The sequence below is a fragment of the Pavona decussata genome, unplaced genomic scaffold (assembly GCF_977016875.1).
Source record: "Pavona decussata unplaced genomic scaffold, jaPavDecu1.1 SCAFFOLD_396, whole genome shotgun sequence".
NCBI lineage: Eukaryota > Metazoa > Cnidaria > Anthozoa > Scleractinia > Agariciidae > Pavona > Pavona decussata.
The window spans coordinates 520329-652500 of record NW_028145767.1 but is presented as its reverse complement, the minus strand read 5'-3'; the positions used below and the strand labels follow the sequence as shown (position 1 = coordinate 652500).

Below are 132172 nucleotides of genomic sequence, written 5' to 3'. Positions count from 1 at the left end.
ACCAAATTCACAGGTTTGGTTGCCCGGCTTTTGAAATAGGGACAATTAACCTAGATTTTTTTTTAATTTCGAGCACTGCAAACACCAGGCGAAAGAGTGAAATGGACTATTGCTTGCACAGCACGTGTCTCGACTCGTAGAATCCAGCTGATTGTACTCATGTCGATCGATGTGATTCTCAACAGTCAACGGTGAGGATCAGTTGCTATTATTCTTCGTGGTTCTTTTCGTCGAAGTGCTTAACGATTGCGGCAAGGATTCTCTTTGTGCGTGTGACTCGCGGTGTCTTGGAAGATAAAGGTGAAGGTGGATTGGAGAGAATTGCGACTACTCCTCTACTGCCAAAAGTTGAGTACAGTTTACAAAGGTCATCATACGAGAGTCCACTGCCAGCGATGTTTTGAGCCATAGATCTTTTAATCGGACCGTTGTCGTCGCTTGATGAAGTTGTCGGTAGATTAGGCAGGATGGCGAGCAGTATCAGTTACAAATGTTGTGTAAAGTTTGTGAAGGTCGTCAGAAGAGCGGCCGTTGAGCACAAGAAAAAACAAACTATAGAATGTGGCCAAGACGATCAAGCGAGATAATTTGTGGTTGTATGTCGGTTTTCCTTTTTATAAACATTTTGCGAGTCCTTGAAGCTTTGTCACGATCGATCGCAGTTTTGCCTTTTAATTAAACTTAACATTGAACACCAGAAACAATTTGTCTTGAACATAACGAATTAACATGGGTCATACTAGTAGATGCAGTCTCGGATATACGCGAAATTCGTTTAAAACAGGACAAAGTAACCTAGCGGAAAAAAAACCACGCGCCGCCATATTCGTTTTGATTTTTAGTCTCTCTTTCTCGCGTGTCTTTCGCGCGTGACGCACGATAGTCAGACCTGCTCCCCGCGCGAGGAAACTGGTACCAGCCACCTTAATTCAATAGATGTGGTGGTCTTAAGGTAAAGTTCATCCATTTGGGAAGTCATCCCCGTCGGATTTGTAAATTTTGATTTCATTGTTTCCAAGATCCCTTACCTCATCCTTGTAAATCTTGTCTGCACTGAGCTGAAAAAGAAAGTAGGCAGTCAAATAGAAGTATTACATTTCATTCTTCTAAACATACAAGTGCACTTAGTTAAGTTTACTATAACATCATCAATCACTGATGCATGCAGCAGAATGATAGCCAGCAAAATCTTAAAACCTGTCTCTTACAGTTGAGAATTGAAAGACCAATACTAGTCCAAGCTCTCACAAAAGATTTAAAAATGCAAGTTTTCAAGGATGACTGTACAAGTTTGCTTAAACGGATACATGTACTCTTTGGTTTCTATCTCACCATTAAATTATAGAAATTTTCTTTTCACAAGATTATTGACAATATTCCACATGATTGTTTGTTAATAATTTCCATGTGACCATTCATTTCATATCGCCATTTAAAAATCCCATGGAATCATAGGTTGTAAAATCAAACATTTTATACCTCAAAATTTTGGTCAAACAGGAGAACACTTCAATTTCCATTTTTTCTTTCTCTTTTGCTTCCTTTTTTTCCTTGGGAGGGGAGGGGAGGGGAGGGGAAGGGTAATAAAAACATTACAGAGCTTCTAAAGGACTGGTAACAACTGTGAAAGTGAGTGTAAAAGATATCAAATGAATTGAAAAATGTTTTTCCACTGCAATTAATCCTGCTAAATGGTCATTGATATTAATTTTCTATTACTGGCATTATAACAATAATTAATTTTAATAATTATTATTTTCAGTTATTGAAAAGTAATAAGCTCACCCACCTGTCCTTCTCATACAATGCTTCTTTGGTTCCAAATGTGTAATTTGTTAAAGGATACCTTCAGATGAAGAACATAAAGCAGCATGTTATTTATACACATAAGCAACCTAAATCTTTATGATAAAAATTAATCATTTTGCGTTCACATTGATTCACTCGTTTTCAAAGATAAGAAGTCATAATTTACATTGTTCCAGAAAATAGAGATACCCCTCACAAGGACGGTTCTTTGTTAAGGGATAATGAAGATAATTTGCTGTTGTGATAAAAGTACTTTTGTGGAGAATATGTAAGTTTTGCAACTGAGCTTTGCTATTTACTTAATTTGCTGTTGCTGCCACATTGTAGCTTGCATGATAGAACTATTCTGGCCATTATTTACTGGACAATAAAAATTATCTTGGGTAAAATTTTCAATTTGAAAAGGAGTTTGCCAAAGAAACTACCGGGTGGCCCAGAAGGGACATAAAAAACCTACAAGACAACTTTCAAACTAGTACAATGCAAATTTGCAACCAAAGCGATCAAGTTGATCACAGCAGTTGCAGATTGCTCTGAGCAAGCTGTCAATCAAAATACCAATGTTGTGGCAGTAGTTTGCAAATTTGCATGCAAAGGAACATCCGGTTTGACTGTAAAAAGTTGTCAAGTTTAAATGATTCTGGAAGTCTGCTGGGAAATGTCCATTGCAACACATGGCACATCCACATGTACAAATCACCATGGAAAAGTTCATCACATAATATATTTATGTAGCTTCCATTTCCAGCCATCTCTGCAGTCTCACAAACATTGTGACAAACATATTTCAAAACTGCAGCTTATTTACAAATACAACTCGAGGTTCAATAGGCAACTGCTTTAATTTTAAAACATATCACCGGTATAATTTATTGTTTTGGATCATGTATTCTGTAACTGATGCCTGATCTTCAGGTTCGATAAAGAGAAACGGTCAGAGAAGACTTGAAAATATGTCGAAGAAAACTGCATTCTCCTTTCCCTACATTAAACTTCTCTACAATGAACTTCAATGAGCGTTCGACGCCACCGACGCGTTTGACGCTCTTGAGAGTTTTATAGTCAATTTCAAGCCAACAAACCATGCAATCCTAAACATGACTACTTACAGTCGTACTGTGCGATCCATCTGAGCTCCCTGTGGCCCTGTCATGTATTTTCCCGCATTGCTTGCGGCTCGATTCCTTGGCCAACCCGGCGTGCGTTCATTCTTTCATTGGCCGCCATCTTGATTCCTGTCTTGTAATACAAGCGAAGGCACTGGGAATGAGGTTACCAGACTCCTTCTCAGAGAAACAAAAATACAAGGCACCTCAAGTAAAAGGAACGGAACGTCTACAAGAAAAACAAAGACGTGAATAACCGTGCCTGATATGGCGGCAAGGTCACGAACACTTTGGTCAGGTTTTCAGCTCCTGGTAGCTGCCTTTAGAAACAATTTACCGCTCTGCTGCAGAAGAAATCAGTTGAGACTTAGCAGTTCAGAGGTATCGTCAAAACCTGCAAGGAAAGGAATGTTTATAAAAAGAGGTTTGTGGCTTTTAGTTGGAGGCGGTACTGTGGCCCTTGCCGCTTATAATTAGCCTGCGAACGCAGACGTATTTCCGGCTGTCGCTTCACTCCGCCGGAGTGAAGCGACAGCCGGAAATACGTCTGCGTTCGCAGGTTACTTATAATAGACTTTAAGAACGAAAGCAACGTAGAAAACTTCGAGTTCAAGTCGAAGGAATAGGACGGTTTTTTAGGTGAGTGGAAAAAGTAATATGGTTTTCTCTCCAAACGTTTACATGGCCGACAGGGGAGTCAATTAAAATGTATGCATATGCGTGATGGTCCATAATTATTTTGGACTTGCAAGAGCGTTGAAGAGGAACTAACATATTAAACCGCATGTAAGTCTTATATTAGGTTATCTTTAAGGCATAAGTAGGCAGTGCGGCAAGATATCTGCACGACCCCTGCATTAATAATTTTTTTATGTATGCATTTTGCGACACAAACTGTATTCATAGTAAGAGCGTAAGAGCATTAAGTATGACAGTGATCAGTGTAATTTTATTATTTTTTCAATAAAGTTGTTGTTGTTATTGTTGTAAAATTTAAGTATGGGGCTGTGTGTAAATCTTTCCAGCAGAGCTCCTAAGTCTCACGCAGTCAGATGCAATCTTTTGCTCTCATGCGTAAACAAGTACTTTTATAGCCTGCGTAGCAGTCGTTTCCGTTTCCTTCAAGCCAAGCGGGGCAAGCGCGCGAGGGCATTGGGCAAAAAGGAGCAAAAAAGTAGGAGTGGGGGGGAGGGGCGGGGAAGGAAAGGAAACGCCTGCCGCTGAGCCCAGACATTTTACCGAACGCCGTTCGCCAGCGAACGGGAGGCTATGATGTATTACCATTGGCCAATCGTCTGTCAACAGGAGCCCATCGGCTCCTGTCTGTCAATCAAACTCATAGACCAAAATCATAGACCAAAGATGAAAATATGGCCGAGGCGGAAAAGAACTCCCTCGAGTGTCCTTCCGATTTCGAGTTTGCTTTGCTTTGGAAACGACTAAAGTACTTTCGCAGGGAAATACATTAATTCAGTTGAAACTGGAGCAAAGGACTGCTTTAAAGGCGAATATCTATTGTCTATTGTCTGAAAGCTTGATTCATGTACGAACAAAGAAACTTTTATTCAAACTCTGTAATCATAAATTGATTGAGGAGGCCTCAAGTAAATACTTTGCAGGAAAATTTCAGTTCTAACCACGGTCTGAAAAGGAAGTTTTCAATATTTAGAGCGACTTTGTATTTCATGCTACGCGAAATACAAATTTATCCTGGAAACACGAGGAAGTATTTTAGCCATGTGGGACGAGCTCATTCTGTCTGTGATTCCAGCTGTAAGCAAATGAGTTGATATTCTGAAACAATAAGTAAAATTTGTCTTGGGTAATTTTATCTACGCTTTGTTCGAGCGACGTAAAGTTCGAGAAATACTGCAACTTGAAGTAAGCAAGTTGCCCCCGGCGATTCTGTTTTCGCTGAGATTTACATGATTGGTTCTCATGTGACATTTGACGTGACAGTGTAGGCCCCAAGGGAGCAAAGCCATTTGGGGGCGTTCGGTAAAATGCCTGGGCTCAGCGGCAGGCATTTCCTTTCCTTCCCCGCCCCTCCCTCCCCGCTCCTACTGTTTTGCTCCTTTTTGCGCGATGCCCTCGCGCGCTTACCCCGCTTGGCTTGAAGGAGACTCGTTGGATCTAAGGCCATTAAACAAGTTTGAAGAATTAAAAATCCGGATGAAAACCAGGGGCTAAATTCATTAAGCCCTCCTAAATATTGCTGGATTAACAACAGACTATTTTACAGATTGAAGCAATACTTAAGATACATCTTAACTTAGGAGAGCATCGTAAATCTTGCCTCAGGTAGACTGCTTGCGGTCCCTTTGTGGATAGTCGAGAGGGCGCGCAAAATAGCCGAGCGAAAAAGCCGAAAACTGGGGCGAACGAGAGGTGGGGGGCTGGGGAAGAGGCGGGACTAAGAAGGAAAAAGCCTCTCCTCCAGTCTCTTCACGTTCTTTTCTCCTCGATCCAGTCTCGCTGCGCTTTGCGCTTTCGGCTTTTTTCACTCGGCTGTTTCGCGCGCCCTCTCGACAATCTAGAAAGGGCCCGCTAGCAGTCTAGGCCCCAGGTTTCTAGCGCTCGCTATCGGCTTCTTAAATTAAAAATTTTCTTTCCGACAGCAGTATGGCCTACAGGGATGGGGGGGGGGGGGGGGCATATTTCATGAGCGCAATATCTAATGTTTCCGGAGGAGAGCGTCCAATACTGCATACGTCTTAACGCTTCATCCTTGAAAAATGCCCTAGACCCCTACGCGTTAACTGATTCTTTGGGGAGTTCAGTCGGAATTTTATGAAAAATATGATTTAGGAATGTAATATCAGAAGGGAAAAGAAATATAGTCACACCAAGTTATAATTAGTCCGCTGTATTAGCGAAGAGGCAAAAGCATACTGATTTGGTGTATTTCAGAACCACCTGTCTGAAAACGGATATGAATTCTAGAAACCAGGTCTGAAAAAAACCCATTAAAAATCCGTGAAGTACCCCCTCGGAGGAGAGGGAGTGATTGAGCGACAATGACCTTATCCTAAGGTAGTGGTTTCAAATCCCACTACAGCCAAATGTTTTACTTTGTTCCTGATAACCGGTAGGTACAGTGTTAACAGCCTGGGAAGAAGAGGGAGGGAAGAGGAGGGGGAGGCTCACATTTCCGCCATATTCCAATTAAACCCGGGGGGTATTTGACTCGTTTCTTGGTACAGCCAACTCCCTTTACTATCGACACACTCAGGACCGCGAGTTAGTGTCCTTAATAGCGAGAGTCCTTAATAGCGGGAATTTATTTCAGTCAAACGTCTGTAATTTGTTTTTGCCGGAGAATTAGCTGCTGTCTGTGTTACCGAGGTGTCATAGAAGGGAGGTGTCCGCAAGGCGAGTGTTGACTGTATAGGGGTACCGCCGAGGATGCGAGGGGTGCCCTGACCCTGTAAGGACAAAAAATCCGAAATATCTACCCTGTTTTGGATAACTCGGATAGCTAATACTGATAAATCTACTGTTTTAAGACGGCAATCGTTCAACCATGCCCTGTTTAGGACAGGATTAGAGGTGATCAAATCCTGTTTAGGATAGACTCGTATAAAACGTTATAGCCTGTTCAGGACAGAGATGCCATAAGCCATACCCTGTCCAGCTACACGATCATGTCCAGGCCTAATAACGGATTACCTCCGGGATTAATTCTTCATTGAGTGAACCACTAGCATTGGGACCACATTTGAGCGTGCGATAAGGAAAGCTATATGCTTACCTGAGGTTAAAATTAAATATAGTAATTAAACCAAACTGATTGTAAGGCTATGGTAAAAGGAAATTTTATTAATCGGTTCAGCGATTCAACTACTACTAGGCTTCTTCAGCGACCATGAGAGAAACTGGAATACATGACAGTGTTTAAAACGGCCTGTAAGATTCTGTACATGCAGAAGAAAAGGTTAAAACCGACTAGAAAAGATACGCGAATAACGTTAGTTACGTCGATTCAGACCGTCCGGCAATAAAGATTTGAGTTAAACATCCCTGCTGTTTTCGTTGTTACTGAATCACAGCTGAGGTCCGTCAAGGAGAAGCTTCCCCCGGCAAGAACTGGTGACCGTTAGATTGCCAGCAAAATTTGGTTCAACATCATAGTTATTTCGGATTAGGAATAACAGAATATCCAGAATATAAATTTCCAAACCAATTGATATTCTGCAGACAGAATAGTCTTGGAGAAGGTGAAAGGACACCCAGTATATCTGTGCACGCGCATGTCATTGTATTCATGTCAGTAAACATGGCGGAGCATCAAGCGAACCCCTCTCCCCCCTGGGGTGCTCCCCCATATAAGCTATATAGTTACGTGTGGCGATAAGGGGAGTGGTATCTGAAAACTGATAAAGATTTTACAGAAACGGGCATGGATGCTAGAGACCAAGGGGCAGATTCACGAAGCCGTCCTAAGTTAGCCAGCTCTCCAATGACGGGTCTGCAGATCTGGGCCCGGTTATTTGAAAGTTGATTAACACTAATCCACAATTAAAATTTAATCGTTCATCACGCTCGTTTAAAATGGTTTTAAAGGCTAATTTTAAGCTAATGGTAAAGAAAAGTCTAAGTCAATACTGAAGGACAAAAATCGTTTGGAAGAATCTTTATTGATTAGTAATTAAACTCGAATCAAAGTTCACGTTAATCCAGGATTAGCTTAATCGGGCTTTGAACAACTGAGCCCTGACGTCCAATGCATTAAACACTGCACCAAGGGGCATCGTTCGTGAGGGCGAACGCGAAACCCGCAAGCTGAGCGACCCCACCACAGACTGGGCGCCTCATCCTCTTCCTTAGTCCGCTTCTTGCCTGCTATCCCGACTATGAAGTCTGTTCACAAACTAACACGTTAGAGACATAGCCATTATTTGGAACGCGGCTGGGAGCCAGTGCAATTCATCTAACGCTAGATCGCGGGGAAGAAACTAGTGATTGCTTGAAAGGAAGCCTGTTGCCCCTAGTTCCAATCTTAAAACGGTCGAGGTGCTATATGTAACATGATCCCTGCATATGCTGTTCAGGGAAAAAAGACAGTTGCGGTATTTGAATTAGATATTATGATTTAATTCACGTTAACGTTATGGTCAATGTGATTTCTTGAAATTCTCCTTGCTGTGGTTGGTACTTGACATGATGATGAGCTCAGTATCTATTTGTCCCTGACAAACAATACTTTTGGACTTATTGTGCGCCTACGTAGGCGTAGAATACGAAACAGCGTAGTGCGAAATCGACTATTCATGAGGGTGTAAATGACTGGGTTGTAGATAACAGAGGCTTTGGCCAACAGCTCGGGGATTTCTGCTTCCCAATTTGCTATCACGTGGTCTCTGTTGAATACTGCCGTGAGGCTGACAAAGCAATATGGTGCCCAACTCAGCATAAACGTAGTTAAAGCTAGGGCTGTCATACGTGCAATCTTTATTTCTGAAATTTTCCGCCTTAGTTGAACTGCAACATTTCCTGGGACAAGATGTTGACGAACTAAACTGAAAAAGAAAAAAATCCAGAGAAATCATCAATTATTCGCCCAGGGCCGCTTGGGTTCTTTCAACAGGAGTCGAATCTATGATATTCCGATCACTATTTCGGATGCTCTACCATTAAGCTATAACGGCCTCGTGGAAGCAAGGCTATTAAACTAGATTACTATTTATGTCAATGTCAATGTCAATGTCAATGTCAATGTCAATGTCAATGTCAATGCCAATGTCAATGTCAGTGTCAATGTCAATGTCAATGTCAATGTCATTGTCAATGTTCATGCCAATGTCAATGTCAATCACTCATCATTTGGCGGCCATGTTGAGTCTCGGGCGGGGAAGTAAAAAGCTTTGTTTTCGTGCGACAAGCTTTGGCCAGACGCGAATTCAGTGCGAGGCTTACCGTGCAAAAGCAAAGCTATTTATTCTTCTGATACTCAACATGGCCGCCGAGTGATAAAGATCTATGCCAATGTCATTGTCAATGTTCACATCAATGTCAATGGCAATGTCACTGTCAGTTTCAGTATCATTGTCAATGTTATTGTCAATGTTCATGTTCATGTCAATGTCAATGTCCATTTCAAAGTCAATGTCAATCTTCATGTCAATGCCAATGCCAATGTCAACATCAACGTCAATGTTATGTTAATGTTAATTTAAATGTTTGTTAATTAATGTTACGTTATGAGAATAGCCAAAATAACAACTGCAACAAAAACAGTAGTAACAACAACAACATCAGCTCGTTACCTATAAATTTTGAAGTAGCATATTATTATGGCTAACAGGGGTACAAAGAAGCCTAGCATGACAAGAAGAAGATTATAAGCTACATCTGAAGCTGATTTCCCCGCCCAGTCCGGACAACAGCTGACTTTAGAGGTGGAAAGTACAAAGCGATTCCAGCCCAGCAATGGTGGCAGCATACAGAGGCTTCCATACAACCACGATGCACCAATTAAACAGACGATTTGACGACTTGAAAGTCTAGACTGACTTCTATTGACTTGCTTCAGACCATAATAGGATACCACGCCCATCTCAATCAGTGTAAAAATAGACGTTAACCCAACCGTGCCGTTAATGAATCCTTCCCAGCTACAGTACGAGCTTTTCAGCAACTGCCTCTGGAGATTAGCTTGGATTGCTATCGGGTAACCGAATACGATGATAAAAATGTCAGCCAGCGCGAGGTTCATCATCAGAGGGGACACTGTTTGCCTGCGGTGGTCACGTTGTTGTAATACGAGTAGTGTGAGAACGTTGCCAACCAAACCAAAAGTCAGGATCGCGAACATGACGATACCAAAGCTGAGGTAACCTTCCTTGTGCCCAGTAAATGTTTCCTGGTCACCATTGCTTATAGATTTCTCCATTGTTGGCTCTTGTTTGTGTAGATATGAAGTTATTACGTCTGTATAATCGAAAAATAAACAAAGTAACATTGATCATGAAATAAGTAGGAAGTACTGTAGCTGTATGGATTAACGTGCCTTGGTTCTAGAGTAAAGCAACCAACGGGCGGAACAAAAAAACATAATTAACGCAAGGTTTTGCTACCTCCACGTACAGTTCATGGTACTGAATTCGTTTGTCAGCGTCGAAATCAAGGCTTTTTCTATGGGCCATTTTTGATTGGTCTCCGTAACCGGGCTGGAGTGTTCTTTTGTGTTCAGCCGGCTGGTTAATTAGTCGAGATCTCGGAAACCGGGCCAATCTGGTTGACCGGGCTCATATGAAGATGATAATAATAAATAATCAATAATATACTTAATTACTCTCTCCCTTAAACTGGAGGGAAAAAAATATTTCACATAGAGCATAACATGGTTAGGAATCCCAACTGGCTGGAGGTGGATCGGATGGCTATTTGAGAGCACGGCCGAGGAGTTGAACTCGATCGGGGATACCGAGAAACAACTCCGCTAGCGTGCAGGGCGGGGCTTGAGCCGGGGCGTCAAGTCCGACGCCTTAATCACTCAGTTACACGCCTCCTCCTAAAATGATGCCCCAAATCTACATGTAACCTTGGACAGATTTCTGCGGTTTTTGGTACGCTAGAAAAGGAATATATAGATCACACATAACCTTAATATCTAGGGAAATTACTTTTAAATTTATCCTTTTTAAATTTCGTATTTTATCATATTATATTTATACGAGTTCTTATCATAATTTTATGTATCTAGTAGAGTAGAATTTAACTATTGTAATTAAATCACTATTTTTTTAATTGCTATATACATGACCTCTCTGAAAACCACCTTGTTGTGAGAGAGCACCCCATATAAACACTGTTGTAAATTAATTAATTAATTAAGCCATTAGGAGATATGAGCGCTATTAGAAAACCCGTTTTTTTAAGGAACGCAAACATTTTCATAAACGAATATATGTTAATTAAATTAATTAACTAATAAAGTTCAATGGGTAGACTTCAAGACTTACTTTGAGCGAGTTTCCACAAAATTCACTAAAAAACCGCCTGGACAGCTATTGATGGACCATTGACTACTGAATTTTTGCTCAAAAATATCAGGGATACTTTTGCATTCTCCACGAGCGTTGCAAGAGGACTAAAGTAATCTGAGATTGCACCTATTATTTTTAAGTTTGACTGCTTTTAAGATTTAAAATCTTTGTTGAAAATCGAAAAATATCGGACACTCCCAGGCAACGCTATAATTGATGAAGAACGAGATGTTTGGAGTGCGTCATTAGTGAATTTCGAGGTAGTAAATTTCAGCTGTAAATTTGTTTCCCATATTTTTAAGCATGATAAACTGATCCAGCATAAGAGCATACGGGCTCACCTAGTTTCAGGCAGTTAACGAATTTTGAGTAGTATAAAGTTTGTTTCCCATATTTTTGTTAAGCATGATAAACTGATTCAGTATATGAGCAAACGGGCTCACCTAGTTTCAGGCAGTTCGGCGAAGGGTTCAGGTTTTCACGTTTTGATAAAATGGAAGACGTAAACGTTGCAAACAAATTGACGACCCGATTCAATTCTTCGAGCAGAGTGAGCAGAGTAAGGATGCACGTTTCATGGCGCGACGGGCACGTTCTAAATGACAAACGTTTGGAGAATTTCTTTGAATATCAGGACATTTCTTCTGTGATCATTTCCTCTATTCTTATGGCTTACATGTCTAAATAAGTGGTGACAAGTTAAGAGAATTTAGGTTAGGCCCAGTTCAGACGCCGTACTTCACATGAAACGAATCGAATTCGAATTTAGACCGACCCAAATTATTAATCCCGGCCGAATTGATTCAGACGCCAAACTTAATTCAGCGGAAATCAGAATACACTGAAGCATATTATGACAGAAGAAAATTGCGGGTTTGTTATAATTTTTGTTTTTGATTCGGCTCATGTGAAGTTCGGCGTCTGAATCAAACCCGGCCCACAGCCGTTATTCCCAGCTGAGCCAGGCGAGAAAAATTGCTGAGCCGATCCGAATTAGATCGGCCGTTCTGAATTGATTCAGACGCCGTACTTCACATGAACTTAATTCATTGAATTGGTTTCGGCTCGTGTGAAGTACGGCGTTTGAACCGGGCCTCAATTGATGAAGTAGTGCACGTGAAGGTCGAGGCCTTTTTCATGAATCATTACCTTCCGTGCATTAAAAAAAACAAAAAACAAAAACAACCAAGCAGCCAACCAACCAACAAAACAAATATATATATGCAAAAAAACAAAAAACAAAAGCAATTAGGCGCGCCAGATAAAAGTTACATTTGTGACTATTTATAACAGTAGCACCTAAGAACCTAAGGCTACTTTTATGGACAAGAATAGGTACTGAACAAAGGGCAACTTGGATCATTTTGTGTTTTCTTTGTTTTGAAATCATTGCCATACAATAGAACAGAAAAATCAAATCAAAACTCTGGTACTTTTTTTTATAAAATCCCCCCCCCCCCCCTTAATTTTTTTTAGGGTCATTGAGATCTATCAAAAGAGGACGGCAGATGTTTAATTTTCGAGCGCACCGAAGTACTTTATAGGCTGAAGGTGAATTCACCATGGACTAAAGATTTTAAACCATACTTACCGTAAATAGAATGCTGTGTTTTTGGCGAAATTAAAGTCCTTTTTCACCTCTTTTCTCCTCAACTTATCGGCGACTGATTCGTATCTTTTTGCGATCCTGACTTTGAAACAACGGAAACAAGATCAAGTAAACGCCGACTCATTTATTATATGGCTAGTCTCTTGTCAATAAGTCAAGAAAAGAGTGCGGAGACACCTGCCTCGCAAGGGGTGTTTTTACACCAAACATCCAGGCTATGATTCATAGATAAAAATGTATAAATCACTCCTTGTCTGGCTTATCCATCAACATAAACGCAATTATTCATTGCTATTTGGCTCGACACAAGTGTTTTTTAAGATGCGATGTTTTTAATAGAGCATTCAGCCTGCAGTGATCTTTTAAACTTCTTTTTATCCTCGGTAAGTTCTTACCCTAACCCGAGCATTAAACCTTCACAAACAAATAATTCACATTGAACATAACATGATAACAAAAATGCCAACTGGCAGGAGGCCGACAGACCAGCTGCTTATTTACAAATGTGAAAAGGAGGTTAGGTTCTAACGTTTTAGTTTTATTTTGTTTTTAATAATTTAGCCGCCATAAAGGAATTCGAGAGCTGAGGCTTCGAGTGCTAACCCCTCGTCAGAACGATTCGCTCTGACGAGGGGCTAGCGGCAAGTAGATTCTTTCAAAGCCAATTAAACAAATCTATGTCACAGGCAGTTGACAATTTTAAAAGAGAAACTGTTAAAACTGGAGTTAATGAGAAAATGTCGTGATGCCGAAGGAAACGTTTAATGTACCAAGGGCTTTTCTGGTGTTAAATGTTAAATTGCTCATTTGTAAAAACAGCGTTTTAGATGACCTCGCGTGAGCAATTAAACTCAAAACGACGGGAATATTTGATTTACTCTAACGCATTTGACTGGCTCTGACGAAGGGCTAACGCTCGAAATGCCAGCTCTGGTCAAACTACCTCATTAACACTGTTGATAAAACCGAACATTCGCCCGGAAGTCTGAAAATTTCGCTTTATGCGAGTAAGCGCCCACGACCACTATTCACTATCATAATTTTCACCTTATATTCACTAGAAAAATGTAAAATTTACATCCATGTAAAAAATCATGTCAAAATCATGTAAATAATCTAAAAGGTACTGCAAATTCAAGTTTACATAGTTTTTACCCATTTACAGGGTTTGGAAAATACTGTAAAAATCATATAAATTTTATGACTGAAAAAATTCCATGAAGGACCCTGTAAATTTTGGATATAAAAAACAGCGACCATGTAAATATGCTGTAAATTCTCTTTGAAACCCTGTAAAATATCCCGTAAATTTAAAAAGGGAGAGTTACCAAACCCTGTAAACATGCTTTAAATTTAAAAAAGGGAAACTGTTCAGACCCTGTAAATATCCTGTAAATTTAAAAAGGGAGACAGACCCTGTAAATATGCTGTAAATTCAAAAAGGGAGATTGTTCAGACACTGCCAAGATCAATTAATCTTGATCAAGTGTATTAATTCCAAGTGTGAGGGAAGATTCTAAGAGGCCTTTACGTTGCACTTGTTTGACGGCAGAAATTTTACCGAAGGAGGGCGTTCAATCAGAAGAAAGCACGAAGAAGATTAAAGCGCGCAACACATAACCAACTTTGAATGTACTTAGTCGGAGATTGTTCGGAAATGTTTTGAAAAACCCTCTGGATATAGCCATAGCCTTCGGAAACGTACCGAATCTTGTCGGAAACGACTGTCGGTATAAGTCCAAAAAAGAGAGAAACGTTGTTTGTCGGGGTCAACGAGACTGAGCAGAATACAAAAAACTGAAAGTGAAGTATACTTCATATACTTGAACTGCAGATGAAATAATGAATGAAAGACCATGCAGTTATGTGCGCAACTTAAACAGCTGAGAAAACAAAGCCTGAAAAAAATAAAATAAAATAAATAGAATGCAGGATTGAACAGGAATCGAACCCATGACCTCTGCGATACCGAAGCAGAGGTCTACTAACTGAGCCATCAGGCAAACTGGCCTATGGGAGCTATAGTCATTTTTCGTATTCGTTCGTACAGGTGTAGAGATGGAAGTGAAACTATGAAATACATGTATTTGTACTGCGGAAGAAAGATATAATAAGGGACCATTGCAGTTTTATACGCGACTTGAGCAAAAAACAAAACAACAGCAACAACAACAAAAGAAAACGAATCAGTTCAACAACACGTGATTTATTCAGTGCAAAGTGAACAATTTTAGGTTTATAAACCACTGAAACACTGTGCACTGTGAGATGAGACAATTTTTATGAAAGAGTCCGGCTTGTCTTGATCACTGCATGCTTTTTTTTGTTCGCTGACGTTCTATTTTCAAAAATCGCCAGTTGAGTGAGGAAAAATGAAAAAAATAAAAACTACATAAACTTCAAAAGCTTATTTAAATCCGTCAACTTGGACATTTTTGCGTTAAAAAGACGGACAAAGCTTGTTCAAATGTCTCATAAGTCGGCCTATAGTCATAAGTAGCAAGTTTGGAAACGTTTGAGCGGCTCACGTCGTTGGGTGCATTTGATTCGACACGGCAGATTTGTGAATAAATAGGGCAGAAACTCGACATTTCAGTTCGAACCGCACTACTGTGAAATAATAACTGCGTCAAGAGCAGTACCGGAGACGCACGTAATATCGACCGCCATCTTGATTCAGATAAGGGGCCTAATTTTATTTCTGACCTAATTCCTTATTAATAGTTCCACGGCCAATATTAGTCTGTCAAATACAATTCAAGCTGCAGATAAGAATTGAATCTGCTCTCCGATCGAGGATCACCCCAGTGCAATAGAACTGTTGATTAGTGCCTCTGGCCAAAGCCAGTGCAGGTTGGAATGAATTTAAACTTAACAAATGTTAGGCTAACGTTTTTCAAGTTCTCGCATTTTTTTTTTTCAAAATTGGCTAGAACGGTTCACGAGTTGTTCCTTTCAAGAATTGAGTTGATCTCTTTGCTCTCATTGTTCCAGAATTATTTTGTAGTTTAGTGAAGGTCTTATTTCAGCATTTGCAACTAAAGGGCTCAAAAACCCCACGACACTTCCCCTTTATCAGGCTCATTTACTGAGATTTGGAATTCGAATTTCATTCGACGCGACGCCATAAATTGGGCCGAACAAAAAAGACGTATAAACTGGCCTAAAATTCGGGTGTGTATGGTCATCTAGTAAATCAAATCAGTATTTGATAATCTTACCGAGCGGTTGTGGCGCTGTACTTGTAATCCTGAGGTGCCGGGTTCAACTCTAGCCGCTATCTGGAGTTGTTCTGGATAGCCCTGAGTTCAACTTCTCACGCAGCTGTGCTTGTAAATAGCCAACTGCTCGAGTCTGCCTCCTTCCAGGTGGGATCTTTAACCTGTTCTGTTGAATTTTGATTATTTGTTTCCCATAATTTGAGTGACGTGCCTAAAACTATAGCTTGGTATAGCTAAGAGCACCTCCACTGTTCACAAAGCATTTACGTTTTTTACCTGACTGTATCTTTCAAAGCCAAATTAAAAACACAAATAGAGCATGGTCACGTTTATCCGAAGCTCTCAAACTACACGTGCAAAAAACTTCTTAAGACAGCTGATGCCGAAAACTGAAGTGATCAGTCGTTGTTACTTTGCCAGCCGTTTCCGAAAATTGTGGCTACTGTTGGTCAAAATATCGCATTTTATTTCCTACCGCGGAAACGCCTGTAAAATCAGACTTTAGGTTAGGGTTTGAATGGATACTGTCACAGTATCCTGGTTTTCTCCCCAGAAAAATAGAGGGAAGAGCATAAAAATAGAAATCATGTGCAGGCACACTGTTTGATTGAGAAATGGTTGAACTGCGCCCAACTTAATAATGGAAGGAGTTATATTGTGACAAACTGTCCAGTACCGTTGGTACTTAATTTCGAGATTTTACATTTACATTTACATGTTATTAGGTCGGTAAAATCCTGATCAGATATCACACCAACCGTAAAAATAAATAAAATCAGCAAATGAATTAAATACAGATATATCAATATATAAAATAATGATATAAAAGTCAAATAACTATATAAACTACATACTAATTTTGCGCGACAGTATTTCGCAGTGTTTTATTTTTCGCGAATATGAAAAAAAGGCATTAAATTTCGCAATTCAATCGTTCTCAACTTCATTTTATTTTTCAAAGGGGCGGAACTTTTTAAATTTTTCTAGATAAAGTGGAACAAGCAAAATGCATATTTAATAATTAACTTTTAAGGTAAACTGGAACAAGCAAAACGCATATTTAAAATTAACTGTTAAGTGTATTACAACGTGGATACGCATTGTCTCGGTATACGTATTTCGCGGCAATGTTTCTAAACATCATCTGACCACTGCAAATCTTCGAATGGATTTTCTTGAATTTTCTATATGGGTATTAAATTTCCCGAGTTCAAATTTCGCAAGGATTTTTATTCGCGGATCTTTAATTTCGCGACTTTTTTAGTCGTGAAAAACGCGAAATTAAGTACTAATTAGGTATATAACGGATTTACCGGCAGTCCATTTTTTCCCTTCCATTTTAACTCTTCGTGCGTCCCTCACATCGCCCCTGTATCGGCTAATTACGCACCATCACCGCCCGAGAATTTTTTGTAACCGGCGACACACAAAACAAAGCAACCTATACAAAAAAAAAAGAAATAAAATAAATAAATAAATAAATAAAAAATGAGCTATCATGAAGAAATGTCATTTCGTCTTGTAAAAGTCAAGGTTTGTTTTCGATCCTGGGAATCATTTTACAGGTTAAACTCCTTGGTTCTTGTTTCAGCGTAATCTCTTTTTGTAACTACGTTTCTGTGACAACAACAACAACAACAACAACAACAACTTTATTTAATATACTTGTATCTTTTACAGGAATACACAGCCCGCATATAACAGAGCTAATCGAGGCTTTTGTGACTGGAGGCGAAGCAAAAATGAAAATAAAGCAAAATAAGATTGGCTTTTTTCTTATTGGTAATAATAATGTTTGACCTGTTGTTTATTTTGCATCTCGATCGATAAACCATGTATACAAGTATTTGATTGTGAGTTGGCATGAGTATCAGAAATATAAAATTCTGATTTCCTCGCACCTGTCGGAACCTCCAGACATTAGGACGTCTCGCCCCAGGCGCCAACGCCATTGGGGGTAGGGCTTGATGTGAAGGACTCGGAACGCCACAACAGCGTGCGAACGACCTGGGCACGGGGCAGGCAAATGGGCAATGTGAATCTCTTCTATCAGCTTTTAACTCACAAGGCGCCATGTACACAATTTTTTCGTCATAATTCTGTTCACTATCACACGATATTTATGATTTACGGGTGAAATTATTGGAAAAAGTCACGGAAAATTTTACCAACACTTTTTCTCGACTACAAAACATTGCTACCTAACAAAAATTAAGCCAGCTTAAACCAACCTAATTCCCAGGTTCTTTCATAAAATGCTTACTACTGTTTGTCGGACTAGGTTTGATAGATGTATGTCACTTGAATCAGCCGTCACTCAGCAGTTGCTCCAGGGTCCGTTTCTCCAACTTTTTAAAAGTCTTCGGGCCAGGGGTGCGTTTTTCAGAAGTCCCGAGAACTTTTCGGGCCGGCCGAAAACATCTCGGGGCGCTTTTCGGGCGTGTTCTTTCAGGTCCCGAAAAGTGTTTCTCAGACGTCCGAAAGTGTTCCGAATTGTCTCTCGTTTCGCGTTACCGGCTAAGATAATGCGAGGTGGAAAGCTTACTTTAGAACGCGGCTTTGTTATTATAACTTAATTTTTAATTAGTTAATTTTTCTAGCTGAAAGCTGGAACTGTAACTGAACTTGCAAAATAATTTCACACGTAAATGCTTTTCTTAAAAACGGATTACAATGAACATTGAATACAAATACTACCTAATTTGTTCACAACAACACTGGCTTGTATTTTAATTTTGAACTTTTGAAATCACGCTTGCTGCCGTTTTGTCAATGTACCATACAGAGTGTTTTCACATTACGTCACAACGGCCATGTTGGTCTCCCAAAACAAAGAAATGGCGGCCATGTTGGTGTCCCAAACTAAACCTATGGGAATTGAACTCTATTTTTATGCAAATACTTTCTTTTGTTTCAGTAAACCAATATGACAAATAGTCACGTGAATGAAAACGCTCTATACATAAAATTTAAGGTGTTATTCGAGTCACGTGACGACTTGGCGTGCACTAATTTGGCCAAGACTAATCCACGATACCGAACAAGATGGCGACTAGTACATTTACCCATAATTCTTAGCGTACAAAATCCCTTAAAAGGCTCATAAAAACGGACAGAAAAGTTCTAAAACCGTCAAACCTAGCACACACAATGTTGTTAGTACACGGATGAATTTCCCAAAAAATTGGCTTTCTATGTGCCTACTGGCTGTGTTAGGTTCGCAAGTTATTGTGGTAAAATGTACAGCCAACATCTTTTTTCCATATGGTGGATTCTTCCCCTCAACATTTTGTTGGGTTTTCGTACTTGTTCCTTAAATTGGCTCCCATTTAGGCTCCTAGGGTTGGGAGAGATATTACGGAGAGTATTATGAGCGTATAAGTTTTATGTCGCTATTTATGAGTGTATTTATGTCGCTATCAGGCAAATGAGGCGGTCTCTCTTTCTGCGGCTATGGCGTCCAATTTCTCCAGTGTTTGCAGTTTAGACGTAAGCTTGTCCATTTCTTTTGGCGCTCGTCCTAAGTACTGAAGAACACGGATGTACGTTTCCACCATCCACGCTCTGAAGCTCATAGCTCTGCAATAAGACGACATCAAGTTACTAGTGGCTGTGAATTTCTTTTAAGAATAGATTGATTGCACGTGACGTCATGGCAGCCATATTGGTGGTAAAGAACAATAAGATTTTTCTCCTCTAGGAGTTAACTTCTACTTTTATGCAAACTATGTGAGCAGATTTTCTTTGTTTTGACCACCAACATGGCGGCAATGCAGTCCACCTATAGATCTGTCATGCGGACCCACGTCGAGTCTCTGGAGAATAAAAAGTTTTGTTTTCACACGACAAGCCCCCCCCAGACGCGAATTCAGTGCGAGGCTTGGCGTGCAAGAACAAAGCTTTTTATTCTCCTGAGACTCAACATGGCCGCCGAGTGAGAAAGGTCTATTTGGTGGTTCGTCAGGAAAACTTCTCGCAAGCGCGCGATTCAGGGGCAGCCTATTGGAAATTAGAACACCTTTGCGAAGCCAATCAGATTTCATGATTACGCTGGCAAAGTACCAGGCAAAGTCCAAATCTGTTTGGCTTATGTAAGAACAGTCTTTCTCGACGATAAAGTCTACTGGAATTGGAAAATTCCTGCAACTGGAAGTGAACCACTTTAAGGGCATTTTCTTGGTTGAATAGATCAGTCCTTGGGTCATGGTGAAACAACTAGAGCGCTTACGATCGATTTCTATCGACATTGACAGTTGATAGCTGCCCACATGTATAGGTGCTTAATCCTACTCACGGGAATAGGCGTTATAAAGGACCTGAAGGCCTGTACCATTTGCACATGGACAAAATCGGCTGGCGGCATTAGAAAGGAATAATCCAGTGGCAGATCTAAGGAAAAAGTCTGGGGACTCGGGCCTCCACCTTACTCTCTAAGACACGCAACTATATATCACTATTGACTCATCTATGGATCGTCCAGCACTCCTGACCAAGCTTGAACTATGTGTAAAGGACATCTTAGTTTGGTGTAACGCGAACGGTCTTGCGTGCAATCCAGACAAAACTGAAGTCCTTCATTTGTCTTCTCGGTTTGCAACTCCCAATCCTATACCTGGACTTAACATCAATGGTTTTACCATCCAGCCTACCCCTGATGCCCGTGACCTAGGAGTTATCATTGACTCGCACCTGCAGATGACTAAGCATGTCAATAACATATGCAAGAACGCTTTTTTGTCCATTCGAAATATTGGCCGACTTCGAAAGTACCTTGATCAGTCTACCACGGAAAAACTTGTCCATGCTTTTATTACATCTAAATTGGACTTGTGTAACAGCTTACTTGCTGGTCTCCCTGATTCCGAATTGTCCAAATTACAGTCTGTTCAGAACACTGCTGCTAGATTAGTTAATAGGTCTAAGAAATGTGAACATATAACTCCGGTTCTTCAAAGACTGCACTGGCTTCCAGTCAAGGCCAGAATTGATTTCAAAATCCTAGTTCTTACATACAAAGCGCTTAATAATCTGGCTCCAGATTACATATCTGAACTCTTTTGCCCATATCTACCATCACGCCCATTAAGATCTGCTGACCAAAGGCTCTTAGCTACTCCTCGCTATAACACCAAGACATATGGAGCGAGAGCCTTTTCTGTCTATGCTGCCAATGCTTGGAACTCCTTGCCGCGTCAAATAAAGAAGTTCGAGACATTGAACTCTTTTAAATCTTCAGTTAAGACATATTTATTTCGTAAATTTTATCAATTAGAGTAGATTTTTTTAATGTGACTGTGAAGTTTCTTTTATATATAGATGTATTTTTCTCACATTTGTAATTGGCATTTTTATAGAGTTGTAAAGCATTGAGACTTAGGGTAATGCTTAATTATATATTATTATTATTATTATTATTATTATTATTATTATTATTATTATTATATTAAGAAAATGACACACAGAGAGTCAAAATATTTTAAACCTAGCATAGACGTTTTGACCCGCGGGCCCGCGGGAACCCATCACTGCAATCCGCACAAAATAAGCGTAGTTGCGTGACGGAACTTAGTCTCCTTCTCAGCCTTCGATTGGGCTCGTCACGCAACGCGTGACAAGTAGACTAGATGGAATTTTCTTATTTTTTATCGATACGATAAACAGTAGTACCTTATTCTGGTCTCGAGGACAAACGACTCCACATAGGTCTTCACTTTTGACCAAAGACTGTGGTGGGTTATATCACCGTGAACACCAGCAATAGCGCTGCAATTAACCAAAATATATTTAGTTCACCACCTCCACAAACAAATAAACAAGCAATGGCAATGCTCAAAAATGCTTGAGTAAATCTACACTAACCACTTGGCCATGAGAACAAATCTATCCACGGGATCTCCCAGATCTTGGTGAATGGCTCGGATGGTATTCAGGTTTCTAAAAGTAAATAATAGAACAGACAGGTAAAGCAGAGGACATTAAAGAACCCATATCGCTAGACCCGACGAAACTACTCGAACTGTTCTTTTTTTTTTTATTTTTTTTTTTATTTTTTATTTAACACGCTTTATTTAAATACGCAAATACACTGATACACTTAGGTTGCTTACACTTATATAAATTACTTACACTTATACAGTATCTGAATTTCACAAAGTACTTTTCTGTTAAATTAAAAGAGAAAAAAAAAAGACAACTAAGTAATAGAGAAAAAGAAAAAAAGAGACGAAAAAAAAATATTAAGATAACAAAAGAAGTTAAACGAAAAAACTACAAATTCGAGCCTCTGCATTAGCTTACATATGTGAGTTACGAAAAAAAAAAATGCATCGCATCATTCATTTTGATTGAGAGCAGAAATTCCATTTAAGCACATTTTTCTAATTTCCATTGAATAGTAAGTTTGTTTACAAGTTCATCTAAAGACAATTCTTTCTGAAGGTGTTTAGAGGAGTAGATATATTGCTTGACCAAGATGATGAGTAAATCTAGCCTGCGTCTTTCGGGGTCCGAGAGCGCATCAGTTACATGATGTATATCACGAAAGACAATTTGTTCGCTCGAGAGTGTTATTGTAGTACCTTGGCACTGGTTGAACCATGATATAATTTGCGAGTAAAGTTTTACAGACTCCCTGCAATCAATAAAGGTGTGTTCTATTGAATCAGCACTAGAGCAATATATACATTTATCGTTATCCGTTAAATGAAATAGTTTGAGTTCTCTTCTTGTTACAGTTATTCTATGCAGAAAACGAAAGCAAAATTGACGGAGTTTGTTATCCTTAGTAAAGCGGTATATATCTTGAAACTTATTTGACCAATCAACAAATTTTTCTGGGAATTTATCCTGCCACTTTTTAACTCCACTTGGAACAATGGAGCCGTGATTATTGAACAACTGGTAATAATTTTTACAGCGCGCTTCAGCAAGATCAAAAAAGGTTTTATTTAACGGAACGGATGCGGAAGTCGAAGAGAGATCAGCTGCAGGTATAAACGTTTGTGCTGCTCTCCTTTTCAACTCAGATGGAATGGCTGAAATTAGTTGAAAGTAGTGCAAATAATTTGTGGCAATGTTAAATTTGTTGCTAAACTCTTCGTATGATAAAAACTTGCCATTTGTATTTAGCACATCCTTTACTGATACAACTCCGCTATCAAACCATGACTTCCAAAATAAGGTAGCATTGTCTATGGTTATCGACTTGTTGTTCCAAAGAATGAATTCGCCATTTGGAAGGATGTTAGTTGTCTTCTTAAGATCTTGAAAGTACTGAAGAAGTTCTCGATAAAAGAGAGGCAGACCTGTTTTCAAGAGTTTTACATTATAGTTGCATTTAAGGAGAAATAATAAGCTGCCATGTTCTCGAAAGTAGTAATTTGGGATTGCCTTCCATTTATCATCAGACGTGTCCAGTAGTCTACCAATCCAAGCTAGGCGTAACGATTTAATAACCGTGTGAAAATTAACAAAATTGATTCCCCCTTTTTCTACTGGTTGATACATAACTACTCTTTTTATCTTGTCTTTCCTGTTTTTCCATAGAAAGGCAAAGAGATTCTCCTGAACAGTTTTGATAATCGATTCTGGAACAGTCAGCATGGATGCAGCATAAACTAACTGTGATATACCTAAAGCTTTCGCCAATAAAGACTTGCCATATATCGTGAGATCTCTTGAGAGCCACAAGTTCAATTTTGTTTTCATTTTCTTTATCTTCGCGTGAAAGTTTTCTTCAGTACATTTATATGTATTGTAGGATAGATGTACTCCAAGAACTTTAATGGGTTCTTTTGTTGTCTTAAAGTCAAGTACTTTCAAATTACTATCTTTCATGGAACCCATCCACATAGCTTTTGTTTTCTTCTTATTTAATTTTAAGCCTGAAATATTTCCAAAACGATCCAAGATCTGTAAATAAGGTTTGAGTGATTCAACATTTTCCGTTATTATAGTGGTATCGTCAGCAAACTGTGAAATTTTGACCTCCTGGCCGTCTGGGAGGGAAATGCCTCTGTAATCTGGATCTTGGCGTATTTTTACTGCTAGCAATTCCACAGCGAGGATAAATAAAAGAGGACTTAGAGGACAACCTTGACGGACTCCTCTTGATATATTAAAATACGTTGTCAAAAACCCACCATTCATAACTGCACTTTGTACACCGTTATAAAAAATTGAGATCCATTTTTTCACATTTGGGCCAAAATTGAAAGCGTTCAAAGCTTTAGTAATGAAATCCCATTCAAGGCTATCAAAAGCCTTTTCGAAGTCTATAAAGAGAAGCAATCCCGAGGTCTTTTTAGCATCTAGATATTCCATTATATCACTTAAAAGTCTTATGTTTTGGCCTATGTATCTTCCCTTGACAAATCCGGTCTGATCTGAATTAACTGTTCGGTAATCGAACTTAATCGAACTCAATCGAACTTTTCATATGAAAATTTGTTTTGTTTGCATATAAATGAAAAGTAATTTTCATAACAAAAACTTTGCACTTAGCCTCGCTTTCATAATGAGGTTTAACGAAATGGTCTATTGGCACCAAATTTAAATATATCTCAGTTACCACTACCTGAAAACAAGAAGCATGCTCCGAGGAAGCTGTTGAAGAATAATGATGACTTTCTCAAAATGTCCTTGGGCGAGTTTGGTCATAATGACCAAGTCTTCCTCAGTGACTCGTGTTTTAAACAGCATTCCCGCGCTTCCCCATACGAACGGCCGTTGAAGAAGGATCTGACAAAAATTCTCATAATCTGTAAAAAAAACGTTCAGGGGATTATTTCTTCATGCAAGAATGTATCGGCACATTGGACGAAAGCTCGCTCTGAAGCATTGTTGTAACGTATCGCCGGAACACTAATTACGCTCCTATGGCGCTGTTTACTGACTTAACTCGGAAAAGTACTCAGAAGGAATGGATATCAAAAGTAAAGGAAGATGGATTTGCTTTACGTTTAGTACTAAGTAAAATAAATTATACCCATTTATGTACCAGGTTGGCGAAAGATCAGTAATACTCCTTCCTACTTTAAGCTATATACAGAAATTGAAGTTATGTTTGCCACTAACGCCCGTATGCTCATTTGAGGTTGGGAAAGGAAAACATGAAATTTGAAATATCTACAACAGGCGATTTACATACGGTGTATATATTATGGTTGAATTTAATCATTGGTTTAAATTTGCGATTGATTCAAACTTGTCATCATACATTACCATACCCAAAAAAAAAATAGGAAAATAAACGATTTAAACCGAGGAAAAATTTGAACCATAACATATACTTTGTGAGAGGGAGCGCATTTATTGTATACTCTGTACGCTTCACTAAGCATAAGCACAAAAACTCTTCTTTTGCCCCTGAGATGGCAACCCAGGGGACAATGACACCGTGGAATCATCTAGGAAATTATCCATGTGAGGTGATAATTACCATCTACTCCAAGCTGTTTACTGAAATACTGCATGCTTTCTTGGTCATTCAGGACGATGGATTTCCAAAGTTGACACAAAGATATCCTGTCTCTGAAAAACAAAAGTTCCGAAGAAAAACAAGACTTTCCTTAACTTTACGGAAACCAACATTCTTTAAAGGACAAAACATGTTTCGGTGTGTTCCAAAACCATCTTGCAAATAACAAAGTAAGAAGAAAAAAATCGAGTTTCGTTTATGAATCTAAAATGCAACCACTCCAGTTTGTTACGCTTTATATGAGTGTTTTAACTTTAATTCCATCGATGAAGCCACGAATTGACTAAAGTCGAACCTCCACTAACGGCCACCTCTCTACAACGGCCACATTTTTTTGTCCCGGCGGACAGTCCATACATTAGCTGTTGTTTAAACCGCTCTACAACGGCCACCTCTCTACAACGGCAACGGCCACTAAAGTGCGTCCCCAACTGCCAAAATAACCTCTCGACAACGGCCAGTACAGTTCTTTTTTGTAAAAACCTTTTTGTATAAACTGATGTAGTAATCGACATTTGTCTTCGGAACATTACGTTTCTGTTTCCATTTTAACGATATACGTATTTTGATTGTGTTCCATTTATATGCTGCAGTAAGCATAAATTGTCTACAACAATATAGCGAATGTTGCGAGCCTTCCTCATTTCGTCTTGTTAACATTTTGATTCAAAACATTATTTACGTTTTATTGTGTATTTTGTCTATATAATATTATTTAAGATTGGATTGCCGTTATAGGCTACAGTAAGCATGAACTTGGCACAATAAACATGTTGTACTTCCCGAAAAAAAGGTATCATATTACACCCCTACCTCCCCATAACGGCCACTTTCTTCTGTCCCCAAGGAGGCCGTTGTAGAGAGGTTCAACTGTATTCAAAAGAAAGGTAGTGCCCAGTGCTTTCCAGAAGTACTGTTTATTACGCGGTACAAGGCAGTTCTAGGTTTAGATTAAGTGAAAAAAACTTTCAAGTGAGACTATCCCAGTGAAAGGTACCGGACAGTCTTTTCCTGTAGTGAAGCTTTTGACGTATGCTTACAGGTTGTTTCTTTCAAGTTGTTTCTAAATTTAGAGCCTGTGAATGAAATCCTAACGTGCAGCCATTTAACTGGCAAAAAAGCTACTACTGAAGCATTTGGGTTTTTTTTTTCGAAGCCAAAAAAAAACCCGATTCCACCGCACTGATCGCTGATAGCAAAATACCGTCAAAAGTGGATAAGGCTTGCAGAGAATAATGCTACAATTCTGAAAAGAAACTCACTTGTGTTGCAGTGTGTCGTAAAGTCCGTGGTCAATAATGACTAGTTCAGCTTTCCCATCTTTGCCTTTCCTAATGAGAACTAACAGTTGATAAACAGGATGTTAGAATATACGAGCTACGATAAAACTTTGTTAAAAAACCGTCGTACGCTATGTTACGCGGTTAAGTTTTCAATGAGTGTCGTACAAATATTAAAATTAGTAGTTACTCTGACCAATCACAACAGACGTAAACAGCGCAATGAACCAATCACAATTCGAAGCAAATAAATGTGACCGGCGTCAAGCGCGGGAAAACTCGTGCGACCAAGACACGACTGGTTTTCGTTTGGCTTCCTATTGGTTGAGAAAATGGCGCGAACTTTTCAAACCAATCATAGAGCGCAGTAAAGCAAAACCAAAGAAAACGCAAAATTACTTTTGGCAATCAATTAACAACTGCTTGGTTTCATGGGATAGTGGTTAAGAAGCGCAATAAACACAGCAATACCAGTCCTTCTTATAGTAAGTGTCACTTAATTGCGATGTTGTAAATCGAGGCTACTGATAGCAAATTAGCAGCGTTTCTTGTAGTGTGCGTCATTTCGAGATTACTGCAGTGAAAATTATTTCAGTGGCGCATACAATTTCTACAGAACACGTTTAACTTAAAACCTTCACAAATCTAGTCGCCAAGAAAGCTTATGATCCTAAAAGAAAGAGGTTTGGCATTTAAACAGGCTTTTTAAACATAACCTTCGCAGATTATTCATTACAAACCTGAAGAAGTCTCAATACAAAATTAATCTACCATTTGGGCAACATTAAAAAAATTCAATATCTTAAATTAATTCATTAACATTTTTTTTCTCTTGCTTCGCCACTGTTCTCTCTCTCTCGGATAAAAAAAAATAACCTCTGGCACCCAAGGTATCATGTTTATTGATGAATCTAAAGATATGCGATATGAAAGGTGTTCTAAAATCTACAAAGGGAGCCCTTTAAGCCTGCAGAAGCCACTTTCTAAAATACAGCCCGGACGAGAACTCGGAACAGATAATTCTTTTCTCCAAAACTCGCGGGTGTAGCTTATAGCTCAATTTACAGATTTGCTTCGTGACCTAGCCTTTGAGAAGAAGAGAAGGTGGAGTTGACTTTGTTTTGATACAAACCTCAGTGCAATTCATATGAAAATACTGTTGTTGTTCTTATGCTAATTAGTTAGGAATTACATATGAAAAACACCGAGGTTTGTATCAAAACAGCGTCAACTACAGCCTCGCTCCAATTCAAAGGAAAGATCACTAAGCACGTAACTGTAAAATGGACTGGGAGCAAAAGATCTTGAGTGATAGACCACGCGCGCTTGTAAGCATACAGAACCAGCTCATGCAGAGATATGTCCAGGATCGACCTTGTTAGCAAGAATTTGCTAGCAAATTATTTTCGCAATAAGTGCTCATGCAAAGGCCCGCTTAAACGGTTTTAACATTTGACCAAAATTCGTTCAACAAAAGTTGACGGATGTTGGGCAAATGTTGGATGAACGGAGTGTTCAAACGGCTTCAACACCAATCAACATTTTTAAGAACAAAGGAAATGTTGAATCGATGTTGAATGAAAGTTTAAACCAATTTAAATTTGATTCAACACACTTTCAACAAGCTTATTACATTTTTTTGCACTTTCAACAATGTTGAACGACCTGTTCAAACCGACATTTGGTCCAACAAAGTGTTGAACGCATGTTGAAGCAAATGTTGAAACCGTTTAAATGGGCCTTCAGAATGCGGCCCTTAATTGCAGTGCTGTGTGTACGATTGTAGGTTAATTTACTTACCATTAGCGGGGTGAGGGTCGCCGTGAATGAATCCACTACGAAACAGCTGCTCACCAAACGCTTTGATCATTTTTTCATCAACCTACAGGAAGACAAATAAAAAAAAGGTGTGTCAACCGACACAAATGGCGCAAAACAAACGGTCCTGGAAAACGGTAGGGGCGCGGGGGTGTGGTGGATGATAAAAATAAACACGTCAACAATGCTTACAGGTTGTTTGTTTGTTTGTTACGTGACTGAATGTCATGAAATAAATACTTCATTTGGCATGAAGAAACATACTTCCTTTAAGCTATAAAGCAATGGCATGAACCAGGGAACATTTACTTTACGAAGTGAATCTCGCTTTCCAAGTGTTTCTTACAAAGTCTTAATAAGCCAAAGGACACTTTAAAAACGTGTACGGGGGAGTGGATGCGGGATTCTCGCGAGGTTCTGAAGAGCTGTGTCCTATTTGAAAATTTTGCCAGGATTTGAGAAAAAACAAACATGGATACGGAAACTACCCATCTAAAAACCTTTTCACGTGCATTAAGGACGGTGCCTACCAATAAGTAAGTATTTTTGTGTGGTTTATATTATGAAAAGCAGATTTTAGCGAGGGCTATTGAAATCCAAAAATAATAATAATACAAAAAAATTAAAATGCAAAGCAATGTATGACGTTTTTTCCGGATGGAAGCTTTATTATCTCTGAAAAATGCATGGTTACCCTTAATTTTCTTTCTGGATACCAAGACCACTTGCTAAGTTCTGCTTTCTTCGAATAGTTTTAAACCGCGCAAAAATATCGCTGTGTTAGTAGGCACCACCCATAGGAAATCCGAGAATCTCGAGATGCACAGAACGTATAAGCAGTAACAAAAGTAGGCACCGTCCTTAATCTTCGCTTTTAGGAGTGGCTGCAGAATACCCTGCCACATAAAGCTATACCCCTGAAAAAGCTGCAGAGTCACCCTTTGCCCACGCTTAAACAACGACAAATGGACATATTCAAGGTTTGGCTGAACGGGATAACTCCTCTTCCTTTGACATTCCAAGGTTTGGCTGAAGTGCAAACGGTACTGCGTCTCCATGTTTCCACGAATCCACTGTTTTGGAGGTGCTTTGGAGTGACAGGATATTCTGGGGTTTAAGGCCCCTTTTAACATTTGAATAAATTCCTAATGTCTTACATCTGCTATGTCAAGTCCTCTCAGCTTCAGACCTTTAACGTCGTCCACTTTACACGCGTCAACAAACTCGGCCGTCAGCACACGCTGAAATAGGATCATTAGAACAAAAAAATATATATTATATGCCTACTGTTGCATAATTTCTTTTCCTGGATCGGCCGATGAGTATGATGATTGTTTTGTTGTAAGACGACAAGCTCAAGCTGCAGACCGCACAGGAGACAACATTTTCAATATTTTGCTTGATGTTCTCGTTGGGTCCCACTGTTATACTAGGGACCTTACGAAAACACAACGGCGACGGCAACGACAACGCCGCAAAAGAAAAGGCTAAGGCCCGGGTCAAACGGCGCATGATAGTGGATGATAGCTGATGATAATCAACTATCATCTGAAACCATTATCAACTATCAAGCGGGTGGTTAAACGGTTCAAAGAATCTCGTGATAGCTGAGGATAGTTTGCCGTGAGCTTCTAGTGTAGGCACCAGCCGAGTGTCACGAAAACTGTTTTTATTTTACCCACCATGTTAATAACCACCAAAAACTGTTTTATTTTAACCAGTATCCTGATAACCACCAAAAACTGTTTCATTTTAACCACAGGGCTAATAACCACCAAAAACTGTTTTATTTTAACCACCGTGCTAATAACCACCAAAAACTGTTTTATTTTAACCAGTATCCTGTTAACTACCAAAAACTGTTTCATTTTAACCACAGGGCTAATAACCACCAAAAACTGTTTTATTTTAACCACCGTGCTAATAACCACAAAAAACTGTTTTATTTTAACCACCGTGCTAATAACCACCAAAAACTGTTTTATTTTAACCACTGTGCTAATAACCACTAAAAACTGTTTTATTTTAACCACCGTCCTAATAACCACCAAGAACTGTTTTATTTTAACCACCGTACTAATAACCACTAAAAACTGTTTTATTTTAACCACCGTGCTAATAACCACCAAAAACTGTTTTATTTTAACCACCGTCCTAATAACCACCAAAAACTGTTTTATTTTAACCACCGTCCTAATCACCACCAAAAACTGTTTTATTTTAACCACCGTGCTAATAACCACTAAAAACTGTTTTATTTTAACCACCATGCTAATAACCACCAAAAACTGTTTTATTTTAACCACCATGCTAATAACCACCAAAAACTGTTTTATTTTAACCACCATGCTAATAACCACCAAAAAATGTTTGATTTTAACCAACGTATTAATAGCCACCAAAAACTGTTTTATTTTAACCACCGTGCTAATAACCACCAAAAACTCTTTTATTTTAACCACCGTGCTAATAACCACCAAAAACTGTTTTATTTTAACCACCGTACTAATAACCACCAAAAACTGTTTTATTTTAACCACTATGCTAATAACCACCAAAAACTGTTTTATTTTAACCAACGTGCTAATAACCACCAAAAACTGTTTCATTTTAACCACAGGGCTAATAACCACCAAAAACTGTTTTATTTTAACCACCGTGCTAATAACCACATAAAACTGTTTTATTTTAACCACTGTGCTAATAATCACTAAAAACTGTTTTATTTTAACCACCGTCCTAATAACCACCAAGAACTGTTTTATTTTAACCACCGTACTAATAACCACTAAAAACTGTTTTATTTTAACCACCGTGCTAATAACCACCAAAAACTGTTTTATTTTAACCACCGTCCTAATAACCACCAAAAACTGTTTTATTTTAACCACCGTGCTAATAACCACCAAAAACTATTTTATTTTAACTACCGTGCTAATAACCACTAAAAACTGTTTTATTTTAACCACCGTCCTAATAACCACAAAGAACTGTTTTATTTTAACTACCATGCTAATAACCACCAAAAACTGTTTTATTTTAACCAGTATCCTGATAACCACCAAAAACTGTTTCATTTTAACCACCGTGCTAATAACCACTAAAAACTGTTTTATTTTAACCTGTATCCTGATAACCACCAAAAACTGTTTCATTTTAACCACAGGGCTAATAACCACCAAAAACTGTTTTATTTAACCACCGTGCTAATAACCACCAAAAACTGTTTTATTTTAACCACCGTGCTTATAACCACATAAAACTGTTTTATTTTAACCACTGTGCTAATAATCACTAAAAACTGTTTTATTTTAACCACCGTCCTAATAACCACCAAGAGCTGTTTTATTTTAACCACCGTACTAACAACCACCAAAAACTGTTTTATTTTAAGCACCGTGCTAATAACCACCAAAAACTGTTTTATTTTAACCACCGTGCTAATAACCACAAAGAACTGTTTTATTTTAACCACCGTACTAATAACCACAAAAAACTGTTTTATTTTAACCACCGTGCTAATAACCACAAAAAAATGTTTTATTTTAACCACCGTCCTAATAACCACCAAAAACTGTTTTAATTTAACCACCGTGCTAATAACCACTAAAAACTGTTTTATTTTAACCACCGTGCTAATAACCACCAAAAACTGTTTTATTTTAACTACCATGCTAATAACCACCAAAAACTGTTTTTTTTTAACCACCGTGCTAATAATCACCAAAATATGTTTGATTTTAACCAACGTATTAAAAACCACCAAAAACTGTTTTATTTTAACCACCGTGCTAATAGCCACCAAAAACTCTTTTATTTTAACCACCGTGCTTATAACCACCAAAAACTGTTTTATTTTCACCACCGTGCTAATAACGACCAAAAACTGTTTTATTTTAACCACCGTGCTAATAACCACCAAAAACTGTTTCATTTTAACCACCGTGCTAATAACCACCAAAAACTGTTTTATTTTAACCATCGTGCTAATCACCACCAAAAACTGTTTTATTTTAACAATCGTGCTAATAACCACCAAAAGCTGTTTTATTTTAACCACTATGCTAATAATCACCAAAAACTGTTTTATTTTAGCCACGGTGCTAATAACCACCAAAAACTGTTTTATTTTAACCACCGTCCTAACAACCACCAAAAACGGTTTTATTTTAACCAGTATGCTAATAACCACCAAAAACTATTTTATTTTAACAACAATGTTAACAACCACGAAAAACTGTTTTATTTTAACCACCGTATTAATTACCACCACAAACTGTTTTATTTTAACTACCTTGTTAATAACCACCAAAAACTGTTTTATTTTAACCACCGTGCTAATAACCACCAAAAACTGTTTTACTTTAACCACTGTGCTAATAACCACTAAAAACTGTTTTATTTTAACCACCGTCCTAATAACCACCAAGAACTGTTTTATTTTAACCACCGTACTAATAACCACTAAAAACTGTTTTATTTTAACCACCGTGCTAATAACCACCAAAAACTGTTTTATTTTAACCACCGTCCTAATAACCACCAAAAACTGTTTTATTTTAACCACCGTCCTAATAACAACCAAAAACTGTTTTATTTTAACCACCGTGCTAATAACCACTAAAAACTGTTTTATTTTAACCACCGTGCTAATAACCACCAAAAACTGTTTTATTTTAACCACCATGCTAATAACCACCAAAAACTGTTTTATTTTAACCACCGTCCTAATAACCACCAAGAACTGTTTTATTTTAACCACCGTACTAATAACCACTTAAAACTGTTTTATTTTAACCACCGTGCTAATAACCACCAAAAACTGTTTTATTTTAACCACCGTCCTAATAACCACCAAAAACTGTTTTATTTTAACCACCGTGCTAATAACCACCAAAAACTGTTTTATTTTAACCACCGTGCTAATAACCACTAAAAACTGTTTTATTTTAACCACCGTCCTAATAACCACAAAGAACTGTTTTATTTTAACTACCATGCTAATAACCACCAAAAACTGTTTTATTTTAACCAGTATCCTGATAACCACCAAAAACTGTTTCATTTTAACCACCGTGCTAATAACCACTAAAAACTGTTTTATTTTAACCTGTATCCTGATAACCACCAAAAACTGTTTCATTTTAACCACAGGGCTAATAACCACCAAAAACTGTTTTATTTAACCACCGTGCTAATAACCACCAAAAACTGTTTTATTTTAAAAACCGTGCTAATAACCACATAAAACTGTTTTATTTTAACCACTGTGGTAATAATCACTAAAAACTGTTTTATTTTAACCACCGTCCTAATAACCACCAAGAACTGTTTTATTTTAACCACCGTACTAATAACCACCAAAAACTGTTTTATTTTAAGCACCGTGCTAATAACCACCAAAAACTGTTTTATTTTAACCACCGTGCTAATAACCACAAAGAACTGTTTTATTTTAACCACCGTACTAATAACCACAAAAAACTGTTTTATTTTAACCACCGTGCTAATAACCACAAAAAACTGTTTTATTTTAACCACCGTCCTAATAACCACCAAAAACTGTTTTAATTTAACCACCGTGCTAATAACCACTAAAAACTGTTTTATTTTAACCACCGTGCTAATAACAACCAAAAACTGTTTTATTTTAACTACCATGCTAATAACCACCAAAAACTGTTTTTTTTTAACCACCGTGCTAATAATCACCAAAAACTGTTTTATTTTAACCACTATGCTAATAACCACCAAAAACTGTTTTATTTTAACCAACGTGCTAATAACCACCAAAAACTGTTTCATTTTAACCACAGGGCTAATAACCACCAAAAACTGTTTTATTTTAAGCACCGTGCTAATAACCACCAAAAACTGTTTTATTTTAACCACCGTGCTAATAACCACAAAGAACTGTTTTATTTTAACCACCGTACTAATAACCACAAAAAACTGTTTTATTTTAACCACCGTGCTAATAACCACTAAAAACTGTTTTATTTTAACCACCGTGCTAATAACCACCAAAAACTGTTTTATTTTAACTACCATGCTAATAACCACCAAAAACTGTTTTTTTTTAACCACCGTGCTAATAATCACCAAAATATGTTTGATTTTAACCAACGTATTAAAAACCACCAAAAACTGTTTTATTTTAACCACCGTGCTAATAACCACCAAAAACTCTTTTATTTTAACCACCGTGCTTATAACCACCAAAAACTGTTTTATTTTCACCACCGTGCTAATAACGACCAAAAACTGTTTTATTTTAACCACCGTGCTAATAACCACCAAAAACTGTTTCATTTTAACCACCGTGCTAATAACCACCAAAAACTGTTTTATTTTAACCACCGTGCTAATCACCACCAAAAACTGTTTTATTTTAACCATCGTGCTAATAACCACCAAAAGCTGTTTTATTTTAACCATCGTGCTAATAACCACCAAAAACTGTTTTATTTTAACCACGGTGCTAATAACCACCAAAAACTGTTTTATTTTAACCACCGTGCTAATAACCACCAAAAACTGTTTTATTTTAACCACTGTGCTAATAACCACAAAGAACTGTTTTATTTTAACCACCGTACTAATAACCACAAAAAACTGTTTTATTTTAACCACCGTGCTAATAACCACTAAAAACTGTTTTATTTTAACCACCGTGCTAATAACCACCAAAAACTGTTTTATTTTAACTACCATGCTAATAACCACCAAAAACTGTTTTTTTTTAACCACCGTGCTAATAATCACCAAAATATGTTTGATTTTAACCAACGTATTAAAAACCACCAAAAACTGTTTTATTTTCACCACCGTGCTAATAACCACCAAAAACTCTTTTATTTTAACCACCGTGCTTATAACCACCAAAAACTGTTTTATTTTAACCACCGTGCTAATAACGACCAAAAACTGTTTTATTTTAACCACCGTGCTAATAACCACCAAAAACTGTTTCATTTTAACCACCGTGCTAATAACCACCAAAAACTGTTTCATTTTAACCACCGTGCTAATAACCACCAAAAACTGTTTTATTTTAACCACCGTGCTAATCACCACCAAAAACTGTTTTATTTTAACCATCGTGCTAATAACCACCAAAAGCTGTTTTATTTTAACCATCGTGCTAATAACCACCAAAAACTGTTTTATTTTAACCACGGTGCTAATAACCACCAAAAACTGTTTTATTTTAACCACCGTTCTAACAACCACCAAAAACTGTTTTATTTTAACCAGTATGCTAATAACCACCAAAAACTATTTTATTTTAACAACAATGTTAACAACCACGAAAAAGTGTTTTATTTTAACCACCGTGCTAATAACCACCAAAAACTGTTTTATTTTAACCACCATGCTAATAACCACCAAAAACTGTTTTATTTTAACCACCGTCCTAATAACCACCAAGAACTGTTTTATTTTCACCACCGTACTAATAACCACTAAAAACTGTTTTATTTTAACCACCGTGCTAATAACCACCAAAAACTGTTTTATTTTAACCACCGTCCTAATAACCACCAAAAACTGTTTTATTTTAACCACCGTGCTAATAACCACCAAAAACTGTTTGATTTTAACCACCGTGCTAATAACCACTAAAAACTGTTTTATTTTAACCACCGTCCTAATAACCACAAAGAACTGTTTTATTTTAACCACCATGCTAATAACCACCAAAAACTGTTTTATTTTAACCAGTATCCTGATAACCACCAAAAACTGTTTTATTTTAACCACCGTGCTAATAACCACTAAAAACTGTTTTATTTTAACCAGTATCCTGATAACCACCAAAAACTGTTTCATTTTAACCACAGGGCTAATAACCACCAAAAAAGTGTTTTATTTAACCACCGTGCTAATAACCACCAAAAACTGTTTTATTTTAACCACCGTGCTAATAACCACATAACACTGTTTTATTTTAACCACTGTGCTAATAATCACTAAAAACTGTTTTATTTTAACCACCGTCCTAATAACCACCAAGAACTGTTTTATTTTAACCACCGTACTAATAACCACCAAAAACTGTTTTATTTTAAGCACCGTGCTAATAACCACCAAAAACTGTTTTATTTTAACCACCGTGCTAATAACCACAAAGAACTGTTTTATTTTAACCACCGTACTAATAACCAGAAAAAACTGTTTTATTTTAACCAGCATGCTAATAACCACAAAAAACTGTTTTATTTTAACCACCGTCCTAATAACCACCAAAAACTGTTTTAATTTAACCACCGTGCTAATAACCACTAAAAACTGTTTTATTTTAACCACCGTGCTAATAACCACCAAAAACTGTTTTATTTTAACTACGATGCTAATAACCACCAAAAACTGTTTTTTTTTAACCACCGTGCTAATAATCACCAAAATATGTTTGATTTTAACCAACGTATTAAAAACCACCAAAAACTGTTTTATTTTAACCACCGTGCTAATAACCACCAAAAACTCTTTTATTTTAACCACCATGCTTATAACCACCAAAAACTGTTTTATTTTAACCACCGTGCTACTAACGAGCAAAAACTGTTTTATTTTAACCACCGTGCTAATAACCACCAAAAACTGTTTCATTTTAACCACCGTGCTAATAACCACCAAAAACTGTTTTATTTTAACCAACGTGCTAATCACCACCAAAAACTGTTTTATTTTAACCATCGTGCTAATAACCACCAAAAGCTGTTTTATTTTAACCACTATGCTAATAATCAGCAAAAACTGTTTTATTTTAACCAACGTGCTAATCACCACCAAAAACTGTTTTATTTTAACCACCGTCCTAACAACCACCAAAAACTGTTTTATTTTAACCAGTATGCTAATAACCACCAAAAACTATTTTATTTTAACAACAATGTTAACAACCACGAAAAACTGTTTTATTTTAACCACCGTATTAATTACCACCACAAACTGTTTTATTTTAACTACCTTGTTAATAACCGCCAAAAACTGTTTTATTTTAACCACCGTGCTAATAACATCCAAAAACTGTTTTATTTTAACCACTGTGCTAATAACCACTAAAAACTGTTTTATTTTAACCACCGTCCTAATAACCACCAAGAACTGTTTTATTTTAACCACCGTACTACTAACCACTAAAAACTGTTTTATTTTAACCACCGTGCTAATAACCACCAAAAACTGTTTTATGTTAACCACCGTCCTAATAACCACCAAAAACTGTTTTATTTTAACCACCGTCCTAATAACCACCAAAAACTGTTTTATTTTAACCACCGTGCTAATAACCACTAAAAACTGTTTTATTTTAACCACCGTGCTAATAACCACCAAAAACTGTTTTATTTTAACCACCATGCTAATAACCACCAAAAACTGTTTTATTTTAACCACCGTGCTAATAACCACCAAAAAATGTTTGATTTTAACCAACGTATTAATAACCACCAAAAACTGTTTTATTTTAACCACCGTGCTAATAACCACCAAAAACTCTTTTATTTTAACCACCGTGCTAATAACCACCAAAAACTGTTTTATTTTAACAACCGTACTAATAACCACCAAAACCTGTTTTATTTTAACCACTATGCTAATAACCACCAAAAAGTGTTTTATTTTAACCAACGTGGTAATAACCACCAAAAACTGTTTCATTTTAACCACAGGGCTAATAACCACCAAAAACTGTTTTATTTTAACCACCGTGCTAATAACCACATAAAACTGTTTTATTTTAACCACTGTGCTAATAATCACTAAAAACTGTTTTATTTTAGCCACCGTCCTAATAACCACCAAGAACTGTTTTATTTTAACCACCGTACTAATAACCACTAAAAACTGTTTTATTTTAAGCACCGTGCTAATAACCACCAAAAACTGTTTTATTTTAACCACCGTCCTAATAACCACCAAAAACTGTTTTATTTTAACCACCGTGCTAATAACCACCAAAAACTGTTTTATTTTAACCACCGTGCTAATAACCACTAAAAACTGTTTTATTTTAACCACCGTCCTAATAACCACAAAGAACTGTTTTATTTTAACTACCATGCTAATAACCACCAAAAACTGTTTTATTTTAACCAGTATCCTAATAACCACCAAAAACTGTTTCATTTTAACCACCGTGCTAATAACCACCAAAAACTGTTTTATTTTAACTACCATGCTAATAACCACCAAAAACTGTTTTTTTTTAACCACCGTGCTAATAATCACCAAAATATGTTTGATTTTAACCAACGTATTAAAAACCACCAAAAATTGTTTTATTTTAACCACCGTGCTAATAACCACCAAAAACTCTTTTATTTTAACCACCGTGCTTATAACCACCAAAAACTGTTTCATTTTAACCACCGTGCTAATAACGACCAAAAACTGTTTTATTTTAACCACCGTGCTAATAACCACCAAAAACTGTTTCATTTTAACCACCGTGCTAATAACCACCAAAAACTGTTTTATTTTAACCACCGTGCTAATCACCACCAAAAACTGTTTTATTTTAACCACCGTCCTAACAACCACCAAAAACTGTTTTATTTTAACCAGTATGCTAATAACCACCAAAAACTATTTTATTTTAACAACAATGTTAACAACCACGAAAAACTGTTTTATTTTAACCACCGTATTAATTACCACCACAAACTGTTTTATTTTAACTACCTTGTTAATAACCACCAAAAACTGTTTTATTTTAACCACCGTGCTAATAACCACCAACAACTGTTTTATTTTAACCACCGTGCAAATAACCACCAAAAACTGTTTTATTTTAACCACCGCGTTAATAACCACCAAAAACTGTTTTATTTTAACCACTATGCTAATAACAACCAAAAACTGTTTTATTTTAATCACTATGCTAATAACAACCAAAAACTGTTTTATTTTTACCACCGTGCTAATAACCACCAAAAACTGTTTTATTTTAACCACCGTGCTAATAACCACCAAAAACTGTTTTATTTTAACCACCGTGCTAATAACCACCAAAAACTGTTTCATTTTAACCAGTATGCTAATAACCACCAAAAACTGTCGTATTTTAACCACCGTGCTAATAACCACCAAAAACTGCTTTATTTTAACCACTATGCTACTAGCCACCAAAAACTGTTTTATTTTAACCACTATGCTAATAACCACAAAAAACTAATTTTTTTTAACCACCATGCTACTAACCACCAAAAACTGTTTTATTTTAACCACTATGTTAATAACCACCAAAAACTGTTTTATTTTAACAACAATGTTAACAGCCACGAAAAACTGTTTTATTTTAACCACCGTATTAATTACCACGACAAACTGTTTTATTTTAACCACCGTGTTAATTATCACAACAAACTGTTTTATTTTAACCACCGTATTAATAACCACCAAAAACTGTTTTATTTTAACCACCGTGCTATTAACCACCAAAAACTGTTTTATTTTAACCACCGTGCTAATAACCACCAGAAACTGTTTTATTTTAACCACCGTATTAATTACCACCAACAACTGTTTTATTTTAACCACCATGCTAATAACAACCAAAAAGTGTTTAATTTAACCACCGTGCTAATAACCACCAAAAACTGTTTTATTTTAACAACCGTGCTAATAACCACCAAACACTGTGTTATTTTAACCACCGTATTAATAACCACCAAAAACAGTTTTATTTTAAGCAGTATGCTAATAACCACCAAAAACTGTTTTATTTTAACGACCGCGCTAATAACAACCAAAAACTGTTTTATTTTAAGCACTTTGCTAATAACAAGCAAAAACTGTTTTATTTTAACCACCGTGCTAATAACGACCAAAAACTGTTTTATTTTAACCACCGTGCTAATAACTACCAAAAACTGTTTTATTTTAACCACCGAGCTAATAACCACTAAAAACTGTTTTATTTTAACCACCGTGCTAATAACCACCAAAAACTGTTTTATTTTAACCACCATGCTAACAACCACCAAAAACTGTTTTATTTTAACCACCGTGCTAATAACCACCAAAAAATGTTCGATTTTAACCAACGTATTAATAACCACCAAAAACTGTTTTATTTTAATCACCGTGCTAATAACCACCAAAAACTCTTTTATTTTAACCACCGTGGTAATAACCACCAAAAACTGTTTTATTTTAACCACCGTACTAATAACCACCAAAAACTGTTTTATTTTAACCACTATGCTAATAACCACTAAAAACTGTTTTATTTTAACCACCGTGCTAATAACCACCAAAAACTGTTTCATTTTAACCACCGTGCTAATAACCACTAAAAACTGTTTTATTTTAACCACCGTCCTAACAACCACCAAAAACAGTTTTATTTTAACCAGTATGCTAATAACCACCAAAAACTATTTTATTTTAACAACAATGTTAACAACCACGAAAAACTGTTTTATTTTAACCACCGTATTAATTACCACCACAAACTGTTTTATTTTAACTACCTTGTTAATAACCACCAAAAACTGTTTTATTTTAACCACCGTGCTAATAACCACCAACAACTGTTTTATTTTAACCACCGTGCTAATAACCACCAAAAACTGTTTTATTTTAACCACCGCGTTAATAAACACCAAAAACTGTTTTATTTTAACCACTATGCTAATAACAACCAAAAACTGTTTTATTTTAATCACTATGCTAATAACAACCAAACACTGTTTTATTTTAACCACCGTGCTAATAACCACCAAAAACTGTTTTATTTTAACCACCGTGCTAATAACCACCAAAAATCTGTTTTATTTTAACCACCGTGCTAATAACCACCAAAAACTGTTTCATTTTAACCAGTATGCTAATAACCACCAAAAACTGTCGTATTTTAACCACCGTGCTAATAACCACCAAAAACTGTTGTATTTTAACCACTATGCTGCTAGCCACCAAAAACTGTTTTATTTTAACCACTATGCTAATAACCACCAAAAACTAATTTATTTTAACCACCATGCTTCTAACCACCAAAAACTGTTTTATTTTAACCACTATGCTAATAACCACCAAAAACTGTTTTATTTTAACAACAATGTTAACAACCACGAAAAACTGTTTTATTTTAACCACCGTATTAATTACCACGACAAACTGTTTTATTTTAACCACCGTGTTAATTATCACAACAAACTGTTTTATTTTAACCACCGTATTAATAACCACCAAAAACTGTTTTATTTTAACCACCGTGCTAATAACCACCAAAAACTGTTTTATTTTAACCAACGTGCTAATAACCACCAGAAACTGTTTTATTTTAACCACCGTATTAATTACCACCAACAACTGTTTTATTTTAACCACCATGCTAATAACAACCAAAAACTGTTTAATTTAACCACCGTGCTAATAACCACCAAAAACTGTTTTATTTTAACAACCGTGCTAATAACCACCAAAAACTGTGTTATTTTAACCACCGTATTAATAACCACCAAAAACAGTTTTATTTTAAGCAGTATGCTAATAACCACCAAAAACTGTTTTATTTTAACCACCGCGCTAATAACAACCAAAAACTGTTTTATTTTAAGCACTTTGCTAATAACAAGCAAAAACTGTTTTATTTTAACCACCGTGCTAATAACGACCAAAAACTGTTTTATTTTAACCACCGTGCTAATAACTACCAAAAACTGTTTTATTTTAACCACCGAGCTAATAACCACTAAAAACTGTTTTATTTTAACCACCATGCTAATAACCACCAAAAACTGTTTTATTTTAACCACCATGCTAATAACCACCTAAAACTGTTTTATTTTAACCACCGTGCTAATAACCACCAAAAAATGTTTGATTTTAACCAACGTATTAATTACCACCAAAAACTGTTTTATTTTAATCACCGTGCTAATAACCAGCAAAAACTCTTTTATTTTAACCACCGTGGTAATAACCACCAAAAACTATTTTATTTTAACCACCGTACTAATAACCACCAAAAACTGTTTTATTTTAACCACTATGCTAATAACCACTAAAAACTGTTTTATTTTAACCACCGTGCTAATAACCACCAAAAACTGTTTCATTTTAACCACCGTGCTAATAACCACTAAAAACTGTTTTATTTTAACCACCGTGCTAATAACCACCAAAAACTGTTTTATTTTAACTACCATGCTAATAACCACCAAAAACTGTTTTTTTTTAACCACCGTGCTAATAATCACCAAAAAATGTTTGATTTTAAACAACGTATTAAAAACCACCAAAAACTGTTTTATTTTAACCACCGTGCTAATAACCACCAAAAACTGTTTCATTTTAACCACCGGCTAATAATCGCCAAAAACTGTTTTATTTTAACCACCGTGCTAATCACCACCAAAAACTGTTTTATTTTAACCATCGTGCTAATAACCACCAAAAGCTGTTTTATTTTAACCACTATGCTAATAACCACCAAAAACTGTTTTATTTTAACCACGGTGCTAATAACCACCAAAAACTGTTTTATTTTAACCACCGTCCTAACAACCACCAAAAACTGTTTTATTTTAACCAGTATGCTAATAACCACCAAAAACTATTTTATTTTAACAACAATGTTAACAACCACGAAAAATTGTTTTATTTTAACCACCGTATTAATTACCACCACAAACTCTTTTATTTTAACTACCTGGTTAATAACCACCAAAAACTGTTTTATTTTAACCACCGTGCTAATAACCACCAACAACTGTTTTATTTTAACCACCGTGCTAATAACCACCAAAAACTGTTTTATTTTAACCACCGTGTTAATAACCACCAAAAACTGTTTTATTTTAACCACTATGCTAATAACAACCAAAAACTGTTTTATTTTAATTACTATGCTAATAACAACCAAAAACTGTTTTATTTTAACCACCGTGCTAATAACCACCAAAACCTGTTTTATTTTAACCACCGTGCTAATAACCACCAAAAACTGTTTTATTTTAACCACTATGCTACTAGCCACAAAAAACTGTTTTATTTTAACCACTATGCTAATAACCACCAAAAACTAATTTATTTTAACCACCATGGTACTAACCACCAAAAACTGTTTTATTTTAACCACTATGCTAATAACCACGAAAAACTGTTTTATTTTAACCACCGTATTAATTACCACGACAAACTGTTTTATTTTAACCACCGTGTTAATTATCACAACAAACTGTTTTATTTTAAAAAACCGTATTAATAACCACCAAAAACTGTTCTATTTTAACCACTGTGGTAATAACCACCAAAAACTGTTTTATTTTAACCACCGTGCTAATAACCACCAGAAACTGTTTTATTTTAACCACCGTATTAATTACCACCAACAACTGTTTTATTTTAACCACCATACTAATAACAACCAAAAACTGTTTAATTTAACCACCGTGCTAATAACCACCAAAAACTGTTTTATTTTAACCACCGTGCTAATAACCACCAAAAACTGTGTTATTTTAACCACCGTATTAATAACCACCAAAAACAGTTTTATTTTAAGCAGTATGCTAATAACCACCAAAAACTCTTTTATTTTAACCACCGCGCTAATACCCACCAAAAACTGTTTTATTTTAAGCACTTTGCTAATAACAAGCAAAAACTGTTTTATTTTAACCACCGTGCTAATAACGACCAAAAACTGTTTTATTTTAACCACCGTGCTAATAACCACCAAAAACTGTTTTATTTTAACCACTATGCTAATAACAACCAAAAACTGTTTTATTTTAATCACTATGCTAATAACAACCAAAAACTGTTTTATTTTAACCACCGTGCTAAAAACCACCAAAAACTGTTTTATTTTAACCACCGTGCTAAAAACCACCAAAAACTGTTTTATTTTAACCACCGTGCTAATAACCACCAAAAACTGTTTCATTTTAACCAGTATGCTAATAACCACCAAAAACTGTCGTATTTTAACCACCGTGCTAATAACCACCAAAAACTGTTTTATTTTAACCACTATGCTACTAGCCACCAAAAACTGTTTTATTTTAACCACTATGCTAATAACCACAAAAAACTAATTTTTTTTAACCACCATGCTACTAACAACCAAAAACTGTTTTATTTTAACCACTATGCTAATAACCACCAAAAACTGTTTTATTTTAACAACAATGTTAACAACCACGAAAAACTGTTTTATTTTAACCACCGTATTAATTACCACGACAAACTGTTTTATTTTAACCACCGTGTTAATTATCACGACAAACTGTTTTATTTTAACCACCGTATTAATAACCACCAAAAACTGTTTTATTTTAACCACCGTGCTAATAACCACCAAAAACTGTTTTATTTTAACCACCGTGCTAATAACCACCAGAAACTGTTTTATTTTAACCACCGTATTAATTACCACCAACAACTGTTTTATTTTAACCACCATGCTAATAACAACCAAAAACTGTTTAATTTAACCACCGTGCTAATAACCACAAAAAACTGTTTTATTTTAACAACCGTGCTAATAACCACCAAAAACTGTTTTATTTTAACCACCGTCCTAACAACCACCAAAAACTGTTTTATTTTAACCAGTATGCTAATAACCACCAAAAACTATTTTATTTTAACAACAATGTTAACAACGACGAAAAATTGTTTTATTTTAACCACCGTATTAATTACCACCAAAAACTGTTTTATTTTAACAACCGTGCTAATAACCACCAAAAACTGTGTTATTTTAACCACCGTATTAATAACCACCAAAAACAGTTTTATTTTAAGCAGTATGCTAATAACCACCAAAAACTGTTTTATTTTAACCACCGCGCTAATAACAACCAAAAACTGTTTTATTTTAAGCACTTTGCTAATAACAAGCAAAAACTGTTTTATTTTAACCACCGTGCTAATAACGACCAAAAACTGTTTTATTTTAACCACCGTGCTAATAACTACCAAAAACTGTTTTATTTTAACCACCGAGCTAATAACCACTAAAAACTGTTTTATTTTAACCACCATGCTAATAACCACCAAAAACTGTTTTATTTTAACCACCATGCTAATAACCACCAAAAACTGTTTTATTTTAACCACCGTGCTAATAACCACCAAAAAATGTTTGATTTTAACCAACGTATTAATTACCACCAAAAACTGTTTTATTTTAATCACCGTGCTAATAACCACCAAAAACTCTTTTATTTTAACCACCGTGGTAATAACCACCAAAAACTATTTTATTTTAACCACCGTACTAATAACCACCAAAAACTGTTTTATTTTAACCACTATGCTAATAACCACTAAAAACTGTTTTATTTTAACCACCGTGCTAATAACCACCAAAAACTGTTTCATTTTAACCACCGTGCTAATAACCACTAAAAACTGTTTTATTTTAACCACCGTGCTAATAACCACCAAAAACTGTTTTATTTTAACTACCATGCTAATAACCACCAAAAACTGTTTTTTTTTAACCACCGTGCTAATAATCACCAAAAATTGTTTGATTTTAAACAACGTATTAAAAACCACCAAAAACTGTTTTATTTTAACCACCGTGCTAATAACCACCAAAAACTGTTTCATTTTAACCACCGGCTAATAATCGCCAAAAACTGTTTTATTTTAACCACCGTGCTAATCACCACCAAAAACTGTTTTATTTTAACCATCGTGCTAATAACCACCAAAAGCTGTTTTATTTTAACCACTATGCTAATAACCACCAAAAACTGTTTTATTTTAACCACGGTGCTAATAACCACGAAAAACTGTTTTATTTTAACCACCGTCCTAACAACCACCAAAAACTGTTTTATTTTAACCAGTATGCTAATAACCACCAAAAACTATTTTATTTTAACAACAATGTTAACAACCACGAAAAATTGTTTTATTTTAACCACCGTTTTAATTACCACCACAAACTGTTTTATTTTAACTACCTGGTTAATAACCACCAAAAACTGTTTTATTTTAACCACCGTGCTAATAACCACCAACAACTGTTTTATTTTAACCACCGTGCTAATAACCACCAAAAACTGTTTTATTTTAACCACCGTGTTAATAACCACCAAAAACTGTTTTATTTTAACCACTATGCTAATAACAACCAAAAACTGTTTTATTTTAATTACTATGCTAATAACAACCAAAAACTGTTTTATTTTAACCACCGTGCTAATAACCACCAAAACCTGTTTTATTTTAACCACCGTGCTAATAACCACCAAAAACTGTTTTATTTTAACCACTATGCTACTAGCCACAAAAAACTGTTTTATTTTAACCACTATGCTAATAACCACCAAAAACAAATTTATTTTAACCACCATGGTACTAACCACCAAAAACTGTTTTATTTTAACCACTATGCTAATAACCACGAAAAACTGTTTTATTTTAACCACCGTATTAATTACCACGACAAACTGTTTTATTTTAACCACCGTGTTAATTATCACAACAAACTGTTTTATTTTAAAAAACCGTATTAATAACCACCAAAAACTGTTCTATTTTAACCACTGTGGTAATAACCACCAAAAACTGTTTTATTTTAACCACCGTGCTAATAACCACCAGAAACTGTTTTATTTTAACCACCGTATTAATTACCACCAACAACTGTTTTATTTTAACCACCATACTAATAACAACCAAAAACTGTTTAATTTAACCACCGTGCTAATAACCACCAAAAACTGTTTTATTTTAACCACCGTGCTAATAACCACCAAAAACTGTGTTATTTTAACCACCGTATTAATAACCACCAAAAACAGTTTTATTTTAAGCAGTATGCTAATAACCACCAAAAACTCTTTTATTTTAACCACCGCGCTAATACCCACCAAAAACTGTTTTATTTTAAGCACTTTGCTAATAACAAGCAAAAACTGTTTTATTTTAACCACCGTGCTAATAACGACCAAAAACTGTTTTATTTTAACCACCGTGCTAATAACCACCAAAAACTGTTTTATTTTAACCACTATGCTAATAACAACCAAAAACTGTTTTATTTTAATCACTATGCTAATAACAACCAAAAACTGTTTTATTTTAACCACCGTGCTAATAACCACCAAAAACTGTTTTATTTTAACCACCGTGCTAAAAACCACCAAAAACTGTTTTATTTTAACCACCGTGGTAATAACCACCAAAAACTGTTTCATTTTAACCAGTATGCTAATAACCACCAAAAACTGTCGTATTTTAACCACCGTGCTAATAACCACCAAAAACTGTTTTATTTTAACCACTATGCTACTAGCCACCAAAAACTGTTTTATTTTAACCACTATGCTAATAACCACAAAAAACTAATTTTTTTTAACCACCATGCTACTAACCACCAAAAACTGTTTTATTTTAACCACTATGCTAATAACCACCAAAAACTGTTTTATTTTAACAACAATGTTAACAACCACGAAAAACTGTTTTATTTTAACCACCGTATTAATTACCACGACAAACTGTTTTATTTTAACCACCGTGTTAATTATCACGACAAACTGTTTTATTTTAACCACCGTATTAATAACCACCAAAAACTGTTTTATTTTAACCACCGTGCTAATAACCACCAAAAACTGTTTTATTTTAACCACCGTGCTAATAACCACCAGAAACTGTTTTATTTTAACCACCGTATTAATTACCACCAACAACTGTTTTATTTTAACCACCATGCTAATAACAACCAAAAACTGTTTAATTTAACCACCGTGCTAATAACCACAAAAAACTGTTTTATTTTAACAACCGTGCTAATAACCACAAAAAACTGTGTTATTTTAACCACCGTATTAATAACCACCAAAAACAGTTTTATTTTAAGCAGTATGCTAATAACCACCAAAAACTGTTTTATTTTAACCACCGCGCTAATAACAACCAAAAACTGTTTTATTTTAAGCACTTTGCTAATAACAAGCAAAAACTGTTTTATTTTAACCACCGTGCTAATAACGACCAAAAACTTTTTTATTTTAACCACCGTGCTAATAACTACCAAAAACTGTTTTATTTTAACCACCGAGCTAATAACCACTAAAAACTGTTTTATTTTAACCACCATGCTAATAACCACCAAAAAATGTTTGATTTTAACCACCATGCTAATAACCACCAAAAACTGTTTTATTTTAACCACCGTGCTAATAACCACCAAAAAATGTTTGATTTTAACCAACGTATTAATTACCACCAAAAACTATTTTATTTTAATCACCGTGCTAATAACCACCAAAAACTCTTTTATTTTAACCACCGTGGTAATAACCACCAAAAACTATTTTATTTTAACCACCGTACTAATAACCACCAAAAACTGTTTTATTTTAACCACTATGCTAATAACCACTAAAAACTGTTTTATTTTAACCACCGTGCTAATAACGACCAAAAACTGTTTCATTTTAACCACCGTGCTAATAACCACTAAAAACTGTTTTATTTTAACCACCGTGCTAATAACCACCAAAAACTGTTTTATTTTAACTACCATGCTAATAACCACCAAAAACTGTTTTTTTTTAACCACCGTGCTAATAATCACCAAAAAATGTTTGATTTTAAACAACGTATTAAAAACCACCAAAAACTGTTTTATTTTAACCACCGTGCTAATAACCACCAAAAACTGTTTCATTTTAACCACCGGCTAATAATCACCAAAAACTGTTTTATTTTAACCACCGTGCTAATCACCACCAAAAACTGTTTTATTTTAACCATCGTGCTAATAACCACCAAAAGCTGTTTTATTTTAACCACTATGCTAATAACCACCAAAAACTGTTTTATTTTAACCACGGTGCTAATAACCACCAAAAACTGTTTTATTTTAACCACCGTCCTAACAACCACCAAAAACTGTTTTATTTTAACCAGTATGCTAATAACCACCAAAAACTATTTTATTTTAACAACAATGTTAACAACCACGAAAAATTGTTTTATTTTAACCACCGTATTAATTACCACCACAAACTGTTTTATTTTAACTACCTGGTTAATAACCACCAAAAACTGTTTTATTTTAACCACCGTGCTAATAACCACCAACAACTGTTTTATTTTAACCACCGTGCTAATAACCACCAAAACCTGTTTTATTTTAACCACCGTGCTAATAACCACCAAAAACTGTTTTATTTTAACCACTATGCTACTAGCCACAAAAAACTGTTTTATTTTAACCACTATGCTAATAACCACCAAAAACTAATTTATTTTAACCACCATGGTAATAACCACGAAAAACTGTTTTATTTTAACCACTATGCTAATAACCACCAAAAACTGTTTTATTTTAACAACAATGTTAACAACCACGAAAAACTGTTTTATTTTAACCACCGTATTAATTACCACGAAAAACTGTTTTATTTTAACCACCGTGTTAATTATCACAACAAACTGTTTTATTTTAAAAAACCGTATTAATAACCACCAAAAACTGTTCTATTTTAACCACTGTGCTAATAACCACCAAAAACTGTTTTATTTTAACCACCGTGCTAATAACCACCAGAAACTGTTTTATTTTAACCACCGTATTAATTACCACCAACAACTGTTTTATTTTAACCACCATACTAATAACAACCAAAAACTGTTTAATTTAACCACCGTGCTAATAACCACCAAAAACTGTTTTATTTTAACCACCGTGCTAATAACCACCAAAAACTGTGTTATTTTAACCACCGTATTAATAACCACCAAAAACAGTTTTATTTTAAGCAGTATGTTAATAACCACCAAAAACTCTTTTATTTTAACCACCGCGCTAATAACAACCAAAAACTGTTTTATTTTAAGCACTTTGCTAATAACAAGCAAAAACTGTTTTATTTTAACCACCGTGCTAATAACGACCAAAAACTGTTTTATTTTAACCACCGTGCTAATAACCACCAAAAACTGTTTTATTTTAACCACTATGCTAATAACAACCAAAAACTGTTTTATTTTAATCACTATGCTAATAACAACCAAACACTGTTTTATTTTAACCACCGTGCTAATAACCACCAAAAACTGTTTTATTTTAACCACCGTGCTAATAACCACCAAAAACTGTTTTATTTTAACCACCGTGCTAATAACCACCAAAAACTGTTTCATTTTAACCAGTATGCTAATAACCACCAAAAACTGTCGTATTTTAACCACCGTGCTAATAACCACCAAAAACTGTTTTATTTTAACCACTATGCTACTAGCCACCAAAAACTGTTTTATTTTAACCACTATGCTAATAACCACCAAAAACTGTTTTATTTTAACAACAATGTTAACAGCCACGAAAAACTGTTTTATTTTAACCACCGTATTAATTACCACCACAAACTGTTTTATTTTAACTACCTTGTTAATAACCACCAAAAACTGTTTTATTTTAACCACCGTGTTAATTATCACAACAAACTGTTTTATTTTAACCACCGTATTAATAACCACCAAAAACTGTTTTATTTTAACCACCGTGCTATTAACCACCAAAAACTGTTTTATTTTAACCACCGTGCTAATAACCACCAGAAACTGTTTTATTTTAACCACCGTATTAATTACCACCAACAACTGTTTTATTTTAACCATCATGCTAATAACAACCAAAAAGTGTTTAATTTAACCACCGTGCTAATAACCACTAAAAACTGTTTTATTTTAACAACCGTGCTAATAACCACCACACATTGTGTTATTTTAACAACCGTATTAATAACCACCAAAAACAGTTTTATTTTAAGCAGTATGCTAATAACCACCAAAAACTGTTTTATTTTAACCACCGCGCTAATAACAACCAAAAACTGTTTTATTTTAAGCACTTTGCTAATAACAAGCAAAAACTGTTTTATTTTAACCACCGTGCTAATAACGACCAAAAACTGTTTTATTTTAACCACCGTGCTAATAACTACCAAAAACTGTTTTATTTTAACCACCGAGCTAATAACCACTAAAAACTGTTTTATTTTAACCACCATGCTAATAACCACCAAAAACTGTTTTATTTTAACCACCATGCTAATAACCACCAAAAACTGTTTTATTTTAACCACCGTGCTAATAACCACCAAAAAATGTTCGATTTTAACCAACGTATTAATAACCACCAAAAACTGTTTTATTTTAATCACTGTGCTAATAACCACCAAAAACTCTTTTATTTTAACCACCGTCGTAATAACCACCAGAAACTGTTTTATTTTAACCACCGTACTAATAACCACCAAAAACTGTTTTATTTTAACCACTATACTAATAACCACTAAAAACTGTTTTATTTTAACCACCGTGCTAATAACCACCAAAAACTGTTTCATTTTAACCACCGTGCTAATAACCACTAAAAACTGTTTTATTTTAACCACCGTCCTAACAACCACCAAAAACTGTTTTATTTTAACCAGTATGCTAATAACCAACAAAAACTATTCTATTTTAACAACAATGTTAACAACCACGAAAAACTGTTTTATTTTAACCACCGTATTAATTACCACCACAAACTGTTTTATTTTAACTACCTTGTTAATAACCACCAAAAACTGTTTTATTTTAACCACCGTGCTAATAACCACCAACAACTGTTTTATTTTAACCACCGTGCTAATAACCACCAAAAACTGTTTTATTTTAACCACCGCGTTAATAAACACCAAAAACTGTTTTATTTTAACCACTATGCTAATAACAACCAAAAACTGTTTTATTTTAATCACTATGCTAATAACAACCAAACACTGTTTTATTTTAACCACCGTGCTAATAACCACCAAAAACTGTTTTATTTTAACCACCGTGCTAATAACCACCAAAAAACTGTTTTATTTTAACCACCGTGCTAATAACCACCAAAAACTGTTTCATTTTAACCAGTATGCTAATAACCACCAAAAACTGTCGTATTTTAACCACCGTGCTAATAACCACCAAAAACTGTTTTATTTTAACCACTATGCTACTAGCCACCAAAAACTGTTTTATTTTAACCACTATGCTAATAACCACCAAAAACTAATTTATTTTAACCACCATGCTTCTAACCACCAAAAACTGTTTTATTTTAACCACTATGCTAATAACCACCAAAAACTGTTTTATTTTAACAACAATGTTAACAACCACGAAAAACTGTTTTATTTTAACCACCGTATTAATTACCACGACAAACTGTTTTATTTTAACCACCGTGTTAATTATCACAACAAACTGTTTTATTTTAACCACCGTATTAATAACCACCAAAAACTGTTTTATTTTAACCACCGTGCTAATAACCACCAAAAACTGTTTTATTTTAACCACCGTGCTAATAACCACCAGAAACTGTTTTATTTTAACCACCGTATTAATTACCACCAACAACTGTTTTATTTTAACCACCATGCTAATGACAACCAAAAACTGTTTAATTTAACCACCGTGCTAATAACCACCAAAAACTGTTTTATTTTAACAACCGTGCTAATAACCACCAAAAACTGTGTTATTTTAACCACCGTATTAATAACCACCAAAAACAGTTTTATTTTAAGCAGTATGCTAATAACCACCAAAAACTGTTTTATTTTAACCACCGCGCTAATAACAACCAAAAACTGTTTTATTTTAAGCACTTTGCTAATAACAAGCAAAAACTGTTTTATTTTAACCACCGTGCTAATAACGACCAAAAACTGTTTTATTTTAACCACCGTGCTAATAACTACCAAAAACTGTTTTATTTTAACCACCGAGCTAATAACCACTAAAAACTGTTTTATTTTAACCACCATGCTAATAACCACCAAAAACTGTTTTATTTTAACCACCATGCTAATAACCACCAAAAACTGTTTTATTTTAACCACCGTGCTAATAACCACCAAAAAATGTTTGATTTTAACCAACGTATTAATTACCACCAAAAACTGTTTTATTTTAATCACCGTGCTAATAACCACCAAAAACTCTTTTATTTTAACCACCGTGGTAATAAACACCAAAAACTATTTTATTTTAACCACCGTACTAATAACCACCAAAAACTGTTTTATTTTAACCACTATGCTAATAACCACTAAAAACTGTTTTATTTTAACCACCGTGCTAATAACCACCAAAAACTGTTTCATTTTAACCACCGTGCTAATAACCACTAAAAACTGTTTTATTTTAACCACCGTGCTAATAACCACCAAAAACTGTTTTATTTTAACTACCATGCTAATAACCACCAAAAACTGTTTTTTTTTAACCACCGTGCTAATAATCACCAAAAAATGTTTGATTTTAAACAACGTATTAAAAACCACCAAAAACTGTTTTATTTTAACCACCGTGCTAATAACCACCAAAAACTGTTTCATTTTAACCACCGGCTAATAATCACCAAAAACTGTTTTATTTTAACCACCGTACTAATCACCACCAAAAACTGTTTTATTTTAACCATCGTGCTAATAACCACCAAAAGCTGTTTTATTTTAACCACTATGCTAATAACCACCAAAAACTGTTTTATTTTAACCACGGTGCTAATAACCACCAAAAACTGTTTTATTTTAACCACCGTCCTAACAACCACCAAAAACTGTTTTATTTTAACCAGTATGTTAATAACCACCAAAAACTATTTTATTTTAACAACAATGTTAACAACCACGAAAAATTGTTTTATTTTAACCACCGTATTAATTACCACCACAAACTGTTTTATTTTAACCACCGTGCTAATAACCACCAACAACTGTTTTATTTTAACCACCGTGCTAATAACCACCAAAAACTGTTTTATTTTAACCACCGTGTTAATAACCACCAAAAACTGTTTTATTTTAACCACTATGCTAATAACAACCAAAAACTGTTTTATTTTACTTACTATGCTAATAACAACCAAAAACTGTTTTATTTTAACCACCGTGCTAATAACCACCAAAACCTGTTTTATTTTAACCACCGTGCTAATAACCACCAAAAACTGTTTTATTTTAACCACTATGCTACTAGCCACCAAAAACTGTTTTATTTTAACCACTATGCTAATAACCACCAAAAACTAATTTATTTTAACCACCATGGTACTAACCACCAAAAACTGTTTTATTTTAACCACTACGCTAATAACCACGAAAAACTGTTTTATTTTAACCACTATGCTAATAACCACCAAAAACTGTTTTATTTTAACAACAATGTTAACAACCACGAAAAACTGTTTTATTTTAACCACCGTATTAATTACCACCAAAAACTGTGTTATTTTAACCACTGTGCTAATAACCACCAAAAACTGTTTTATTTCAACCACTGTGCTAATAACCACCAAAAACTGTTTTATTTTAACCACCGTGCTAATAACCACCAGAAACTGTTTTATCTTAACCACCGTATTAATTACCACCAAAAACTGTGTTATTTTAACCACCGTATTAATAACCACCAAAAACAGTTTTATTTTAAGCAGTATGCTAATAACCACCAAAAACTCTTTTATTTTAACCACCGCGCTAATACCCACCAAAAACTGTTTTATTTTAAGCACTTTGCTAATAACAAGCAAAAACTGTTTTATTTTAACCACCGTGCTAATAACGACCAAAAACTGTTTTATTTTAACCACCGTGCTAATAACCACCAAAAACTGTGTTATTTTAACCACCGTATTAATAACCACCAAAAACAGTTTTATTTTAAGCAGTATGCTAATAACCACCAAAAACTCTTTTATTTTAACCACCGCGCTAATAACCACCAAAAACTGTTTTATTTTAAGCACTTTGCTAATAACAAGCAAAAACTGTTTTATTTTAACCACCGTGCTAATAACGACCAAAAACTGTTTTATTTTAACCACCGGGCTAATAACCACCAAAAACTCTTTTATTTTAACCACCGTGGAAATAACCACCAAAAACTGTTTTATTTTAACCACCGTACTAATAACCACCAAAAACTGTTTTATTTTAACCACTATGCTAATAACCACTAAAAACTGTTTTATGTTAACCACCGTGCTAATAACCACCAAAAGCTGTTTCATTTTAACCACCGTGCTAACAACCACCAAAAACTGTTTTATTTTAACCACCGTGCCAATAACCACCAAAAACTGTTTTATTTTAACCACAGGGCAAATAACCACCAAACACTGTTTCATTTTAACCACCGTGCTAATAACCACCAAAGCCTGTTTTATTTTAACCACCGTGCTAATAACCACCAAAAACTGTTTTCTTTTAACCATCGTGCTAATAACCACCAAAAGCTGTTTTATTTTAACCACTATGCTAATAACCACCAAAAACTGTTTTATTTTAACCACCATGCTAATAACAACCAAAAACTGTTTAATTTAACCACCGTGCTAATAACCACCAAAAACTGTTTTATTTTAACCACCGTGCTAATAACCACCAAAAACTGTGTTATTTTAACCACCGTATTAATAACCACCAAAAACAGTTTTATTTTAAGCAGTATGCTAATAACCACCAAAAACTCTTTTATTTTAACCACCGCGCTAATAACCACCAAAAACTGTTTTATTTTAAGCACTTTGCTAAGAAGAAGCAAAAACTGTTTTATTTCAACCACCGTGCTAATAACGACCAAAAACTGTTTTATTTTAACCACCGTGCTAATAACCACCAAAAACTGTTTTATTTTAACCACCGAGCTAATAACCACTAAAAACTGTTTTATTTTAACCACCGTGCTAATAACCACCAAAAACTGTTTTATTTTAACCACCATGCTAATAACCAACAAAAACTGTTTTATTTTAACCACCGTGCTAATAACCACCAAAAAATGTTTGATTTTAACCAACGTATTAATAACCACCAAAAACTGTTTTATTTTAACCACCGTGCTAATAACCACCAAAAACTCTTTTAATTTAACCACCGTCGTAATAACCACCTTAAACTGTTTTATTTTAACCACCGTACTAATAACCACCAAAAACTGTTTTATTTTAACCACTATGCTAATAACCACTAAAAACTGTTTTATTTTAACCACCGTGCTAATAACCACCAAAAACTGTTTCATTTTAACCACCGTGCTAATAACCACCAAAAACTGTTTTATTTTACCCACCGTGCCAATAACCACCAAAAACTGTTTTATTTTAACCATAGGGCTAATAACCACGAAACACTGTTTCATTTTAACCACCGTGCTAATAACCACCAAAACCTGTTTTATTTTAACCACCGTGCTAATAACCACCAAAAACTGTTTTATTTTAACCATCGTGCTAATAACCACCAAAAGCTGTTTTATTTTAACCACTATGCTAATAACCACAAAAAACTGTTTTATTTTAACCACCGTGCTAATAACCACCAAAAACTGTTTTATTTTAACCACCGTGCTAACAACCACCAAACACTGTTTTATTTTAACAAGTATGCTAATAACCACCAAAAACTGTTTTATTTTAACCACCGAGCTAATAACCACTAAAAACTGTTTTATTTTAACCACCGTGCTAATAACCACCAAAAACTGTTTTATTTTAACCACCATGCTAATAACCAACAAAAACTGTTTTATTTTAACCACCGTGCTAATAACCACCAAAAAATGTTTGATTTTAACCAACGTATTAATAACCACCAAAAACTGTTTTATTTTAACCACCGTGCTAATAACCACCAAAAACTCTTTTAATTTAACCACCGTCGTAATAACCACCTTAAACTGTTTTATTTTAACCACCGTACTAATAACCACCAAAAACTGTTTTATTTTAACCACTATGCTAATAACCACTAAAAACTGTTTTATTTTAACCACCGTGCTAATAAACACCAAAAAGTGTTTCATTTTAACCACCGTGCTAATAACCACCAAAAACTGTTTTATTTTAACCACCGTGCCAATAACCACCAAAAACTGTTTTATTTTAACCACAGGGCTAATAACCACATAAAACTGTTTCATTTTAAACACCGTGCTAATAACCACCAAAAACTGTTTTATTTTAACCACTATGCTAATAACCACCAAAAACTGTTTTATTTTAACCATCGTGCTAATAACCACCAAAAGCTGTTTTATTTTAACCACTATGCTAATAACCACCAAAAACTGTTTTATTTTAACCACCGTGCTAATAACGACCAAAAACTGTTTTATTTTAACCACCGTGCTAATAACTACCAAAAACTGTTTTATTTTAACCACCGAGCTAATAACCACTAAAAACTGTTTTATTTTAACCACCGTGCCAATAACCACCAAAAACTGTTTTATTTTAACCACCGTGCTAATAACCACCAAAAACTGTTTCATTTTAACCACCGTGCTGATAACCACTAAAAACTGTTTTATTTTAACCACCGTGCTAATAACCACCAAAAACTGTTTTATTTTAACTACCATGCTAATAACCACCAAAAACTGTTTTTTTTAACCACCGTGCTAATAATCACCAAAAAATGTTTGATTTTAACCAACGTATTAAAAACCACCAAAAACTTTTTTATTTTAACCACCGTGCTAATAACCACCAAAAACTCTTTTATTTTAACCACCGTGCTTATAACCACAAAAAACTTTTTTATTTTAACCACCGTACTAATAACCACCGAAAACTGTTTTATTTTAACCACCGTGCTAATAACCACCAAAAACTGTTTCATTTTAACCACCGTGCTAATAACCACCAAAAACTGTTTTATTTTAACCACCGTGCTATTCACCACCAAAAACTGTTTTATTTTAACCACGGTGCTAATAAAAACCAAAAACTGTTTTATTTTAACCACCGTCCTAACAACCACCAAAAACTGTTTTATTTTAACCAGTATGCTAATAACCACCAAAAACTGTTTCATTTTAACCACCGTGCTAATAACCACCAAAAACTGTTTTATTTTAACCACCGTGCTATTCACCACCAAAAACTGTTTTATTTTAACCACCGTCCTAACAACCACCAAAAACTGTTTTATTTTAACCAGTATGTTAATAACCACCAAAAACTATTTTATTTTAACAACAATGTTAACAACCACGAAAAATTGTTTTATTTTAACCACCGTATTAATTACCACCACAAACTGTTTTATTTTAACCACCGTGCTAATAACCACCAACAACTGTTTTATTTTAACCACCGTGCTAATAACCACCAAAAACTGTTTTATTTTAACCACCGTGTTAATAACCACCAAAAACTGTTTTATTTTAACCACTATGCTAATAACAACCAAAAACTGTTTTATTTTACTTACTATGCTAATAACAACCAAAAACTGTTTTATTTTAACCACCGTGCTAATAACCACCAAAACCTGTTTTATTTTAACCACCGTGCTAATAACCACCAAAAACTGTTTTATTTTAACCACTATGCTACTAGCCACCAAAAACTGTTTTATTTTAACCACTATGCTAATAACCACCAAAAACTAATTTATTTTAACCACCATGGTACTAACCACCAAAAACTGTTTTATTTTAACCACTACGCTAATAACCACGAAAAACTGTTTTATTTTAACCACTATGCTAATAACCACCAAAAACTGTTTTATTTTAACAACAATGTTAACAACCACGAAAAACTGTTTTATTTTAACCACCGTATTAATTACCACCAAAAACTGTGTTATTTTAACCACTGTGCTAATAACCACCAAAAACTGTTTTATTTCAACCACTGTGCTAATAACCACCAAAAACTGTTTTATTTTAACCACCGTGCTAATAACCACCAGAAACTGTTTTATCTTAACCACCGTATTAATTACCACCAAAAACTGTGTTATTTTAACCACCGTATTAATAACCACCAAAAACAGTTTTATTTTAAGCAGTATGCTAATAACCACCAAAAACTCTTTTATTTTAACCACCGCGCTAATACCCACCAAAAACTGTTTTATTTTAAGCACTTTGCTAATAACAAGCAAAAACTGTTTTATTTTAACCACCGTGCTAATAACGACCAAAAACTGTTTTATTTTAACCACCGTGCTAATAACCACCAAAAACTGTGTTATTTTAACCACCGTATTAATAACCACCAAAAACAGTTTTATTTTAAGCAGTATGCTAATAACCACCAAAAACTCTTTTATTTTAACCACCGCGCTAATAACCACCAAAAACTGTTTTATTTTAAGCACTTTGCTAATAACAAGCAAAAACTGTTTTATTTTAACCACCGTGCTAATAACGACCAAAAACTGTTTTATTTTAACCACCGGGCTAATAACCACCAAAAACTCTTTTATTTTAACCACCGTGGAAATAACCACCAAAAACTGTTTTATTTTAACCACCGTACTAATAACCACCAAAAACTGTTTTATTTTAACCACTATGCTAATAACCACTAAAAACTGTTTTATGTTAACCACCGTGCTAATAACCACCAAAAGCTGTTTCATTTTAACCACCGTGCTAACAACCACCAAAAACTGTTTTATTTTAACCACCGTGCCAATAACCACCAAAAACTGTTTTATTTTAACCACAGGGCAAATAACCACCAAACACTGTTTCATTTTAACCACCGTGCTAATAACCACCAAAGCCTGTTTTATTTTAACCACCGTGCTAATAACCACCAAAAACTGTTTTCTTTTAACCATCGTGCTAATAACCACCAAAAGCTGTTTTATTTTAACCACTATGCTAATAACCACCAAAAACTGTTTTATTTTAACCACCATGCTAATAACAACCAAAAACTGTTTAATTTAACCACCGTGCTAATAACCACCAAAAACTGTTTTATTTTAACCACCGTGCTAATAACCACCAAAAACTGTGTTATTTTAACCACCGTATTAATAACCACCAAAAACAGTTTTATTTTAAGCAGTATGCTAATAACCACCAAAAACTCTTTTATTTTAACCACCGCGCTAATAACCACCAAAAACTGTTTTATTTTAAGCACTTTGCTAAGAAGAAGCAAAAACTGTTTTATTTCAACCACCGTGCTAATAACGACCAAAAACTGTTTTATTTTAACCACCGTGCTAATAACCACCAAAAACTGTTTTATTTTAACCACCGAGCTAATAACCACTAAAAACTGTTTTATTTTAACCACCGTGCTAATAACCACCAAAAACTGTTTTATTTTAACCACCATGCTAATAACCAACAAAAACTGTTTTATTTTAACCACCGTGCTAATAACCACCAAAAAATGTTTGATTTTAACCAACGTATTAATAACCACCAAAAACTGTTTTATTTTAACCACCGTGCTAATAACCACCAAAAACTCTTTTAATTTAACCACCGTCGTAATAACCACCTTAAACTGTTTTATTTTAACCACCGTACTAATAACCACCAAAAACTGTTTTATTTTAACCACTATGCTAATAACCACTAAAAACTGTTTTATTTTAACCACCGTGCTAATAACCACCAAAAACTGTTTCATTTTAACCACCGTGCTAATAACCACCAAAAACTGTTTTATTTTACCCACCGTGCCAATAACCACCAAAAACTGTTTTATTTTAACCATAGGGCTAATAACCACGAAACACTGTTTCATTTTAACCACCGTGCTAATAACCACCAAAACCTGTTTTATTTTAACCACCGTGCTAATAACCACCAAAAACTGTTTTATTTTAACCATCGTGCTAATAACCACCAAAAGCTGTTTTATTTTAACCACTATGCTAATAACCACAAAAAACTGTTTTATTTTAACCACCGTGCTAATAACCACCAAAAACTGTTTTATTTTAACCACCGTGCTAACAACCACCAAACACTGTTTTATTTTAACAAGTATGCTAATAACCACCAAAAACTGTTTTATTTTAACCACTATGCTAATAACCACGAAAAACTGTTTTATTTTAACCACCGTGCTAATAAACACCAAAAAGTGTTTCATTTTAACCACCGTGCTAATAACCACCAAAAACTGTTTTATTTTAACCACCGTGCCAATAACCACCAAAAACTGTTTTATTTTAACCACAGGGCTAATAACCACATAAAACTGTTTCATTTTAAACACCGTGCTAATAACCACCAAAAACTGTTTTATTTTAACCACTATGCTAATAACCACCAAAAACTGTTTTATTTTAACCATCGTGCTAATAACCACCAAAAGCTGTTTTATTTTAACCACTATGCTAATAACCACCAAAAACTGTTTTATTTTAACCACCGTGCTAATAACGACCAAAAACTGTTTTATTTTAACCACCGTGCTAATAACTACCAAAAACTGTTTTATTTTAACCACCGAGCTAATAACCACTAAAAACTGTTTTATTTTAACCACCGTGCCAATAACCACCAAAAACTGTTTTATTTTAACCACCGTGCTAATAACCACCAAAAACTGTTTCATTTTAACCACCGTGCTGATAACCACTAAAAACTGTTTTATTTTAACCACCGTGCTAATAACCACCAAAAACTGTTTTATTTTAACTACCATGCTAATAACCACCAAAAACTGTTTTTTTTAACCACCGTGCTAATAATCACCAAAAAATGTTTGATTTTAACCAACGTATTAAAAACCACCAAAAACTTTTTTATTTTAACCACCGTGCTAATAACCACCAAAAACTCTTTTATTTTAACCACCGTGCTTATAACCACAAAAAACTTTTTTATTTTAACCACCGTACTAATAACCACCGAAAACTGTTTTATTTTAACCACCGTGCTAATAACCACCAAAAACTGTTTCATTTTAACCACCGTGCTAATAACCACCAAAAACTGTTTTATTTTAACCACCGTGCTATTCACCACCAAAAACTGTTTTATTTTAACCACGGTGCTAATAAAAACCAAAAACTGTTTTATTTTAACCACCGTCCTAACAACCACCAAAAACTGTTTTATTTTAACCAGTATGCTAATAACCACCAAAAACTGTTTCATTTTAACCACCGTGCTAATAACCACCAAAAACTGTTTTATTTTAACCACCGTGCTATTCACCACCAAAAACTGTTTTATTTTAACCACGGTGCTAATAAAAACCAAAAACTGTTTTATTTTAACCACCGTCCTAACAACCACCAAAAACTGTTTTATTTTAACCAGTATGCTAATAACCACCAAAAACTGTTTTATTTTAACCACCGTGCTAATAACTACCAAAAACTGTTTTATTTTAACTACCGAGCTAATAACCACTAAAAACTGTTTTATTTTAACCACCGTGCCAATAACCACCAAAAACTGTTTTATTTTAACCACCATGCTAATAACCACCAAAAACTGTTTTATTTTAAGCACCGTGCTAATAACCACCAAAAAATGTTTGATTTTAACCAACGTATTAATAACCACCAAAAACTGTTTTATTTTAACCACCGTGCTAATAACCACCAAAAACTCTTTTATTTTAACCACCGTGGTAATAACCACCAAAAACTGTTTTATTTTAACCACCGTACTAATAACCACCAAAAACTGTTTTATTTTAACCACTATGCTAATAACCACAAAAAACTGTTTTATTTTAACCACCGTGCTAATCACTACCAAAAACTGTTTTATTTTAACCATCGTGCTAATAACCACCAAAAGCTGTTTTATTTTAACCACTATGCTAATAACCACCAAAAACTGTTTTATTTTAACCACGGTGCGAATAAAAACCAAAAACTGTTTTATTTTAACCACCGTCCTAACAACCACCAAAAACTGTTTTATTTTAACCAGTATGCTAATAACCACCAAAAACTATTTTATTTTAACAACAATGTTAACAACCACGAAAAACTGTTTTATTTTAACCACCGTATTAATTACCACCACAAACTGTTTTATTTTAACTACCTTGTTAATAACCACCAAAAACTGTTTTTTTTTAACCACCGTGCTAATAACCACAAACAACTGTTTTATTTTAACCACCGTGCTAATAACCACCAAAAACTGTTTTATTTTAACCACCGTGTTAATAACCACCAAAAACTGTTTTATTTTAACCACTATGCTAATAACAACCAAAAACTGTTTTATTTTAATCACCATGCTAATAACCAACAAAAACTGTTTTATTTTAACCACCGTGCTAATAACCACCAAAAAATGTTTGATTTTAACCAACGTATTAATAACCACCAAAAACTGTTTTATTTTAACCACCGTGCTAATAACCACCAAAAACTCTTTTAATTTAACCACCGTCGTAATAACCACCTTAAACTGTTTTATTTTAACCACCGTACTAATAACCACCAAAAACTGTTTTATTTTAACCACTATGCTAATAACCACTAAAAACTGTTTTATTTTAACCACCGTGCTAATAACCACCAAAAACTGTTTCATTTTAACCACCGTGCTAATAACCACCAAAAACTGTTTTATTTTACCCACCGTGCCAATAACCACCAAAAACTGTTTTATTTTAACCATAGGGCTAATAACCACGAAACACTGTTTCATTTTAACCACCGTGCTAATAACCACCAAAACCTGTTTTATTTTAACCACCGTGCTAATAACCACCAAAAACTGTTTTATTTTAACCATCGTGCTAATAACCACCAAAAGCTGTTTTATTTTAACCACTATGCTAATAACCACAAAAAACTGTTTTATTTTAACCACCGTGCTAATAACCACCAAAAACTGTTTTATTTTAACCACCGTGCTAACAACCACCAAACACTGTTTTATTTTAACAAGTATGCTAATAACCACCAAAAACTGTTTTATTTTAACCACTATGCTAATAACCACGAAAAACTGTTTTATTTTAACCACCGTGCTAATAAACACCAAAAAGTGTTTCATTTTAACCACCGTGCTAATAACCACCAAAAACTGTTTTATTTTAACCACCGTGCCAATAACCACCAAAAACTGTTTTATTTTAACCACAGGGCTAATAACCACATAAAACTGTTTCATTTTAAACACCGTGCTAATAACCACCAAAAACTGTTTTATTTTAACCACTATGCTAATAACCACCAAAAACTGTTTTATTTTAACCATCGTGCTAATAACCACCAAAAGCTGTTTTATTTTAACCACTATGCTAATAACCACCAAAAACTGTTTTATTTTAACCACCGTGCTAATAACGACCAAAAACTGTTTTATTTTAACCACCGTGCTAATAACTACCAAAAACTGTTTTATTTTAACCACCGAGCTAATAACCACTAAAAACTGTTTTATTTTAACCACCGTGCCAATAACCACCAAAAACTGTTTTATTTTAACCACCGTGCTAATAACCACCAAAAACTGTTTCATTTTAACCACCGTGCTGATAACCACTAAAAACTGTTTTATTTTAACCACCGTGCTAATAACCACCAAAAACTGTTTTATTTTAACTACCATGCTAATAACCACCAAAAACTGTTTTTTTTAACCACCGTGCTAATAATCACCAAAAAATGTTTGATTTTAACCAACGTATTAAAAACCACCAAAAACTTTTTTATTTTAACCACCGTGCTAATAACCACCAAAAACTCTTTTATTTTAACCACCGTGCTTATAACCACAAAAAACTTTTTTATTTTAACCACCGTACTAATAACCACCGAAAACTGTTTTATTTTAACCACCGTGCTAATAACCACCAAAAACTGTTTCATTTTAACCACCGTGCTAATAACCACCAAAAACTGTTTTATTTTAACCACCGTGCTATTCACCACCAAAAACTGTTTTATTTTAACCACGGTGCTAATAAAAACCAAAAACTGTTTTATTTTAACCACCGTCCTAACAACCACCAAAAACTGTTTTATTTTAACCAGTATGCTAATAACCACCAAAAACTGTTTCATTTTAACCACCGTGCTAATAACCACCAAAAACTGTTTTATTTTAACCACCGTGCTATTCACCACCAAAAACTGTTTTATTTTAACCACGGTGCTAATAAAAACCTAAAACTGTTTTATTTTAACCACCGTCCTAACAACCACCAAAAACTGTTTTATTTTAACCAGTATGCTAATAACCACCAAAAACTGTTTTATTTTAACCACCGTGCTAATAACTACCAAAAACTGTTTTATTTTAACTACCGAGCTAATAACCACTAAAAACTGTTTTATTTTAACCACCGTGCCAATAACCACCAAAAACTGTTTTATTTTAACCACCATGCTAATAACCACCACAAACTGTTTTATTTTAACCACCGTGCTAATAACCACCAAAAAATGTTTGATTTTAACCAACGTATTAATAACCACCAAAAACTGTTTTATTTTAACCACCGTGCTAATAACCACCAAAAACTCTTTTATTTTAACCACCGTGGTAATAACCACCAAAAACTGTTTTATTTTAACCACCGTACTAATAACCACCAAAAACTGTTTTATTTTAACCACTATGCTAATAACCACAAAAAACTGTTTTATTTTAACCACCGTGCTAATAACCACCAAAAACTGTTTCATTTTAACCACCGTGCTGATAACCACTAAAAACTGTTTTATTTTAACCACCGTGCTAATAACCACCAAAAACTGTTTTATTTTAACTACCATGCTAATAACCACCAAAAACTGTTTTTTTTAACCACCGTGCTAATAATCACCAAAAAATGTTTGATTTTAACCAACGTATTAAAAACCACCAAAAACTGTTTTATTTTAACCACCGTGCTAATAACCACCAAAAACTCTTTTATTTTAACCACCGTGCTTATAACCACAAAAAACTTTTTTATTTTAACCACCGTACTAATAACCACCGAAAACTGTTTTATTTTAACCACCGTGCTAATAACCACCAAGAACTGTTTCATTTTAACCACCGTGCTAATAACCACCAAAAACTGTTTTATTTTAACCACCGTGCTAATCACTACCAAAAACTGTTTTATTTTAACCATCGTGCTAATAACCACCAAAAGCTGTTTTATTTTAACCACTATGCTAATAACCACCAAAAACTGTTTTATTTTAACCACGGTGCGAATAAAAACCAAAAACTGTTTTATTTTAACCACCGTCCTAACAACCACCAAAAACTGTTTTATTTTAACCAGTATGCTAATAACCACCAAAAACTATTTTATTTTAACAACAATGTTAACAACCACGAAAAACTGTTTTATTTTAACCACCGTATTAATTACCACCACAAACTGTTTTATTTTAACTACCTTGTTAATAACCACCAAAAACTGTTTTTTTTTAACCACCGTGCTAATAACCACAAACAACTGTTTTATTTTAACCACCGTGCTAATAACCACCAAAAACTGTTTTATTTTAACCACCGTGTTAATAACCACCAAAAACTGTTTTATTTTAACCACTATGCTAATAACAACCAAAAACTGTTTTATTTTAATCACTATGCTAATAACAACCAAAAACTGTTTTAGTTTAACCACCGTGCTAATAACCACCAGAAACTGTTTTATTTTAACCACCGTGCTAATAACCACCAAAAACTGTTTTATTTTAACCAGTATGCTAATAACCACCAAAAACTGTCGTATTTTAACCACCGTGCTAATAACCACCAAAAACTGTTTTATTTTAACCACTATGCTACTAGCCACCAAAAACTGTTTTATTTCAACCACTATGCTAATAACCACCAAAAACTGTTTTATTTTAACCACTATGCTAATAACCACCAAAAACTGTTTTATTTTAACAACAATGTTAACAACCACGAAAAACTGTTTTATTTTAACCACCGTATTAATTACCACGACAAACTGTTTTATTTTAACCACCGTGTTAATTATCACAAGAAACTGTTTTATTTTAACCACTGTATTAATAACGACCAAAAACTGTTTCATTTTAACCACCGTGCTAATAACCACCAAAAACTGTTTTATTTTAACCACCGTGCTAATAACCACCAAAAACTGTTTTATTTTAACCACCGTATTAATTACCACCAACAACTGTTTTATTTTAACCACCATGCTAATAACAACCAAAAACTGTTTAATTTAACCACCGTGCTAATAACCACCAAAAACTGTTTTATTTTAACCACCGTGCTAATAACTACCAAAAACTGTGTTATTTTAACCACCGTATTAATAACCACCAAAAACGGTTTTATTTTAAGCAGTATGCTAATAACCACCAAAAACTGTTTTATTTTAGCCACCGTACTAATAACCACCAAAAACTGTTTCATTTTAACCACTATGCTAATAACCACCAAAAACTTTTTTATTTTAACCACCGTGCTAATAACCACCAAAAACTGTTTCATTTTAACCACCGTGCTAATAACCACATAAAACTGTTTTATTTTAACCACCGTGCCAATAACCTCAAAAAACTGTTTTATTTTAACCACAGGGCTAATAACCACCAAACACTGTTTCATTTTAACCACCGTGCTAATAACCACCAAAACCTGTTTTATTTTAACCACCGTGCTAATAACCACCAAAAACTGTTTTATTTTAACCATCGTGCTAATAACCACCAAAAGCTGTTTTATTTTAACCACTATGCTAATAACCACCAAAAACTGTTTTATTTTAACCACCGTGCTAATAACCACCAAAAACTGTTTTATTTTAACCACCGTGCTAACAACCACAAAACTGTTTTATTTTAACAAGTATGCTAATAACCACCAAAAACTGTTTTATTTTAACCACTATGCTAATAACCACCAAAAACTGTTTTATTTTAACCACTGTGGTAATAACCACCAAAAACTGTTTCATTTTAACCACCGTGCTAATAACCACCAAAAACTGTTTTATTTTAACCACCGTGCCAATAACCACCAAAAACTGTTTTATTTTAACCACAGGGCTAATAACCACATAAAACTGTTTCATTTTAAACACCGTGCTAATAACCACCAAAAACTGTTTTATTTTAACCACCGTGCTAATAACTACCAAAAACTGTGTTATTTTAACCACCGTATTAATAACCAACAAAAACGGTTTTATTTTAAGCAGTATGCTAATAACCACCAAAAACTGTTTTATTTGAGCCACCGTACTAATAACCACCAAAAACTGTTTCATTTTAACCACTATGCTAATAACCACCAAAAACTTTTTTATTTTAACCACCGTGCTAATAACCACCAAAAACTGTTTCATTTTAACCACCGTGCTAATAACCACATAAAACTGTTTTATGTTAACCACCGTGCCAATAACCTCAAAAAACTGTTTTATTTTAACCACAGGGCTAATAACCACCAAACACTGTTTCATTTTAACCACCGTGCTAATAACTACCAAAACCTGTTTTATTTTAACCACTGTGCTAATAACCACCAAAAACTGTTTTATTTTAACCATCGTGCTAATAACCACCAAAAGCTGTTTTATTTTAACCACTATGCTAATAACCACCAAAAACTGTTTTATTTTAACCACCGTGCTAATAACCACCAAAAACTGTTTTATTTTAACCACCGTGCTAACAACCACCAAAAACTGTTTTATTTTAACAAGTATGCTAATAACCACCAAAAACTGTTTTATTTTAACCACTATGCTAATAACCACCAAAAACTGTTTTATTTTAACCACTGTGGTAATAACCACCAAAAACTGTTTCATTTTAACCACCGTGCTAATAACCACCAAAAACTGTTTTATTTTAACCACCGTGCCAATAACCACCAAAAACTGTTTTATTTTAACCACAGGGCTAATAACCACATAAAACTGTTTCATTTTAAACACCGTGCTAATAACCACCAAAAACTCTTTTATTTTAACCACTATGCTAATAACCACCAACAACTGTTTTATTTTAACCACCATGCTAATAACAACCAAAAACTGTTTAATTTAACCACCGTGCTAATAACCACCAAAAACTGTTTTATTTTAACCACCGTCCTAATAACCACCAAAAACTGTTTTATTTTAAGCAGTATGCTAATAACCACCAAAAACTGTTTTATTTTAAGCACTATGCTAATAACCACCAAAAACTGTTTTATTTTAACCACTGTGGTAATAACCACGAAAAACTGTTTTATTTTAACCACCGTGCTAATAACCACGAAAAACTGTTTTATTTTAAACACAATAGTAACAACCACGAAAAACTGTTTTATTTTAACCACCGTGTTAATTATCACCACAAACTGTTTTATTTTAACCACCGTGTTAATAACCACCAAAAACTGTATTATTTTAACCAGTATGCTAATAACCACCAAAAACTGTTTTATTTTAACCATAGGGCTAATAACTACCAAAAATTGTTTTATTTTAACCACTATGCTAATAACCACGAAAAACTGTTTTATTTTAACTACTAAGGTAATAACCACCAAAAACTGTTTTATTTTAACCACTGTGCTAATAACCACCAAAAACTGTTTTATTTTAACCAGTATGCTACTAACCACCAAAAACTGTTTTATTTTAACCACTATGCTAATAACCACCAAAAACTGTTTTATTTTAACAACAATGGTAACAACCACGAAAAAATGTTTTATTTTAACCACCGTATTAACTACCACCACAAACTGTTTTATTTTAACCACCGTGTTAATTACCACCACAAACTGTTTTATTTTAACCACCGTGCTAATAACCACCAAAAACTGTTTCATTTTAACCACCGTGCTAATAACCACCAAAAACTGTTTTATTTTAACCACCGTGCTAATAAACACCAAAAACTGTTTTATTTTAACCACCGTATTAATAACCACCAAAAACTGTTTTATTTTAACAACCATGCTAATAACCACCAAAAACTGTTTAATTTAACCACTGTGCTAATAACCACCAAAAACTTTATTATTTTAACCAGTATGCTAATAACCACCAAAAACTGTTTTATTTTAACCACCGTATTAATAACCACCAAAAACTGTTTTATTTTAAGCAGTATGCTAATAACCACGAAAAACTGTTTTATTTTAACCACTGTGTTAATAACCACCAAAAACTGTTTTATTTAAACCACTATGCTAATAACCACCAAAAATTGTTTTATTTTAACCACCGTGCTAATAACCACCAAAAACTGTTTTATTTTAACCACCGTGCTAATAACCACCAAAAACTGTTTTATTTTAACAGCAATGTTAACAACCACGAAAACTCAAGTTGACCACCGTATTAATTACCACCACAAACTGTTTTATTTTAATTACCGTGTTAATAACCACCAAAAACTGTTTTATTTTAACCACGGTATTAATAAAAGCCAACAATTTGTTTTATTTTAACCACCATATTAACAACCACAAACAAACTGTTTATTTTTCCACAGTGCAACGAACTCAACTGGGGCCATTTAACATTGACCAGCCAAACAGAGGTCACGTTTACTTTGTAAACCAATCAAAAACGGGAACATTTCTTAAATTTGAAAGTACAAGTGCCGGTCTTTTCGGTGGCCCCGGTTGAGTTTGTTGCACTGTTAGACACCAAAGAAGAAAAAGACATTAACCCTTTAAGCCCTAACAGAGATTAGCAATTATCCTCGTAAAATCAATGCTTATTCAAGTGCTAAGGTTATGAGAATTAAAGATATGATCACCAAGGTTAATTTTCTTGATATTTTAACAACGTCTCCCCAGTACTTTTGTAAGAAAGTATAGGGACAAGATAGATGAATTTGTCCTTTGACATTAGGGGTTAAAGGATTAATAACCACCTAAAACTGTGTAATTTAAACCACTGTGTTTAATTAACCACCAGAAACTGTTGTGTTTTAACCACCATATTAATATAACCACCAAAATTTGTTTTATTTTAACGACCGTGTTAACAAGGGAAAAAAAGCTGTTAAATTTCAACCACCGTGTTAATAACCACCAAAAACTGTTTTATTTTACCCACCGCATTAATAACGACCAAAAACTATGTTAATTTTATAACCACCGTAATAATAACCCCCAAAAACTGTTTTATTTTAACCACTGTGTTAATAAACACCAACAAGCTGTTTCATTTTATCCACCATATTAATAACCACCAAAAATTGTTTTGAGCGTGTTCAAATTCTTCATGATAGTTTGACCACATGCATGATGGTTGATGATTGTTCTTCGGTCAGCTATTTTCTCCACAAGCGTTCTCAAGATTAATTTTAGTTCTTCCAACAACTGAAGGAAAACAAAGGAGGCAGCTGCTTTCTTTCGTCGTGAAAAATTCACCCCTGCGAAGTTTTGTTTGGGATGTCGACACTCGGCAGATGCCTGGCATTAGAGGCTCACGGTAAACTATCGTCAGCTATCACGAGTTTCTCCAAGTCGTTTGACGACCCGTTTGATAGTTGATAATGGCTGATAATTAAAGTTTTGACTATCATCAACTATCATCGACTATCATGAGCCATTTGACCAGGGCTTTATAATGAGCAAAAACAATCACTCTGCACGGGCGTTTTAAATTGTGGTAAATTTCTCTGCCGTTCTCTGCAAAACAACAACGTGAAATTACCAAATTCAAGGTTTTGTGGAGAACGTGAACACAAGACGGTAAATTTTTCATCCTCTTTCTTAACTTGAACCCCACTCCAACCAATTTGGCTCCTGTGTAGTTCATCGTTTGTATAGAAGTTGAACAAGTTAAAATAATCGGGAAGTAGCACAAATGAAATAAAAGTTATATATTTTAAAGTGACATTATCGATGGCGTTGCCGTCTCGCATTTTATTACAATTTAATGGCAAAGAATTAAAGGTAAGTAATGAAAAGAAAGGCATTGCTCCATAAGGACGGTCTGTAAGAGTCAAATGACCCCATGCAAGACAGACCACCTCATAGACTGGTAGCAAACATGAAACCAACTCAAACTGCATGCTTCTTGGAATCTACAATCGAATTTTGATTGGATAATCTATCTCCGCGAAAGTGTGGGAGCAGTGATATGGTGCAGTGGTGAGAGCACTCGTCTCCCACCACTTTGGTCTGAGTTCGATTCCCGGACTCGGTGTAATATGTGGGTTGAGATTGTTGTTGGTTGTCGTCCTTGCTCCAAGAGGTTTTTCTCTGGGTACTCCGGTTTTCCCCTCTCCTCAAAAACCATCACTCCAGTCCTAAATTCCAATTCAACCTGGAAAGTGTCCCCAAGTAGTGCTCTGCACTTAATACATTGATACTTCAATTATTAAAAGTGATTTTATAATAAGAGTAACTTCTGACTTTGCGCTAATTAATCACCAAAACAAATTAACATTTGAATCCGAGCCTCAACTTGAGTTTTAATTTAAAAAATAACGAGACAAGAAAGACACAAGAAAGCAATATATGATGATTTTTAGTTTAGCGATACTAAACAGGTGTACCTTGGTGGTAAGATCCCAGTGAATTTCAGGGACGTAAACATAACTAAGATGCTTCAGCTCATCTGCACATCTTTCACCATTGTGGCCTTCGTGTACAAAATCAAGCTCTTCCTTTAAAGTATCTTTTAAGTCCTGGTGAAGAATTGGAACTTTCTTGAAATTTTTGAATGACGATAATGAATTACAAAAAACAAAGAAACAAAAAAATGTTTGACAAGAAAAATTAATTTAATCTTTCTTTGAACTCAATGCATATGATTTATTATAGACTGACCTAAACTTGGTAGATATTATATTTAAAACCTCACCAAGAAAAGAAGAGAAACCATAATTGAAACTAAGTTCTAAAGATGTATCTCACTGACAAAATGAAGGTGAAGACAACGTATGAGGTAATGCTATCTTTTAACTACATGTAGGGGTAAATACATGTACATGTAGTTTAGAGTAAAAACTTGGAACTATCAAAACAAGTGATCGTATATCAGAAAAAAAAAATCACAACAGTTTACTATTAACATCTTTAAAAAAACTGGAACACTTCGAGTAGCTATTCATAATGTTTGTGGGGTACCAGTATACCATTCTTGGAATGAATAAAATAACTATTTACTGTAACTAATGAAATAGACAGAATCACTGGTTTCCTTGAGGATTGATATAATTGTGCACTTTCTACTGGTATATGAAAGACCAAACAACATTGTAGCAAACTTACATTCAGGACCCAAGAGAAGGAAAATGAAGGATGCATCCAAGCGATGACTTGTAGCAGGCGTTTAAGTGTCCACAGATCACCATCATATCTATCCAGTAAATCAATATACTGTATCTAATCGGGAAGTAAAGGAATAGATGAAATTAGGATTAGCAGGATTGTGATGGAGTCACTTTTTTAAAATTCTAAATTTAAAAATTGGATTGCCTTCTTTGTTAGACTGATTTTTAATTTACCTTTACAGCTACCTCTCGTCCGTCATGCCTCATAGCTCTGTGCACCTGAGCCAGACTAGCAGCTGCTATTGGCTCATGATCAAACTTAAAGAATAAGTCATGAGCTTTCTGTCCAAAGTCCTCAAGGAATAATTCATCCACCTAAAATGGAACAACAAAGTGTTATGAATTTTTCAAAGGAGCACTTTATGATCAAGCCATCAAGGGTTCACATCATGTTTCACAATGGATGACTTGACTTTAAAACAGATTTATTATAAAAAACAATATGAGCAACAGACCTCTCCATGCTTCCTTCGAAGAGCCTACAAAAAAATTTGAAGTATCTCAGTTAGTCAAAGGCTAAAAGTGGACCTTTATCATAACCTCACCCCACCCCACACACTAAGGTTTCCACTGAGGTTTTAAAAACATATTAAGCATTTTACAAGATACATATCAATTAGTACTGTATGCTTTCAGCTGCAAGTGTGGCCTGTGTAACATATCAGCATGTGCTAATTAGCACCTCTATTATGTTTTGCACACGCATATTTAAGTACGAACACATTTATGTAAACAGCGAAAGCACACGCGGTCAGAACACAGCAACTCGAATGAAATAAAGTTGTCGACAACATATAGCCCACTTTGAAAAAGAGTGATGGCCTGGGTCGAGAGTAGCTGCCCAAGCGATTATGGGAAGGTTTGGGGGGGACGTTGGCTATTATTATCGTCCCCCCAAACAATCCTACAATCACTTGGGCAGTTACTCTCGACCCAGGCCATCACTCATTTTCAAAGTGGGCTATTACAGTCTGGTTTTGGACAATAAGAAGTAGAAGCATAAAACTTATATGTACATGACTTATACATTTCAGCGTCCAACTCTGTGACAGGTACACTCAGTCATACGGTAAAAACAAGCCCGGTATTACCTTGTCACAAGTCTTCCAGTAGTTATATTAATTAATACACCATAGAATTCTGAATTTAAACCCTCGGAATATAAGCCCCACCCCCCACCCCCTCCAAATACATTTAAAGCATCCTCATTCTCAGATTCTGAAATCCTTCCAATAATTAACACCCAAATCGATGGGCCAGTATTCAAAGAAAGAATGATCCGCAGATAGTTATTAATAATTAAATTACAATTATTTTCATCTGCATCACAAGCGATTAAGAACTTTTTAAAAAGATTCATCCTGAACTCTTCAAGTTTGTAACCATTTCCACTTATGCCATTCCCTAGCCTACATGTACAGTATTGATGATCAGTGAAGCTGGTGGACTTTAGATGAATATGTACATCATGTAGTTTCTATCTCTACCTTATCTTGCAATACTTGCAGAGTAACTGTGTATTCTCGTGGGAGTATGTGATTCATGACAGCAAGGCCTTGACCCAATTTGATGTAAAGCCCTCCATTGTCAATTGCTCCAATGACAATTCTATCAGCTGCTCTCTGGTGGCAAAGTTTAATGACTTGTGCATACTGCTCACCATTCTGAAGTCAATACAATAAGAGAAGAAACAATAAATCTCTTACAGACTGGTTATTAAGCCAACTCCATACTCCCTCAACTTTTAAGTTATTTAAAAATAGCTTACACTGTATGTGGCTTGAAGTCTGGTTCTAAAGTTTTGAATTCGTGGATTTTATGGCCACAGCTTCTCATACATTCATTAAAAATAAAAATCGTTTATTGAATAATACACACTTTGCAGTCTCAGCAACTGAATTACGTGGCTAAAAAGATATAATAATATTTATAATTACAATAAAAGTATAAAAGACTCCTATAAATAATTAAAATATCATAAAAATGCTCCATAATTGTAACACAACTAATCAAATGTTACGGCTTATAATGAAGGAATTCTTATATCGATCTGTTCTTCATACAGGAATATCAAATTTAGTCTCTTATCCGTCACAGGGTCTCTGAAGAACTGACTTTGGTAGTAAAAGACTAGCAAGCTAATGATCTTATAATCTATGATCTGTCATTAAATAAATTCCTAAATAGTGTTTCTTGTCTGGCAAATTTAAAGTGTTGGAATACCAGCCATTTCTAATGCATCTGTATACTTTCTAACGTGAGGAAAAACTGTTTGCATGGCGTGTTTCTGGATGTGCTCCATTTCATCCGATAGGTACTTTGGAAGGCTGTGATGCAAGAACTGGCAAGAAGGTGCTTTTTACTTTTCAGAGAGGACTAACTCATAACACCTGTTTTGATAGAATGTTTTCTATGACAGTGTAATTTTGTGGATGATCTGAACCATTGACATTGTCTAATGCCATGCAAGAAAGTGCATGGTTAGTGCCTATTTAGTATTATATTATAATTCATTGATTAGGTTTAGTGGTACATGTAGGTAGCTTGCACATGTACGCCTGTTAAATTTGTTTGGTCATTAGAATTCAACAACTGAAAAATCTGTAATGATAATGAAAAAAAAAATTATTGTCATTATCATGATCATCATTATTTTTGTCAAAATGTTACATGTTGTTAGGTTTATGTTCATGACTGACTGCAAGCAACACAAATTATTCATTAGCAGCTCAGTCCCAACAAAGCTGAATTTCTTCAAATCGTCTAGTCCCAGAAAATATCCATATTGGACTGCCACAGAAGATTCGGGGACAGGAGGTGTTAGACACAATCCCTGAAGTAAAAATTCAAGAGTGTTGCTGGTAAGCAGAGTGAGGTGGGGGGGGAAGGGGGGTGGGAAGGGGAGGTGAATATTTGCTGGAACCACACAATACAATGTTGGAAAAAAGTCAGATATCTGAAAAGTATCAGAAAAATATCAGAAATCTGAAAAGTCAGATAAAGCATTGTTGCCTGCAACCTTTCATTAATTTTACACAATGCATTGCTACTAAATGAGTTATTTTTTCAGTCTCTACTTACAGGGTCTAAATTATACAGACTCCACCAATAGTCCAGGGATATTTTCATACCAACGTAAAAACACCTAGTGAAATAAAGCAAACATAATGATGATTTGTCAGTTGTTAATTGTTCAATAATCAACCTAAATGCACCTTGTAGAGAAAAGGTAAAGGTACTACAGGTACTAGGGAGACCGAAAAATTCTTGGGCGTTGGCTGTTTTGACTTGTAATTTTGCACATTTATTTTTAATTACTTGTTTGGAAAAGTCTGAGGGTGAAACTCAAAGGGAAACACCTAAAGCAAAGAAAGCAGAAAATAAAAAAGGATAGAGTGAGAAAAGAAAGCAATAGCTCACAACACAATTTAGAAAAAAAGTGTCAGGTTCTTACACTTGTATGATTTGGAAAGAAGACCCTTAAATTCACCACTGACATGCCTGAGATGGATAAAATGAGTGCAAACCAAACTTTCACATATCTTTGAAGAAGCCAAAGCACTGCCTTAGAGGTGACCAAATTTTGGCAAGTGAACAATTTTGTTTCTCTTACCCATTGGCTGCCATTTACCCTAGTCAAATAATATTTAATTTAATAATTACATCTACAAAATTATAGCTGGAAGTACTTCTAAATTTAGGAGTGTACATTACAGCAATGCAAAATAATTTTTTGTCTGATCTTGCTGCCTTTTTTCACAATCATTTGGAAGGATTAGCCATCCGAAATTGGCTACCACGTGCATTTGGCAGACAACTCGGTAGCTTTGGTTAAACTTCTACCTTTGGCTGTGCTACACTGTGCTGACGAGAGCCAACCAGCTCGAAACAGCTGTCCATGGTTGCGGCATTCTGTTGATTCTCGGTTTGGTCTTTATCATGCCGCTGTCATGTTAAGTTTTCTATGCAGTCTAATCAGCCGATTGACATTTACGCCAGATTCAGTGGAGTTTTGGAAATGAATTTCAATTCTTTTGATGCAACAATACCAAAAATAGCCCATTTTACAGTTGTGTGCTAAGTGACCTGGCCTTGGAGTGGAAGCGAGGCTGGGGGTGACCTTGTCTTGATACAAACCTCACTGCTTTTCACACATAGATCATGCTAGATTCTTATGCTAACTAGTTTGCATTTACACATGAAAAGCAGTGACGTTTGTATCAGCCTCACTTAAAATCCAAGGCCAGGTCACTAAGCACACAACTGTAAAATGACCGATTGAAACTTGCGAAGTTTTTCGAAAAATTGTCATTCTAGAAATTAGAAATTTTTTAAATTTGTTTTACATGTAGTGGCGACAGTGCTATCCGGCCCATAGCTTCAAAATGGAAGTGTTTGATTATCCCAAAAAAATCTTGCACTAAAAATACTTGTTTCATCATGAGAGCATAAGATTGCATCCGACTGCGTGAGACCTATTAGGAGCTCTACTCATGCACCAAAGATAACCGAATATAGGGCTTACATGCGGTTTAATATGTTAGTTCCCCTTCAACGCTCTTGCAAGTCCAAAATAATTATGGACCATCACGCATACATTTATGTTAATTCTCCCCTGTCGGCCATGTATAACGTTTGGAGAGAAAACCATATCACTTTTTTTACTCACCTAAAAAATCGTCCTATTCCTTCGACTTGAACTCGAAGTTTTCTTCGTTGCTTTCGTTCCCAAAGTCTATTATAAGCGGTAAGGGCCACAGTACCGCCTCCAACTAAAAGCCACAAACCTCTTTTTACAAACATTCCTTTCCTTGCAGCTTTTGACGATACCCCTGAACTGCTTAGTCTCAACTGATTTCTCCTGCAGCAGAGCGGTAAATTGCTTCTAAAGGCAGCTACCGGGAGCTGAAAACTTGACCAAAGTGTTCGTGACCTTGCCGCCATATTGTGCCGTTTATTCACGTATTTGTTTTTCTTGTAGACGTTCCGTTCCTTTTACTTGAAGTGCGTTGTATTTTTGTTTCTCTGAGAAGGAGTCTTGTAACCTCATACCCAGTGCCTTCGCTTGTATTACAAGACAGGAATCAAGATGGCGGGCAATGACAGAATGAACGCACGAGGTTGGCCAAGGAATCGAGCCGCAAGCAATGCGGGAAAATACATGACAGGGCCACAGGGAGCTCAGATAGATCGCACAGTACGACTGTAAGTAGTCATGTTTAGGATTGCGTGGTTTGTTGACTTTGAAATTGACTATAAAACTCTCAAGAGCGTCAAACGCGTCGGCGGCGTCGAACGCTCATTGAAGTTCATTGTAGAGAAGTTTAATGTAGAGAAAGGAGAATGCAGTTTTTCTTTGACATATTTTCAAGTCTTTTCTGACCGTTTCTCTTTATCGAACCTGAAGATCAGGCATCAGTTACAGAATACATGATCCAAAACAATAAATTATACCGGTGATATGTTTTAAGACCAGTTGCCTATTGAACCTCGAGTTGTATTTGTAAATAAGGCGCAGTTTTGAAATGTGTTTGTCACAATGTTTGTGAGACTGCAGAGATGGCTGGAAATGGAAGCTACATGAATATATTATGTGACGAACTTTTCCATGGGGATTTGTACATGTGGATGTACCATGTGTTGCAATGGACATTTTCCAGCAGATTTCCAGAATCATTACAGTCAACCCAGGTCACGCGTGAACGATATTTTTGAAATTTGAACGGAGTTCTGAAATTTACATGTCAGTTTTGAAAATCGCCAACGAGATTTCAGAGTTCCCGTATAAATTTCCCTAGCTTATTGACGATGTAAAGCTATGAATTTTTCTTTACACTGCAAAATTGAGTATTTCAAGAATAACAATTGTTTCCCAAGTATTTTGAATCTTTTTTTTTTTTCAGTTAATGCGTCTTTTTCGGAACGATTTCTAGAGAAATGTCCAACATTCCATTCACACGTCGGACATTACAAAGAGAAATTCGAATGTTCATTTCATTCTGGGAAATACTGTTCACGCGTGACCTGGGTTGACTGTAAAATTTGACAACTTTTTACAGTCAAACCGGATGTTCCTTTGCATGCAAATTTGCAAACTTCTGCCACAACATTGGTATTTTGATTGACAGCTTGCTCAGAGCAATCTGCAACTGCTGTGATCAACTTGATCGCTTTGGTTGCAAATTTGCATTGAACTAGTTTGAAAGTTGTCTTGTAGGTTTTTATGTCCCTTCTGGGCCACCCGGTAGTTTCTTTGGCAAACTCCTTTTAAAATTGAAAATTTTACCCAAGATAATTTTTATTGTCCAGTAAATAATGGCCAGAATAGTTCTATCATGCAAGCTACAATGTGGCAACAACAGCAAAACTTACATATTCTCCACAAAAGTACTTTTATCACAACAGCAAATTATCTTCATTAACCCTTAACAAAGAACCGTCCTTGTGAGGGGTATCTCTATTTTCTGGAACAATGGATTATGACTTCTTATCTTTGAAAACGAGTGAATCAATGTGAACTAAAGATGACTTTATCACAAAGATTTAGGTTGCTTATGTGTATAAATAACTTGCTGCTTTATGCTCTTCATCTGAAGGTATCCTTTAACGAATTACACATTTGGAACCAAAGAAGCATTGTATGAGAAGGACAGGTGGGTGAGCTTGTTACTTTTCAATAACTGAAAATAATAATTATTAAAATTAATTATTGTTATAATGCCAGTAATAGAAAATTAATATCAATGACCATTTATCAGGATTAATTGCAGTGGAAAAACATTTTTCAATTCATTTGATATCTTTTACACTCACTTTCACAGTTGTTACCAGTCCTTTAGAAGCTCTGTAATGTTTTTATTACCCTTCCCCTCCCCTTCCCTCCCCTCCAAAGGAAAAAAAGGAAGCAAAAGAGAAAGAAAAAATGGAAATTGAAGTGCTCTCCTGATTGACCAAAATTTTGAGGTATAAAATGTTTGATTTTACAACCTATGATTCCATGGGATTTTTAAATGGCGATATGAAATGAATAGTCACATGGAAATTATTAACAAACAATCATGTGGAATATTGTCAATAATCTTGTGAAAAGAAAATTTCCATAATTTAATGGTGAGATAGAAACCAAAGAGTACATGTATCCGTTTAAGCAAACTTGTACAGTCATCCTTGAAAACTTGCATTTTTAAATCTTTTGTGAGAGCTTGGACTAGTATTGGTCTTTCAATTCTCAACTGTAAGAGACAGGTTTTAAGATTTTGCTGGCTATCATTCTGCTGCATGCATCAGTGATTGATGATGTTATAGTAAACTTAACTAAGTGCACTTGTATGTTTCGAAGAATGAAATGTAATACTTCTATTTGACTGCCTACTTTCTTTTTCAGCTCAGTGCAGACAAGATTTACAAGGATGAGGTAAGGGATGTTGGAAACAATGAAATCAAAATTTACAGATGCAACAGGGATGACTTCCCAAATGGAAGAACATCTATTGAATTAAGCTTCTTTGTTTTCTAAGAGGCCTCAGTAATCTCTGTGGCTGGTGCCTTATTTCATAGCAAGCTGTTTGACATCATTGGCATTTGTTTCTACAGAGAGGAATATGATAAATTTGGAATGAGGAAGACTGTTGAAGGAGTGCTGATTGTCCATGAACATGGATTGCCTCATGTGCTGCTTCTGCAGCTAGGAACAACATTTTTTAAATTGTGAGTAACTTTAATTTACATTATAAGGGCTTTTATATACCAGTAACTAGGATTTATTTATATTATTTTCAATGTAATATTGTTTCAGTGTCAAATACATGAACTGAGTTATGAATCTGTTTCAGTTCATTTTTGTTAAAAACTGCTAATAATTAATTGTAGTACAACTTGTGACCAGGATGGAAAGGAAATTGCAACTTGAAGAAGTTGGACAATTTTATTCAACAATTTTCTGTGGAGTTTTTGAAAAAATGCTGAATGTCATGAAATGGTTTGTTGTCCCTCAATTTACATTTTGGCATTTTAAATGACAGTCATTCATTCCTTTTATTTATGCATATGCACTTTTTTTAAGGAGCTAAGTTTATACCAACATACATGTATAGTCTCAATTTTGGCCAAAAGGTTGTGATCAAAACGAGACTAAATGAACTGAAGGAACACAAAACTAAAACAATGGATGCCGTTTAGCATTCCTGTTGTGTTTAACTACAATACACTGTATATACTGTGTAATGATGATGCAAACGTCAATTTTGAAGGCCTGGTGGGGAACTAGTAGCTGGAGAAGATGAGATAGATGGACTTAAAAGATCCATGACTGAAGTAAGTTGCTTAAATACAGCTGAGTACAAAAGCTCTGCATACAGGTTGTAGTTGTGCAACTTAGGGTTTTTTACTGTTTTACCACTAGGATAGCAATTTTCCCTACTAAATTTACTAGATCAAACAAATAGGTATCTCTGCCAGAAAAATTTCAAGGAGTCCACAAGGCCAAAAGCCAAGAAGTTTGGCCCAATATGTGAAGTATTAGGTGCTGCTGCAAAAAAATTAGCATTTTCTTGGGTGCCTCAGGCTACCGAGCTCCTGTCAGGGGGCAGCCTTGTCATATACCTATTATAAATTCAACTTTGTACTTTACAATTTAAGGCTGAAGTTCACAGAAGAGCTGTCGAAACGTGTTGATGAAAATCAAAACTCTTGTCGTTTTTCTTAAACTTTAATCCTTTTTTTTTTTCTTATACATGTTTCTTTTCTTTGTGTTATATTTCCCAATAAAGCTGACAAACAAACGTAGAAACATTTTCTTAATAGGATGTAGGCAACTTGGTATTTACTGTGCGTGTATCGTCAATATTTAATTATGCTTAGTTTCTTGATTTGACGTTGATAATGATAATTTTTCTGTTTAGATCCTGGGCCGTCCAGAGCAGGGGGCCGAGGTGGACTGGGTTGTGGAAGACTGCTTGGGAAACTGGTGGAGACCAAACTTTGAGGCTCCTCAGGTATGACGGGAATGACGAAGGACTAACGCTCGAAACTCTGGAAACTTTTACGTCTAAAACTCTAGATTAGAAAAACATAGACGTTCTTTTTCACGATTTGGCGTAAGACTGTGGAATGAGATACCGCGCCGTATAAGAGATTTACCCAAAAAAGAATTCAAAGATGAAATTTGCCGGCAAATATCGATATTTTGGCAAATGAAAATGACTATCAATATTGAAACTCCTTTTATAATACAGAAAATTGGTCAAGCAAATTAGTTACAACTCCTTAATTTTTCAACTTTTCTGTTTTCCTCGTGATTTCTTTACCTTCCCTCAATTCTGTTTGTATCGTTGTAAATGTCTTGATTATAATAAATATAATGATCAGAATGACTGGCGAAAATCTCCAATTGTGCCCCCTACTGCACTGGCGATTTGATTGATGCCGGATGCCAGCAAAGTACAGTGCAATATGTCCATGATCGGTGTAATTCGCTTCCAATTTTTTTTTCTGGCGATTAAATTTGCCACAATCGGCGTATAAAATCACCTAGTGTGCCGCAGGCCTCGGAGCAAGCGACAGGGAAAAATGAGAAGAGATAATGGTTCCTAATCATTATAACAATTGATGCTCATGTTATCATGTGAGAAAAACTGCAAAACCACCACATAAATACGTAAATACATGTTTTCCAGCGCACTCAGGTGCATCACTCATATTCAAACAAAAAAAAAGACGCTGTATATTTTATAACTCGTTTAAAAGATTTTGAATGTACGAAAATGTTTTGACCGTTTTCAGAATGGTGGTTGTAAGTTTTAAAAGGTCTATCGCAACCAACAGTTTGCTGGTGGAAGCTGACTGATTGGAGAAAGGCAGTGTGACTTAGCTGAGGATGATTTGTCTCCTGCGCGGTCGTCACGCAACACTTTTCCTCACTAGTGGGGAGAAGTGAGCCCTGCTTTGGGTGTCAGGAAGCTCTATGGAACCTCTAATTGAATTGAACCTGTTTATCACGACGCAGTATTGTTTTAAAGACTAGGGTCATTGTTTCCGTTGTTCATTTAATGTTTTCTCAGCCATTCTCGTGAAGCTTAATTTCCGAGAGCTTCGTGGCGGCCAACAGAAGCGGCTGCATATAGGGGACTTTACTCACGACTTCAATGTATCTCTGCGATCTATTCCTATGAGCTCCTATTCTTCCACAGTGATAACACAACTAGTAATGTTAAAAACCATTTCTTGGTTGACTTGTACTCATCTGTATTTTCTTATTTTCAGTATCCGTACATTCCCGCTCATATAACCAAGCCCAAAGAACAGAGAAAACTTTTCTTAGTTCAACTAGGAGAAAAAGGTACATTTATGTATTAACCAGCAAAGCGCTAGGTTGTATTCCTTTTAGCATTTGAGTTTTCTGCTTACGTGATAAACACTTTCGTCACTTCCGTTTTTTGTCTAACTCTGACAAGATGAAATGTTAACCAAGTTAAGCAAAGCTTCTCTTTATCTTTGTTTCACTTCAGCTAACTTTGCTGTCCCGCGTAATTACAAACTGGTTGCAGCCCCGTTATTTGAACTGTATGATAACTCGCCAGGCTATGGACCAATCATAGCCAGTCTTCCACAGTTGCTCAGTAGGTGAGTACTTGAATTTCTCTTCCCCTCTTTTCACCGCATGAACCCGATTTTCCGGTTCTTTTTAACGGGCTATGATGTGCGTTTACATCCTTCACTTTGATCAATCCGCTCAAATTCGCGTGCAGGTCGGTGCAATTTTAACGTTTTGCTACCAAACGCAAGTAATTTCAGTTTGACTCTGTATGTACAGTTATTTTGCCCAGGGACACACAACAGTTCATTTTGCCTCGATTAAGTTAATTAAATTCGGATTTAGTTGAAAAAGAACATGTAAAGTTTTCTTAGGCAAAATATGAGCTCAAAAATTTTGTAACACTGACTGAAAAGCTAATTTCTCTCCTTTTCGAAGGGGCAAATATGTCGTTAAGAATGCGAAAATAGGTCAGCTAGCATTTTCGTAAAGCCTACAACAGCTCGTAAATTTGGGGAATAAGATTCTGTTCCCTAAAACTTTCTGATAAGATTAAATTTAGAAATACAGTTGACTATAAAAATAAGCGAAAAAAAAGAACGACGTTTCGGTGTCATCTTGGCACCATTATCAAGTCAAGAATGTAACAGGAAAGAAAACTTTCCGCAAGTTAAATTTTCGGTTAAAGCTTGGGCACAGATCAAACTGTATTTAGCTTACACAAATATACCACAAAACCATCTGGGAATACAGGAGACAACATTTTAAGTATCTGCTGAAATGATCTCTTTAGGTGCACCTGCATATTCGATATCCGGCATTTTTCTGTTTCCCTTACCATTTCCCGCTCTTATTTTTACACCCACTTGGACTGAGCTGCATGGTGTTCTGTGTAAATACTTTGGCTTCAACCGTTTCATTATTATATTTCAGGTTTAGCTTCATATATTTATGAGAAAAGAGATACGGAAGAAGATGGGGGAAAACAAATAATTCCTTGGCATATGTTTTCTTTTTTTGTAACTTTTTGTATTTATTGCTGTTGCATGTGTTTTAGTAGTTATAATTGCTTTTTTAATTAGAAATAAAAACTTTTAAAAATCTTTGTACCCGTCTGTCTAGACTGTTGAATCATGATCCCGGTAACACTTGTTTGCTTTTTAAGTCGCTGTTACACGAGGCAATTTTTGTTGCAACTTGCCTCGCAATATTATTGTGACGCAAGTTACACGAATACTTTCTAAGTGTAACATGCGCTGAAATGAACATGTCTCACAATTTTTTTGTTGCCGCAATCGTTGCGAGAAGTAGAAGTCGGTTCTACTTCTCGCAACGGTAACTGCACCAAAAACGTTCCGAGACATGTTCATTTCATGGCATGTTACACTAGGCAACGATCCGTGCAACTTGTGTCGCAACCGCGCAACGAAATTGCGAGACAAGTTGCAATTTTATTGATCGAGTTCTTCATTTGTATTGTGGAGAAATCGCTAAAAACGCCTGATTACAGTTTATTATTCTTTCTCGGAGAAATCATTTCATATTTTCCTCCCGGTGCTCTAAGAGCGATTTCATGTTAAAGAAAGGATTCTCTGTCAAATATTTGAGCAGTTTGGGCCAACAAGCAAAATCTCAGTCACAATACACCTTTAAGAACTGTACTCCAACCGCTGTACTTTATCCGCTGAAAACGACTTATGCGCTCTTTAAACAACTGAAGCCAGGCCCCAGTTGTTTAAAGGGCGGATAATTTTATCCACTGGATAGTTCGCTACCCGGCAGATAAAATGTGTGCAAGATTTTCTTGATAGTCCTATAATTTATGAATAGAGTAGAAGCATATGTCAAATTTAAGAATGGGATCAGTGTGTGGAAAACTTGCCAAAAGCATTGGTTGGAGTACCTTTGCTCCACTGGATAGCGACTTATCCAGTGGATAAAGTTACCCGCTCTTTGAACAACTGGGGCCAGATGTATAACCACCACTTTGAGGCTTTTAAGTTTTAGTCTTAAACGCTTTGCTCTCTTTTCACTTCTAACGTATAAAGTAAAAACACGAAAAGAAAGGAACTGATTCAATCTGGACATGGGTACTAAATAAAAGACGTCTGTTGCTTTGGTCAACAAGATATATATACCCCTATTCGGCAGAGATACTTTGTACCCGACAGAATTAAACTGTCAGCTAAATATTTCGCATTGTCACGATAACTGTGAAGGAGTTGCAGCTAAACATTTTTAAATATAGCCACTCATAAACGACTAACATTTAGAATTAAGACAGGAGCAATTTGACAAATTCGAAGCAGTAAGGTCGGTCTACTTAAGAAAATGAGTATTGGTCACTTTTTGTCCCCGCTTCATGACACGCGAATTCAAACAAACTGAATTTCATGCAGCTTGTAGCAACGACAAAATTTTGTCCCTGCAACGTAGCTTTTTCATAAAAACGGGAACGTCACGCAGAGGAACTGTCCCCGCAACATGGCCCTGCTAAACGGATCGACCTTAAAAAAGAAGGCCTCGTTGCCAGACCCGTGGCCTGGGGTCGAGACGTCAAGAGGGCCAGACGGTCGGCCGCGGGATGAAATAGCTCGACAGGTGACGTCACATACGATTACGTGCCCACGTCGACTGAGAACGAGGCTGAAGAAAAGGTATTTTCGATGACATGTACACCTTGTAAAACCTGCAGCATTGTCACAATGTGACAACGCAATACCTGCAGTAATACAAATATCCGACAGGTTTAAAAATTCTCTTTCATGTTCACGATCAATGGAATTGAATGTTTTTAGGTGATAAAGTTAGGCCCTTAATTCCTAACAACACCTCTGGCATGAGAGAGTAATTCATGATGACTAAGAGCAATTCATTGCTTTTGGGATTTCAAATCGGGATCATATCTCTGTTCGCGATATTCTTCGGTGATAGCCGGGTAGGAATTAGCGGCCGGAGTAAAAAGCCACACATAGTCTTTATCTTAGCAGATGACTTGGGATTTAACGACATCGGCTATCATAACTCAAAAATCAAAACGGAAGTCTTGGATGAGTTGGCGCACACCGGGGTGAAATTGCAAAATTATTACGTTCAACCCATCTGCACCCCAACAAGGGCGCAGTTGTTAACAGGACGATACAATATCCACACTGGTTTACAACATAGCATCATTTGGCCCTCGCAGGCTAACGCGTTACCGAAAAACGAAACCACAATAGCGGAAAAATTGAAAGAAAATGGCTATAGAACGCATATTGTTGGAAAATGGCATTTGGGCTTTTATAAAAAAGAGTTTATTCCTACACGAAGAGGTTTTGATTCTTTTTACGGCTTCTTAACGGGTGGGCAGGATTATTATTCACATGTGAACAGACTCGGTTATCACAAACCGGGTTTCAATTTTCTAGACGGTTACGATTTTTGGCGAGACGAAAAAGTACAGCGAGATGTGGTCGGTCAATACACCACGTTTCTTTTCGCTGAAGAAGCTGAGAGGATCATCAAAGAGCACGACTCAAAAATCCCGCTCTTCCTTTATTTATCTTTCCAAGCGCCGCACATGCCGTTGCAGGTTCCAAAACGATTTTTGAAAGGGTACAATGACATAAAAGATCGCAAACGTCGTGTTTATGCAGCCATGGTTTCGTGTTTGGATGAAGCGGTTGGAAATGTAACCCGTGCGTTAAAAGAGCGTGGTTTGTGGGAAAACACTGTGCTGATCTTTAGCAGCGATAACGGAGGGCAGATCACTGGAGGCGGCAATAACTGGCCCTTGCGAGGTTGGAAAAATTCCCTGTGGGAAGGCGGTGTAAGAACTGTGGGATTTGTGAACAGTCAACTCATTCAAAAACCACAGAGAATTCACCACGGGCTCATGCATGTGTCGGACTGGTTTCCAACCCTCGTGCATTTGGCCGAAGCATCAGTGGAAGGGCTTCCATTGGACGGAGTTAATCAGTGGAAGAGCATCAGTGAAGGTACATCATCTTCGAGGAAGGAACTCCTGCATAACATTGACTGTTATGGCGTGCCCTGGGGAATCCCGGATCGATACTTAAGCTGCCGCCAGGCCGCTCTCAGAAGAGGGAATTGGAAGCTACTGCTCGGTTGCCCAGGCAACGGCTCATGGATTCCAGCGGCGGAAATGGATGTCCCAGCCCAGGTCTCCTCCAAATGTCACAAAAACAAAACGATATTCCTCTTTAATGTTGCAAATGATCCGGAAGAACGAGAAGAGATTTCTGAACAGCACCCGGAAGTGGTACGGGATTTATTGAACAGGATACGAATGTACGATACGACAGCAGTGCCCCCTCGGTTTCCAAACCCTGATCCTAAGTCTAATCCGAGCAAGCATGGCGGAGTTTGGAAACCATGGATGGATTAAGGGGGGGGGGGGGGGGGGGTTTACCTAAACGCCATTTTTCCGCCACTTGACATAGCTTTAATGGAAATATCTCGTTCACGTTTCAAGCAATCCAAAAACTCCACACTCATCCCGTGAATCTGTGTTGTGGGGTAATTGTGAATTTTTGGGTGATTTTTGGGTATACTGGGAGGAGATAGTTTTTCCAGAAGGATTGGTAAAATTAAGAGAAATAAGAAATATTGAAGATTTAGTAAAGTTTGAAAATTAGAATTTGTAGTCAATAATTAATAGACGGACACCACGTCAGTCCACTGGCAACCTGATGTGCTCTTGCATGGATATCAACTGTCTGTTGGTGTTCCAAAAATCATTTGTGACCCTCTTTGGGAAAACCGGGCTTAACGAAAATAGCGTTTTAATGCATTTTCAATGAATTTTAAATGTGTTGATAATGGTTCTCAACGCATTTGCAATGTTATTCCGTCCATTGTAAAAACGTTGGCAATGTTAAACAAATGTTTAAGAATGGATGAAAAATGTTTCTCAACGCGTTGGCAACTTTTTCTAACGTTTGATCCAAATGCTGTACAAAACGTTGAAAACAAAGGACAACGTTTCGCGCCGTTGTAACTAAGCTAAACACATTGTCAACACAACCAATAGCGCTTTGTTCACAAGTAACAAATTCAATTGAACATCAAAATTCTGCATCTGAGGAAACATGATTTTGTTTAATTAATAAAGAGCAATTTGCTGCAACTTACATTAAAACTTTTGCGAAACAACAGCCGATACCCGCAAGAAATAGACACGCAGAAAAAGGAAAATATTTGTTACGGCGTGATTTGTTTGACGGTTTGCCCGCAATCTTGCCACTGATTAGTTCAATAATTTTTCTGTCATAACCATTGATAAGCACTCCCTTGAGTAGCAAGTGAGGGCGTCATCAAAAATACTTAAAAATTAATACTAAATAGGAGTGAAATTTCCTGAAACGCAATCTTTTACCAAGAGCGAGGCAAGGCTACGTTGATAAATCTTCGTCGAATGCGTGGTGTGCGTGACTTGGAGTTTACTTGGGATCCCCTTGAGATTTAATGATTTAAGAACGATCAAAATTGCCATACCATAGGTTGCATTTAATCGTGAACAGCTTGAGGCATTTCAAAGACTTTTTGAAGCTTACTCTTTGTTTTCAAAGCCAATGAAATCGAACAGTTTACTGAAAATTTATTTGTTTTCCCTGGTGATTTTATACAAACATAACGAAGCACTGACGGTGACTGGGCAGACAAGGTCGTGCCAGTCATGTTATGGCCCCGACGTAACTAATCGAACAGTTCGGTAATCGAACTTAATCGAACCCAATCAGACTCAATCGAACGATTGGGTTCGACTAGTTCGGAAATCGAACACAATCGAACCAAAAAATTTGTGTGAGAGTTCGATTGAGTTCGATTTCCGAACCAAATCGAACCCAATCGAACCTAAACGAACGATATAAAAATCACTAAAAATATGCCAGTTTAGCGGCGGGACCGTTTTAGCATACATAACTAAGTAAAAATTTTAAAAAGCAGTAATTGATAATCACTTTATTGAAATAACCTTTGGGGATAAAAAACACAGTGAGTTTATTGTAAAATCGAAAATGATATAAGTTCAACGGACTATTTTTTTTTTTTTCACACGCTTTATTTAAATACGCAAATACACTTAGGTTGCTTACACTTATATAAATTACTTACACTTATAAAGTATTTGAATTTTACAAAGTACTTTTCTGTTAAGTTAAAAGAGAAAAAAAAAAGACAACTAAGTAATCGAGAAAAAGAAAAGAAGAGAAGAAAAAAATTATCAAGATAACAAAAAGAAGTTAAGGTGATTCCGCTGAAAAAGAAGGAGTATTCAAAATTGTCTAAGACTTGGTCCAGTTCATGACTATGTTATAAGCATGACAAAATTGCAATAAAAAATGGGGGTCACTGTGCTCGCTTTTGTGCAACCTGGATGGCTATTATAGTAAATAGATGACCCACGAGGTTTATATTGGGAACGCTAGTAATCAGAAATAGGAAACTATCATTTCTAGAAAAATTAATTTCTTGCATTAAAATATCGAAGCAGTTCAACAAAATTTACTTTAATCTTACACGACAAACTATTTTCATTGAGCTGGAATTACGATTATGAAAGAAATTAAAGATTTTGCTGCGTGTGCACGTAAGCAGCACTACCTAAATACGTGCTTTTTAAAGCATTCAAATAAAAATATTTCAAAGTAGAGTATTAAACTTTTCTTTAAATCGCGATATATAGTGGTCAACCGTATCACATTTAAATTGATGCATTAAAAAATGGGGGTCACCGTGCTCGTTTAGAAGAAAAGGACCATTTATTTTCCTGCCGAGCTTAACCTCAAGGAAATCCCGTAATGTTGTGCGCGCGCGCGCTCGTGCGCGCGCTAAATGACGCGAAAAATTATGCGCAGCAAGGATGCGCAATGCAATTCGATGGAATCACCTTAAACAAAAAACTACAAAATCGAGCCTATGCATTACCTTACAGTTTGTGAGTTAAGAAAAAAAATTCATCACATCATTCATTTCGATTGAGAGCAGAAATTCCATTTAAGCACATTTTTCTAATTTCCATTGAATAGTAAGTTTGTTTACAAGTTCATCTAAAGACAATTCTTTGTGAAGGTGTTTAGAGGAGTAGATATATTGTTTGACCAAGATGATGAGTAAATCTAGCCTGCGTCTTTCGGGGTCCGAGAGCACATCAGTTACATGATGTATATCATGAAAGACAATTTTTTCATTCGAGTGTTATTGTAGTACCTTGGCACTGGTTGAACCATGATATAATTTGTGAGTAAAGTTTTACAGACTCCCTGCAATCAATAAAGGTGTGTTCTATCGAATCAGCACTAGAGCAATATATACATTTATCGTTATCCGCTAAATGAAATAGTTTGAGTTCTCTCCTCGTTACAGTTATTCTATGCAGAAAACGACAACAAAATTGACGGAGTTTGTTATTCTTAGTAAAGCGGTATATATCGTGAAACTTATTTGACCAATCAACAAATTTTTCTGGGAATTTATCCTGCCACTTTTTAACTCCACTTGGAACAATGGAGCCGTGATTATTGAACAACTGGTAATAATTTTTACAGCGCGCTTCAGCAAGATCAAAAAAAGTTTTATTTAACGGAACGGATGCGGAAGTCGGAGAGAGATCAGCTACAGGATAAACGTTTGTCTGGTTTGTGCTGCTTTCCTTTTCAACTCGGATAGAACGGCTGAAATTAGTTGCAAGTAGTGCAAAAAATTTGTGATAATGTTAAATTTGTTGCTAGCAATCTGCGTCAGCTTGTTACTTTGACACCCGCTCAAAGAGGGCTTGGCGTACCTGACTTACAGTTTGAAGCTCCACAGCAGTTTGCTGCTTCTACGACAATAACAGCATCGCACGTAGATTCCATCACCAAACAGAGCACTTTCATGGTGGCAGGCGAGAGGTCCACGGAGGAGTTAAAAAGACTACATCAAGCTTTAAAAATTGCGTCGGTGAAATCGAGTATGGAAAGTATTGATTCCACTCTACCCTCGGATCTGCTGCGGTCAGTTAACCAATCGAGAGACAAGGGTGCGAGCTCGTGGCTTACCGCAGTACCCCTTGTTGATCAAGTGCTGAATAAACAAGAATTCAGAGACTCTCTGCGTTTAAGGTATAATTCTCCCCTGTCTGATTTACCGAGCAAGTGTGTTTGTGGGGAGAAGTATACCGTTTGCCATGCCCTGTCATGCAAAAAGGGAGCGTTCGTGGCGCAGAGACACGATGGCGTCCGCAACCTATTTACCTCTTTTCTTGGTAAGGTTTGCACCAACGTTGGAGTCGAACCACAAGTAAGTGAACCTCTCGACAATGAGCAATTCAACCTCAGAAGCGCGGTGACAAGTCCGGAGGCAAGACTGGACATGAAGGCAGGGGGCTTTTGGTCTCGAGGAGTTACAGCATTTTTCGATGTCAGAGTAACGCATGTTAACTCCAAGTGTAACCAGGGAAAAGCAACATCGACAATCTTTAAAGAGCAGGAAAAGGAGAAAAAGCGGAAGAACCAACAGAGAGTGCTGGACGTTGAAATGGGATCTTTCACTCCCCTAGTCTTTGGAACCAACGGTGGGATGGGAGCCGACTGCAATTGCTTTCTCAAACGCCTAGCCGAGAAGCTCTCAGAAAAGAATGAGGAACCTTATCACATTACTATCACTTGGATTAGAACATTGCTTTCCTTTGAGATTCTAAGGTCGGTACACACATGCGTAAGAGGCTTCATGACACCTTTCCACAGAATTCCACAAGGGGATTTCATCGATGACTGTCGCCTAAACGCCGGCCAAGCGTGTGTCCGTTGATTTTCTGTGAATTGTTTTTTTTTTTTTTTTTTTTTTCGGAATCGAAACTTTTAACTTGTAAATAGCTTGAAATATGTTGATTAAGATGTTGTTTTTTATTTTTTATTATTTTTATTATTATTATGACATTTGTATTTTCTTTTGAAAAGTTTGTGCTTCGAAAATTTGTCTCGAAATCGGAATGAATTGTAAATAGGTTTTAATAGTTCTTTTCTCAACTTTTAACTTGTAAATAACAATTTCAGCTGCTTGGTATATGTTAATAAAGATTTTTTTTATTATTATAGAAGAAGAATTGTAGAAGAATTGCAAATACGTTTTAATAGCTCTTTCCTCTACTTTTAAACTGTAAATAACATTTTACTTGGAATATTTTAATAAAGAGATTATTATTATTATTATTATTATTATTATTATTATAATTATTATTATTATTACTTTGATCTGTTCGGATGCTTTGGCTGGAATTTTAAGATTGCAGAAAGGTGTAAGATAATGAGTTTGAAAAAATCGAAAATAAAATGTAGACCAAGGATAGAATTGGACCACAGCATAAACGAGTTACTCATAAAGAACAAAACAAAACAAACAGTTCCAAGAATTTTATTAATAAAAATAATAGAACAGGCATATATCTTGACACTTAATAATTTGCCCTACTAACCTCATTTTAGAGTAAAAATTCTATTAAATTTTGCTCACGCTAACGAGGCTAGTAAGACTTTGATGAAAATTAAACTATTATTTATTGGCCGCCATTTATGAATAAGATCTATAAAAGAAGCATCTTTTCACCATTTATTTCATTCAGTCTCTAAGCGTAGGATACGAGCTGATAACTTAATAGTAACAAGCCAATCACGGTGCAAGCTTATCAATATCCAGGGGTTGTCTATATAGTAATCAATTTTCTTTTTCCTTTTATTTGTTTCGACTAAACATGACATCATAGACAACACAAAGAAAACATACCAAGTTACAAAGAAGCAGGGTAACCGCAAATAATTACTGATCCCCAAGAAATTCTATTGTTCTCTCTCTGCATTAAATCAACGATTGTAGTCTTTAAGATGACAAAACAGGCTGTCTGAGGAAAACGGAGGCGGTCCGTTTTTGTCAGCAGGGAAATTATTAGGGGTAATATTAATAATTAAACGCGCTAAATAAGCATGCTGCAATATTTAAAATATTGCAGTGTGTAACAATTGTTAAAAATGTTGCAGCCCGTTTTAGGAAATTTAATGTCTAAAGTGCACAAAAACTGTTAGCTTATAACACTGTCAACAGTACCGTTTGCGTTTAACTCTCGTTCATTGCGACTTAATTTTTGTTTCGAAGTGCCACTTCTCGCATTCTAAAGCTGTAATTGGCGTTCTTAATCTTTGCTCCATGAAATTCTATTGTTGTATGGCTCTGCTGGATCTTCGATTTTAGTCGCCCGTATGTGCAAGTTTAGTCGCAGGTATGTGTGATGACTGTGATGGTCATTGCTATTGCTCCCTGTTTGTGATGAATATATCGTCGATTTCAATGGTGCCGAGGGTTGTTATTGTAGCTCGGTGTTATAGTTGTTCAAAACAGTCCTAACGATGGAATTAATTCGTGCAAGGCGTGTAATACTTCAAAATTGCATACCACGTTTATAAGCCAGAGAACTCAGTCATTTTACTCAGTGGCAACGTGGGTTTAGAAGGACGATGGATTTGTCGGAAGAGGAAGGATTATTTATTACACAGAGCTCTACGAAGGGAGATATTTCTGCAGAAATCGAAGGTAATGTCGTGTAACGTTTGGACGTTTCTGTCAGTGCTTTAATTCTTTATCGACTTCTAAAGGCGGCGTTTCCATTTTCTGTTTTTAAATAGAGCAAAGATTTAGAACGCCAGTTGCAGCTTTAGAATGCGAGAAGTGGCACTTCGAAACAAAAAATTAAGTCGCAATGAACGAGAGTTAAACGCAAACGGTGCTGTTTACAATGTTGTAAGCTATCAGTTTTTGTGCACTTTATACATTAAATTTCTTAAAACGGGCTGCAATATTTTTTATAATTGTAGCCTGTACACTGCAATATTTTAAATATTGCAGCCTGCACACAATATTGCAGCATGCTTATTTAGCGCGTTCAATTATCTTACCCTGATAATTTTCCTGCTGACAAAAACGGACCTTTTCCGATTTCCTCAGACAGTTGTTTTGTCATCTTTAAGACTACAATCGTTGATTTAATGCAGAGAGAGAACAATAGAATTTCATTCGTCCTTGACATCAGTTCACTGATGGCATAATGTGAAAACTAAACTGGTATAATTTGGTATTAACAAACAGGAACGTTTCTTCAAATTAAAATTGAAAACTCTATATACTGCAGTACAAAATGCATTGGACTGTGTCATGGAGTAAAAGCACTGAGTTTAGTTTCCCTCCGCTGAGTCAGAAAAGAATTCGATTTCCTCTACATCGGCTGATTCATTCATGCGGTAGTGCGGTAGACCATTGGTGTTTATTTCACTGTCCCTGCTATAGAAATAATAATCTTTATATGTGCTTGCGCATAAATAGCCCTTTATCCAATATATCGAAGGAAATGGGCAGTGCAGTACCGCATTCCACGAATGAATGGATAGCTGTGTCTTTCAGCCAACGTGAGATCTCTTGCCATGCCGTTCCCATTAATTTCGTGAAAAGCACACACCGATAACCAGCGCTTAATTTTTCACTCATAAATAGCTCTGGATTTGCGAACAAGTGTTCCGTAGTGAGTCTGTCAACACTCTTCTTAAATTCGGTATTGAATGCAACATCGAGTTATTGAATCTTGCTTGTTGGGCCTGGAGCTGCAAGCCCCAATGTCGTCTGGCACTCTTACATCAAAATGGTCTTTATTCTGTATGTTGTACTTTGAGCTTTGTGTGAATCATTTAATTTTTCATTTCGGAAAAAAGAACTAGCGCTTAGCTTTGTTTCATGTTTTGTTTTTGTTCCCCGAAAATAACGACTCCCCGAAAGTAAAGAGCCCCAAAATCTGCTAATAATGAAAGTAAAGAGGGTCGTTACTATCAGAACTTTACGGTACATCATTAAACATTCCGATCATGAGAGTAAAGGAAATGATCACCAAGAATGAAAATTGTTTTTTTTTTCTTCCCTTGGGAAAGAACTGGCCTGGTTTTGGCTGGTGGCATGACACCTTAAATGTGTTCTGGATGAAATTTCCTGTAAAGGAGGGGCATTAAAGTGCACAATATTAACGCTTTATTAATTTTTTTTATTATCAATGGGCGGTAACGTGTACAATATTAAATTGCTTTAAATGAATGTAAATATACGAAAGATATACTTTGAACAGTGGATGAAAGATCAAATAGAAGAAAGATCCTCGCAGTCAGTACGCAACTTTAAGCAGTTGTGAAAAGAAAGCCTGAAAAAAATTCAGGCTTGAACGGGATTCAACTCATAACCAGGGTCCTTGATTAATTGAAGAAGGAACAGAAAAGGATCCTGGGAAGAAAGTCTCGGTGTTCTTACAGTACGGCTAGCAAAGTGTCAGGGAGGGGGGGGGTTCTCCCATATAAAAGTAACAGGGGTGATCTTCAGAAAATTTGAAAAGACCCCTAAAAGGTACCAGGATTCTTTTTTTGTGGGCATGGTCTGAATAAATTTTTTACTCCCAAGAGGTACCAAATCAGTTGACTGATATTTACTTCCATGTCCTAGTCATATTTCTTGGCTTAATGCCCAAAAAGTTACCACCATACCTCTGATAGAAGTAATTTTAGATTTTAGCACCCTAAGGGGTAACAAACCATGAATTTTAACCCCTTAAAGGTTTGACAATCACCCCCATCACTTTTTTATGGGAGTCCTTCCCCTCCTTCCCCCCTTCTGGGATGGGAGGGGGAATGACCAATACCCAGCTAGTGTTGTAGAATGAACCCTTGGCTGAAATGGGGGAAGGGTGAGAGGGACACACAAGCCAGTTGGGAGATACGGGAACTATTCTAAACATGTTAATGCTCTCTTACCATGTAACGAGTCTGGATATGTTGTACTTAGCTTACTCAGCAGTCCTTGTACTCCAACGATTAGCCTTAAGTAAGAACAGATATAAAAACATCCAGAGCATTAGTTTTCATGGATACAATAACTGAACTCGACAGTGGCTTGCTTTATTTATGAGTCAATTTCACACCTGTTTCATGTATTTTTCCTATACGAAAAAAATGACATTCAATTATAAAATAAAGGCATAAAACCATGGTCTATTTTTTACTTCAACTTGTTCGCAATTAATCCACAAAAGCAAAGGCCATAATGTCAAGATCATAAGGTGCTAGAGTAATAAAAGAAAATAGGTTAACTTAATTGACAGTGCAGTGGTGCAACTCTATGCCATTAACTATAAGCTTAATATATAAAATACGCTGAGAGCATATTTTTAAATCTACACTGTAGCCATCAGTCGTTTAAGTGTGCTGGAAGATCATAGAGGCTCCCTTTATAAGCGTTTGTACTACATTTCATAACGTTAAGGACGGTGCCTACTTTTGTTACTGCGCATACATTCTGCGCATCTCAAAATACTTGGGTTTCAAATGGGTGATGCCTACTAATATGGGGATATTGTTGTGGGCTTTAAAACTATTTGTATCCAGAAAGAAAATTGGGGATAACCATGCATTTTTCAACAGAGCTTCAATTTAGTAAAATAACGCTATACATTACTTTGTATTTTTCTGTTTTTAAGAATAATTGTTGCTTAATTATCTTTAAAATATGTGTGGTTACTCCCAATTTTCTTTGGATTCCAGATCTGAGATTTGCTTTCCCGGAATTAAGCCATAAACAACACAAAAATACTTCTCTATTAGGATACAACGTCCTTAAATTAATTTTGCTTGGATGATACTGCGTATAAAGACATGTGCTCTGGGTAGTTGTTAACTTCTGTGCTTCCAGAGAGTCCACAGAACGTCCCGTCGCCGGTCGGCCGCGCTATCAACAAAAATGTCGTTTTCGGATGCTAAAACACTTTTAACCTTACAAAAATCGAACTTATATTTACAACAGGAAACAAAGATTATAAAAAGTGAAGAACGAAAAGTGGATGATCCAAATTCGGACGCGATTTCAACAGATTGTTCCACCACAAGGTCGCATCGAATTTAGTGTCGACCCGTACAATTTATTTTTGAGCCGGTCTGCTCGCGCATGCGCTTGACCGTGAACTAATCACAAGTGCGTTTTTCCCTCTAGCTTTTCATACTTTTGATCATTGCCTGATCATTTTGTTGAAATAAACAACGAGGTATTTCTCTATTCATTTTGTGAGTTTTAGCATGTACCTCAAGACGTACCACTTGGAAGACAGCTGTTCATGTTATATGTAGATGCAACTCAATGTTAGAGAGTCAGATGTGAGCGCTAGCCGAAAGGGGTCTGCCAAAATAAGGTCTAGGGGCCGGCTTTCCTCTCCCTCTTTGTCGGACTGAGCACAAGACCATCTCCGCTGGCATAAGAGACCTGCGGTGTCAGAGGTTTCTTTTGTCAGGACTGTTGTATTATTTCAGAATAAAAAGTAGCAAGATTAAAACATGACGTTTCGGCGACAACATGTAACATGATGATCACATTAACAGGATGATTATATTGACTTTCAGGCCTTCTTTGGGAAGAGAAATAAGCGCGCGGTCAGTGGATCAGCGATTCAGGCGATCGACAGAACGGTATCAGTTGTGACTTTGCTGGGGAGCGAATGGACCTGACAGGAAAACAACTTAAAGGTCTCAGTAAGTCTTGAACAATCATGTTTTATTTTATGTTGTTTCTTTTAATTTCACTGTCGTGTTTGCTTTAGATCGAGAACGAAATATTTTCGAATTAGCGATGTCATTGATTATTCTAGATGTGAAGTTGTTCGTTTCAAGAACCATCGCCGGCTTAACTTATGTTGTCGCACTTCTTTGTGAGAAAACTTGCTTTCAGTTAAATACCGTAAGTTTACCTAGCTAATCAACACAATCAGACTTTCTGCGAATGCCTTAAGGTGGAGTTCCACTGTCGCGTAAATTTTACCTGCGTACAGACGTGAATTGAGCTGGCTTTACGTACGTAAATAAAATAAGACGCGATGTATGAGCGGCGTGCGTAAATGTAAAAAGTTGAACAGCATTCAACTTTTTACGTTTACGCACGCGACTGATACATCGCTTCTTATTTTATTTACGTACGTAAAGCCAGCTCAATGCACGTCTGTACGCACGTAAAATTTACGCGACAGTGGAAATCCACCTTTAGTTACTTTCTGGAATAGGCCTTATCACGGTTTTCGACGCCATTTTGACGGGTAGGCAAACAGGCTTGAAATAACAGTGTTTGTATGGAAATCCGATGTCAAATAATTTTCATAAAACATCGCTTCCGAAAAATAACAGGTTTGAAATAACAGTGTTCGTATGGAAATCCGATGTCAAATAATTTTCATAAAACATCGCTTCTGAAAAATAACAGGTTTGAAATAACAGTGTTTGTATGGAAATCCGATGTCAAATAATTTTCATAAAACATCGCTTCTGAAAAATAACAGGTTTGAAATAACAGTGTTTGTATGGAAAACCGATGTCAAATAATTTTCATAAAACATCGCTTCTGAAAAATAACAGGTTTGAAATAACAGTGTTTGTATGGAAATCCGATGTCAAATAATTTTCATAAAACATCGCTTCTGAAAAATAACAGGTTTGAAATAACAGTGTTTGTATGGAAATCCGATGTCAAATAATTTTCATAAAACATCGCTTCTGAAAAATAACAGGTTTGAAATAACAGTGTTTGTATGGAAATCCGATGTCAAATAATTTTCATAAAACATCGCTTCTGAAAAATAACAGGTTTGAAATAACAGTGTTTGTATGGAAATCCGATGTCAAATAATTTTCATAAAACATCGCTTCTGAAAAATAACAGGTTTGAGCTTCTGAAAAATTCATGAATTGGAAACTTTTGGCACTAGAAAAAGGATTTTAAGAAAAAAATTGGAGGGATGCAACAGTGACGGAAAGCGTCCAGTCGTGTTTTGAACTTTCCATACATTTCCCTGTATTTTTTCCCGCGAACTATTTTTAGTAGCAGCTACGTTAGCTTTTATGCATAAGCTGTTTACTACGTAATGTAAAATGACATTTTCACCGTGTTCTGACCTGTATTTTGTACAACCTGTATTAAGCGGTCACTTAGCCATTCCCCGGCCGAGGGTGACCGCTTAATACACAAAAAGTTGCCTCTAAGACGTTTACGGTCTTTTTATGGAGTTAACATCTTGTTTAGCTTGAAGCAAATATTGTCTCTCATTTTAAAACACAGTCTATGCACTGCTGCAAACAAAGGGAGAAAACTGACTGAGCCTCCACAATTCAAACGCACTATATCAGTGGAGCGAAGCATTTGCAAAAACACACTCGTTATTTAAATACAATTCAAGCCTTTTCAGTATTACTGTGACACGTTGCATAGCTCTATAACACGCTACAACGATTACTAGAGAACTAAAAATTAAACCAAATAGCCGTGCCAAGAAACACAACTTCTTGTGACAAACACTAATATCCGGGCCCGGCATTGCAGCAATTACAGAATGAAGCTCATTGCACGATACAAGCAATGATTAATTCCTGTCCTAACATTACCCAAATCTCAACAAGAAAGGCAGTTAAAACTATCAAGCACTTAAAAGAGCCAAGCCAAACCCAGCTGAAATGCCCTATGTGGTATAAAAACAACGTCGTTGAACACACGGAATAAGAGGTCATATTCAAAACGAAGAGAATTCAAAAGAGGAAACTGAAAAATCATTAGGTGAAAATGACCTGTCGGATGATGAACATATGATGATTAAATCCAAACCCGCTACAAATACTTGCGAGCAGCGCAGGCTTTTAAAACCAATTGATCCCTTAAAAAAAAAAACCTACTTGTATAAGCTAGATTTAAAAAGGCTAAAACACGCGCCAGAAAGTGACGTAGGCTTGTCAGTCTTTATTTACACACCGAATTCTAAACCATAGGCAGCCCAACTGACAAAATCATTATTTTCATAAGAAAACTGGTTATTGGTACTGGCTTTCGCTTCAAAAGATTTTCCAAAATAGTCATTTGGAATTCACATTGAAGGAATATTTTTTCAGTCAATTAGTCGATTTTCTTGTGATCAGTGTGATGTTAGAAACAAATTGAGTTTCCCCCCTCTGCCCCCGCGCTATGTACGACCCTGTAAAATCTCCACAGTACTTTTTATAAGAAAAGTAACGGGACAAGATAGGAGAATTTGTTCTTTTATATTAGAGGTCCTGTATTAAGCGGTCAACCTGTATTAAGCGGTATTAGCTACAGGCAGTACTAGCTAGCCTTCATGAATGGCTCAATGTAAATAAGCTCAGCCTGAATATTGCCAAAACGGAATTAATGTTAATAGGCTCACGGCAGAGACTGGCTAGTACTACAAGTGGCCATTCACTTACTGTACAAATTGAAGGTCACGAAATTGATAGAGTGCCCCACACCAAATCCTTAGGACTTTACATCGATCAAAATCTTTCGTGGTCCAAACATGTTAATAAGACTGCCAAGATTATCTCCTCTGGCATAGGTGCACTTAAAAAACTGAGGCCGTTCATTTGCGACGATACAGCAATATTACTACATAGAGCCCTTATTGAACCATATTTTGATTATTGCTGTCCTGGGTGGGACGGTCTCAGCAACGAATTAGCTGACAAATTACAAAAACTACAAACTCGCGCCATTCGGGTCATAACAAAGTCAGATTACTATTCTAGCGCCACCGCCCTACGCGGTAAGCTGGGACCGGGGATAATCTCTGTACCAGAATGAAGAAGCAAAAATTGAAAATCATGTTTAAAACTTTAAATGATCAGTCTTCGGAGTACCTTAAGCCCTTCAGCACGGACTATGGACTTAGAAGTAGTGACAGCAAATTGGCTCTGCCTAAGCCTCGTACCGATTTTTTGAAACGTAGTTTCTGCTACAGTGGAGCACATTTGTGGAACAGCCTTCCATCTAACGTCAGAGCCATTAGATCTTTTACTAATTTTAGAAATGAGATAGATCGCCAATAGTCCTCCTCGTACTCCCACACGGCAAACATGTAAATCAGTTTTAATTTTTGTCGTGCATGTAACTGATGTTTTTACCGTGTCTAAATAAAGTTTATGTATGTATGTATGTATGTATGTATGTATGTATGTATGTATGTATGTATGTATGTATGTATGTATGTATGTATGTATGTATGTATGTATGTATGTATGTATGTATGTATGTATGTATGTATGTAAGCGGTCACTTAGCCATTCCCCGAGGGTGACCGCTTAATACAGGTTCGACTGTATTTTAATAACTTCTCCACAGTACTTTTATAAGAAAAGTAACGGGACAAGATGGGAGAATTTGTTCTTTGATATTAGAGGTTAAAGGGTTAACTGAGATGAAAAACTGAACTACAACGTCGATCTGTACGGATGCCAAGCCTTGGGTAGAATGAACAATCACAATCATACATTGAGCGTTTCTCTTTTATAAAACAAAATTAAAATAATGAAAAGATTCTCTTGTCGTTAAAGGGAGAGTTTCACGGTTCGGCGCATGTGCGAGCGATAACGTAAGCGCTGTCAAGCCAATTGTTTTTGGCGGCGGGCAAGTCTCAGTATAACTTGCTGGCATAAAATAAAACTGACATGACCGGCCAGTGTTTTGGTCACGTTTCAGAAAGAAAAAAAAAGGCTGTCCATGTAAAACACATGGGGATTTTTGCAGCGCCGCTTGGACATTCAAGAAATGCAAGAACTTATGCAAACGTATACGGTTTTATTTTAGTACAATGTCGATATCTCGCGGCATCGACCTTTTTTTATTACGCACGGTTCGAAAAGCCGAGAAGCTCCCTAAATTCAGTATTTCATCAGCATTCAGTGATAAACCTACTATATAGTGTGTACACTCGATAACCTGATTTTATTAGACCAGCGAGAAGGCGAAAAACGAGAAATCCGCAAGTTTCAAGAAGCGATGCGACTGTTTAGTAACAACGCTGAGCGTCCTTCAGAGGTGCTGGAATGCATTTGAGAAAACTCTGCCATAGTGGCAAATCAAAACTGCGTTTGCCACTCGCAATGACCATAATTGTATAGATAAATGAATGCCTTACAATAGATTTTGTAGTTTGCCGCAAATCTTTTGGATTTTTTTCTACTGCCCGCTATTCGAGCCCGCTAATAGACTACAACTAACTCGCACATTTGATCTCATATTTATTCGCTTCGCGTCTCACTGTTGCTCAATTTTTTTCATCCAAAGTAAAACACTGATGTTTGATGCTGTTTGTCCGTCGAATTCTCCGTTTTTGACAGTTGAATTCCATATGAACAAACAGTACGATTGAAATCAAGAAAATCCTCGCGAGTTCATCCAAAGCCAGTTGGTGACCTTTGCCATTTCCAGCGAAAGCAGATGTGCCGCGAAATCGTTGTCTATTTTAAACAGACTTATCCCTTTACCAATTTTCCACGTTTGGTGGACGTATCTTGTTAACTGCACAGGATTTCTACATCCACTCCACTCTGTCCGCTTAACTTCTGTGCTTCCAGAGAGTCCACAGAACGTCCCGTCGCCGGTCGGCCGCGCTATCAACAAAAATGTCGTTTTCGGATGCTAAAACACTTTTAACCTTACAAAAATCGAACTTATATTTACAACAGGAAACAAAGATTATAAAAAGTGAAGAACGAAAAGTGGATGATCCAAATTCGGACGCGATTTCAACAGATTGTTCCACCACAAGGTCGCATCGAATTTAGTGTCGACCCGTACAATTTATTTTTGAGCCGGTCTGCTCGCGCATGCGCTTGACCGTGAACTAATCACAAGTGCGTTTTTCCCTCTAGCTTTTCATACTTTTGATCATTGCCTGATCATTTTGTTGAAATAAACAACGAGGTATTTCTCTATTCATTTTGTGAGTTTTAGCATGTACCTCAAGACGTACCACTTGGAAGACAGCTTTTCATGTTAAATGTAGATGCAACTCAATGTTAGAGAGTCAGATGTGAGCGCTAGCCGAAAGGGGTCTGCCAAAATAAGGTCTAGGGGCCGGCTTTCCTCTCCCTCTTTGTCGGACTGAGCACAAGACCATCTCCGCTGGCATAAGAGACCTGCGGTGTCAGAGGTTTCTTTTGTCAGGACTGTTGTATTATTTCAGAATAAAAAGTAGCAAGATTAAAACATGACGTTTCGGCGACAACATGTAACATGATGATCACATTAACAGGATGATTATATTGACTTTCAGGCCTTCTTTGGGAAGAGAAATAAGCGCGCGGTCAGTGGATCAGCGATTCAGGCGATCGACAGAACGGTATCAGTTGTGACTTTGCTGGGGAGCGAATGGACCTGACAGGAAAACAACTTAAAGGTCTCAGTAAGTCTTGAACAATCATGTTTTATTTTATGTTGTTTCTTTTAATTTCACTGTCGTGTTTGCTTTAGATCGAGAACGAAATATTTTCGAATTAGCGATGTCATTGATTATTCTAGCTGTGAAGTTGTTCGTTTCAAGAACCATCGCCGGCTTAACTTATGTTGTCGCACTTCTTTGTGAGAAAACTTGCTTTCAGTTAAATACCGTAAGTTTACCTAGCTAATCAACACAATCAGACTTTCTGCGAATGCCTTAAGGTGGAGTTCCACTGTCGCGTAAATTTTACCTGCGTACAGACGTGAATTGAGCTGGCTTTACGTACGTAAATAAAATAAGACGCGATGTATGAGCGGCGTGCGTAAATGTAAAAAGTTGAACAGCATTCAACTTTTTACGTTTACGCACGCGACTGATACATCGCTTCTTATTTTATTTACGTACGTAAAGCCAGCTCAATGCACGTCTGTACGCACGTAAAATTTACGCGACAGTGGAAATCCACCTTTAGTTACTTTCTGGAATAGGCCTTATCACGGTTTTCGACGCCATTTTGACGGGTAGGCAAACAGGCTTGAAATAACAGTGTTTGTATGGAAATCCGATGTCAAATAATTTTCATAAAACATCGCTTCCGAAAAATAACAGGTTTGAAATAACAGTGTTCGTATGGAAATCCGATGTCAAATAATTTTCATAAAACATCGCTTCTGAAAAATAACAGGTTTGAAATAACAGTGTTTGTATGGAAATCCGATGTCAAATAATTTTCATAAAACATCGCTTCTGAAAAATAACAGGTTTGAAATAACAGTGTTTGTATGGAAAACCGATGTCAAATAATTTTCATAAAACATCGCTTCTGAAAAATAACAGGTTTGAAATAACAGTGTTTGTATGGAAATCCGATGTCAAATAATTTTCATAAAACATCGCTTCTGAAAAATAACAGGTTTGAAATAACAGTGTTTGTATGGAAATCCGATGTCAAATAATTTTCATAAAACATCGCTTCTGAAAAATAACAGGTTTGAAATAACAGTGTTTGTATGGAAATCCGATGTCAAATAATTTTCATAAAACATCGCTTCTGAAAAATAACAGGTTTGAAATAACAGTGTTTGTATGGAAATCCGATGTCAAATAATTTTCATAAAACATCGCTTCTGAAAAATAACAGGTTTGAAATAACAGTGTTTGTATGGAAAACCGATGTCAAATAATTTTCATAAAACATCGCTTCTGAAAAATAACAGGTTTGAAATAACAGTGTTTGTATGGAAATCCGATGTCAAATAATTTTCATAAAACATCGCTTCTGAAAAATAACAGGTTTGAAATAACAGTGTTTGTATGGAAATCCGATGTCAAATAAAACATCGCTTCTGAAAAATTCATGAATTGGAAACTTTTGGCACTAGAAAAAGGATTTTAAGAAAAAAATTGGAGGGATGCAACAGTGACGGAAAGCGTCCAGTCGTGTTTTGAACTTTCCATACATTTCCCTGTATTTTTTCCCGCGAACTATTTTTAGTAGGAGCTACGTTAGCTTTTATGCATAAGCTGTTTACTACGTAATGTAAAATGACATTTTCACCGTGTTCTGGCCTGTATTTTGTACAACCTGTATTAAGCGGTCACTTAGCCATTCCCCGGCCGAGGGTGACCGCTTAATACACAAAAAGTTGCCTCTAAGACGTTTACGGTCTTTTTATGGAGTTAACATCTTGTTTAGCTTGAAGCAAATATTGTCTCTCATTTTAAAACACAGTCTATGCACTGCTGCAAACAAAGGGAGAAAACTGACTGAGCCTCCACAATTCAAACGCACTATATCAGTGGAGCGAAGCATTTGCAAAAACACACTCGTTATTTAAATACAATTCAAGCCTTTTCAGTATTACTGTGACACGTTGCATAGCTCTATAACACGCTACAACGATTACTAGAGAACTAAAAATTAAACCAAATAGCCGTGCCAAGAAACACAACTTCTTGTGACAAACACTAATATCCGGGCCCGGCATTGCAGCAATTACAGAATGAAGCTCATTGCACGATACAAGCAATGATTAATTCCTGTCCTAACATTACCCAAATCTCAACAAGAAAGGCAGTTAAAACTATCAAGCACTTAAAAGAGCCAAGCCAAACCCAGCTGAAATGCCCTATGTGGTATAAAAACAACGTCGTTGAACACACGGAATAAGAGGTCATATTCAAAACGAAGAGAATTCAAAAGAGGAAACTGAAAAATCATTAGGTGAAAATGACCTGTCGGATGATGAACATATGATGATTAAATCCAAACCCGCTACAAATACTTGCGAGCAGCGCAGGCTTTTAAAACCAATTGATCCCTTAAAAAAAAAAACCTACTTGTATAAGCTAGATTTAAAAAGGCTAAAACACGCGCCAGAAAGTGACGTAGGCTTGTCAGTCTTTATTTACACACCGAATTCTAAACCATAGGAAGCCCAACTGACAAAATCATTATTTTCATAAGAAAACTGGTTATTGGTACTGGCTTTCGCTTCAAAAGATTTTCCAAAATAGTCATTTGGAATTCACATTGAAGGAATATTTTTTCAGTCAATTAGTCGATTTTCTTGTGATCAGTGTGATGTTAGAAACAAATTGAGTTTCCCCCCTCTGCCCCCGCGCTATGTACGACCCTGTTAAATCTCCACAGTACTTTTTATAAGAAAAGTAACGGGACAAGATAGGAGAATTTGTTCTTTTATATTAGAGGTCCTGTATTAAGCGGTCAACCTGTATTAAGCGGTATTAGCTACAGGCAGTACTAGCTAACCTTCATGAATGGCTCAATGTAAATAAGCTCAGCCTGAATATTGCCAAAACGGAATTAATGTTAATAGGCTCACGGCAGAGACTGGCTAGTACTACAAGTGGCCATTCACTTACTGTACAAATTGAAGGTCACGAAATTGATAGAGTGCCCCACACCAAATCCTTAGGACTTTACATCGATCAAAATCTTTCGTGGTCCAAACATGTTAATAAGACTGCCAAGATTATCTCCTCTGGCATAGGTGCACTTAAAAAACTGAGGCCGTTCATTTGCGACGATACAGCAATATTACTACATAGAGCCCTTATTGAACCATATTTTGATTATTGCTGTCCTGTGTGGGACGGTCTCAGCAACGAATTAGCTGACAAATTACAAAAACTACAAACTCGCGCCATTCGGGTCATAACAAAGTCAGATTACTATTCTAGCGCCACCGCCCTACGCGGTAAGCTGGGACCGGGGATAATCTCTGTACCAGAATGAAGAAGCAAAAATTGAAAATCATGTTTAAAACTTTAAATGATCAGTCTTCGGAGTACCTTAAGCCCTTCAGCACGGACTATGGACTTAGAAATAGTGACAGCAAATTGGCTTTGCCTAAGCCTCGTACCGATTTTTTGAAACGTAGTTTCTGCTACAGTGGAGCACATTTGTGGAACAGCCTTCCATCTAACGTCAGAGCCATTAGATCTTTTACTAATTTTAGAAATGAGATAGATCGCCAGTAGTCCTCCTCGTACTCCCACACGGCAAACATGTAAATCAGTTTTAATTTTTGTCGTGCATGTAACTGATGTTTTTACCGTGTCTAAATAAAGTTTATGTATGTATGTATGTATGTATGCATGCATGCATGCATGCATGCATGCATGTATGTATGTATGTATGTATGTATGTATGTATGTATGTATGTATGTATGTATGTATGTATGTATGTATGTATGTATGTATGTATGTATGTATGTAAGCGGTCACTTAGCCATTCCCCGAGGGTGACCGCTTAATACAGGTTCGACTGTATTTTAATAACTTCTCCACAGTACTTTTATAAGAAAAGTAACGGGACAAGATGGGAGAATTTGTTCTTTGATATTAGAGGTTAAAGGGTTAACTGAGATGAAAAACTGAACTACAACGTCGATCTGTACGGATGCCAAGCCTTGGGTAGAATGAACAATCACAATCATACATTGAGCGTTTCTCTTTTATAAAACAAAATTAAAATAATGAAAAGATTCTCTTGTCGTTAAAGGGAGAGTTTCACGGTTCGGCGCATGTGCGAGCGATAACGTAAGCGCTTTCAAGCCAATTGTTTTTGGCGGCGGGCAAGTCTCAGTATAACTTGCTGGCATAAAAATAAAACTGACATGACCGGCCAGTGTTTTGGTCACGTTTCAGAAAGAAAAAAAAAGGCTGTCCATGTAAAACACATGGGGATTTTTGCAGCGCCGCTTGGACATTCAAGAAATGCAAGAACTTATGCAAACGTATACGGTTTTATTTTAGTACAATGTCGATATCTCGCGGCATCGACCTTTTTTTATTACGCACGGTTCGAAAAGCCGAGAAGCTCCCTAAATTCAGTATTTCATCAGCATTCAGTGATAAACTTACTATATAGTGTGTACACTCGATAACCTGATTTTATTAGACCAGCGAGAAGGCGAAAAACGAGAAATCCGGAAGCTTCAAGAAGCGATGCGACTGTTTAGTAACAACGCTGAGCGTCCTTCAGAGATGCTGGAATGCATTTGAGAAAACTCTGCCATAGTGGCAAATCAAAACTGCGTTTGCCACTCGCAATGACCATAATTGTATAGATAAATGAATACCTTACAATAGATTTTGTAGTTTGCCGCAAATCTTTTGGATTTTTTTCTACTGCCCGCTATTCGAGCCCGCTAATAGACTACAACTAACTCGCACATTTGATCTCATATTTATTCGCTTCGCGTCTCACTGTTGCTCAATTTTTTCCATCCAAAGTAAAACACTGATGTTTGATGCTGTTTGTCCGTCGAATTCTCCGTTTTTGACAGTTGAATTCCATATGAACAAACAGTACGATTGAAATCAAGAAAATCCTCGCGAGTTCATCCAAAGCCAGTTGGTGACCTTTGCCATTTCCAGCGAAAGCAGATGTGCCGCGAAATCGTTGTCTATTTTAAACAGACTTATCCCTTTACCAATTTTCCACGTTTGGTGGACGTATCTTGTTAACTGCACAGGATTTCTACATCCACTCCACTCTGTCCGCTTAACTTCTGTGCTTCCAGAGAGTCCACAGAACGTCCCGTCGCCGGTCGGCCGCGCTATCAACAAAAATGTCGTTTTCGGATGCTAAAACACTTTTAACCTTACAAAAATCGAACTTATATTTACAACAGGAAACAAAGATTATAAAAAGTGAAGAACGAAAAGTGGATGATCCAAATTCGGACGCGATTTCAACAGATTGTTCCACCACAAGGTCGCATCGAATTTAGTGTCGACCCGTACAATTTATTTTTGAGCCGGTCTGCTCGCGCATGCGCTTGACCGTGAACTAATCACAAGTGCGTTTTTCCCTCTAGCTTTTCATACTTTTGATCATTGCCTGATCATTTTGTTGAAATAAACAACGAGGTATTTCTCTATTCATTTTGTGAGTTTTAGCATGTACCTCAAGACGTACCACTTGGAAGACAGCTGTTCATGTTATATGTAGATGCAACTCAATGTTAGAGAGTCAGATGTGACCGCTAGCCGAAAGGGTCTCATTCTTTCTCGGGCCTTTTGGCTTAGATACGATTGGTCCCGATTTGTGTTTTGTTGCCGCGTCAGCATGGCAAACAAAAAGAACAAAACGGCCGATGGAAATAGTTCTCGTAAAGCTGTTGATGAGGAGTCCCCTGGAGAGATGCCTGATGAGCCAACTGACACGCCCATATTGTTTTCTCCGTCACCTTTGGAGTGGGGTGATTGTGACGTGCCGCACGAGCCAACAGCTGAAATTCATGAGAAACAACCGAGCGTGCCGAAGGTTCTCAGTGATTTATTCAATAGTGGGGCAAGATATGAATCTGCCCCAAAATTTACGTGGAATTTTAAGGAGACTGATCGGATAAGGCTTCGCAAAGAGTTGTCCGTCGTTTTCTCTGTGGACACGGTTTGTTCCAGCCAGGATATCATCGTTGGTTTCGACGCGGCCGGCATTGATGTCGACGAAATTTTATCAATCCAGCGACGCGCTTCCAACAACACGTGGGTCGTCAGTTTTAGATCTCCTGACGCGAAAAACGCCGCTCTTGGCGTACCTTCGGTCAAGATATCTGGCTGCACGGTTGTTCTCGGTGACTGTGAGAACCGGATTCAAATCATTAAAATCTATGAAGCTCCGACTGAGTTACCGGACACTGCCCTAATTGGTCGTCTTCCGCATTATGGCAAGGTTTTCTCGTTTAGGCGTGATATGGTTGCCGACAACATTTACAACGGGGTGCGTACTGCAAGAATGCGGCTAAATCTCGCAATACCCCCGACCATTTTCGTTGCCGGTGAACTGCTACGTATTTGGTATCCAAGCCAGCCTAAGATGTGTCGCCGTTGCGGCGATACTGGCCATGTTGCAGCGAAATGTTCGTCTGTGAGGTGTTTTAATTGTGAGGCGCCGGGGCATCGCCAGGAAGATTGCACATCACCACGCCTTTGCTCGATCTGCCTTTCCCAGGAACATAACATCTCAGCCTGTCCCTTTCTATTGTTCAGCACCAACGTGGTTACTCAACCTGGTCAGCCTTTGTTGGAAGATGAACCGGAGATCATGTCGCAGCCGGCCGCGTCGCCCTCGTATGCTAATCTGGTCGCTCGCTCTCCGGAGCAAGCAGAGGCCATTAAGGCTGCCAGGGCGGCGGGGTCTGGCTCTGCTCAGCCTTCTGCGAAGCAACAGCAAACCAGTGATTCGAAGTCTAAGGACTCTGTCAAGCAGCCTCCGAGGAAACCTATTAAGAAAGCTGCCAGTGAGCCACCTCCATCCGAGAACAAGAAGAAACATGTTTCTAATGAGAAGGCGGAGCGTGAACGTGATCACTCGCGGGAGCGCGGCGCGGGGCGTGATCGGGACCGTGAACGTGAGCGTACGCGTGATCGTGAACGGGATCGTGATCGCCACCGCGACCGCGATTACTCCCGCGAGGGTGAGCGCGATCGCTCTAGCCGGCGCCACCACCATCATCATCGCGACCATGAAACTTCAGAGGAAGATGAGTCCGATTACGATTTTATAAAGGTTAGGCCTAGGCGGCATTCTAGGTGCTAGCAGCACCAATGTCGTTAAAAGTTTTATCTTTAAATGTTAGGGGTCTTGGCACCCCTGCTAAGCGATTCACTGTTTTGCGCGAACTTGAGCGCCTAGATTATGATTTATTTTTACTGCAAGAAACGCATGTGTCTACTAAACGTCTTGCGGATGAAATTTCGCATTCTTGGCCTGGACAATGTTTCTGGTCCTTTGGGAGAGGCAAATCTGCTGGAGTAGCTTTATTTGTCTCTCCCAAATTTTCGGGCCATATCTCTCGTTTTTTGTTTGATTCTAACGGGCGAGTTTTAAGTGCATTGGTGCTACTAGGGCCTATTAGTCTTAATGTTGTTAACATCTATGCTCCAAACACTGTCTCTGAGCGTAAAACCTTTTTTGAGTGTTTACATGATTATTTTATTTCTTATGATTCTCGCGTTATTGCTGGTGACTTTAATTGTATTGATAACAAATTAGATCGTTATTCTGCTAATACTTTGCTGCCGGACAAAAAGTGCCTTAGTGCCTTTTTGTCCGATTTTTGTTTAATCGATGTTTGGCGCAAATTGAATCCGCGCGGTGTTTCTTTTACTTGGTCTAATTCTGATTACTCGCTAGCTACTCGTATTGATCGTTTTTTGGTGTCTCGTTCATTGCTTAAATTTGTCCGTTCAAACAAGGTTTTACCGTGTGTTTTTTCCGACCACGATTTTGTAGTTCTCGATTTTTCTTTTGACGGCTTTTCAAATAAGCGAGATGGTGTTTGGAGATTAAATACCACTCTTTTGGCTGATCCTGAGTTCAAGCGTGAAATTTCTTCTGTTGTTGATCGCCAAAAGAGTGTTATTGCCGACTTTGAGTCTCTGGGGGCTTGGTGGGATGATCTGAAACTTGTCATTCGTTCCGCTTGCATTAATTACTGCACACGTAAGCGTCAGTCTTTAAATCGTGAGCGGAATTTTTTAACTAAGCGTTTAATTCGTGCTAAAAATGCCTTCCATGCTGGTGATAATTCTGTCGTTTCCGAATTGCGAGATGTTGAAAGCGCTCTTTCGTCTCTTATTTCTCGTGAGGCGGAGGGCGCTAAAATTCGATCGCGTGCCAAGTGGATCGAGGAGGGAGAAAAGCCCACGCGCTATTTCTTTCGCCTCGAACAACAGCGTGCGGAGAAAAACTCGTTTGATTCTGTTGTTGATACTGATGGTAGCGAAAAAACTTCCCAGGCTGATATTGAGCGGGTTTTTGTGAATTTTTATCGTGATCTGTATGCCAAAGATAATTCTATTGATATGCAGATCCAAACCGATTTGATCGATAGTTTGGAATTTTCTCTGAATGATATTGAGCGTGCTAGTTGTGAGGGCTTATTTACTAAAGACGAGCTTTTCTCCGCTTTGAAGAGCCTTCAGATCGGCAAATCGCCTGGCTCTGACGGCTTGCCCACCGAGTTCTATTTGTCTTTTTGGGATGACCTGGGTGATTTTCTCGTTCTGGTTCTGAACGAGAGATATCGCCTGGGTGTTCTTACGTATAGCCAGCGCGAGAGTCTCTTGCGCTTGCTGTACAAGAAGGACGATAGACGATTGCCGAAAAATTGGCGCCCCATATCGCTTTTGAATACGGATTACAAACTGGCTTCAAAAACGATTACTGAACGTCTGAAACCGGTAATGAATTCCATCGTTCACCGGGATCAGACGTGTGGCGTAGTGGGTCGTACTATATTTTCGAATCTGCAATTAATTCGTGATACTTTGGACATGATTGACAAAACTGACGAACCCGGTATTCTTGTCACTCTCGATCAGGAAAAAGCTTTTGATCGCGTCGATCATAAATTTTTAATGAGAACTTTAGCTAAATTCGGTTTCGGTCCTTCTATTTGTAATTGAGTTGCTCTTTTCTACAATGATGTCTTTTCTCGCATAATTTGTAATGGGAATCTTTCAGTCTATGCCTGTTTTTCTCGGGAGGGGTGTTCGTCAGGGTTGTCCCCTGTCCCCCCTCCTTTACGTATTGGTTTCGGAAGTTTTGTCAACTCAGATTCGGAGATGTAAACAAATTGAAGGTTTCCAGCTGCCTGGAGCCGGGGGCCTTCAATTTAAAGTTTCCCAGTACGCAGATGATGCCACGAATTTTGTGAAAAGTGAGCGTTCTCTCTGTCATCTCTTGCGTGTTGTTAATGTCTACGAGAAGGGGTCGGGTGCCAAGCTCAACACTACCAAGTCCGAGGCTATGTGGCTTGGTAGGTGGCGAACTAATGGTGCCTCCCCTTTCTGTCTCACTTGGGTGTTTAAAATGAAAATTTTGGGGGTTTATTTTTCGAATGGTCTTGTTTCTGTCGAGTCTGACAATTGGAAATCTAAGCTTGATAAGTTACAAAATGTGGTTAATCTTTGGAAACAGAGAGAGCTCTCATTTTTAGGTCGTGCAATGATCATCAATGCCTTGGGCGCTAGCCGCTTTTGGCACACTGCCAAGATCATCATTCCCCCACAGTGGGTTGTTGATTCGTATGATAAAATTGTCTGGTCTTTTGTGTGGCCAGGGAAAACGGAAAATGTTAGTCGTCAGCGTTGTTGCGCGCCGCTTCGTGGCGGCGGCCTCAACGTTGTCAATTTTCGAGCCAAATGTGCTGCTCTTCGTTTGTCTAATTTTTCTAGTTTACGTGATGATTTTGGCAGTCAAAAGTGGCATTTTCTTGCTCGTTATTTTCTCGGGAATCGTCTGCAAAAACTTGACACGCGATTTAGTTTTCTTTCTAATCTTGTTCCTGTTTCTTCTACACCTTCTCACTTTTATAGGTCTTGTATTTCTCTTTTCCAGCAAATCTTTGATAGACATGGTGCATTGCCCGACGTTTTTTCGTGTAAGAATCTTTATTTACTTTTGGTTGTTTTTTCCCGATGCCGCACCTAGGTCCTCTGCAGGTGGTTTTTGGGGATCCGTTGTCGGTCGCCCCATCAACCGGTGGGCTTCGGTGTGGCGTAAATCTCGCCTAAAGATTATTGAGAATAAAAAGAATGATCTGATTTGGTTGATTATTCACTGTGCTGTTCGGGTTCTATATACACTAAAGTGTTGGGGTGTTATCGACTCCGAAAGATGTGCTTTATGTTTTCGCGTTGAGACAATGCAACATTGTTTTGTTGATTGCCCCCGGGTTGGAAAGGTATGGGATTTTTTCGCGCCCTTTCTTTCCCGCCTTTTGGGGTTCCTTTTTTTCCTTGTCTTTTTCCTCTGTACTTTTTCCGTTTTCTCCTTTACAGTCTTCTCCTTCTTTATCTTTATTTCGTTATCTCGTTGCTACCATCTTGTTTCATGTTTGGCATGCTCGTAATTCGGCGACTTTTAGGAATTCTTACCTTCCTCCGCGTGCTATTGTTGACACAATTATTAAGGATAGTCAACTTCGAATTCGCGGTGAGCCTATTGATCATGTTAGGTATTTCTGGTCCGTTAATGGTGTTCTTTGTAAAGTTGGCACGGATGACAAGATTTCTTTTCTGTTTTAACTTTATTTATATTTTTTTTTTTCGGCCCGGTCGCCTTAATTGGTTGTACTGGGTCGTTTCCTGTTTCCTGTTTCATTTCTATTTTTCTTTTTTCATGACCTGGTCGCCTTCATTGGTTGTACTGGGTCTTGACTATTATATATAGTGTATATATGTGTTTATTAGGGCGGGAGAGGCTTGGCTGTGGCCTTGTCTCCCGGGGCCTCTTTCGCTTGTATTGTAATTAGCTGTTTTGTTGTAGTTTTTGAATTTACTTCTGGTTGTGAACAATATTGTATTTACTCTGCTTGTAAATAGTATTCCTCATCTTTGACTTTTTCTATATAGTATTTCAATTTTGTAATCTTTTTGAGATATAATTTTGTACTTTACCTCTCGTAGCTTTTGTTATTAGTTACGCAAGTTGCTTTCGCTTAGTCATTAGCATTTTTCCCGCTCTTTTTGTGTGTTTTGTATTTTGTTCGCGCCTTTTTTGCTGCATGACTGTTTTTTGCATATTTTACGCGCTTTTGTGTATATCTGTATTTTGCATATTTTTCGCGTTTTTCCCCCTTTGTTTGTTTTAGTGCTTGCTTAAGTTTAGAAGGCATTGTAACACTTGTAATAAGTATTGTCATGAGGGCTTAGCTCTCTTTTTCTCAGTTTACTTGTACTTGCTTGTAACAGTTGATCTTTTTATCAGTGGACCCTTTGGCTCACTGTGTAAATAAACTTTTATCAAAAAAAAAAAAAAAAATAAGGTCTAGGGGCCGGCTTTCTCCCTCCCTCTTTGTCAGACTGAGCACAAGACCATCTCCGCTGGCATAAGAGACCTGCGGTGTCAGAGGTTTCTTTTGTCAGGACTGTTGTATTATTTCAGAATAAAAAGTAGCGAGATTTAAACATGACGTTTCGGCGACAACATGTAACATGATGATCACATTAACATGATGATGATTACATTGACTTTCAGGCCTTCTTTGCGGTGAGAAATAAGCGCGCGGTCAGTGGATCAGCGATTCAGGAGATCGACAGAACGGTATCAGTTGTGACTTTGCTGGGGAGCGAATGGACCTGACAGGAAAACAACTTAAAGGTCTCAGTAAGTCTTGAACAATCATGTTTTATTTTATGTTGTTTCTTTTAATTTCACTGTCGTGTTTGCTTTAGATCGAGAACGAAATATTTTCGAATTAGCGATGTCATTGATTATTCTAGCTTTGAAGTTGTTCGTTTCAAGAACCATCGCTTAACTTATGTTGTTATTTTCGCACTTTGTGAGAAAACGTCCTTTAAGTTAAATACCGTAAGTTTACCTAGCTAATCAACACAATCAGACTTTCCGCGAATGCCTTAAGGTAGATTTCCATTGTCGCGTAAATGTTACCTGCGTACAGACGTGAATTGAACTGGCTTTACGTACGTAAATAAAATAACAACAACAACAACAAGCTTTATTTGCATGACTATGACAAATACAGTATTGCAAAAGCTATTCATAGCTAATTATTGATTCGTTAACTAATTCTTAAGGTAACTTAAAATAAAATAAAATAAAATAAAGTAACTGAAGTCTTTGCTTATTTTAAACTTTTTATACAGTAGAAGTAATCATTCCGGAGAGAAGTTTATCTCTCAATTCGAAGCACGAGGAAACAAACGAAATTAATTGAGTGTTTATAAAATAATCTGTTGAGTTCATTATATGCGATAGTAAAGTTTCTTTTACTAATAGTCGTGTAAATGGAAGGCTAGGTTCTATTTTAGAAAAGAACATATCTCTTAAAGAAGAGTAACTTGGGCAATCTAATAAAAAATGAATTTCGTCTTCAATGGTTTTACGGTTGCAAACATTACACATCCTTTCATTACGGGGTATGTTGTCGTATCTTCCTGTTTCAATCAAAAGCTTGTGGCTGCTTATTCTTAGTTTCACTAATGCTTTCCTAGAAGCGTTTTTCCTTGTGAGATCTAGGTAAGCAGAGGGGCCAAAAGTTTTTTTGATTGTGTAATAAAAGCTGAGTTTTTGTGAGTGTTGAAGGGTTTGGTGCCAATAAGAGATATATTTCTTTTTCATAAGATGTATATATTGTTTGATGTTATTTTCATTCAATGTGTAATAATTAAAGTTGGGGAAATTATAGTATTCACTCATCTTCATGAGACTGGAGTAAAAGCTAGTTTGACCGCTATAATGAAGGTCAACAGATATTCTTAGGGATTGTTTTGCTATAGAATGTTCATCCTTTCCTTGGAGGTAGTGTACGTAATTAAGTATCTTTTTATTTATGTCAACGATTAGAGGAAATCTGCCAAGTTCAGCTCTACATGCAACGTTGGATGACTTATTATGTACTTCTTAATAGCGTTTACAGAAATGTAAATGTGTTTTTCAATTCTGGAGCCTTCCCACGACTTAAAATCTGATTTAACAAAGGCAACCCACACTTCACTATTGTAGGTTAGAATTGGCTGAATTATTGTGTCAAAAATTTTACATGCAAGTGAAGGTTTCAGTGTACTAAAATCAGTGTGTCGTCTTAGACTAAAGAAAGCATGAAGAGCTTTTTGTCGAAGATGTTCAAGCGAAAGTGTGAAATTTCCGAAAGACGAAATGCGAGTTCCTAAGTAAGTGTAGTCTTGTACTATATCTATTAATTCATCGCCTATGTGAAAGGTATAATCGCATTATTTTGTGCTTTTTTGAAAAATCATTATCTTGGTTTTCTTAGGGTTTATATTTAGCATCCATGAGTTGCAAAATGATGATAAACTGTTAAGCGGCGTGCACAAACGTAAAAAGTTGAACAGCATTCAACTTTTTACGTTTACGCGCGCGACTAATACATCGCTTATTTTATTTACGTACGTAAAGCCAGCTCAATGCACGTCTGTACGCACGTAAAATTTACGCGACAATGGAAATCCACCCGGCTTTAAGAAGTTGAACAGCACTCAGCTTTTTGCTCATACATCGCTTCTTTTTGTATTTACGTACGTAAAAACCAGCTAAATTCACTTCTGTACGCACGTGAAATTTACGCGACAGTGGAAATCCACCTTTAGTTACTTTCTAGAATAGGCCTTATCACGGTTTTCGACGCCATTTTGACGGGTAGGCAAACAGGCTTGAAATAATAGTGTTTGTATGGAAATCCGATGTCAAATAATTTTCATAAAACATCGCTTCTGAAAAATTCATGAATTGGAAACTTTCGGCACTAGAAAAAGGATGTTAAGAACAAAATTGGAGGGATGTAGCTGTGACAGAAAGCGTCAGTAGTCGTGTTTTGAACTTTTCATACATTTCCCTGTATTTTTTCCCGCGAACTATTTTTAGTAGCAGCTACGTTAGCTTTTATGCATAAGCTGTTTACTACGTAATGTAAAATGGCATTTTCACCGTGTGCTGACCTGTATTTTGTACAACCTGTATTAAGCGGTCACTTAGCCATTCCCCGGCCGAGGGTGACCGCTACGCGCTTAATACAGGTTCGACTGTATTTTAATAACGAGAGGGCCGTACCTAGGATTTTATGCAGACAGGGTTTCCAGTTGGACATTAATTGTTTTTACTCCTACACAAAAAGTTGCCTCTAAGACGTTTACGGTCTTTTAATGGAGTTGACATCTTGTTTAGCTTGAAGCAAATATTGTCTCTCATTTTAAAACACAGTCTATGCACTGCTGTAAACAAAGGGAGAAAATCACTGAGCCTCCACAATTCAAACGCACGATATCAGTGGAGCGAAGCATTTGCAATTTTAAGGAGTGTTAAAAGTGGCGATTTTAAGAAGTTTTAAAAGTAGCGATTATAAGAGGTCTTAAAAGTGGCGATTTTAAAGCTTTTTAAAAGTGGCGATTATAAGAAGTCTTAAAAGTGGCGATTTTAAGGAGCCTTAAAAGTGGCGATTTTTAGAAGTCTTAGAAGTGGCGATTTTAAGGCGTCTTAAAAGTGGCGATTTTAAGGAGTCTTAAAAGTCGCGATTTTAAGGGGCCTTAAATGTGGCGATTTTACGGAGCCTTAAAAGTGGCGATTTTAAGAAGTCTTAAAAGTGGCGTTTTTGAGGGGTCTTAAAAGTGGCGATTTTAAAAAGTATTAAAAGTGGCAATTTTAAGAAGTTTTAAAAGTTTTAAAAGTGGCGATTTTAAGAAATAATAAAGATTAAAAAAGGCTCAGTGTTCTAGAAACGTAAAAGTGAATTGATTTGGAGTGTGTTTTTAGTAAAAAATAGGGCGTCTTGATATAAATACGTTCTTAACTTTTTTATGTACATTTACTTATTTTGTCAACCTGAGTTACATAGGGTACTTTTGCTTATTTTATTTTAATATTTTTTCCAAGGGGACTTGGCCCACATGCTTATAATGATCCGAACAATTACTGGTTTTTTTTCCTATTAATTTTTTTGTTTTTAAATTTCTTCAAATTTTTGGTACTTCTCCACAACTTACCCAACTTTTGTTTTTTTCTTTACCATGCCGAGAGAGCAACATAAAAATGTGAAATAATTTAATGAGAAATCAAAGGTTTACGGATTATCAAGAAATTTGTAACTCAACCACGTTTCTAACCAGTGTCAGTATAAATCTTCTAACATCCAATCACGATTGATTGGTTACACCGACTTTTAAACCCTAGTAAGCAGTGGCGAAAATGTGCTCGACTTGTTAGCTAACACTACTTGATACAACGTAAATCCAACAAAAACTAGAACTCGTGTCGAGATGGATTTGAAACTCGTGAATAAAGATTTCGACCAAGCGTCCGAGCAATGACGGTTATTTGTATCAGATCGAGTGGAAGAAATTTTCTTTCCATCGCCAAGGGTTGTTGAATTTATGTAGCTTCGGTATGTAGACCTGCATGGCAAGCACTAAATTTGCTTGTGTTGTCGTTACACGTCTCATTTCAATCGTAACTTCATAGTTTTTTAGTTGTAAATGTAACTTCGTGGAGACTCGAAAATACTTCGAGATTTAACGTGTCATCCAGGTTGTGATTATAAATGCTCCAGTTTTCATTTTTTTTTTTTTCGTACTGCTTGAGTAAAATTATTGCACTGGCTATACGTGGGCCTTTAAATCGCTTATTGACAAAAACTAACAAGAGAAGAAAATGCTCCTTACCTCCAAGTTTAAGTCCTTGAAACTAAAATCATATCACAATTAAAATATTCTATCTAAAAGACGGTTTGATAAAAATATTCAGAAGTCACATTTAATAGTCCTTTTATTGCCTAGTGCACTAAAACACACAAAACAAGCAGTTTATCCCTCTTTTAATTTGACACAATTTGATATATTAGTGTTTTCGTTTCAGAATAACAAATTTTATTTTAATGGTTGAAGTTTATGACTATTTTGAGTATGAAACTTCGCGGAGACTCGAAAAAAACTTCGAGATATATCGTGTCATCCAGGTTGTGATAATAAATGCTTTAGTGTTCATATATATTTGCTTTCAGTACTGCTTTAGTAAACATTTTACACTGGCTACACGTGGGCCTTTAAATCGCTTATTGCCAAATCTAACAAAAGAAGAAAATGCTTCTTACCTCCAAGTTCAGTAACTGAAATTTAAATCATATTACAGTTAAAAAATTCTATCTAAAGGACGGTTTGATAAAAATATTTAGAAGTCAGATTTAATTGTCCTTTTATTGCTCTGGTGCACTAAAAACACAAAATAACCGGTTTAGCCCCCTTTAATTTGACACAACAATTAGTGTTTTCGTTTCAGAATAACAAGTTTAATTTATTTTATTACTTGAATTGTATGACATTTATTGTGGTATATCCTTTTAGTTATTTTAATTTTGCAGGCAGCGATGATTAATGGCCCTGCTATGCGTCAGTAAACTTTCGATAAATACACATCGCCTTCTTTTCAGGTTCTGTTGATGTTCCCACCAAGCAAGCAGTTTGCTTTGTAACAAAACGAGAATCAGCGACTTCCTTAATTGAAGTCATTCAGAGTCTCCACTTTTCAAATGACTACCGGTTGAACCTGCATTAATGAATTAAACAGTAAACAGCTTCTTTTAACTGTTTTAACCTATTTTGCTTCAAATCCCACTTCCCATAGTAAGGTAAAACCTCACCCTTCGCACCGGCGCAAGTGACCGGTTACTTAAAATACTCATAAAACGAAATTTTTGGTCTTTGCTTCGGAGAAGACTGATGAATGTAAGAGTAGTTCAACAGAAAAAAACTTCGCAGATTTCGAAAACCTGGTTTTTGCCGGCTAAAACAGAATCAATAGTTCCGAAGATTGGGAACGAGTCTGGACCAGGATGACGTAATGTGGTGGGGGTTTGTTTACTTTCCGACATCGCTCTTGCTCCTAGAAATTCTCGCGAATTAACATACTCGCTTTACATCGGGATAAAATGGTATCTTCCAATAATGTCCGAAACCGATGAGTATTTGTCATCGGTTAGTGCCGACGATAAGAATGATAGTAGAAAAAGAAAGAAAAAAATTAAACACTGCGAGATTTATTTTTTAGAAAAATTAATAAAATAAACAACAAATAAATACATGATTTAAGTTAAGTGTCAAAGTATTTAGTGCAGGGCACTTATTATGGACACTAGGACACTTTCCTGATCGAACCGGAATTGTTGTTGGGGGGAGGGGAAAACCGGAGTACCTGGAGAAAAACCTCTCGGAGCAAAGCCGAGAACCAACAACAAACTCAACCCACATATGACGCAAGGGCGGGAGTCGTACTCGAGCCACCTTGGTGTTGTTGTTGTTGTTGTTGGTGGTGGTGGTGGTGGTGGTGGGGGGGGGATGTCATATGCCTATGGTAGACTACTAAGGGGCTGTCTACATGGAGGGAGGAAGATCATAGCACTAGGAAGATCCTAGAAGGCGGAAAAACTTTTCGTTTGCTTTACATGCAGAGATTTCGGTCGAAGTGGTTACCAAGTGGAGAAGGAAAAGAAGAATAACTGTCGGCCTTGAGCAGCTGAACGCCCGGCTGTCGCCATGTTTGTTCTTTTTGTCCCTAGTACTAGGATCTTCCGAGCGAAAGTAGTTTACATGGTGCTAGGATCTTCCTATCCCTCAGCTAGGAATTTCCTCTCTCTAGGAAGATCCTAGCGCTAGGGCCAAGTACAACTTTTTGCATGTAAACTGAATAGGGAAAACATATGGCGCTAGGATGATCCGCCCTCTAGGATCTTCCTAGTGGTAGGATCTTCCTCTCTCCATGTGAACAGCCCCTTAATAACCTAAAATGTGATGTACAGCCATTTCAATTATGAAAACCTCAAGCTCACGCGACAAGACCGAACGGTAGTGTAGCGTCAGTCTAAATATTTGTACAGTCGAACCTCGATTATCCGGACTTTTTTCTATGGTCCCAATTTTTTCGTGAATATTAATTAGTTGTGATTTTGAAAACTAAAAGTCGTCAAAAGCCCAATAATCCTTTCAAAAGACTGTTGAAACAGCGTATTATCCTTTTCGCGTACTATCCTTTCCGAGATAATAACCTCAGTTTGCTCGGCATTGTTTCTCTCCACTCAGTTACTATACTCAGGTGAATGGGTAATGGCGAACAACCTAAAAAATGCAGGAGGAACCCTACGTTGGGCTTACAACCCACACGAAAAGAAGTGCTAGTTATTCTTCAATTGACTAACAACCTATCCTGGGGTGAATAGTAAGACTTCTTATATTCTAATTCGCTCACCCGCTCAACCGAATATAAAACATTTATCATGTAATAAGCAACCACTTATAGGGTGTGTCAACACGAGCCGTGTACGACCCTCTTTATTATGTCTTCAATATCAACTGAATTACAAACAGTATATTCATAAACAATATGGCGCAAAATATAAGAAAAACAAAATTGCAACTGTATAGCACTAATATAACAATCAAAGCATAAGCTAGAATAATGCAAAAGCAAAACATGACAAGCCAAGACTTGAAAAATAAACCACTTGATAAAATATAGTCATTGGGTATTTAATTTAGAGGGCGAACTGAGTGCGGTCGTATGACTCGAATGAATACAAATCGAGGCCTCAGCATATATATACCCGACGCCCCGCTAATGAAGCATTGTGACAAAGTGTCACAAACACCCAAAAATGAGGTTACGTAACCCATGATAAATACATTTATATTCTAATTCGCTCACCCGCTCAACCGAATATAAAACATTTATCATGTAATAAGCAACCACTTATAGGGTGTGTCAACACGAGCCGTGTACGAGGCGAACTAAAAGAACGGGAAATAAATTAAATACCCAATGACAAAGAAACTGACAATAAAGCAAGAATATTATCCTTTATGTAGCCATCCTTAGCTTTATCTGACTTCCAACGACCGTGTCTCTTAAACAAACGATCAGAAATCTGGGCATTTGCTGCAGCAGAGGCGCCTCCCGCTCTAAGGCTATGAAGACCATAATCTAGTTTGGAAAGGCCAACGGCCTCAAAAGCAGAAAGCACTATCTCGCGCGCCCTGGAATACGACAATGGAGCAGAGCCGCGAAAACTGTAAGATCCATAACTGCTGCGAAAAGTAAGAGGACGGAAAATATAATCTTCACTGTCTTCCAAAAATGAAGCTACTGCAAAATAACGAAGAGTTAACGTTACAGGACAAGTAGGCTTAAGAGTTTTAGCAATGACCACCCAAGCCCCATCTCTATAAATGTCCGTCTTGCTACGTTGAACAAAAATTCTCATGAAGGAATCTTCAAATAGAAAATCACACCTGCGCAATTGAACTAACTCGTTAAAGCGGAAAAACCCCGCGTAACCCAAAACACACAAAATGAGCAAACGTAAATCAGACAAACTAGCGGAAGCAGAGCCATAATGTGCAACCAAGCGCTGAATAACCTCAGGCGTTACTGGTTCTTTCTTTTTGACTGGAACACTGAGAAGCCTTTTGGCAGATTCTATTAATTGAGAAACAAAAGGTGAATTACATGGGTCGGGTTGGCCCGCTAAATCATGAAACCACTTAAGCCCGTAGTGAACTTCATCAATAATACTACAAGAAACCGATTCATAAATCAGACTAAGAAAAAACAAAGAAACATAAATACTAGAAGCGGGAAAAATTTTAATCTCTTTGAACTGAGAAGCCCACTTCCTCCATGAATTGAAACCTCTTTCATATTTCTTGGCGGTGTTAGCACTTTTGCTCTTTAGCAGCACTTCAGGGAGATCCTGACTTAATGTCTTAAGGCGACTGTCTTCCACATGTTGAAAACTAGGCTGCAAAGCCCCTCTGACAAAATCTGTGAGAACAACGATAACATTGCAAAAATAAATAAATATAACTTGCAATATAAAAGTTCTGTACAACTCTGCACAAACGCCACTCGGCGACAATTGAATCAATGAAGTAGAAAACAAGCCACTCGGCAAACTAGTTTCATTCGAAACACAGTCATGAAACAAGCTAACAAAAACTCTCTGAGCTCCTAAGGATAGTCGTTGACCAGTGAGAACAAAATCACTGCAATCAGAAGCCACTCGGCATAAAGGCACCATGCCTAAGAATAAGAAACGTAACAGCTAGCGTCAAATCTGACAGCTAGAACTGCACTGTTAAACTTATGAGAGCCAATAAGCGAATCCTTATAACAGCCAAGGGCAAATATCCCCGAGGGATCTGGAAAGTAAATGGACTCAACAACGTATGGTTGATGCTGGAGTGGGCTTGCAAAAAGAAATGGCCAAAAAGCATTAGACGGCCAGTAAGGGACCACTAAAGTCCCATAGGCGCGGCATGCAAGGAGATGTTGGATAACCCTTGTGATACAATGAACCGGCGGAACGAGCCAATTATTCTCTGCTGTCCACGAAACTGAAAAAGCATCAACAGCCTCTGTGCCCGGTACACGAAACCTAGAATTAAATCTAGGGAGATCGGCATTGGATGCATTAGCAAATCTATCAACAGTATGGGGGCCCCATACTAGATCTAAATGGGCAAAAAACCACTGGGTAGTATACCAATCGTCGAAATCGATAATGTTGCTAATCTCATCAGCACAAACATTAAGCTCTCTGGGAACCCATTGAGGGACAAACTGAACATGAAAAATCCGACAGAAATCAAAAATCTCAAGCGCGATAGAATGCAATTCTGCGTTAGGACTCCCTATCTCAACTATACGAACAGCCCCTTGATTGTCAGAGTGCCATTTAACTGACTTGCCCTGAACCGAATCCTTGAACGACGTTAAAGCAAAATGTACAGCTTTAAGCTCTCTCCATGTAGAGCTCTTTTTAGCCTCACATGGACTCCACATACGATGACATACTTCCTCAGTACCAACAAGGAACGCGCCACAGGCTACGTTACTAGCGTCTGAAAAACTAAGCAAAAAAGGCGCCTGGTAAGGCACTATAGCTCTAGAATTAAGACTAACAATATTGTTTTTCCAGAAAAATATTTCTGAAAGACAATCGTTATGATGCCCGACATTGAACCGGGAATCCCATGAAGATCTGGATTCTATTCTCGGTTTTCACTGTCACGCCATTGAAAAAAAAAATCGAAACCATTCCATGAATGAAGTCAAGAAATTGACATGGTATAGAGGATAAATAAATAAGACATCTGTCCAAGTGTCAGGTCTGTGCGGCATTCTGTACTCGAGTTATTTGACAAAATGTTCCACATAAATTTATAGAGCTTAGTATGGAGACGCCATGTTTGTGTCCCTCTGAGGGGCACAAACATGGCGGCCGGAAATGCGAAAAAACATCTGGAGTTCACTTTTGCCAGAAAAGAGGTTTGTTTGCCCTTGTGAATTTTCGAATGTTTAGATTAATATTTCTCCTCAAACTTAAATTGTTTAGAATGCTGAAAATCACCCGAAGAGTCATTTTTAAGATACGGAAAAGCTCTGTCACGGCCGTCCTCCTTATGTCACGCACGATGGAAACTCAGAAATTGAAACCGTTCTATTTTCAAAAGGAAGCATGACATCGAGCTAAGAACTTGTGAACAGACATATTTTTAGGTAATCTTTCCTTGAATGAAGGTGAAAAATTTTGTAGGCCTCCCAGTTTTGAATTTTAGAATTTGGTGACGTCATGTGAAAACCGAGAATAACCTTGTACAAAAACCGGGTCTTAAGACGAGTCAAATTACCCAATACCGGTGACATTGACATAACGTGGCCTGCGATCGAGGCACAATCCCGAGCAGTAACATACGGGGCAGATAGAAGGAATTTCTCTATAAGGGCAATGAAATTGGAAATACGCCTGTCGATAATAGAAAACGAACCAGAAAAAAGATTCCAGTTCAGACCCAACCAGACAAGCGACTGCGTAGGCTCCCAAAGTGATTTACTGGAATTCGCAACAAACCCTGCATTACTCAACGATGTCTGAACAAAAAACGAGTGCTCTTTAGTAATTTGCATAGATTCACCCTTACCACACCCGTCATCGAGAAACACAACTATCTTAATGCCACTAAGCCTCCAAAACTTAACAAGCGGCCTGAGGCATTTGGTAAAAATGTACGGGGCCGAACTAAGCCCAAAAGGTAGAACTGTAAAACAAAAATATTTGACAGTACCAGAAAAAACCCAGGAAAATCCTAAAAATGTCTGATGATCTGGGAAAATATCAAAATGGTGATAGCCAGACTTAAGATCAAAACTGAAAAGGAAATCACCCTTGTTGACATATGATAACAAGACCCTCCAATCTTCGCACTTGAACTTTTGCTTCCAAATAGACTGGTTGACATGTCTCAAATCAAGAATAAGCCTTTTCTTGCCTGACGATTGGATTGACACAGAGAGCGGGTTAACAACATGTGGGACAAAAGGTACCTCAACAACCGAGTGATTACCAACTAATTCAGATATAGCCGACTCGACAAAAGACGCATTATCCGAAGCTGACTTATTGTTATTCAAAAACGCCCTGCAAGGGGTACTAATAAAAGGGATGCGATATCCGAACTTAATAGTATCAGTAACAAAGTTATTAGCGCCAATGGTATACCAATAATCAAGCTTAGCCTTAAGTCTGCCCTTGCGTACAGGCAATACAGAATTCTGTTCGTATTCAAATAGATTGCGATCGTAATCGAAATCGACTAATGAACTAGAATCAATCTCTCTTAAAAATTCTAAATTGGAAAGATCCATTATAACAAGATATATGAATACTTAACTTAAACGCCAAGTTCTTGGGAAAAACTTTCATTTACCTCCAGCGTTTGAGGAGAAACCAGAATTCGTCTGGCTGGAACTTGAAGATCTTGGTTGAGAGTTACCACGGCACTCGGACCTCCAATGACCTTGCTGACCGCAGGCGAAACAAATATCACCAGGCTTTGCTTTGCTAACAGACGTATAGGCACGAGAAGTGGAAGCAAAGTTGAAAAGACGCTGGCCAGCAAATGAAGTGGTGGTGGCAGAAGGTTGGCTTTGCTTGACTGCGGACTTCCCTTTCTGCTGTTGACGATCTTTACGTTTGCGAAGGGCTCTCTGCTCTGCACGCCGAATACGCTTCTCGTCCTCCGATCCACTAGCCAATTCGTCAGATAGATACTCGTTAACCAAATCCCAACCAGCGGCGGATTTATCTGCCAATCTGATAAGCTTGTTGCGTTTCTTGATGTCAGAATCCAATTCTTCTAGGCAACTGCGAACGACTTCAAGTTTCCTTTTACCTAGAGCGGTGGAAGCCGATTGAACCTTCTCCGCAAGGCCAGAATTGAAGTAGAACTGCTTTTTGTTCCCTTCAAACTTGAAGGAAATTTTGGACTCTTCTTTCAGCTTCTTAGCAATAGAGTCGCTGTTGCTTAAGGAATCTTCCTGGATGTCTCTCTTTAACGCGGTCAACTTCTTGTCAAAATAATCTTTAAAGAGAGCGAACGTCGAGGCTAAATCAGTAGACTGCTCAGACGTAGAAGGCGGAGTAGAAATCTGCTGCGAAGCGTCGCCACGAGGAACCTCGACATTTGGTTCATCGACGTTTTCGGTGTCAGACATAATTTAGAGGGCGAACTGAGTGCGGTCGTATGACTCGAATGAATACAAATCGAGGCCTCAGCATATATATACCCGACGCCCCGCTAATGAAGCATTGTGACAAAGTGTCACAAACACCCAAAAATGAGGTTACGTAACCCATGATAAATACATTAGTCACTTGATGCTGGGCGCCCTGTGATAGGCATCTCATCCGGAGAAGTATGATGGGTATCCTGATATGGACTAGCATCCCGGGGGCGGGGGGGAGGGGGGTGCAGTAGCAATATTCCTAGTCACTCCATGATGGATATCCTGTGATGGACTAGCACCCCATCCAGGGGAGAGAAAAGAGGTAGCAATAATCCTAGTTACTTCGTGCTGGGTATCCTGTAAAGGACGGGGAGGGGGGTGGGGGTAGTAACATTACTCAAAGTTACTTCATGTTAGGTGCCCTGTAAAGGACTAGCATCAAATCCATCCTACTGTACTACGTTTCATTGAAAGTTACGTCTGATAGGGTAAATAAAGTAGTTTTATTATTGTAATACCCCAGCAGAGTAAATGATTGTAGTATTTGTTACACCTGCATAAACTAAGCTAACTGACTCGAAAAGTAATCATTTTGTCAAAGAAATCGATCTGAATGTATCTATGGTGTCAATACTGCCGTCATAAGTTAACTTGTAGGAACTTCAGGGTCGACTGCCCCACCAGTAGGATCGTATATTTTGAGCGGCGATAGTTAACCCTTTTCTAGTACAAGTGTCAACTTTATATGTGTATACTCAAACGAAAATATTTGGCACGCGAAAACGTTTAATTTTTAAACGATACTTTTAAAGCCTTATAATTTCTTGCCGCTAGTTAACCGGTTAAATTCAAAAACTAAATGTAAAAAGAATTCTCAGGCTTGCACTAATCTTGACTAATTCACTATAATCCTACAGTAAAGCAATCCGAGACACAACAACAACAACAACAAAAAAAAATGATTTGTGTCGTGAGAGGCGGGGGGGGGGGGGGGGGAACTCCTTAACAGTCAGATCAAATTATCCCAACTTTCACTATGAGCCGCAAAAGATGGAGACCATTTATGAGAATCAGTATGCTGATAAAGGGGCTCACACGGTTTGGACCTCCACTAGTTGGTGGGTCAGTGGACTGAATAGAAGAACTGAAGGCGGTTATCATTTCATCCAAGGCATCGAGAACCTGCTGTGCGGTGGGTTCGCCAGACCAGCAACCTTCATCAGTGGTTGTATTTTCAATCTTGGGAACGTCATTTACTAGAAAACCTCCATTGATCAGGAAAAAGCCCTGCAGGTCACATATCTGACGGTATGCTTTCGTGGCGGGGTCGAGCGCCATATAATTCTTGATATTTTTTAGGTCAGCAGCTGTGTTTGGCAACCCAGCAGACGATGTATAACCTTTTACTTTAGTTATCAGCTGCGGTACTGTTTTTTCATCAATGTGGTCACGAACGTGCTCGAATCGCCCTTTATCGGTTGCAATCCATTCCTCCAGGAAGCCACTGCAGCTTGTGCTGGAGTCGTTGCCACACCTAACACCGTCTATCGGCGGCGGGGAAATCTTCACCGCCTTTACGTTACCTTTGATGATTGTTTCAATGTTGGTGACCTCAGTGCGAATCACTTCACCACAGTTTTGGCCTTCCAGTTGAGGCGTTTTGCAAACCAGGAAGCCGACCGATGATACATCTTTGATACGGCATGCAATCTTGTCCTCACCGGCCTTCCTTTCAACACAAAAAATGGTGTAATTGATGTTGGGTTTTGTTTGGTTTATCTTTTGGCGAGCGGTGTCGAAGTCATCTGCAGCTACCATAGTTGAGGATGTAGCCAAGCAAAGGACGAACATGGCGAAATAAAGCTTGCTTGATTCCATTGCTGTCTGTGAGAGAGAAGTCAGTTAATGATATTATTGAACATTGTGTTCACTGTCCCTTCTATCAATTTCTTGGCTGGAAATATACACTATTAATTGTAATTTTCAAAATGATCAGAGCGATAGAAACGTACCGTGAGTCATCCGCCAAGCCAAGCCAGGGGATGAGGTAACGGAGTGTTCAGTTCCGGGGGGGTGGGGGGGTCGGTGGGGTCGGTGGGGGTACTCAAGAAAGTATTCCACGGGTAGGCTTCGTCCTGAGGTCCAAACCCTTACCCCGAGGTCCAAACCCAAAACCAGTTTTGACAGAAAAGGTAACCCTTTTATATACCTTCCAAAGAAAATGGCACCTCTTTCACATAGTGATACCTACAGCAGAAACACTGCACCCGGCTTTTTGGTTGGTCTGTTCGAGATATTTTAAAAGACCCTTTCTAATACGTAAATGACAGTTTTCTCAACTCGTGGAATCCCTACCCTAGTGCATTACAGGGAGTGCACCCGTGTGTTCAGTTTACGTGTAAGTGAAATCAATGATTTACTTTTACCGGGAATCAGTTTACAGAAGTGAACTCGCAACACTGTGCGAATAGTAAAACACTTCGTGTATTTTCATGGTTTTGTTGTGTTCAAGGAGTTAGCTCAAGCTGAGCAAAGTACGTTTTTGTACAATATAATAACTACAGACCCTTAATTTGACGAAGTTTGCAAACTTTACGGGCGGAAAAATGTTCCGCATTCCTTGTATAAAGTGAAATCTTACTGAAACAACGAGGAAAATTGCTCTAAAAATGAGGCGATCAGATCAAGGTTAATTAACAGACTGCAAAGGTCGCAAAGATTTTGAGTGTATTGGGAAAATGGAGGCATTCTCAAATATCTTATTTTGCGGAGTTTGGATTTTACTATAATTATTAGGTATAAAACTCTGCAACTGAAGCATATATAAACACAGCGATTTGTTGAATTCTTAATGTTAGAGCTTCGCTCCAGACTGGTCCTAAAAAGCTTTCGCTTTGGAAGTTTGCAGTTATACTGCATTCGACCTTCTGTTTTAATTCTCCTGATTAGTATTCTGATAAGTATTAGTATTAGTATTCTGTTTTAATTCTCCCGATTAGCTTGTATTTTTACATTCGCGTTTTGGAGTTGACGATGTCACCTAGCAAACAGGAAGAAGGCGAAGATATTTCCTTCTGATCTTACAACTAGGATTGCAACGGAAACGAAGCATCGCTAAAGAGTAAATTTACGTCCCATTTATTCCAGTTTTCCATTTGGTCTAATGTTACTGCCGGAAGTATTCAAGAATTGAAACTTGGGAATGAAGAAAGCGGAAATAACCCACAAATCGCCGAGCACGTGGCCTGTTGTGGTTGTGCAGTGAACGACACTGTGAGTTAAAGAAGCACCAGAAGGTACAACGAACGTACAATAAGCCATTTATGTCTCTTATCAAACCTCTCGTGTTGGGGCATTTTTGTTACTTTCACAATCATCGGGTTGCATACGAACTGCAACTACTTGCAACTCAAGTAAATAGTACACTTTGTAACCCGTAAAATTCTAAACTCCAAAGCAGCTGTTCAGGGAAGCGATCGGTCTTCGTGCTTATAAGCCTTTGTGACAATGTCTACATGTTGTTTGCAACTGTCACTAGTTAATCGCCGGAGTTTGATTTACAAAGCTCGGGCCTTAAGCACCGAGCATTCGGTTTATGCAAATTTCACGCAGTAATTGCAGCCAAAAGTTGTATAACACAACTAAATTTACAAACAACAGATACTCGGGTCTCTCCCTTCGATTAAAGGTCACTAGTAAGCGAGTCTCTTGTATTCTGAAATTTAACTTACCTAAAAGGCCGTTAACGTTCAGTGAAGCAAATGTCGTCGGTGAAATCTCGAGGCACTGAGCTTGATTATCTGGAGGCGTGGATAAGAGGTTAAGATCAGTTATTCCTGTTGTTCTCCGAAAGGAAGGAAGTCATAAGACCCCACTTGAAAGCCGGAAACGGATCACACCCAGTAATTTAGCAAATTCCGACTTCCTGTTTCGGTTGGCTAGGGAATAACAAAAAGAATCAGGACATCTTTATAAACACCAGACGGGAACCTTTTTGATGACGCAAACAGGCGTTCAATCATGTCACCAGAGGCAATTTTCTTTCTAAAGATAGTTTTATATCAATAATAGTGACCGCGGCATTTGTTTCACGATTTGATCAACGGGAACTTTTCGGGACATCTCGACTGACATGTCTCGCGACTGCTTAGCGCCACTCAAAATCAGGAGATCAGGTCGAATGCTTGTGTAAACTGTCCTTCACAAGTAAAGGACATCGATTAGTGGATTTAAATCCTTATTACTTTGGCGAGAATCTGGTTACTCATAAATCCGTTGCTGAGATCTGCTTTTTACTGGGAATATTTCAGTTCCAACAATACCCACCTATTATTTTACTATTACGCCATTTCATTAAATAAGGTCAACCGAGAACGCGCAAAGTATAAGACCGATAATACACAGTGATGTCCCGGTTTGACCGGT

The 132172-nt window shown here is 36.7% G+C and overlaps 8 protein-coding genes and 2 pseudogenes across 10 annotated transcripts in view; 4 read left to right on the top strand and 6 right to left on the bottom strand.

Annotated features, from left to right (window-relative positions):
• The window catches only part of LOC146451158 (cleavage and polyadenylation specificity factor subunit 5-like), a 12357-nt pseudogene extending 8299 nt beyond the window's left edge, over positions 1 to 4058 (bottom strand). The window contains exons 1-4 of the transcript XR_014860091.1: positions 3491 to 4058; positions 2919 to 3393; positions 1790 to 1846; positions 1029 to 1058 (exon numbers count right to left, since the gene is read on the bottom strand). The product of XR_014860091.1 is annotated as a cleavage and polyadenylation specificity factor subunit 5-like (transcript). The remainder of the gene's footprint in view (positions 1 to 1028; positions 1059 to 1789; positions 1847 to 2918; positions 3394 to 3490) is intronic.
• A 3766-nt stretch (positions 4059 to 7824) lies between these two features.
• Positions 7825 to 9825, bottom strand: LOC146451157 (rhodopsin, GQ-coupled-like). Its single transcript, XM_085099559.1, has 2 exons — positions 9182 to 9825; positions 7825 to 8434 (listed from the first exon to the last, which is right to left on the bottom strand). Exons 1-2 carry the CDS (start codon positions 9805 to 9807, stop codon positions 8095 to 8097), a joined length of 966 nt encoding a protein of 321 aa, XP_084955685.1. The 5' UTR covers positions 9808 to 9825; the 3' UTR covers positions 7825 to 8094.
• Positions 9826 to 17366: 7541 nt separating this feature from the next.
• Positions 17367 to 78273, bottom strand: LOC146451156 (putative aarF domain-containing protein kinase 5). The gene is made up of 15 exons (XM_085099520.1): positions 77999 to 78273; positions 76411 to 76474; positions 74817 to 74993; positions 73785 to 73808; positions 73504 to 73644; positions 73268 to 73381; positions 72550 to 72681; positions 29467 to 29550; positions 28292 to 28373; positions 26474 to 26552; positions 25173 to 25264; positions 24309 to 24492; positions 21593 to 21667; positions 21401 to 21496; positions 17367 to 19312 (listed from the first exon to the last, which is right to left on the bottom strand). Exons 1-15 carry the CDS (start codon positions 78271 to 78273, stop codon positions 19153 to 19155), a joined length of 1779 nt encoding a protein of 592 aa, XP_084955646.1. The 3' UTR covers positions 17367 to 19152.
• Positions 78274 to 78410: 137 nt separating this feature from the next.
• Positions 78411 to 84963, top strand: LOC146451155 (cleavage and polyadenylation specificity factor subunit 5-like). The gene is made up of 9 exons (XM_085099521.1): positions 78411 to 78534; positions 79926 to 79982; positions 80714 to 80743; positions 80923 to 81036; positions 81579 to 81642; positions 82230 to 82322; positions 83590 to 83665; positions 83835 to 83949; positions 84794 to 84963. Exons 1-9 carry the CDS (start codon positions 78419 to 78421, stop codon positions 84813 to 84815), a joined length of 687 nt encoding a protein of 228 aa, XP_084955647.1. The 5' UTR covers positions 78411 to 78418; the 3' UTR covers positions 84816 to 84963.
• Positions 84964 to 85848: 885 nt separating this feature from the next.
• LOC146451154 (arylsulfatase B pseudogene) lies at positions 85849 to 90810 on the top strand (annotated as a pseudogene).
• A 7501-nt stretch (positions 90811 to 98311) lies between these two features.
• Positions 98312 to 121091, top strand: LOC146451153 (uncharacterized). Its single transcript, XM_085099570.1, has 5 exons — positions 98312 to 98442; positions 104016 to 104144; positions 109612 to 111223; positions 115700 to 115828; positions 120621 to 121091. The coding sequence occupies exons 3-4, from the start codon at positions 109664 to 109666 to the stop codon at positions 115802 to 115804; spliced, it is 1665 nt and encodes a 554-aa protein (XP_084955696.1). The 5' UTR covers positions 98312 to 98442; positions 104016 to 104144; positions 109612 to 109663; the 3' UTR covers positions 115805 to 115828; positions 120621 to 121091.
• Positions 121092 to 124648: 3557 nt separating this feature from the next.
• On the bottom strand, positions 124649 to 127885 carry LOC146451151 (uncharacterized). Its single transcript, XM_085099533.1, has 2 exons — positions 126949 to 127885; positions 124649 to 125090 (listed from the first exon to the last, which is right to left on the bottom strand). The coding sequence occupies exons 1-2, from the start codon at positions 127733 to 127735 to the stop codon at positions 125068 to 125070; spliced, it is 810 nt and encodes a 269-aa protein (XP_084955659.1). The 5' UTR covers positions 127736 to 127885; the 3' UTR covers positions 124649 to 125067.
• LOC146451152 (uncharacterized) lies at positions 125228 to 126930 on the bottom strand. Its single transcript, XM_085099528.1, has one exon. The coding sequence runs from the start codon at positions 126884 to 126886 to the stop codon at positions 125711 to 125713; it is 1176 nt and encodes a 391-aa protein (XP_084955654.1). The 5' UTR covers positions 126887 to 126930; the 3' UTR covers positions 125228 to 125710.
• A 346-nt stretch (positions 127886 to 128231) lies between the features above and the next one.
• On the bottom strand, positions 128232 to 131643 carry LOC146451150 (uncharacterized). 2 transcript variants are annotated; one of them, XM_085099531.1, is made up of 2 exons: positions 131479 to 131643; positions 128232 to 129631 (listed from the first exon to the last, which is right to left on the bottom strand). In XM_085099531.1, exon 2 carries the CDS (start codon positions 129623 to 129625, stop codon positions 128762 to 128764), a length of 864 nt encoding a protein of 287 aa, XP_084955657.1. In that variant the 5' UTR covers positions 129626 to 129631; positions 131479 to 131643; the 3' UTR covers positions 128232 to 128761. The 2 variants fall into 2 exon arrangements, with proteins under 2 accessions (XP_084955657.1, XP_084955658.1); XM_085099532.1 differs by having other exon boundaries at positions 128232 to 129627; positions 131479 to 131634.
• The window catches only part of LOC146451149 (melanopsin-like), a 13490-nt gene continuing 10956 nt past the window's right edge, over positions 129639 to 132172 (top strand). The window contains exon 1 of the mRNA XM_085099529.1: positions 129639 to 131043. The gene's annotated coding sequence lies outside the window, so the exon portion shown is untranslated. The remainder of the gene's footprint in view (positions 131044 to 132172) is intronic.

What these genes read in the sequence shown, in the direction of transcription:
- LOC146451152 (XM_085099528.1), bottom strand. Translation starts at nt 126,886, where the DNA reads ATGGATCTTTCCAATTTAGAATTTTTAAGAGAGATTGATTCTAGTTCA.
- LOC146451153 (XM_085099570.1), top strand. Translation starts at nt 109,664, where the DNA reads ATGCAACTCAATGTTAGAGAGTCAGATGTGACCGCTAGCCGAAAGGGT. An exon ending in CCGATTACGATTTTATAAAG is followed by an intron (nt 111,224 to 115,699) that starts GTTAGGCCTAGG and finishes ATTGACTTTCAG; the next exon opens with GCCTTCTTTGCGGTGAGAAA.
- LOC146451156 (XM_085099520.1), bottom strand. Translation starts at nt 78,273, where the DNA reads ATGGCGGCAAGGTCACGAACACTTTGGTCAAGTTTTCAGCTCCCGGTA. An exon ending in TTCGAAGGAAGCATGGAGAG is followed by an intron (nt 73,645 to 73,784) that starts GTCTGTTGCTCA and finishes GTTCCATTTTAG; the next exon opens with GTGGATGAATTATTCCTTGA. An exon ending in AGCATGCTTCTTGTTTTCAG is followed by an intron (nt 21,668 to 24,308) that starts GTAGTGGTAACT and finishes ATTTACTTTTAG; the next exon opens with AAACCTGAATACCATCCGAG.
- LOC146451150 (XM_085099531.1), bottom strand. Translation starts at nt 129,625, where the DNA reads ATGGAATCAAGCAAGCTTTATTTCGCCATGTTCGTCCTTTGCTTGGCT.
- LOC146451157 (XM_085099559.1), bottom strand. Translation starts at nt 9,807, where the DNA reads ATGGAGAAATCTATAAGCAATGGTGACCAGGAAACATTTACTGGGCAC. An exon ending in TGCTACTTCAAAATTTATAG is followed by an intron (nt 8,435 to 9,181) that starts GTAACGAGCTGA and finishes TTTCTTTTTCAG; the next exon opens with TTTAGTTCGTCAACATCTTG.
- LOC146451155 (XM_085099521.1), top strand. Translation starts at nt 78,419, where the DNA reads ATGGCGGGCAATGACAGAATGAACGCACGAGGTTGGCCAAGGAATCGA. An exon ending in TTAAAAGATCCATGACTGAA is followed by an intron (nt 81,643 to 82,229) that starts GTAAGTTGCTTA and finishes TTTTCTGTTTAG; the next exon opens with ATCCTGGGCCGTCCAGAGCA. An exon ending in CAAACTTTGAGGCTCCTCAG is followed by an intron (nt 82,323 to 83,589) that starts GTATGACGGGAA and finishes TCTTATTTTCAG; the next exon opens with TATCCGTACATTCCCGCTCA.
- LOC146451151 (XM_085099533.1), bottom strand. Translation starts at nt 127,735, where the DNA reads ATGTCTGACACCGAAAACGTCGATGAACCAAATGTCGAGGTTCCTCGT. An exon ending in TTTCTCCTCAAACGCTGGAG is followed by an intron (nt 125,091 to 126,948) that starts GTAAATGAAAGT and finishes TTTTTTGCTTAG; the next exon opens with TTTTTCAGACGCTAGTAACG.